Below are 144,179 nucleotides of genomic sequence, written 5' to 3' on the forward strand. Positions count from 1 at the left end.
GCGTCTAGACGTAAAACTGCGTTTAGACGTAAAACTGCGTTTAAACGTAAATCTGCGTTTAGACGTAAAACTACGTTTAGACGTAAAACTACGTTTAGACGTAAAACTGCGTTTAGACGTAAAACTGCGTTTAGACGCAATCTGCGCTTAGACGCAAACTGTACTTAGATACAAACTGAGAATTTGCTTTTGCATCATAATCGTTTTTGAACGAACGCAGCTTTTTGTTCTTAAATTATTATAAGATTTCCGCTGCACTAATTCACCCCCCCCCTCTTAGTGCTCTTGATCCTAACAAGGACCAGATATACCACTATGACTACGAAATCGCTGTCTGACAATAAGGCATCATCAACCATCCAGCATTCCGTAAGCGGATCAATAAGTGAACTCATTCTCCGATGAGTACCTATACTGTATCCCTAGTGTCCCTACACGAGCAGCTATGAGACCAGCTGCATCTATTATATGGACGGGTATACAACACAACAGTCTGTCCGGTTATCACGATGTCCCTCTCGAGTAACCTATGACCGGGATTATTTAGGATATGTGTTTAAAGGTGAATCGATCTCATTATCGTGATCTCATCACGATCCGATTCCCATTGCACAAATCCAAGGACATCACAATATATATATGCATATATGTAATAGTTATAAAGTGAGATATGCTAAAATATAATAAGTAAAAAGATTTTGTATCAAGTCACACGTGCCATCACTCACGTGATTGGCTTGTTGGGCACCTATGACTAGCAATCACCCACTTGACCTAAAGCCAATCACCTATGTGTCTGATCCTCATCAGACCCCTATGACACTCAAAGACAATTTGAGACAACGGCTTTGTCAGTGGATCTGCAATGTTATCTTCGGATGGAACTCTTTCCACTGTTACATCTCCTCGGGTTAGATCTCTCTAATAAGGTGGAACCTCCTCAGAACATGCTTAGATTTCTGATGAGACCTAGGTTCCTTCGCTTGAGCAATCGCCTCGTTGTTGTCGTAATATAAGGAGATCGGCTCCTCGCTACCCGGCACAACTCCCAAATCTGTGAAGAACTTCTTCACCCAGACTCCCTCCTTTGCTGCATCTGATGCAGTAATGTACTCCGCCTCTGTGGTCGAGTCAGCAGTAGTATCTTGCTTGGAACTCTTCTATCACACTGCTCCTCCATTCAAGGTGTACACATACCCCGAATTCGACTTGCTATTATCGACATCAGACTGAAAACTTGAGTCTATGTATCCTTCAACCTTAAGGTTACTACCTCCATATACTAGTATAAGATCCTTGTCCTCAAGAATTTAAGGATACACTTTACTGCTTTCCATTGCTCCAAGCCTAGATCTGCCTGATACCTGCTCGTGACACTCAGAGCATGCGCTATATCAGGCCTAGTACATAGCATGACATACATGATAGACCCTCTTGCTGAGGCATAAGGTATCATATCCATGTTCGCCCTTTCTTCTGGAGTCTTTGGGGACATACTTGTAGAAAGCTATATCCCATGTCTCATCGGTATGAGACCTCTCTTGGAATTTTTCATGCCAAACCTTTTGATAATGGTTTCTATGTACCTGGACTGGGACAAGCCAAGTATCCTCTTGTATCTATCTCTATAGATTCTAATCCCCAAGATATAGGATGCTTCCCCTAAGTCCTTCATGGAGAAGTGTCTAGATAACCAAGCCTTTATTGTGGATAGCATTCATATGTCATTCCCAATGATCAGGATGTCATCCACATATAACACCAAAAAGGTAATAGCGCTCCCATTTACCTTCCTGTACACACAAGCCTCATCTTCGTTCTTAACGAAGTCATAAGATCTGATTGCCTCATCAAATCTTATGTTCCAACTTCGAGAAGCTTGCTTTAGTTCATAAATGGATCTAAGCAACCTACACACCTTATCTCGGAAGTTCTTGGACACGAATCCCTCATGTTGCATCATATACACCTCCTCATCGAGGTTCCTATTGAGGAATGCGATTTTCACATCCATCTGCCAGATCTCATAATCATAGTGTGCTGAAATAGCCAATAGAATTCTAATGGATTTCAGCATTGCTATGGGTGAGAAGGTTTCATTGTAGTCAACACATTACCTTTGACGATACCCCTTAGCCACTAGCCTTGCTTTATAGGTCTCTACCTTTCCATCTACTCTGATCTTTTTCTTAAAGATCCACTTGCAACCGATAGGTACAATACCTTCGGGCGCATCAACTAGGTTCCAAACCTTGTTGGAGTATATAGAATCCATCTCAGAATTCATGGCTTCTTGCCACTTCCCGGAGTCTATACTCATAATAGCCTCCTCGTAGGTCTGAGGATCAATATCCTCAATATCCTCTCCTCTAATATGTCCCACATATCTCTCAGGAGGATGAGATACTCTATCAAACCTACGTAAAGTTGAAACTTGTGTATTAGGTACTTGAATAGACTCGGGCTGTAGAGTGGTGCTTGAGTTTGGTTCTCCAACCTCGCTCAACTCTATCATTCTCTCACTATCTCCGCCAAGAATGTGTTCCTTCTCAAGGAACACTGCTCTCTTAGCTACAAAGACCTTTTGGTCTTCGAGATGATAGAAATAATACCCACAAGTTTCCTTGGGGTATCCCACAAATTTGTATCGCTCTATCCTTGATTCTAACTTATTGGGGTTGTGTCTTTTAACGTGGGCAAGGCAGCCCCAAACTTAACAACCTTAAGATCAGGCTTCTTCTCTTTCCATATCTCATATGGTGTAGACACTATCGACTTAGTTGGAACTCTATTCAGAAGGTAAGCTACGATTTCTAGGGCATATCCCCAGAATGAGATGGGTAGGTCAGCGAAACTCATCATGGACCGTACCATGTCTAATAGCATACGATTTTCTCCTTTCAGAGACACCATTGAGCTGAGGTGTATAAGGAGGTGTCCATTGGGATAATATCTCATGGTCCTTGAGGTACTGAGTAAATTATGTACTTAAGTACTCACCTCCTCGATCTGATCGAAGAGTTTTGATACTCTTTCCAGTCTGGTTCTCCACCTCATTCTTATACTCTCTGAATTTCTCAAAGGCCTCAGACTTGTACTTCATTAAGTACACATATCCATACCTTGAGAAATCATCAGTAAAGATAATGAAGTAGGAGTAACCACCAATGGCATGAGTTGACATGGGTCCACATACTTCACTATGTATGAGTTCCAACAGCTTAGTGGCTCTCTCTCCAGTTCCACTAAATGGAGAGTTTGTCAGTTTTCCACGAAGGCAAAGCTCGCAAGTTGAATAAGACACATAGTTGAATGGATCTAGATATCCATCATTTAGCAACTTTTGAATCCTTCTTTCATGGATGTGACCTAGCCTACAATGCCATAGGTATGCACTGTTCATCTCATCTCGTTTCCTCTTGGACACATTTACATTCATGATATGTACTTGAAGCTTCATCAAGCTTTTGTTTCGCCCTTTCTGCAAGGTACTCTTTGTAGTTCCTTTTCCAGTGCCCATCTTTACCATAGTGGAAGCACTAGCCTTTGTCCTTTGCTAGGTTTTTCTTAGCAACATTTGCTTTACCTGGTCTGCCCTTTCCCTTCTTAAAGGACATTTCTGCTTTCCTTTTCTTTCGGGTCTCACCAGTGTAGAGAACAGGCTTCTCTTTCTTAATAGTACTATCTACCTCCCTTAACATATTGAGGAGCTCTGGGAGAGTCACCGCAAGCTTGTTCTTATTAAAATTCATTATGAACTGTGAAAAGGAATTTGGTAGGAACTGAAGCACAATGTTCACACACAAGTTATCCTCTAGGACCATTCCTAGACTTGTGAGTTTCTCTATCCGCTCAATCATCTTTAGGACATGATTCTGAACCAGTGTCCCCTCAGTCATCCTAGCACGGAAGAGGCTCTTAGATATCTCATATCGCTGAGTCCTTCCATGTTCCTCAAACAATTTACGGACATGTAGGAGAATGGATCTAGCATCCATCTTTTCATGTTGTCTCTGTAACTCAGGAGTCATAGAGCCTAACATATAGCACTAAGCAAGAGTGGAGTCATCAATGTACTTCACGTAGCGAGCGATCTCATCCTCGCTTGCCCCTTCTTCGGGCCTAGGCATCACTGTATCAAGGATGTACACGATTTTCTCCGCTGTGAGAATAATTCTCAAGTATGCCACATAAGTGATTTGAAAGCGACATTTTCTGAAAATAAAGATGCAGCAAAAAAGAATAACATGCAGATTTTGCAAGAAATAAACTATCAAGATATGGACTTCTATCTTAATATGCTCCCACTATTTTACTAACGAGTCACGCGACACCCTCAGCACGTGAAACGAAAGTCTCCGGTAAACTTCTAGTGGGGATCAGGATCCAATCAGCATCTTAGTGTAACCTCGAGCTACTCGACCAATCACACTAAGCCTAAAAGGTATGCAACTCTTGCCCATCACAACTCCTTGTGATTCCCGTCTTGTTCGGCCTCCGAATCACCATGGTCTCAAGGGACTCGACCAACCATGATGCTAGGTTAAGTCAACACCATCGTTATAAGATGAGTCTGATTTGATGATATACCCTCGAGGGACTCGACCAAGCATATTATGTCCTCAGGTCACCGGTGATATCTCTATGTCGTAAGCAAGATAGCAAATCACGATATAGGTGAGTCTCGAGGGACTCGACCAACTCAACCAACACCGGGAATCGGTTCCACATATACAAGACATCCTTGGTATCACAAGTCTAAGGACCAGATATACCACTAGGACTATGAAATCGTTGTTTGACAATAAGGCATCATCAACCATCCAGCATTCCGTAAGAGGATCAATCAGTGAACTCATTCTCCAATTAGTACCTGTACTGTATCCCTAGTGTCCCTACATGAGTAGCTATAAGACAAGCTGCATCCATCATATGGACAGTTATACAGCATAATAGTTTGTCCGGTTTGTTGAATCTCGGATTTTGATGATAAAGTTAATTGTCATTTGTTATCTAATCTGTATGTTGAGATAAGTGTGCAGGATTAACTACGATGAAAGTAAGATATGCAGCAGGACTTGCGCCGGAGTCAAGACAATGATCATGTTGGGAGTTCGAGAGTTCGACGGAAGTTCGGATAGTCGTCGGAGGTTCTACGGGAACAAATCTGAGAAGTCCACGAGCTTGCGAAAGAAGCTCGTCGGAACTCACCAAGTGGATCGTCGCAAGTCCAGGAGTTTGCTGGAAGTCCACAGGAGCATCACCGAGGGTTCATCGGATGATCGACGGAAGTTCGCCGGAAGCTCGCCGGAAAAAGCGATTGACGCACCGGAACAAGTTGCAGTAAATGTCTTAGGAATTACTATGCTAAGATTGCTATAATTTGAATTATGCCTTGTTTGTATAATGTCAAGATAACAAACAAAAAATCTTACTTCTCAGTTTTACATGTTGATATCTTACAATATGATGAATTGCTACTATTACCATCATTCAAACTTGTAATGTAAAATTTGAAAATGAATGTCAAGCCTTGACATCATCTTCAGAGAGATACATCATGATGGGAATCATGATGGGAATCATGATGGGAGTATTGATAAGTTTAAATGATTTTAACTTATCAATATGTCTCTTGAATTCAAATGTTTTGAATTCAAGAAAGACTTATCTCAAGTATGGCATATAGACAGGGGGAGTTAAGGTTAACTCCATTATCAATTGATTGTCATCATCAAAAAGGGGGAGATTGTTGAATCTCGGATTTTGATGATGAAGTCAATTGTCATTTGTTATCTAATCTATATGTTGAGATAAGTGTGCAGGATTAACTACGATGAAAGTAAGATATACAACAAGAGTTGCGCCAGAGTCAAGACAATGATCACGTTGGGAGTTCGAGAGTTCGACGGAAGTTCGGACAGTCATCGGAGGTTTTGCGGGAACAAATCCGAGAAGTCCATGAGCTTGCCAAAGAAGCTCGTCGGAACTCGACAAGTGGATCGTCGCAAGACCAGGAGTTTGCCGGAAGTCCGCAGGAGCATCATCGAGAGTTCATCGGATGATCGACGGAAGTTCGCCGGAAGCTCACCGGAAGAAGCGATTGATGCACCGGAGCAAGTTGCAGTAAATGTCTTAGGAAATATCGTAGTTAACACAATGATTAAGTTGGAAATGGGAGGTGATCCCATTAACTTAATCTTGGGGCAATTGGGCCCCTGAAAAACCCAAATTGGGCCGAATGGATCAACCCATTCGGACCCTGATTTCTGCCAAGTGGTTGAACCGCCCCAGCCAGGCGGTGGCACCGCTTGGGCTCAGTATCCAAGTGAGATTGGGTGGTGCAACCACCCCTGACAGGAGGTGGCACCGCCTGAGCTCGGTCTTCGAGCTCTGGCAGGAGGTGCAACCGCCTCAGTCAAGCAGTGGCACCGCCTGACCTCGGTCTTCGTGTTCTGGCAGGAGGTGCAACCGCCCCTGATATGAGGTGGCACCGCCCAGAGGATCAGTCTTCGAGCTCTACCAGGCGGTGCAACCGCCTTAGTTAGGCGGTGCAACCGCTAGATCCCGAAATTCCGGGAATTGATAGTTTTGAGCTCAGAATTCAAACTGGGTTGGGGCCTATAAATACCCCACCCTTTCAGCACTGAAAGGGCACTCAGACACACCGAAATCCTGATCTTATTCTGTGATTTTTAGAGCTTAAAATTGTTGTAAAAGCCAAAAGTTCTTCTCCCTCTTTTCTTCCAAGTTCTGGTCTTTAAAGAGAGGAGAGAAAATTATGTAAGGGTTGTCTCCTAAGCCCGTTAACAGGAGTGAAACTGTAAAAGGGTGGTTGGCCTTCGCCTATTGAAGGAAGGCCTCTAATGGACGTCGGTGACCTCGTCGGTGGAGGAAACTAAAAGTGGATGTAGGTCAAGATTGACCGAACCACTCTAAATCTAAGTTTGCATTTACTTTGAGCATATTATCTTTACTACAAACCTCCTCAAAAGCTTACTGCTTTCTGTGCATATACGATTGGGTTTCAAGCTTTGCACTTTCCGAATTGGCGTTTAGACGTAAATCAGTTTTATCGTACAATCATCATATTTCAGTTTGCGTTTACGTTTTGATTTCTATCATAACTGCAAACTACCTTTATATCCTTGCTTTAACTGCATCTCACTTAATCAAGTGATTTACGAATCAGCATTTAGATGTAAATCAGTTTTTTCGTACGAATATCATATTTCAGTTTGCGCCTACTATCTGATTTGAACCATAACTACAAACTGCATTTATATCTTTGCTGCATCTCGCTTAATCAAAAGTTAAAGTGATTTACGAATCGGCTTTCTTACTGAAATCACTTTTATCGAACGAACGCAGTTTTTTTTTAATCGTAGAAGGTTTTCCGCTGCACTAATTCACCCCCCCCCCCCCCCCCCCCTCTTAGTGCTCTTGATCCTAACAATTGGTATCAGAGCGGGGTTAACTCTCAAACAGATTAAAACCCAAGAGAGATGGCATACGTCGGAAACCAAGAGGGCCATTCTATTACACGTCCACCCATGTTCAATGGGACGGACTACACCTATTGGAAGACCCGAATGAGGATCTTTCTTATTTCTATGGATTTTGAACATTGGAATCTTGTCGAAAATGAATTTTCGAAGTCTTATCTTCCAATTATCGATTGGAATGAATTGGAGAAGAAGGCTTTCGCTCTTAATGCAAAGGCTATGAATGCCTTATTTTGTGCACTTGATAAAAACGACTTCAACCGTGTTTCAGTTTGTGAAACCGCATTTGATATTTGGCACACACTCGAAGTGACTCACGAAGGCACAAGTAGAGTGAAAGAGTCAAAAATCAATCTTTTGATACATTCTTTCGAACTTTTCCGGATAAAACCGAGTGAGACTATTGGCGACATGTTTACCCGTTTCACGGATGTCGTCAACAGTCTAAAAGGACTCGGAAAAAGTTTTTCGGATTTTGAGCTCGTAAATAAGATTCTAAAATCCCTTCCTAAAAGTTGGGATCCTAAAGTCACTGCTATTCAAGAGGCGAAAGATCTAAACAACTTCTCTCTTGAAGAACTCATCGGGTCATTAATGACCTACGAGATGACTTGCAAAGCTCATGAAGAGCAAGAAGACATCCTTCCAAAACACAGGAAGGATATGGCACTCAGAACTTTAGAAGACCACTTGAGAGAAAACTCAAGTGATGAGGACTATGACGATGACGTGGCACTTTTAACAAGAAAATTTAAAAAATTCATTAAAAGAAACAAGTTTACGAATGACACAAAAAATAAACTTGAACCCAAGAAGGACCAAGTTATTTGTTACGAGTGCAAAAAGCCGGGACACTACAAAAGTGATTGTCCCCAAGTCAAAAAGAGAACATCAAAGAAGAAGGCGCTCAAAGCAACGTGGGATGACTTGAGCGCGTCCGAAGAAGAGGAGTCCAACACCGAGCAAGTTGCTCATTACGCCTTAATGGCCATTGGAGAGGAGGTAACGAATTTAATAGATGCAGATTTATCATTTGATGAATTATTAAATGTCTTCCATGACTTATTTGATGAATGCAAGATTATTAGCAGAAAATACAAATTGCTAAAAAAGGAGCATGATAGTCTTACTTGTAATTTCGATAAGTTAAAAACTGAATATCATGATAGTTTAGGTTCATGCATAAAATGCCATGATCTAGAAACTCTCCAAAAGGAAAACTTGCTACTTAAAGACACCTTAAAGAAATTCGAGGTTGGTAGCAAGTCTTTGAACATGATCCTTGCAAACAAAGGTCACGTTCCCAAAAGAAGTGGAATTGGATTTTTGAGAAGTCCTCACCAAAATCCAACCACCTTCATAAAAGGCCCCATCTTACATGTTCGACACCAAAGCAAATGCAACTTTTGTTGCAAACTTGGACACAAAACGCATTATTGTCCATTCAAGAAAATTAGTCCGAACAGATTAATTTGGGTTCCTAAAGGAACCATGATAAATTATATGCAACATGATAAAAAATGTAGATCTATTTTTGAGGCACCTAAAAGTAAATGGGTACCTAAAGATCATCCTTTCTTGTAAAGACATAAAACATCATAAGTTGGGAGCAAGAAATAATATCCTGTTCTTTGGATTCTCGATATTCATGACCCGAGATCCAAAAAGAACTCGCGATGCTCACTAGCCTAAATAACAGAAGAGGATTAGAAAATTAAAATTACAAATGCGATATAGATACAATCCTATTTGATCCCTCAGAATTGGAAACCCATGATTCTCACTTCACATATCCTCTGGATTTTCGAACCCATTGATGTCATCCGTTCGTTACTTTCGAATCCAACTATATCATGAACTTACTAAGTTTTCATGAACTTGCAAGGCTTACCAACTTGAACAATCTGTCACAAATATGTGCACGACATTTAGAGTATGCACGTCACAAGATCTATCTTGATCATGCAAAATTTCTTATCTTACAATGAAAATTCTTACGTAATTACGTAAGTAAAGTTGATTGCTCTAAATGAAAATTCTTCTTAAGTCAAAAACATTCAAATCAGATCACACTGCAGTCAGAACAAGTGCTCACCGCCTGCAGGCAGTGGCATCGCCCCAGCTGGAGGTAGCACCTCCGGCTGTCACGTGTTGCAAGCGGTTGCACCGCCCCAGCCAGCGATGCAACCACCCGCAATTCTACCTCTTTTTAACCCGAGCTAGGGCCAACGGTGGAACCGACCCCAACTCACTACCTTCCCCTCTTTACTCTTCCAAAGCTTCGCCACCTCCATTTCACCCCTCATAGCATCCCAAATACTCCTCATTTTGAAGCAAAAGATCAACAATCTCTCCTTCTATTGAAGATCTCACTAAGGTATTCTCTAAGAACCCCTTAAATTCTATTTTTGATTCATTTACTCTTGCTCATTACTATCCTCTTAAATAGCAGTAGTTATGGGGTCTAGAAGATCATCAAGGGACAAAGGGAAGAGGAGATTAGTGGAAGATTTTGTTCTTACCCTTTTCGATTCAAAATATCATGCTGAAAAGTTTTCCTCTTTCGAACTTAGGAGTGTCAATAAAGGAAAACATGTAGATTTAAATGAACTAAGAGACTTAGAGACAATCCAATGGTTTGCAAACTTAGATATACTCCCTATTTTACAAATTAGTGAACCCATCTATCCAAGACTTGTTAGACTGTTTTACAACAATATACAAGTAGATGAAGAAGAACGAATGTCTACCTATCTCTTAGGACAACACATCTCCATTACGGATAAATTCATTTGCGACATGATAGGCATTCCCCTAAAAAATAGAGGACTTTATTTTAGAGGATCATGGGATGATGAAACTGTTGGGACAACATATGTTGAAGCCTTAGGAATAATTTTCGCCAATCCCAACTTAGCATTTGTTCCTAAAAGTTGTGAACATCTACTACCACTAAACACTAAGGTAATTCATCATATCCTAACTAGCATTATTCTCCCTAAACAATACCATCATGATGAAGTAAGCCAAATAGAATTAGGAACTATGTATTGGATCATGAAAGGACATGACATCTATCTTGGTTATCTTATCCAGCAAAACATGTTAGAACTATCTAAAAAATACATGATGCTTCCATATGGTGGTATAATCACTAGAATACTAAAAGCATACGATATTCCAATACCACCGGAAGAAGAAGTAATAAAAGTAGATAGATTTAGCATAATAAATAAAAATCTACTTCACCGATTAAGATGTGTTTATAGAAACGGTAACTGGGTTAGAATGCCTAGAAGAATCGATCTCCCCCAACCTGAATCGGAACCGGAAACACCAGTCTTTAGGGGTACTCAATCTCCTCTGATCTGTCCCTTTGAGGAAACACATTCATTTGAGCAAGCTACTGCATCATTTGTCGAAGATATTGGGATTCGGATGGACCGATTTGAATAAAGACAAGAACGGCTTGAACATCGACAAGATCAAATCCTATTTGAGCTGCAGCAAATTCATCAACAATTTGACTCTTTATTTAGGCACTTTCATTTTCCACCTCCTGAATGAGCTTGTATATGAACACAATCACCTATTGTTATTGTAAACTCTTTATGTTACTCACCATGATGCCCTTTGCCTTGATCCTTGATATGGTTACCTGGTGTATTTATTTGTGAGCATATGCAGAGTTACAAACATCTCTCATTGTTTAATCTTGTTATTTATTATCGGATTTTACATTGAAACTAAATGTTTTTATAACTACTTTGAAAACCTTGTGCCTTGGTTTCCATGATAAATATGATTTGAGAAAATGATATACCAATGCTATTGATGAGTCATGAAATTGTCATGATATTATTATTGTCATAACACTAAACATCAACTAGTTAATATTTTTACTAAACCTCTAAGTGAAGAACAATTTGATTTCATAAGAAGAGAATTAGGAATGTTAATGTGTCCGAATACATAAACTTGTTGAAATTATTTTTCAGACTTTATTGATTGATTGATCAATTTCACTTAATTGCTATAATGATTTTACACAATTACATGTTAGAAATTATGTGTATGAATATAAAAATTTCCATGATGATAAGCATGTTTTGTCTTCATGATCATATTTGAAAATCAATAGCACAGTCTCGTCCGAATGCATGAAAGTCTTAATTTCGTTTTCGGATTCTCTTAAAAATCAGAGTTTCTCGATACATTATCCTCTTCCGGACTTAATAAAGCATATGTCATAACAAGTTTAATTCTCATCATTGTTGACATATGAAATACATCTCTCATACACCTATGTGAAGAATATTCTTTAAAGAAATAGATTTAATAAAATGATTCCTGATTATATGAATGATAGTGTTTTTACTAACAAGGATTCGTTTCTAATACATATCTTGATCCTTGTGAAAATGAAGCAAGATTTAATCTCTCATCAATTTTAACTTCATTTAAAGTAAACTCACAAATAGATGGTGGAGATGCGGGGTAAAAACAGAATTGATATCTCCATGTCATAGTTGCATAATTGACTCACTATTGAAAATGACATGAACCTAGTAAAGGCATCACACATATGCTCAAAATTCGCTTATATTGTTCTCTTGGTATCATAATTACCATGCTTTTTGTTGATGACAAAGGGGGAGAAATATATGAGTATTAATGCCATGCTTGCATCACCAAGAGATATATGAATTGCTATGCTATGATTGCTATAATTTGCATTATGCCTTGTTTGTATCATGTCAAGATAACAAACAAAAAATCTTACTTCGCAGTTTTACATGTTGATATCTTACAATATGATGAATTGCTACTATTACCATCATTCAAACTTGTAATGTAAAATTTGAAAATGAATGTCAAGCCTTGACATCATCTTCAGAGAGATACATCATGATGGGAATCATGATGGGAGTATTAATAAGTTTAAATGATTTTAACTTATCAATATGTCGCTTGAATTCAAAGGTTTTGAATTCAAGAAAGACTTATCTCAAGTATGGCATATAGACAGGGGGAGTTAAGGTTAACTCCATTATCAATTGATTGTCATCATCAAAAAGGGGGAGATTATTGAATCTCGGATTTTGATGATGAAGTCAATTGTCATTTGTTATCTAATCTATATGTTGAGATAAGTGTGCAGGATTAACTATGATGAAAGTAAGATATGCAACAGGAGTTGCGCCAGAGTCAAGACAATGATCACGTTGGGAGTTTGAGAGTTCGACGGAAGTTCGGACAGTCGTCGGAGGTTCTGCGGGAACAAATCCGATAAGTCCATGAGCTTGCCAAAGAAGCTCGTCGGAACTCGCCAAGTGGATCGTCGCAAGTCCAGGAGTTTGCCGGAAGTCCGTAGGAGCATCACCAAGGGTTTATCGGATGATCGACGGAAGTTCGCCGGAAGCTCGCCGGAAGAAGCGATTGATGCACCGGAGCAAGTTGCAGTAAATGTCTTAGGAAATAACGTAGTTAGCACAATAATTAAGTTGGAAATAGGAGGTGATCCCATTAACTTAATCTTGGGGCAATTGGGCCCCTGAAAAACCCAAATTGGGCCGAATGGATCAACCCATTCGAACCCTGATTTCTGCCAAGCGGTTGAACCGCCCCAGCCAGGTGGTGAAACCGCCTAGGCTCAGTCTTCGAGCGAGACTGGGTGGTGCAACCGCCCCTGACAGGAGGTGGCACCGCCTGACCTCGGTCTTCGAGCTCTGGCAGGAGGTGCAACCGTCTCAGTCAGGCGGTGGCACCGCCTGAGCTCGATCTTCGAGTTCTAACAGGAGGTGCAACCGCCCCTGATAGGAGGTAGCACCGCCGAGAGGCTCAGTCTTCGAGCTCTGCCAGGTGGTGCAACCGCCTCAGTCAGGCGCTGTAACCGCCAGATCCTAGAATTCCGGGAATTGACAGTTTTGAACTCGGAATTCAAACTGGGTTGAGGCCTATAAATACCCCACCCTTTCAGCACTGAAAGGGCACTCAAACAAACCAAAATCCTGATCTTATTCTGTGATTTTTAGAACTCAAAATTGTTGTAAAATCCAAAAGTTCTTCTCCCTCTTTTCTTCCAAGTTCTGATCTTTAAAGAGAGGAGAGAAAATTCTGTAAGGGTTATCTCCTAACCCCGTCAAAAGGAGTGAAACTGTAAAATGGTGGTTGGCCTTCGCCTATTGAAGGAAGGCCTCTAGTGGACGTCGGTGACCTCGTCGGTGGAGGAAGCCAAAAGTGGATGTAGGTCAAGATTGACCGAACCACTCTAAATCTTGGTTTGCATTTACTTTGAGTATATTATCTTTACTGCAAACCTCCTCAAAAGCTTACTGCTTTCTGCGCATATACGATTAGTTTTCAAGCTTTGCACTTTCCGAATCGGCATTTAGATGTAAATCAGTTTTATCGTACGATCATCATATTTCAGTTTGCGTTTATGTTTTGATTTCTATCATAACTGCAAACTGCCTTTATATCCTTGCTTTAACTGCATCTCGCTTAATCAAGTGATTTACGAGTCAGCATTTAGATGTAAATTAGTTTTTTCGTACGAATATCATATTTCAGTTTGCGCCTACTATCTGATTTGAAGCATAACTACAAACTGCATTTATATCTTTGCTGCATCTCGCTTAATCAAAAGGTAAAGTGATTTACGAATCGGCTTTCTTACTGAAATCACTTTTATCGAACGAACGCAGTTTTTTTTTAATCGTAGAAGGTTTTCCGCTGCACTAATTCACCCCCCCCCCCTCTTAGTGCTCTTGATCCTAACACGGTTATCACGATGTCCCTCTCGAGTAACCCATGACTGGGATTATTGAGGATCTGTGTTTAAAGGTGAATCGATCTCATTACCGTGATCTCATTACGATCTGATTCCCATTGCACAAATCCAAGGACATCACAATATATATATATATGCATATATACAATAATTATAAAGTGATATATGCCAAAATATAATAAACAAAAAGATTCTGTATCAAGTCACACGTCCCATCACTCACGTGATTGGCTTGTTAGGCACCTATGACTAGCACATACATCACATGTATAAATCATTATCATATAGGACTACTCGATAATAATAAAAATAATAATCAATTAAACTTTTTAATTAATTAATATTTATGAAATCAGGGACAAGTAGGGAATTTTATGAATTCTAAGGGTCATTCTTATAATTTGGATAAAAAAGACATAATTGGAATTTCAAAAATTCACAAGGGTAAAAATATATTTTTGCCAAAAAAACCCTAAGCCCTCTCTTCTCCTTGCTTGTTGCGAGCACCGCCACCATGCCGGCGACAGCCCTCTACGGCGGGGGGCGAGTGCGTCGCCCTTGCTTGCAAGCGGCATCGCCCGCGGGCTGTTGGGAAATCTTTGGGGCGACATCACATGCATAGCAGAAGAACAGAAAACAAAATCTCCTATTCCCAAATACATGTTCGTTGTCGTACAATGATTGGTGCGCAAAATCTGGGAAATAGAAAACTATGTATAGTAAAGATTGTGTTACCTAGGGAGATCGTATATCCCTGAATCCTTGTAGATCTCTTGGAGAGGGTGAAGGAGGTCAAGCGCCCTCCTCTCTAGCGGTGATCCACACAGCAGGGCTACGACGACACTCCTCAAAACTCCAGGCCTACTCTGAGGTGGAGCGGGGGAGGAGAATAGGAGAGGTAAGCAAAGGCTCTAGCCTATGAACCAATGAATCTCTCCTCTTTATAGAGGTTCCCTATCAACTTAACCCGAATAGATCCTCCCCTATTGGGTATTGGAACTTCATCCAACTACCCAAGCCTATTCTATTAGTGGATCTCTATCCAATAATCTCTCATGGGCCTTTATTGGATCTCGTCCATGGGATCCAATAATTCAGGGGCTTATTTGATATCCAATAAGATAGGGGCTCCGGCGGATATCTCATATCCAAACCTCTACTCATCGCAACACCTACCATATGTGTGTGACACTCTAGGCCCAATATCGAGCTAGTTGTGAGTCATACTTGTCAGAACTCCTTTTCGCTCAATGAATTATTATCTCCATAATAATTTACTCGACTTATCGACTACGGATATACTATGTCACTATGCCGCAATCCCTAGACGATACAGGGGACCAATCCATTGGACTTGTTTGTCCTCAATTACCATGTTCTTATAGTCTCTTATCCATCTAATATCCTAGAGATCGTATACCGGGTATGGTGCTATCAAACCCATATGTTTTTTTCTCGAGTTTTGCTTTAATCAGATTCTCCCGGAGAACTCTTTCTCTCTCAATCCGAATGACCCTAGCAAGGGATTTGTCTGACCAAAAACATATAGGATATTCCTCTCATGACACCGAGAGTGGATGACTACCACTCCCGATGACCGGCTATACTAGATCTGGGATATCCAAACCTATAAGTCCGATATCAAAAAATGGAGCACTCATACAGGGCATCCTTAGTGTCTCAAGTCTAAAGACCAGATACACCACTAGGACTACGGAATCGCTATTTGACAATAAGGTATCATCAACCATCCAACATTCTATAAGCGGATCAATCAGTGAACTCATTCTCTAATGAGCACTTGTAATGAATCCCTAGTGTCCCCACACGAGCAGCTATGAAACCAGTTGTATCCATCATATGGACGGGTATATAGCACACCAGTCTATCCATTATCTCGATGTCCCTTTCGAGTAACTTATGATCGGAATTGTTTAAGGTTTATGTTTAAAGGTGAATCGGTCTCATTATCATGATCTCATCACGATCTGATTCCCATTGCACAGATCCAAGGACATCACATTATATATATGCATATATGCAATAGTCAATATAAAGTGATAAATGTTAAAATATAATAAGCAAAAAGACTGTGTGTCAAGTCATATGTGTTATCACTCACGTGATTGGCTTGCTAGGCACATATAACTAGCACTAACATGATTCTTCATGCTTTTAATTATCTTTTCTTGATCGAAGCTTTCTACGTCACTCAAAACATAAATCAAATCATAAACACTATTAATTGGTTTCATCATCAAAATCTGAGATTCAATAGAGAGATGGCATTTGCCAGCAACCAAGAGGGTCATTCAATCACATATCAACCCATGTTCAATGGGTCGGATTACATCTATTAGAAAACTAGAATGAGAATTTTTCTAATTTCTATAGATTTTAAGTTATAGAACATTAAAGAAAACGGCTTTCAAAAGTCTTCTCTTCCAATGAATTATTGGAATGAGTTGGAGAAGAAGAATTTCTCTTTAAATGCCAAAGCTATGAATGGCTTGATTTGCACTTTAGATAAAATTGAGTTCAATCGAGTGTCTACTTGTGAAATGGCTTTTGATATTTGGCACACACTCGAAATTACTCACGAAAGCACTAGTAGAGTAAAGGAGTCCAAAATAAATCTTTTAGTCCATTCTTATGAATTGTTTCGAATGAAACTAAGTTAGACCATTGGAGATATATACACCCAGTTTTCAGATGTCATCAATGGTCTAAAAGTGCTTGGTAAAAGTTTTTTAACTTTAAACTTGTTAATAAAATATTGAGATCCCTTCCAAAGAGTTGGGACCCTAAAGTAACAGTCATTCAAGAGGCCAAGGATTTAAATAATTTTCCTCTCAAAGAACTTATCGGGTCATTAATGACCTATGAGATGACTTGCAATGCTCATGAATAGGTTGAGAACAATCTTCCAAAAAATAGGAAGGACATGACACTAAGAGCTCATAAAGACTACTTGAAAGGAAGCTCAAGTGATGAGGACTGTGATGATGACTTGGCACTCTTGATAAGAAAGTTTAAAAAATTCATAAAAAGAAATAAATCTAAAAATGACACTAAAAATAAAATTGAACCCAAGAAAGAACAAGTTATATGCTACAAATACAAGAAGCCGGGACATTTCAAAAGCGAATGTCCCCAAATGAAGAAGAAACAACTAAATAAGAAGAATGCGCTCAAAGCAGCGTGGGATGATTCGAGCGATTCCGAAGACGAAGAATAAAGTAACAAGGAAATCACTAACTAAGCACTAATGGCTATCGGAGATAAGGTAAGTGGTTCATTATATGCAAATTTATCTTCCAATGAGCTTTTAAGTGCCTTCCATGATTTGTTCGATGAATGTAGAATAATGAGCAAAAAGTTTAATTGTTTGAAAAAGAAGCATACCATTTTAAATAATGAATTTGAAAAAATTAAGCATGATAATCCTTCGTTGCCTCCATGTACTAAGTGTGAACACTTAGAGACACTTGAGAAGGAAAACTTGATACTCAAAGAAACTTTAGAAAAGTTTAAGATTGGTAGCAAGTCCTTGAACATGATCCTTGCCAATAAGGGTCATGTTCATAGAAGAGGCATAATCGGATTTGTGAGTAGCTCTCACCAAAATCCAACTACCCTTATCAAATGCCCTACCTTGCATGTATCACCCCACACCAAATGTAACTTTTATTGCAAACTCGGACATGTTGTTCATAAATGTCCATTTAAGAGGTATAATCTACATAAGTTAATTTGGGTCCCTAAAGGAACCTTAAATGACTCAATGCAAAATGATAAGTTAGGTAGATCTATTTATGAGGAACCAAGGTAAAATGGGTACCTAAAAGAAAACATCCTTTCTTGTATATGTGTCTATAATCATAAGTTAGGAGCAAGAATGATAGTTTGATAATGGATGCTTAAGGCTTATGACCGGAGATCCAAAATACCTCATAAAACTCTCTAGCCAAAATAATAAAAGAAATATTATTAGAATTAGAACTATCAGTTACAAAATGATTTTAATTGAAGATGTTTTATATTCAATGAAGTCATGATTGATGATGATGTAATGATTACTTGAAATCTTATGTTTTGGAATTATGTGTTACACAATTGATCTTGATGATAGTTGTAAAATCTTGGTTTTGGTTTTAAACGATGATATATGTTTTTATTTGGCATAAAAGAAAAAGGCATGTTTGTCTAAAATATATCACATAAATCGAAACCCATAAATAAAGGAGAATGCATGATTCTTGAAAATATCTCTATCCCGAAAATCTTATCGAGTTTTCAATAAGAAATTAATAAATCTATTTATGTCATTTAGAATCCCTTGAAAGTGATTTTGATGATTCAATAAAATAAATATTTTAAAATTAAATATTTGTATCATACTCGATGGTTTTATATTTTAAAATTATGCATGATGAATTGAAGTAATGATAGTTTAAAAAATATTTACTTAAATGCATGAATCGATAATCTTTTTGTCACATGAATCATGATTCCTTCACTTGATGACTCAATATTTCTTATGCATGAACCAAGTTCTTTTTTCTTCTTGTTGTTTACTAAAAATGAGATTTTTTTTATGAATCATGATTTTTTGACTTATAACTTAAGATTTTTTTAATATATAAATCATGATCTTGACAACTTGAGATTTTTTATAATCGAGATATTTTATTTGTTTTTCCTATGATTCTTTTTTCTTTTTATAAAAAAGGAGTTTTATCTACAGATTCTTATAAATCAAGAGTGTGTAATATGATTCTTCTTTTCGCTAACCTAGAGAATCATAATTTATTTCTTGATATTCACAACTTAAAATTTATTTTCATGAATTGTATATCTCATCACCAAATTAATTTTTCTTGATATATTTCATGTGATGATTTAAAAAATGATGCAATGAGAAAAGTTTTGCACTATTGTAACCATCCCTTCTTTTTGGCAATGACAAAGGGGAAGCAAAACCTGCTAGTTTGCTCTAAAAGAGAAGTAAGAAGTGCTATCTTGCAAATCTCAAGAGAAGCAAAGTTTGCTAACTTACATATTTCAAGAAGATGCAAAAACATGCTATCTTGTACATCTAAAAAAATATATATATTTTTGCTAATTTTCATATTTCTAAAACTTGCTAAGTTTGCATGTTCTATAGTGAAGTAGAAATTGCATGTTTCAAAAATATACTGGTTGCACTTTTCTCCATTTTGTTGATGACAAAGGAGGAGAAAGGTATGATGATGATTTGAATCATGCATGATATGATGCATGTTGATTATGTATGCAATACTCATGATAATGATGTACCTTTCGACGTAATGATGTACTTCTTGATGATGGTATAATGGATGCAACACTCTAAGAATTAGGCATGATAAATCTTTTGAATGCATAAATTCCTTGATACATTTTTTGAACTTCTCGATTTTTCGTAACTTGAGTTTTCTTTTTAAATCGAGAAATCTTTTTCTTTCCCGTGATATTTACAAAAGAAAAGATTCCATTTTGGTATTTACAACTTAATGTCTTATTTTCTTGTGATGATCATGAGTCCTTCCTCCTTCTATTTGCAAAGGAAGAGCCATGATTCATGGATTTTTGGATTAATAACTTAATTTTTTATCGATTCCTATGAATCCTTCTTCCTTCTATTTACAAGAAAAAGTATTTGATTTATTCATAGATTTTTTATCCTTCATTTGATGATCCTCTCCCATGAATTTTTCCTCACTCTTCTCACGAAAGAAGAATTTATATTCATGGACTTTTAGTATATGATGATCATTTGCAAGAATAGGGATTTGATTTTTTGGTATGGACATCTTGATCCTTTATGATGAATCATCTCTCTTTGCTATAGTAGAAGCTTGATTTAATGAAATTTAACTTTCATTAATTTGGTTCTTGATGGAGAATAGATTCCTCCCTTACTCTTCTTCCTCTTATTTTTATTTTTATAACAAAGGAAGAAAGAAACTTGCACATCTTAAGAAAAACCAAAAAAGCTTTTGCACATCTAAAGCAAAAATGCTAGCTTATCCATTTCAAAAACCAAAATAAGTTATCATGCAAAGTTTTTGCTTAACTTCTCTTTTTTTTTACTAGCCTGAATAAATTAGTGTAGAACTTGCTTAAATATTTTTTTTAAAAAACACTTGCATTATTGAATGGTTCTCCTTTTTGTTGATGACAAAGTGGGAAAAACGTGACAAATTGATGACAACTTGACATTATGGATGTTTGAAATAATATGTAAAATATATCATATCGTAAATGCTTGAATGTATTATGAATGCTTGAAATGTGATTGGTATCGTCAAATATATTGCAAATACTTGAAAAATATCAAAATGTATCGCATATGCATCGTATGTATCATAGATACTTGAAATGTATTATGAATGCTTGAAACACATCGTAATGTGGCATGGATACTTGAAAATGTTTCATTCTTAAAAGCATGCTTGATTTCATATCATTATGATGAGGTATCAAACTTATCATGCTTAATTTCCTATTTACAATTGGTATCATGCCTCGGATTGATGAATTGTCATCTTTTATCAAACTTGAAATTTGAATCGTGTTAAATTTCATATTTGAAATTGGTATCATACTTGAAAATGATGATTATCTATCATCATTCGATATTGAACTTTAAAATAGATGTCATGCCTTGACATTATTTTTATTATGATAAATACGTGGTATCGTATTTTGAAATGGTAAATCATAATTAGTATCATGATGTGCATATCAATAAGTTTAAATGCATATAACTTATCGATTTGATTTTTGAATTCAAAAGGCTTTGAATTCAAGAGTGTCTTTTCTCAAGTATGGCATAACTCCATCATTAATTGATTATCATTATCAAAAGGGGGAGATCGTTGAATATCATATTTTGATGATGAAATCAATTGGTAAATTATTTGATCAAATCTATATATTGAAAAAAGTGTGTAGGATTAACTATGATAGCGAACAACGCATAAAGCAAAACGAAGTGCCGGAGTTGAGATCGAGATTTCGTTGGGAGTTCAAGAGTTCGTCGGGAGTCTGGAGGTTCGTCGGAAGTGCTACCAGAATTGGTCGAGAAGCTTATCGGAACTGCTAAGAATATCATTGTAAAGTCCAAGAGCTTGCCGGGAGTCTACTAGAAGATTGCCGAGAGATCGTCGGAAGTCCGCTGGAAGCTTGCCGGAAGAAACTTAGACTTACCGGACTTGTTTTGTTTTGTGTATGCCTTAAAAATCATAGTTAGCATATAATTAGGCTTAGGTTTGGGAGTAATCTCATTAAACCTATTAAGGGCCATATGGGCTCGTAATTGGACTAATTTAGGTTGGATTCAAGACCCAACCAAGTTGTTGAACCTTGTCTAGGGCTGGCACCGCCAGATTGGGGCGGTGGAACCACCCAAGGCACAATCACCAAGAAGCCTGAGCGGTGGTACCGCCGGCAGTTATTGCTGCCAAGTAGTGGTATTGCCCTATCAAGGGCGGTACCGTCAGAGCCCAGTCTCCGAGGCTCTGTCAGGTAGTAGTACTGCCAGACTAAGTGGTGGTACCGCCCAATGTCAGTGCTGCAAGCAATGGCACCGCTCAACACAGGTGGTGGTACTACTAGTACCCCAGAAACCCAAGATGAGACACGTTTTTGCTCCAATTTTGATGTCATTTGAGCCTATAAATACCCCACCCTTTTTTGCATGAAAGAAAATTCAAAGTGTGAAAAAAATCTTTAAGTATTGAGATGTAAAAGTGTTGTAAAAATACAAAGAGCCCTCTCTCTCTTTAGTTTTGCAATCATCCAAGAAGAGGTGTAAGGCTTGTAAGGGTTGTCTCCTAAACCCATAAAAAGGATAAAAAGGAGAAAGCATTGTAAAGAGGTGGTTAGTCTTTGTCTATTAAAGGAAGACCATTAGTGGATGCCGGTAACCTCGACGGAGGAGGAATCGGAAGTTGACGTAGGTTGGACGACCGAACCACTATAAATTTGGCATGTTCTTTTTTTGGTGCGTACTTTACTTTTGCTGCATTCCACTTTACTTCATCGTAAACTATCCAATCCTTTCTTCTCTACTCACTTATAAACTTATTCAAGTCAAATGACATTTCAATACGGTTTTCATCAAACTAAGAGTTTCATCGTACGAAGTTTTCTGAAAGTAATTAAATTTATCATTTTTATCCACTGCACTAATTCACCCCCCCCCCCCCCCCCCCCCTCTTAGTGCTGTTCTTGATCATAATATATGGTCCTTAGATTTGATACACCAAGAATGCCTTATATTAGTACTCTATCCTTTGATACCGAACTTATATGTTTGAAAGTTCCAAATCTAGCACAATCGGTTATCAAGAGTGGTAGCCAACCTTACGAGGGTAATTGAGTGTCAATAGAGGATCATCTATTCTTGATGTCATGAGAGAAATATCCTCTGTATTTTTGCTCAGGCAAATCCCTAGCAATAGTCATTCAGATTAAGAGAGAAAGAAGTTCTTCGAGAGAATCTGATTAGAGCGAGACTCGAGTAGATTCTGTAGGGCTTGACAGCATCATATCTGGTATATAATCTCTAGGATATTAAATGAATGAGGGACAATAGATACATGGTAACTAAGGATAGACAGATCTAATGAATTGGATTCCCCTGTATTGTTTGGGGACTATAGTATAGTAGCATAGTACATCCGTAGTCGACAAGTCAAGTGAATTATTATGGAGATAATAATTCACTAAATTAAAAGAAGTTCTGATAGGTACGACTCACGATTAGCTTGGCATTGGACCTAGAGAGTCACACACAATTGGTAGGTGTTGCGACGAGTAAAGATTTGGATATGAGATATTTACTAACCCCCTTTCTTATTGGATATCCAATAAGACTATATTATTGGATCCTATATGGATGAAATATAATAAGAGCTAATAAGAGATTATTGGATAGAGATCCACTAATCCAGGAGGTTTGGGTAATTTGATAGAGATCCAATACCAAATAGGGTAGAATTCATTAAAGTTAAGTGGTAGAAATCTCTATAAATAGGAGGGACCAAAAGGTGGCATAGGCTGGTCTCCTCTTAGCTGCCCCTCCTATTCTCCTCCCTCTCCTCTCCCCTTAGCCGACTACCCTTGTCTGGGGTATGTGGACAGCAAGAAGGGTCGACGCCTTCTTGATTACGGTGCAGTCTTGTGATACGTGTTGTCATGGACAAACTTCTAAACAAGATGTTTGATGTAATGCTTATGTATGTCCGTGTCTTTTGGCATGTTCATGCCTTGTACAGCATGTAGAGAGGCGGTCGAAGGCTTAATAGTCCCATTTTAGTTAGGTTGGTGGCCTCTTTAGGCTTGTAAATAAAGGTTGTGTCATGTGGACACGTGCGAGAGATTCTCGGTCTATAATGGACCATTTTACCCATTGTTGTGCAACTGTTCAGAGCTTGTAAAGTCTGTTTGTAATTTGCATTATCTATGAAGTATTTTTCGGAGATGTTTGCTTGTGGATCCCGATTGAGACGTTCTCTCTAACCCGTTCTCTCTTTTATTAGTCCTAAGGGACAATGGGAGGCTTCAGGGAGGTTGACCTTTGCCGACGGACACGCAAGGGTGCCGCACGACTTAGGCAAAACCAGCTAAGTCCGTGATAGATGGTATTAGAGTGGGACAATCACTCATAAAAATACTTAGCATGCAAACGTGGGGGACCTAGCGGGGCTGCGTTAAGGGCAGTCAGCACATGCGCGACCGTTTGGGGGAAAACGGGCATGGAGATGTAGGGAAAAGGATTCGCTCGGATGAGCGGGCATCTGACATTGGCATTCAAAGGAATGGCCAACCCTTCGCGCAAGAGGCACCACGAGAACAGGTAAGCTTGGAAGAATGTGGAGCGCACAAAGGTTGGGATGGATGAGTTTGAGCTACAGCTCGACGTTGACAACTATACTTGATGGTGCTCAAGGCAAGCGAGGCGCTTGGTAAAGGATGAGACCATCCAAGGTGGAATGAGTTGCTCAATGTTCGAAAGAGTTGTGCAAAGCTCACAGAGATGAGGGGAATTGCTAACTCAAAGAATTCGGTACTCATGCATGGGCTTGTATGCGGACGATGGAATGTTCGCGGCCATCCCAAGGCGACCGAAACTCGGTGCCATGGAGCATTGGAACTTTCTCTTCGGCATGTGAAGGATACGTCCGTAGGAGGCTGGAGTGTGCAACGAGTTCAGCATGTTGCTAGGCCTTGAGTGGTGCAGCGGGGGTTGTATTAATGTGGAGTCACAATCTAGCAAGTGCGTTTGCAGGAGGCAGAACAATGCATAGTTTGTTTAGCAGATCGGAGTAGTCCAAGGGGATGGTGGTCTCCGAAACGAAGAGAGATGTTGCAACAATGGGACAGTTATCCAAGAGGGATAAGTCCCGGCTCTCCAGAGGGAGAATCATGTGAGACGGACCTCACATGTTGAGGAGGAGTACCTCAACAAACAACGACTCCACGAAGCTCAATGGACTGAGCAAGTGGCGAGGAGTCATCGCATGATCTCGCTTGAGAGAATGCATTAGTGGATGCATTGCGAGATCAAGTGGGGGAGCGACCCAAAGCAAATTAAATGAAGGCACACTTGAAGTCGATATGGAGATCGGACTCAAGGGAGGGCTGACCCATGGAATGGTGGGCGCGAGGGCCACCATCGACTCAATGCAAAAACGAGGAGCGAAGCAACTTGGGTGTAACTTGGCGAAGTACCTAAGCCGCATGAAGAGAGCTAGCATAGAAGTTGGAACATGGAGCAGAGGCACAGTGCTTTCCTTAGACAAAGGTTAAGGACATAAACTCTTGCAGAGGCAAGAGTAGAATCATATTGTTCCATGGGTCATTCATTCTATCAGAGAGGACTCATCTTGCATGGTGCCAAAGATGAAGGGAGCTTCTGGGCACATGCACCTTATCTTGAAGGAGCATTTGATGGAGGAACTAAGGCGACTCAATTTGCGGAGGCGAAGTTGGGTTCAGAAGGCCTTCGCACGGGGCAAGAGGACGCAGAGGCGGGTACTCTTGAAGAATATGCCACAGTGTTGCCATTCAAGTTGCCATGAAGGAAGCGGTGTGCAGCGGAGATTATGCTGGTAGGGGTAGAGGCCCAGGATCCAGACAATGGTGAACAAATTACAGTGAAGTCGGTGGACTTCGAGAGCTACTAGGCGACGGACTGTCCTAGAGCGGTGCTTCATCTAGGTGTGACCCAAGAGTGGGTGGATGAAGGTCAATTGCCAAAGGAGCGAACAAAATCGAAGGTGGAAGAGACCCAGCGATGTATTGGCAGAGGCCACACATGGAGGGTTCACAATTCGAGTTTATACCACAAGGATCAGAATGCAATGAAGATGTCACCAGGAGGCGATATGGTGCAGCGGATTGTGGTGGAACAGTTCGTGGCAATGCGATACACACGACATAGTCCCGTGAGGGACTAGATCATACGGAGGTATTATCGGGAGCTACTGGAAGCTCCACTTCGGTGAACAACACGACGGCAAGAAGGACTATGGATTCAAGGAGTGAAGGCTATAGTACCGTAAAGGCGGGTCTTATGTGCGTGCATCGAATTTTACATCGGATGAAAGCCCTAGTCATCAGCATATGGGGGCTGGGTTCCACCAAGGGAAAAGTTCGAATGCAAGTACTAGTGAGTTCCATGGGAGGGACTTGATCATGCAGAGGTATGATTGAAGCAGCTGGAGAGTTGGACTGCTCCAGAGCTCATATTCGCTTTAGGGAGCCCGGCAAGTCAGAGGACAAGGCCGAGTAAGCGAGCGTTGCTACCAAGGAAGCTAAGGAGAACAGAATCGGTGCAAACCCTACAACGTGATGGCAGAGGCCATGCATGGGAGTTGCAGTCTGTCTTTCCATCGACCAAACGGACTCCTTGGAGAACATAGAAGTGTTGACGCAGGGGGTCTAAAGGGGCGAGGAAGCAACGACGAGTCTAGAGGGACTTAGCTACCCAAAATCAAGCATCAGTTAGAATAGAGGTGGACTCGGAGGAGTGCCACAGAGGCATATCTACTGATTGAAAAGAAAAGGGGTCGAGGAGGTGGAGAATGCAGAGGCAATCTCTAAGTACCGAGACAAGGCTGAAGGGCAGAAGTCGATGAACTTCGTAAGACCGGTGTCAATGTGCTTCTCATCAAGATAGCCAAAAGTGAAGGACTTCGGGTCATGCAAGAGTGCATAACCAAGGAACGAAGCAGGCAGCACGCGGTGCTGTACCTTTGCTACTCAGTGGAGTAGGCGATAGGGTTGATGGAGAAGATGGTACAATCCCAGAGGCGACCAAACCTATGAGAGAATTACTCCAAGTTGGGGTGAAAACTTCCTGCATTCCAGAAGTTTGATGGCATTGAGAAGGTGAATCACAGTAGCTAACTCAATGCAAGGAGTGCAAACACTTCAAGTGCTTCAGAAGTGTGAGCAAAGAGCAGGTGAATGCTAGTAACCAGCTCGATGCATGAAGTACAACCTCGAGGAGGCGGGCGAAGTCAAGTAACCTTTGCCTTCTCACCTCTTAAGAGAATGGGCGAAACTGAGTACCCCAATTCTCTTATCTATCTAGCAGAGGAGCTTTGCACAAGTTCAAAGACCCTTCGAAGATAATGAAAGACAATAGTTGTCAAATCCTCACCAACGGTGATTAGTGCTACTGAGAGTAGATTGTCCGCTTCATTTCCCAACGAAATGCCAATTTTGTGGAGTGATGCGAACCTACTTGGATGTGACAACTAAGTGAAAGAAAAGTCAATGAGCAAATTTTGTGGAGAAATGAGCCAAAACTTCAGAAGTTTGCGAGATGATGCTCGTTAAAGCTCCAACAAGCATCCACCCGGTTCAAGCAGCATGAGGAATTTGAGAGACTGGCACAGTAAGGATGGTCTTTTCCTTCATCTGGGGGATCTGCAAGAATCAACAATGATTAACACAACTCGGCCAACCCCACACCAGAGTCAGAGTCATTGGTGAGTTGAAGCAGCATGGTGGATCAAAGGTTCGAGTACTCAAAAACAACAACGGAGAGCAGCTGGGAGCCAAGAGGCGCATTGTAGCTGGAGCAGAAGATTGAAGACTCAGCAAAGGCGAGGAGTTGCAATGTCGATAAAGGCTTCAACGAGGACGTCGAAGGAATAAGTGGGGGAGAATGTCACGGACAAACTTCTAAACAAGATGTTGATGTAATGCTTATGTATGTCCGTGTCTTTTGGCATGTTCATGCCTTGTACAACATGTAGAGGGGCGACCGAAGGCTTAATAGTCTCATTTTAGTTGGGTTGGTGGCCTCTTTAGGCTTGTAAATAAAGGTTATGTCATGTGGACACGTGCGAGAGATTCTCGGTCTGTAATGGATCATTTTACCATTTGTTGTGCAACTGTTTAGAGCTTGTAAAGTCTGTTTGTAATTTGCATTATCTATGAAGTGTTTTTCGAAGATGTTTGCTTGTGGATCTCGATTGAGGCGTTCTCTCTAACCCGTTCTCTCTTTTGTTGGTCCTAAGGGACAATGAGAGGCTTCGGGGAGGTTGACCTTTGTGGACGAACACGCAAGGGTGCCGCACAACTTAGGCAAAACCAGCTAAGTCCATGATAGCGTGGAGAGGAAGATCGTACTGCGATTTGAGGAGTGTTATCGCCCAATCTATTGTGTGGATCACCGTTAGAGAGGAGGACATCTAACCTCCTTCATCCAAAGATTTAGATTTATGATTTCAAAGATATATGATCTCCCCTAGGTAAATCATCTCACACATGTTACACGATTTTCAATTTTACATTTTTTGCACACCATTCTTCGCACGACGATCCGATATTCGATTTTTAGGAACATATTTTTATTTTCTGTTCTTTCGCTATGCATGTGATGCTACCCAAGGTTTCCCAACATTATCAGCATCCGTCAATATTTCAGGTTGGTGGTGTTGAATCTCGAATTTTGATGATGAAACCAATTGATAGTGTTTATGATTTAATCTGTGTTTTGAGTGACACAGGGTACTTTGATCAGGGAGAGACAATTAAAGTAGGAAGAATCATGTTGGGCTAGAGAAACATGTCAGAAGATTGGACGTCGAGCCGAAGGATCGGTCGACGTATCGATAGAAGGCTTTGGGCCATGGATTCGGGCATCGGGCCAAGAAGAGTGGATATTGCGCTAAGGATATTGGAGTTGCGGAGATCAACTGGCCGATTGGGCAATAGGCCGCAAGAGAGGACGATGCGCCGAAGAATCGAACGAAGCGTCGATGGACCAATGACATGCCGGACGATATGATTCATGCTTATTAATAATTGTCTAGATTGAAGTATATTTTTATGTGTTGAGGATTAACTACGATAGCAAGGCATAAAGCAAAATGAAGTCCCGGAGTCAAGAACGCGATTTCGTTGGTAGTTCGAGAGTTTATCGGAAGTTTGAATGTTCGTCAGAAGTTCTGTCGGAATTGATCGAGAAGTCCTGGAGCTTGCTAAAGAAGCTCGTCGAAACTCGCCAAGAAGATCATCGTGAAGTCTAGGAGCTTGTTGGGAGTCCACCGGAACATTGTCAAGAGATCGTCGGAAGTTCGCCGAAAGACCGTCGGAAGCTCACCGGAAGAAACCAGACTTATCTTGCTTAGATTATGTCTTAGGAATCATAGTTAGTCCATAATTAGAGTTGTGATTGAGAGATAATCTCATCAACTCTGTTAGGGGCTAACTAGGCCCGAAGTTGGGCTGGTTTGGGCCAGATTCAAGGCCCAACTAGGGTGCTGAAACCCTGGCCGGTGGTGGCACCGCCAGGGCCAGCGGTGGCACCACCTACGGAACATCACCCTAGGAAATTTGGGCGGTGGTACCACCTAGTACCAGATCCTACGGCGGTAGTACCGCCCAAGAATGGCGGTGGTACCGCCAGTACTTAGGAAACCTAGAATGAGATATTTTTAGGCTCCAAATTTAAATCAACTTGAAGCCTATAAATACCCCTCTCATTTTTGGTTAAAAAACATAAGCATAGAGAATTTAAAAAGGAAAAAATACTGTAGAAATCTCTTATGAGAATCCTCCTCTAGTCTAAGTATTAGAATTATGTTTAGAGAGGAGTGTGTGTACTTGTAAGGGTTGTCTCCTAAACCCGGTAAAAGGAGAAGAAGGGTATAAGAAGGAGGTTGATCTTCTCATATTAAAGGAAGATTGATAGTGGATGCCGATGGCCTCGATGGAAGAGGAATCGTGCGATTTCAAGTGACGTGGATTCTGTTTTGTATCCCTTCTGAGCCAGACGAAATCGCTTCGGGACACAATCATTTCTAAGTCAAACTATGTACGTGTGACTCTGAAGTGATACCACGTATGATCTAAGATGGTGACCAATTAGGTGATACTTAAACATCCTCTATCACTATGATATTTTTTTCATACTACTATATATATATATATGTCTCACATTAGACATCATAATAATAAATATACTATTTTCAGAATTACAATTCCATATTAGGCATTGTTCCCACCCACGACGATGATATCACATGATTAGATGGCCCAAGCAGCAAGTGGTACAGTGCCTCGCAATACCTCCTTTACAATCACCACATCTCCGTTTGGACAGACAACTCGCACGTTTTTGTTTCCTGTGGACGTGGTTGTCCGCAAGCTCATCAATCACGCTATTTTTCGAGAACGGTCGCTTTGCCTTCTTCCGTCTTTTCTATTCCACCACACAACGGAAGTGGAGCACAACATATATCAACATATATTATTACTTGTTACTATAAATATTGATAAAATTGCACATATATATATATATATATATATATATATATTATAATTAAGCTTAATATATATCATTATAAAATTCAACAAATTGTAACATTATCATTATCCTTAATATTTATTAGTTGATTTGACAGTGAAGCCTCAATAAATGTTAGTACTCTTCGTGACTCCCTTGCGGACTCCCAACTTTATTTCATAATCTCATCCCTATTAGCTAAATCTTTTATATTTTGTTAAATATTTGATGTAAATCCTTATGATATTTATGAAAGGCACGAAATAAGTTTTAAAATAATAGATGAGAAAAAACAAAGGTACTTGGAACTTTTTAAAAATATTTTAAACATAATTTTCACAACTGATAACTAAATTTTTAACCGATGGGCTTTGTAGGGGCGATTATCATATTTCGTAACTGTGTAGTGGAGGATATGTAAACCGGAGGAAGAGGGGAGACGTGTGATGTCGCACAAGACCCTTTTTTTCGTCTTTTGAATTGAGAGTACCGGCTGGTTCTGGTCACCGGTCGAATTGAATCTTTGCTTAACCTGTAGCAGCAGGTCATCCGGAGAATGAAAAAAGAGAAAGAGCATCTCCTTAATTACGTCGACAATATACCCGTGGAGTGATTCAACCAATACCTGCAGGCAGGCCCTACATGAGCGACACTGCCTGCGACTATATTGACGAGTGAGGGTTCGGCCGGTTATAAAAGATTCTTTTGTGGTGTGGCCTTAACTTTTAGCGACACAAATTTGGACCCAACTCCTGACCCACCTCAACTTCCCCCGATACTTCTTTATGCGTCTCTTTTATATTTTTCGCATTCTCCTCGTAACAAAGGAGACGCCTACCTCTTTCTCTCCACCCCCAAATCTAGGGCTTACTCTTCTCAGCCTTCTCTCTTCCTCTTGGGCCTCACCGCCGCCACTGCCCAAGCTGTTCTTTCAGTTGCTCGGCCACCATTCTGCGCTGGACGAACTCGCCCGCTTCCGTGGAATCTGTGGGTTTTCGGTCCTGTCGGAGCTATCCTCGTAGCTCGATCCGCTAGCTAAGTCGGAGATGTTCTGGCGAATTCCCAACCTCCCCGCCTCGTCTCCGGTAAGTCGCGCTCGCGCGTACATCCGCCGATTTTATATCTGTCGCTTCCGTGACGAATTGGGTGGCTTATTTTCTTTTGTTTTCTTGTGTTGTTTGTTGATTCGCTGGCTTGGTCATGCTAACTTTAAGCATACTCAGTTTCTCTGTTGTCTTATCTAATCACCTTTGCTCGTCGTAGCGGCATCCATCTCAAACTTGGTCCAATTTTCCGCAACTTCGTTAGCATTCTGACTCATGATATTTTCTAAGCGCTTGCAGCGGTTCTGAATAGTATTAAATTCTGGATGGTATTATAATAGCTGCACAGATGCCATATTCTCTTGATTTTGGTGTTTGGTTCTAAAACAAAAGAAATTTCTCCGTTAAAATTTATTATCTTGGAATGAATACAAGTGTTGCATCCTTTCCTGCTGATTCTTTTTTGTTTGTTTTTCTTTTAAACATAACAACGATTTTAAATTGAGCCAATATTTCGTACCAGAACCTTGCAAAAATGTTTGTGGGCCTACGCATTGAGGGCACCATGCTCATAGATGGAAGTAGACCCTGCATTTATGATTCTTGAAAATCTTGGGTTGCTCATGAGGGCATGACCTAATGGTAGCGTAGAAGACCACGCTGCATGTTTGGTGCCTAGCCTACTTAACATTCTTCTGTCGTTAGCTTGTCAAGCAAATTTAAACATTCTGTTAGTTACTGTTTTGAAAGAATATATCATTTGATATCTTCTCTAATCAGGTCACAGACTTACTTTTGTTTCTGTTGCCAATTCTGCAGGTGGAATTTATCTTGGATAAGGATAGCTTCACCTTGGAAGAACTTCTGGATGAAGAAGAAATAATTCAAGAATGCAAAGCTTTAAACACACGACTTATTAATTTGTAATATTCATCGTTGCATACATATTACTAATGTGGTGTTGTAATTAAATTTTTTTGACAAAAAGTGGCTGTAATATCATGTAATGATGCTCATAAAACCAAATCAAGTTTCTATATTAACTGCATAATTAGGCGGGATTTGTAACTGGGATGTTTCTCCTCTCCATATGATGTTGGGTTGGGGTTGTGAATCATTGCATAATTATCTTTAATGCAATTGATCTAAGCACTTCCTTGAAACTCATGTTTCTTTCAAAGTTTTTTCCTTTTGGGAGGTCCATGTATAAAAAAAAGATAATAGTAGTGTTCACAAGGTGGTAACTTTGATCAAAAAATTCTTTTGAGTGTCCACACATAGTATTGAGTTCTCTGTATGATGGAATCATGAATTACTTTTACTAAACTTTTGTGAATCTCAGATTTAGAGTCCTTTAACATCTGTACTAGTTTCCTCATAAGTGCTCTTCATTTGCTTTCAGTCTTAGAGATCGTGCTCAGGTAGAACAGTTGGTCCAGTATATTATTGAAGATCCTCCTGAAGATGTGGATAGCAAGCACTCCTATAAGTATGTTCCATTGTCAAATAAAGTTGTTTTGCTTGTCATTTGTTAATTAAGAAATAATTTCAATTCCTTTTCTTTTTCTTTTTTCTTTTTCTTGCTCAATTTTTGAGCTTATTAATTACAAGGGCTACTTTTTTTTCTTTGGCCTTTGTCTCCTGAATGATATAGGTTCCCATTGATCGCCTGTGAGATATTTACTTGTGAAATAGATGTCATTCTGAAAACCTTGGTGGAAGATGAAGATGTAAGTTACTGCACATTAATGATATTCATCTACCCTCCTTGGCACATGAAATTTTTAGTTTGTTTACTTTTACTATATTTTTTGTTACTGCAGCTGATGAACAGGCTTTTCTCATTTCTTGAACCAAATCATACACATAATTCAATGTTAGCTGGGTACTTTAGCAAGGTCTGTGACTATTGCTGCTTAGTATTTTATATTTTAATGGAACAGTCAGGGCCAGAATTTGTTGGACTTGATTTGATTAAATAGCTGATTGCAATCTCGTGTTATTTGCTAGGTTGTGGTGTGCCTGATGTTTAGGAAGACCACTTCTCTTATGATGTATGTTCAAGTAAGTTTCACTTTCATTGCTTTGTCTGGAAATGTTATTCACAAAAATGGCTCATTATTTTGGTTCCTGGTTTTTGTTGTTATCTATTTTTTTTGGTTTTGCTTTAAAATGTTAGCTTCAATCTGTGGAAGGCTTGACAACTTTAGTCATTAGGGATTCATCTAGATGACTTTTTACCTTTATTTTTTTTATTTGTGCAGAATATTAGTTGTTATATGAAATGTAGGTCAGTAAGTTTGATGTCTGTAGGTTGAGATTAGCAAGTCACAGTCTTTAGAATTCTGATTTTCACAGTTGAAACTATAATTGTTGTCAACATTTTGAATTAGAATTACACAGGTCATTAAGAATACATTCTCTTTTGCTTTACACAAGTTTTATGCTTGCTGTAGTGAGGTTTTATGCAATCTTTGTGCTATCTGTGCTGATTTATTCTCTGGATTCTTTTGCATCAGACCCATGAAGCTGTCTTCCACCATTTGGTTGATTTAATAGGTATAACATCGATTATGGAGGTTAGTGCTTAATGCTAAGTCTTAACTGTCTCTGTACCTTTTATCTTAGTCTTCAACATCCAATATATCTGCATTATATTGGTCAGCTTCTGTTTTTCAAGGCAATTAATTCATAATAAAGTTGGTCTGTAGTAAATACATGTCTGGCTTTTTTAATCATCATTATTATTGTCTTTAATATCTTGATGAGTGAATGCCTTCTTAATTCCTATTATATCCTTTAGATCTTGATTATTGATGTCTTGTATAGCTTACTGAGTAAATGATTTCCAATTTGATGTTCTTATTAGTTACTATGCAGTATACTGCCACAGTTTTAAACCAAATCAGTTCTTGCTGTCTGATATTCTTTCATCGTTGTGATTGTGCTTCCATTTTTTCGTTTCTGCTTTTACCCGGGTTGAAGATGATAATCCAATTTGTGTCTTTGTTTGTCTTTTTTCAGATCTTGATTCATCTTGTTGGTGCTGACAATCATACATATCCAAACTACATGGATATCATGCAGTGGTTGGCAGATACCAATCTTCCTGAGATGATCGTGGATAAATTGAGTCCATCAGTAAGTGCTTTGCTGCACACCATCTTTCCTTCATGTCGAAGCATTTTAATAATACAATAGGTCACTAAGTCATATGCATATACTTTTGACCAAATTCTCCATTTGTTCGGGTTATGATCATGTAGCTTATTTGCTATTCTGTGAACTATAGTTTCAGATTTGGACTGAGTGGCATCCTGGCCAAGTCTTAGGACATTAGATCACTGGTCAGGGTCAGATAGCATTTTTAACTGAACATATAAAAAATGAAATATTAATATATAGGGATACAATAATATCAATTAGGATAGGAAAAACTACATGTCAAGAGTTATGGCTCTACCAAGGTATAGGACAGCAACTTAGGGCTTGATTCTAAAGTCGTCTGTTTTTTACTTTTTTCCTACTCTTTTTATTAAAAATATCCTAAAGGACAAAGTGCCCACAACCAATGACAGTTACAAACAGGACAAAGGTGGAACTTTTAATTATTTTTTGGGGCATTGCAAAGCCAGCTTTGTCTTGTTTGGATTGGTCAGTTTTTCTGGATTGTAAAAGGTTGGTTTGTTGAACCTGATTCAGTCCTTTTTAAAAAAAATTTACATTATGGATCTTGTAGCCAAACTATATCAAACTGGGGTCTAGTTCTCCATTATCCTGGTTGGACCTGCATGTTTGGTCTTATTTAAACTGCTGTGGTGTTGTCAATCACGTTGTGTCCAAAATTCCTAGATTGTCCTTAAAACTAGAACAAGGGTCTAGTTCTGGTTATCCTGTTTGAACCCATGTGTTTGATCTTATATAAACTGCTGTGGTGTTGTCAGTCATGTTGTGTCCAAAATTCCTAGAGTGTCCTTAAAACTCCCATTAGGTTTTAACTGTCAGCGTGTAGCTGGAAGTATGTTGCTGAAAGAGATACTGTTAATTTTCAAGTTTTTTCTTTCTGTTTATCATCAAATTCCATCTCATACTTTCTTTTATTTTTTTGTAGTTATACTTGCAAACAGATGCTTGAACTCCTTTTACAATTATGTTATGTTCATAGAACTGAATAGCTATACCTGTCTTGTATTTGAGATTGACTACATATCTTTTTCACATTTATTTAAGCAAAGGTTACTTCTTGTAAATGCTTGTTATACCTTGCATGGTCCTCATATCATGTTGTGATGATGCTTAACAAGGTCATCAACATTGATTTTGTAGTTCTATAATTTTCTTAGTTTGGCTATAAACTTTAGTTACTCCTAGTTGGATTACAGAAGCTCGTTTCAATAACCATAGGTCTTATCTGAACAGCATTGTTATTGCATTTGTTATTGCAATGTCTTTTGGCCACACATTGTTATTGCATTTGGAGTTCGCTACATCTTGACATAAATAATGTTCTATTATTGTATTTTGAGTTTACGACATCTTGACATAAATATTTGTTCTCTAGATTTTGGTGAATAGGTTGTTCTTTATGCGTAAAAAATATGTTTATTTTTATAGTGTATCAATCATTTTTCATGAATTCACATCTTACAAATTGAGCAGTACCCTGCTGAAGTTAATGCTAATGCGGCTGAGGTTTTGATGGCCATTATTCGAAATACTCCTTCAGCTTTAGCAGCCAAACTTTCCAGTCAAAGGTTTCTGTCTTGTTATTTTATCCTCGACAGATGTGGTTGCTTTAACAGTGTTGTCCAAACTACTTTATCCATCTTGATCATGTTTTTCTTCACTCTGTTTGTATGCAGCTTTGTTGCAAGGATATTTGGCCATGCATTGGAAAATTCACCATCCAAATCTGCTCTTGTCCATACTCTATCTGTTTGCATCTCGTTGCTGGATCCCAAAAGATCTTCCTCGGCTGTTTCAGTTCATTACTTAAGAAGTCAGCATTTGCATGCACCACTTAGCCATGTAGATTCTGAAACTCTACAGGCCATGTTGACACAATTAGGTATGCAATTAAAGTTGTATTGTATCCTTTAGTTTCTGCAACTTATTTGAAAAGGATGAACTGGGCTTTTGCTTAATGACAATGAAGGTTGCAAGAGTACCACCTAGAAAGTCTGGCGTAGGCTTTGGGTCAAATTGGGAAGGAGTTCGTTGGATTTCCTATTTAAGGTCTTTTTTAGAATGAAATATGCCTCTAACAAGAAACTACCACAAGTGCAAACCACCCCCATTTTGAGTGCTTTGGTCTATCCCATATGGGTCAAATTGGGAAGATGTTGGTTGCAGGAGGAAGGGGGGAGGTAGGTAGGGGGAATTGTCGAGTATTGAGAAAGCTCAGGCAACAAGGTGATGGAGGTAGTTGCGTCAGAGGGAAAGGGGTGCTATTGGGGTTTGGGGAGGATGCAACGATGAAGGGGGAGGAGAGAGAGATACCTAGGAAGAGCTCGTCGAAGGAAGACGTCGCTACCATTCGTCGATGGAGAGGAAGATGTCGATCACACTCTTTTGTTCCTCGATTAGGTTTCTGAAGGGGGTAGGGGCTCGTGTGTGTGTGCAAGGGAGAGGTTGCGGTGAAGAGGGTTTGATTTGGTTCGATTGAACTAGAATCAACTAATATGCTTGACCTGGACTTGATTTCAGTCAGGCGAGTGCCTGGCCAACTCGACTCTTGGGCTACACCCAATTGATGGTGCTCACTTGGACTAGTTATCATGTTGTCACAGATTTAGCTAAAATTGCCTAAATTGTGAGGCACTCTTGTGATATTCATCTGTAAAAGATTAGTCGAGAAGCAACCTCGTACAAGTCCCGAAGGACCTGCAACCTCGTATAGGTCTCGAAGGACTTGCAAAAGAGAAAGTTGATTACATTTCAGAAAATAAGTGGCAGACAAGTCTCGACGTCTCACAGTTGTTGCCTAGCAAACAAGCAATCTAGTAAACACTTAGAGAAAGAGAGCAAATACGGACTTTGGTAGGGAAAATGACAATCGAAAGTCCACAAATGGCAACTCAACAGGGAGCCGGGGTGTAAGGCAAGTCTACGCACATTTTGCATACAAACTTATGAATCCAATTATGAACCAACACTACCAAAAGCCCTATCTCGCCTTGTGCCACTTGTGGGTTATTGGGGTCTAATATGGACCACACCATAGGCTTGAGAAATCGGACCACGACACGTGAAAGCGAGGTAGTTTTGGGCCTGTTTTGCCTAGTTCGGTGAACGGGCGTTGTGCAGCCTTGCAAACTACCTAGGCTTATAAAAACCAAGAAAAATGACAAAAAATAGGCAAAACATAGTGCCAAACTATACAAGAAAATATTAGTGATGAACGGTTTTTTGACGAAGGTGTTGCAAGTGCACAATGGCCGTCTGTGACAAGGTGCCTAGGTGAACGCATGAGCGCCCCTTGACTTCATTGGGTACTATAGGTGGTACAGTTTTTAGGTCCATAGTTTATTATGATATCAAAAGGAGAAAGAAAAAAAGAAGGAAAAAGAAAAAGAACAGAAGATACAACACCACACTAGACATACACCAAATGTTGAAGCATATTGTATCAACCCTTGCCCAAGAAAATCAATGGCCTTGCACTATAAATGATGGGGAACTTGCTTACTATTTCTTTCATGGACCTAACACTAATCTTCTCTAATGTTAATGACTTAAATCAAGAGTGCTATAATCAATCTTTTTATAGGCTTACAGTATTCCAGTAGTAATATAACTCGTAATTCTCCAGACCCTATGAAAAATCTATATCTTTTAAAACATAATTCCTAGTGCTTTAGGCATCTTTTCAATTCATTATGTACCTAAAATGAAACTGGAACTTGGAACCTAGCTCAAAATATGCATCTACAAAAAATTTAAAATAGCACCCGAAAATAAGTACAATGAAATTTGAAGGTATATAAGAAACAAAAACTGAACTGTCATTCAACCAAAGTTTAGCTATTGTTTGGATTTCTGGTGAAGTAGGGGTTGTCATACTTAATATACCAAGTGTTATTGTCAAGTGATATTAGGATGGAAAAGGATATATGTTGAATTGCTAAAGTTAATGAAAGAAAGAGTTAGGATTTAGGTGACATTAGATGGATTAAGGATGTCGATAAAAAAATACGTATTGATAATAATAAAATTAAGGAAAATTAGAGAAATTATATTAATAAATTATCTGGTGAATGTTTGACAAATAACTTAGTTCTAAGATAGACTATAGTGGTAGATTTAATAATCATCGATTTGTTCATAAAATTAGAGCAAGTGAGGTTAAATAAGCCTTAATAAAATGAAAATAAATAGGAGTGTGGGACTTAATGATTTTCCTTTGTGGTTTGGTAGAGCTTAAGAGTTCGAGGCAAAGTTTGGTTGATTAGCTTATTTAACAAAATTTTGTGTTTTAAAAATGTATAATGAATGGAGAAAGAATTTTTTAGTATTAATTTATAAGAATAATGATATCCAGAACGGTTCTAAATTCTAATTATAGAGGAATTAAGATTATGAGTCCATATTACGGAACTTTGGGAAAGAGTGAAAGTTGAGTAAGATATGAAAGGTATAGAGAGGAAGAAAGATTTGCATATGGTTTTTATTAGGATAAAGAAGTCTTATAATAGAAGTTGAGTTTTAGAAAAGAAAAGGTGTATTGGAAACCATATGCCTTACAAATGCTAGGGGTGCGAGAAGAGGTGGAGGGCAATTTTAAAAGAATTTATTAGAAATTTATAAATAAAGATTTGAATACTCTTAATTTGACTAAGAATATGATCTTTTACGTGGTGCAAGGGCAGCAAAAGAGCCATGTAATTGACCCAAATAGTTGGGACATTACCATCTTATTGTTATCATACCAACATATTTGTACTGAGGGACGAAGTATCTCAAATCATCTTGTCTGCTCCAATGGAGCTATGAATTCACTCTCGGCTATGTTTATTAATTTTCATAATTCTATACATCATAGTAAAATATGAGGATAAAAGGAAGGAACTAGATATATGTTCATACATAAATGGAAGCAAACCGATACTAGTTTCATAAATGGTATGGTACTGGTGTATTTACCCCTAACGATTGGTATCACCAAAAAAATACTAGGTGATCTGTTTCATTTATCATTTTATGTAGTATTTAGTCCATACAATAGGGATAAATTTCTTTTATGTTTCCTTTTACATAGAGACAATCTCCCTATTGTATGTTTTCTTAATGCAGTTTTCCTACCTAACTAGGTTATGAAATATCCAATCCATATAAATACGGATAAGTTCCTTTTTTTGATGAGACATGGTTTCCTATTGTATAGTTTTTAATGCAGTTTTCTTACCCAACTTGGTTGATTCACTTGGCTACTCAATTTCCATTTATCAACTATAGCTCTTTTGATGAAATCCTATCAAATTGCATTACTGTGTTGATACTTCTGCGGCATCCAGATATGTTGCAGTCAATTTCTTTTCAAGCTCTCTCAAATTAGCCTTTATTACTGTTTAACACCGACGTTGAGATCTGCACGACGTAACTTAATGTGCAGGCAAAAGCATGGCAAGTTCAAGGTTTAAGAAATTGTACCAGGGTAGGTGTTGAGAACATCAGGGGATCAGAGTTTCAAGTAACAATGAGGAAAAAAATATAATGCCAGAAATAAAAAACATTATAATTAACCCAAAAGCAATCCAAATTCTTCTTATTATTGGTATGTGCATAGTGATTTCATGATTGGTCAGCTCTAAAATTTTAAATTACTGGCCATTTGAATGTTAAAACACATTTAACGATATGTTCCTCTTTTAATTGAGGATAGAACATTTTGGATATATTAATTCAAGTAGGGTATGCTTGCCAACTGATTGAAAACTCTGCTATAGTAGGGAACTGACACCCTCTGACAGAATGATTATCCTCCTGCATCTTCTATATGATTGATTGCTCTCCTTGAGTTTTGATTTGGGCAATCGTAGATGGAAGTGTCAAATTATTATGAGCTGTGTTTTCTTTGTTGTCTCTTGTTGAAGGATATATAATCATATCTGTCACAGGTGTTTTACAAACTTTTAATATATCCTTGATAATGATCATGGTGGTTTTCTTGATCACCTTAACATCCTCTGGATATCTAGTCTTGCAATGGCATAAGACTACTAAAATTTAGTCAGCTTGAGAACTACTTGTGACGCTGCTATTTTTTTTCTAGTGTTTATGTAATTGTAAGTTATATTATTTTGTTTTATTACATGCACTTGCTATAATGACTTGTTTTACTATATTAAGAGCTTGTTTAAGTTACTTGATAATGGGTAAAGTTTTTTAACCAATTTTGTTCTGCAGATGACTTGCTCAAAGTGTTGAATGTATCATCTGATGTTACTACTCTTCCTACCACTTATGGTGGACTACATCCTCCACTTGGGAAGCATCGTCTTAAAGTATGCATAACTTTGCAGATTTATTTATTGATTTAAAGAAATGGGTAATACTTGGAGCATGCTTGTGCTCTATTTATTGATTGATTGTGGGGTTATGAGTTTGTCCGAATTCCACCCCACTACCCATTAAAAAAAAATGAAACAGTTTTAGTTTAAGTTATACTATAGTTGACTTATGTGCATCTCATGTATCGGTATAAGAAATATACTTCTCTTGTATGTTCTTATACTTAGGTTTTAAAAGTTTAGAGACTTCTAGATTTCGTTGGTTTCTTCCTTTCCCGATGAAAGTTTGATGTTGGATTTTCAGGTAGTGGAGTTCATTTCGGTATTGCTAGAAGTTGGCTGTGAAGCTGCTGAGAGGGAATTGATTCGATCTGGTGCCATCCAGATAATCCTCGATCTCTTTTTTAGGTAAGCTGTACCTTCTGCAGTTTGGTAATGTCTGCATATTGCTTGTGCATTAATAATGTGGAAAATGCAGGTATCCCTTCAATAACTCACTACATCATCATGTAGAGAACTTGTTGATATCATGCCTTGAGAGCAAGAATATTGCAATTGTTGATCATTGCTTTTGCGAATGTGATATCATTGCTAAGTTTCTACAAGCAGACAAGAATCCTTTCTTTTCCATTGATTCTAATGCGGTAAAAAATATATTTAATGTGATTCATGTTGCTTTATCTTTTAATAAACAGATTAAATTTCTTTCCTCTTTTTCTGCTCTGTAGGTAACTGTTCCAGCCCCTGGAAGACAGCCAGTTCGGCCAGGAAATATTGGACATATGACAAGAATCTGTAACAAACTTGTGCAACTTGGAAGCAACAATGATCATATCCGGTCTTACCTACAGGTTGGTTGCTTTGTTGTATTGGTGTATAAGATAACTCAATTCTGATCATTTATCTTCTAGGCCAAGGATTAAAATCTCAATTTGGTACCTATTTTGATCCGACTGATACTGCTAGTGAGTGTGGTATGAATCGAATCATTACAATATTACAAGCATAGAGGAGAGATATGAATGTTGAAAGGCGGAGGAGTGAAGAATGGTGTCGGGAAGGGGTGCCTGTGGGTGGGGGAGCAGAGTGGAAAGGCATAGTGGTGAAGACAGTTGACTAGGGTGGGGAAATGACAGTGGAGGGGGGTTAGCAAGGGCGGGGGTGCTAAGGCAGCAGCGGGTGAGAAGAGCGAAGTAGAGGACCTGGGGCTCGGTCTTGGATGATAGGATTACTGAGCCTTACCATCTGGTATAGGTTTCCATTGTTCAGTTTACCGTCCAGTAAGCCAGTATGTAAAGCTTACTGAGCAGAAAGCTTGGCATTGGACCAAATTGGATGATGCCATCCAGTCCATATACAGATCAGTCATTCGACTGGTAAATTATGGGTCCCTACTGAATGATACAATTGGTTTTTAATTTGTTTAGGCATGCAACTATATTTTGTGCATTTTGTTATTTCAACTTGTGCAACATATGGTAACCATTTTGAGCAAACAAATCTTCTTTCTTTTTTTTTTATTGGAAGATGGTTATGAATATTGGAATAATTTCTAGTGTTTTGGCATTACTCTGAAGCTTTGAACAGTGCATTGAGATCTGTTGTCTCTGTCAAGAATTTGTGTCATGGCATGTGGTGTGGTGTGCTGACACTAAATGATGCTGCACCATGCTGGTTGACATGCCAGCATAGGTAACAAATCAGCTTGTAGCCACATGTGGGTACCTCTAGCATGGATGGACATGTTGCATTCTGGTACCTTTTTTGACATTTAATCATGTTGATCCATGGCCATCCATAAATAGTTGGGACTAGTCCTGGTGTATTTATTTCATGTAATGGCAGACTGAAATCTGAAAAGCAACAAGTTCCCTTTATTAGGCAATTTAGGGAATATGGATGCTGCATGATTTAATTAAACCTAATCTTTCTTTGGCTACACCAATAGCCTGGGATCAAGTTGTGACCAGTCGGAGACCATTAAAATGCTGATTCTCTTTATTATTAGTATTTAGATATGCTAACACGTGCATTAAAATTAGAACACAGGCCAAGTTTTTGAGTAAGGGAATAGAGAAAAACTCTGAGGAAACATAAAAGAAAGGAAAATCCAATACTAAGAAGGTAAAAAGGAGAGAAGGGTTAGTGGTTTAGAATCTTTAGTCCACCAAGAAAAGTTCTCTTACACAACTGAACTTTAATCTAGATTTTAATGATTGTGTATCAGTATTAATGACTCCAGTCTGGTATGTATCTAGAGCAGAGCTGTACCTTCTACTAAAAAGAGTACTTACGATTATAAAAAATCTCTTACATAACTGGACTTCAATCTAGATCTTTCTGATCTTGTATCTCAGTATTAAATACTCCATCTAATCTGTACCTAAAATAACTTGTACATGCTACTCAAAAGAGGGCTTAGGATTATATATCTAAAGAACATATCGATGGTAGTTGTATCACCAATATGGTTCATATTGTCACCTAAACCTAATATTATCCAACCTGATTTCAATTAGTTTTAGCTTTCATATCACTTCCATTGCATTCATTTACACACTTGTGAATAGATGCCACTTGAACTAAGTCATGGTTTCATCTTGATCAAAACACCAGTCACGTCTTTCAATTCCTTGTTGATATGTGATAAACTACTTGTTCATTTTTATTTTCCAAATTTATGGAGAATGTTCAATGCTGTGGAGTCTGGGACTATGAATTTGAGTACGGGGCTTAGGACTGGATGTTTTTTATCAAGAAAGAAATTACTTTTTCTCGGTTACATCATAACATGGATTTTTTTGGCAATTATAGCATTTATATGAAGCAATTCTTCTATGATTTTATCTTCTACAATTTTCTCACTAAAGTTTTTAACTTCAGAATCTTGATCTATTCCATATCCTAATAAATGACAATATCAATCTTTGGATTTTCTTTAGGTTCTTGATGCTTATTTTATCATCAAGATATCCAGTAGACTGAATCTATCATGCATACTTTCATCCTGGCCACACCTATCATTCAATGTTTCTTCATGACTATGAATCATAATATGGCATTGCTTGCCTAATTCACCTAAGCAATCTGACAATTGGAGGCCTCTAGTTGGATCTTTTGGTTTTGATAACAAAAGATTGATACAATTTCATTTTCTGGAGGATAAGATGGACCTCTAGGGTGAGAAAGATTGATTTGTGACATTCGATGAATTTTAGCAGTATTGAAGAGATTTACATGACCTGAAAATTTGATTTATATCAAAATGTTGCTAGAGAGCATACAGATAAAGACAATAGTAGGGAGGAGAAAAAGAAATAATACAAAAGGGAAGACTATAGTAAGAGAGGTGACAACCAGCAACTTTTAAAAAGGATGGCATCAGATACACATTTTAGAATAAACATGAAAATTTTATGAGCTAATATGGTCCAAGTGACAATTCTATTATTGGCTGACTCAATTGCAAATATAACTTGGTCTCATTCTATGTGAACCTTTAGTTGTGATAAAATTCTGAAATTCCAATGAGGTGTCTCTCGGGAAATATGGTGGCCATGCTCAATTTCTAGGGAGTGAATTATGCCAATTAATATTTGAACATGACAAATGTCCATCTAAGATCCGGTTTGTCTCATATGGCCTCCTAGATATGAGAACACTAAGATTGATCTCGTTATCCAAATGACCCACCAGCCAAGTAACTTGTGTGGTGCAGAGCTAGCCGCATATAAAAATTGGTTAAGCCAAAGTATTAGTGGATAGTCAAGGAAAACATCCTGATTGTGTTCCAATGCATTTGATTAAATTTGCTTAATGAGGGGTTAATGTGAGACCAGCTTAATGTATATAACATTTTAATAAATTTTATTAGTTTAGGGTATATTTCATAAATGTTACAACTTACAAGTTGCCACATGACAACATGTACAATGATTTTACTTATTACTTTACTTACCTAGATTGTTGAAAAGAAGAAAAAGGAAGCAAGGTGAATAGCTTTCAATAGAGCTTGCTAAAGGCTCAACTTCTATTCAAGATATTACAAACTTAGAAGGCTCAACTGACGTTCAAGGATCGCCTAAAATTACAATCTTTTGTGAAGTTCCTATACAGTGGTGATGAGAACTTATATCATCAAGTGTATAAAGTAACTAGAATCTAATTTTCATTATATTGGATGTAGAGGGACCTATAAGTTAGATCTATATATTCTCAAATTTAGGTCTCAAATAATAGTGGTATAATGTTAGTAATCAAATAATAGTGGTATAATGTTAGTAATCAGTGATTTAAAAAGGCCCTTGGGTGCTCGCTTAGGCGCTCGGGCGAGGCGAGGCGAGGCCCGAGCGCCTCGCTAAACTTCCAGGCGGCGCGCTTCAAAGAGGCGTTGCCTGGGTGCTCGCTCGAGCCTAGGTGTTGGGCGCTTCGGGCGAGCGCCTAGGTTAAACCAGGCGACCGAACCAGGATTTTAGGTCTGGTTCGGTCTCCTGTGGTTAGTTGGTTCAATCGAACCAACTAAAACCGATATCAGCTGTCGCTGCCCAACCCTAACCCTGCTCGTTGTCGCTCCCGCTGCTCGCTGCTGTTGTTGCTCGCAACCGTTGTCGTTATCGCCGCTCGCCGCTCCTGCTCCTGTTCTTGCTCCCGCTGCTCGCCGCTGCCACTGCCGCTGTCGTTGCTCGCCGCTCATCGCTCTCGCTCCCGTTGCCTCACACTCCCGCTGCCGCTGCCGCTGCCTCCTTACACTCCCACACCCGCTCCCGCTGCCGTTGCGTCCTTACACTCCCGCTGCCTCCTTACATTCCCGCTCCCGCTGCCGCTGCCTCCTTACACTCCCGCTACCGTTGCCTCCTTACATTCTTGCTCCCGTTGTTGCTGCCTCATTACACTCCCATTGCCGCTGTCGCTTCCTCTTTTCTCAGTCAGCTCCCCCTTACACTCTTCCTTCTTCTCCTTTTGTATACTGTTAACAGTATACTGTATACTATTAATATTGTTAGGTTTATTTGAAATTATTAATTTTGATATTATGATTTTGTATCTTAGATTTTCTTAATTTAATAACATATTTTTATTTAAAATTTTAAATAATTATATTTATTAATTATATTATATATTTTTATATTTTTAGCCTTGCTTCGCTTGGGCGAGCGCCTAGCGTCTCGGGCGTTTTTGGACCTTAGCGCTTTTTGGCGCCTAGCGCTTTTTAAATCACTGTTAGTAATTAAGGAGCTTGTTTACATGGTCAAATGTCACGTCCTTACTTGGGATCGCCTAGGGCGTGTGGTACCCAAGTCATATTCCTCGATCAACCTAGATGTGAACCTCGTGCAGTTCATAAAGGACCTGCATTGAAAAGAAAATGTTATAAAGGTGAACATGCAGGTAATATGTTGTCGTCGTGCATGAGAAGAGCAAGATAACTAAGATTGCAAGGAACATAAAGCAACCATCTTTTATCAGACAAAAGTTAGACTCTTGTAAATGGGTTGAATGGTCGCACACACACAGGATGTTTCGAAGTAGGTGCAAGTCTAATGTTTACTTGACACTTCTGTTGAATAGATAGCGAGAATACTAAAGACATTGTGCCACCTCTCAGACATATAATCAAGGCTCCATCTAACCCAGTGCCACCCAAGGGGTTCTAGGGTGCTAAGACAGCCAAAGTTTCACGTTGCAAGGCCATCAACCAAAAATATGCACGACACATGAGAATGGGGCTGTTTTGGTTATTTCCCCATTCGCATGACATTGCATGACCAAAAACATTATTTAGTTTTACAAGATGAAATAAATAATAAAAACACTGATAACAAATCAAAATAAGGTTGATAGTAGTATTTCTTGCCTACGAGCTAATTGAAAATATTGAAAATGACTTACATCTTGCAAAGTATTTCCCTATACAAGCTTATGAGAAAACACTTGAAAATAATCGAAAAGCAACAAAAAATGAGAATCGAAAAACATCATGGACTTTCATAACATTTTGACTACATCGCTCTAATATTCTCCCCCACTGATTCTTTCGATGCCTTGATTGAAGCCTTTGCAAATGTTGTAACTCGTGATTACCGTTGAGTTGTTGACCTTGATCTGCCTACTTTATTGCAACTCGCCACTAAACTGGTTCAACAGGGGAAGTTGGCTGAGTTGGAACACGGAATCTGTTTGAACCAATGATTCTACATATCCAATAAAATTCGATTTACTATCCTAACTCTAGTTCACTGTGTAGTGTACTTTGTATTAGAAGACCTAATTTTTCTCCATTTTACTAATGGATTATACCAAACATTATTCATATTATACCAAATTGAAAGAGTGAAATAATATCAAAATTAAAGATAAATTACATAGATCATCAATCCAATAATATATGAGAAAGCTAGAAGAAAATAAATCACACTCTTTGTATATATTCATGGAGAAAACAAAATTCTTCACCATGTGAGATCAATTATAATCACTCTTGTGTTAACCCCAACTCAAACACAAATCCTCTTGTACACTCTCATATAAACCCCAAAGAATTTTTTCTATTTTTTTTCCTCCACCTCTAGACTCATTGAAGAGAAACTTAAAAGCACTTAAAGTATCTCCTCATGTCTTGCTCCTCGCCAAAACATGAGATATTTTAAAATAACCAAACCTTTAAGATTCTCCATGAATCCAAAAGTACTTATCAACCCCAACAATAAGGATATCCCATCGTTGAGTAAATGGGATCAATTCTTTAGTCTTTGTATCTATGTGCCTTTAGAATCTCCATACTTCTTATTCTATTATCTTTTATTATATTCTAATAAAAAGATTCATTAAACATAACACATTTTTAATGCTTTCTGTATTGCATATCTTATTTGCTTTTTTATTTTTTATTGGATGTAATTAGGCATCTATATTCATTATAATTGCCACTAAATGTTAATAAGTAATTACTGCCATCTCAATCTAAATCTTATTTTTTGATGTGATTAATGAGTTTCCTTTCAATACCCACTCATTTGGATCAATTTAGGTCCTTTTGGACACATAAGAACACTCATGAATTTCATTTTATTCATTTTCGAATCTATTTAAAGCAATATTAAAATCTGATTTAAATGAGTTGGATATGCATGAGTATTCCAAAATCTCTCTCTCTCTCTCTCTGTATACATATATTTATGTATATATATACATATATACACACACACATACGCACATATATACACACACACACATGTTATATAACGATAACAACTAACTAATTACCAAAGTACTCAAACTTGTTCATGTCTAACTTGTCTTAAATCCTATAATAAATTTAGCTTAGTCGGGTCGGATGAACATGATAACTATTAAAATGGAAAATAACTTTCAAAAGTTGGGATTAAGTTGGGCCTTTAGAGATCATACTCAACCAAAATTCAAGTTGGGATTTTGGGTTATCGCGCCTAAATCAGGTTCAAATTTCAAACCCCACCATCATTTAATGAGATCCCATTTTCTTACAAAAACAAAGTAAGAAACCAAGCCGTAGTCAGCCCCACCCGCACCACCCCCCCCCCCCTGCTCTCTTCTCTTCGTGAGCTCGCCAAAGTCTTAACCCGGTGCCACCCCTCGGATGTGTAACCAATGCCCCATCTGGCTTAGTGCCACCTAGTGGTTCCAGGATTCTGAGACAGAGACAGTTGATGTTTTGTCACAAGGTTGTCAGCCAGAGATCAGTTTGTGGCACATGAGAATGAGGCGGTTTTGGTTATTTTTCCCCTTTGAGCGATGCCGTATAGCCAAAAACGTTTTTAATGTTACAAGACAAACAAATATAAAAACATTGACAACAAATTAAAATAGGACTGCCTACCAGAAAACACTCGAAAACACCAAAAAAATAATGGAAAACAACAATCGAGAAATGTCATGGACATACTTCAAACACCTTAACTGCATCGCTCAATATTAGTCATCGAGGAGCTTGTTTACATGGTTCCAAGTGTCCTCAATCTATTGTAAGTCTTACAAGATCACAGGGCAGTTTATTTAGATTAATAAAAATATTGTGCACCGCCTATTCTTTATTCTGTTCTCATGTGGGAGTTCATGTTGGAGCTGGAGATTTTATAGTTTCTTTTCTGGAAAGCAGAAAGGGTTGGGCCACCAACCCTTTTGGTCTTTATTCTCTGGTTCTTTCTTCTACTTGTTACTCTTTTGCTTTCTTTCATTGTTTCTCTGTTGTAACCTTTTCAATGGATTCTGTTGGATTGACATGTAAAACACCATAAGCTCATGTCTTGTTGATAATCCAGCACATTGAGGAAGAAGATGTAGACACTTCTAGTGACATTGCAGAATGGAGGAATACCCTAGGACATTTTTTGGTTGGATTGTGAGTCTATAGCTTCTAGTTGCATTAGGTCACCCTAGGTAGAAGGGTGCAGTTAGCTATTGAGTAATTTGTGAGAGCTCCTATTTCTGAGGATGATGCAGGATACCAATGAGATTGTGGTATGTGGTAGAGATGGAAAACCTTATGGAGCAAATTCTTTCCTTTGACTGCTAATCATATTTGATGTCTAGTTTGACTATGCACAAAAAAATTTCTATGGATAAGTGCATTAAGATCTATTAACCTGTGAATTGTGATACAACCCTGCTAAGATTATTGTTTGTAATGACGACTAAATTTATGACACTTGGAAGTAGTCTTCTATAAAGATAGTCATGTCTATGAGATAAAGATTTGGCAGTTCTTTTGTTGAGAAAATATAAATTGTAAGCCTCAGGCTGCAAGCCTTTCTTGCTTGACTGTTCTTCTGTTGTCTTACACTTGTCCCTTTCTGTTATGGTTACTTTATTATCAGACTCAAGGTTTGTTGTACTATAGTGTACCGCTCGATATGGGTGGTATATGTCAGTCCCAGTGATTGCAAAAGGCGCTCGGGCGAGGCGAGGCAAGGCGAGGCAAGGCCCGAGCGCTCGCCCGAGCCCAGGCGCTGGGCGCTTCGGGCGAGCGCCTGGGTAAACCAAGGCGACCGAACCAGAATTTTAGGTCTGGTTCGGTCCTGGTTCGGTTGTTAGTTGGTTCAATCGAACCAACTAAACCGATATAACCCCAACCCTAACCCTAACCCTAACCCAACACTAACCTGCTGCCGCTCCCGATCCCGATCGCGATCTCGTCGCTCGCTGCCGCTGCTCCCGCTGCCGTTGCTCGTTGCTGTCGCTGCTCGCGCCTCTCGCGAGCCCTCTCGCGAGCCTTCCCGCTGCTCGCGCCTCCCGCGAGCCTTCTCGCTGCTCGCGCCTCCTGCGAGCCCTCCCGCTGCTCGTGCCTCCCGCGAGCCCTCTCGCTGCTCGCGTCTCCTGCGAGCCCTCCCGCGAGCCTTCCCGCTGCTCGCGCCTCCCTCGAGCCCTCCCGTTGCTCACGCCTCCCGCGAGCCCTCCCGCTGCTCGCGCCTCCCGCGAGCCCTCTCGCTTCCTGCGAGCCCTCCCGCGAGCCTTCCCGCTGCTCGCGCCTCCCTCGAGGCCTCCCGCTGCTCGCGCCTTCCGCTCCCTTTCCCTTTCCCGCTGCTGCTGTCGCCGCTCGCCGCTGCTGCTGCCGCTGCCGCCGCTGCTGTCGCCGCTCGCCACCGCTGTTGCCGCCGCTCGCCGCTTCTTAATATTAAGTTTATTTGAATTTTGAAATGATTAATTTTTTGTTAATAGATTAATAATATATTATTTTGATTTTAATGTTGTTAATTTTTATTTATTTGAAATTATTGTTATAATTATATTATATATTTTTATAATTTAGATAATTTTAAATAATTATATTATATATTTTTATAATTATATTATATATTTTTATAATTTAGCGCCTCGCTTCGCTCAGGCGAGCGCCTGGGCGAGCGCCTAGCGCCTCGGGCGTTTGTGGACCTTGGCGTCTTTTGGCGCCTAGCGCTTTTTAAATCACTGGTCAGTCCCATAGGGGACCAGTATGGGTGGTACATACATGTGTTGGTATATCGGTATGGTTTGGTACATTCCATATCGATGGTTGGTCAGCACACTAGTATGGACAGGTAAGGCAAACCATGACCAGAAGTATTGCTACAGGAGATCTGTTTTCTCATAGGTTATAAATGGTTTTATCAGCACTCTTTTCTGCTTGTATCTGATATCTTCTTGCCGAGATCCTTCTCAGTTGGATCCAAAAGTATCATATTTACTCTGCACATGTTGAGCATCATTAGATTATGAAGGATACACCATAGACCTAAGTTGACTCGAGAAAAAAACAAAAATGATATTTGAAGAGGTGACCTTTTCCACAACTGAAGACTTGTTTCAACCTATTAGTTACTGACCTGTTTGTGTCAGCGGCGGACTTCTTCCAGTTCAAATTCTTTTATATGCATCAATATTTATTCTTACAAACAAGCAGCTTATTTCTCATTAGTTCCAATGATTACTTGATAAGCCTTGTTCACTTCAGCATTCAAAGATCTCGTTATTATTGTTATTATTCTACAGAAAAATATTTTTTAGATATTTAACCTCTTTGGATATTAAAATATAATGGAGGCTGCATGAATGAAAATGTTGAGATGATAGTATGTACTATCAAGAAAGATACAGCTAGATGAAATTTTCATATGAAAAATGCAATGGACTCAATAGTCCCAAATTTATGGAGGCTTCTCTAAGATGTTCAATTGAAAAATGCAAAGGCTTCTGTGAGGAGAGGTGTAGTATCATTGTGCCTAACTAGGATGTACCTAGTTAAGGCCTATAATCTGAGGTAGGACAGAGATATTGGCATCAAGAGAGGTGATAGGAGCAAATCACGGGAAGGCTAAATGTGCTGGCTCCCAGATATTGCATAATTCATGATTTGATTGTCTTTACTGTAAATATTTTTTCATGTATAAGATTCACAACAGTTATTAACTGTTTGTCCGCTCTATTTTTGGTTTATTTAATAGGAATCCGAGGAATGGATTGATTGGCAAACAAATGTGCTGCGTGAACGGAATGCGGTGGAAAATGTTCATCATTGGGCCTGTGGGTGAGCATCATTCTGTAATGAAAAATGCTTTTCTGATGGTTGATAAAGTGTTAAATTGATGATAATTGTGGTTAACTAACATATCAGAAGAGGACTTCGAACGTCTAAAGCTGAATTAGCCTCACAATTCAATGACACGTTAACCTTTTATCAATTTTACTTGTTAAAGAAAATTAAAGTTGCAAGATATCTCCTGCTGAATCATGCTTTCATATGCCTGGATATTTTTTAAACATGTTCTATTTGTGTAGTCGGCCTACATCGCTACAGGAAAGACCAAGAGATAGTGACGAGGAAGAGCTTCATGATAGAGATTATGACATTGCTGCCTTAGCAAACAATCTAAGCCAAGCATTTCGATATCGAGTCTATGAGAATGATGACATGGATGAGGTAAATAGTAAGATTAGATGTAGCATACCTTTGAGTTAAGACTTAAGAGCAGTCTTTGGTTTCTGGTTATCTCTATTTAAACAATGATAAAGTAGTTTTGTTTTCCAGCCCATGTTTCTCTTAATCGAGATAATGAGTTATATGTAATGTATGTTTCCTTCTGTCATACATCTAGTTTATATTGGTTTTCTTAACTCTTTCCTTTTCCAAAGGGAGAAAAAAGCACTATACTATATCTTGAAATGGTGCTGGTGATTTCTCATTATGTCAAACTAAAACATCACATAATATACTATAGCTGGAAGCAGGGTCTGCCGTACCGAGCCGTACCGCCCAGTACGGGCGGTATGTACCGGTCCGACAGGTTTTCGGTACGCGGACCAACTGTTACCGTTCCGAGGTACTGTAGCACTGTAGCGCTGCTACAGTACTATAGGACTCGGTACACCTGGGTGTATCGCTCGGTATACCGTACCGTACCGGTACCGAGCCCAGGTCGAAATACCGGTATGGTACGGTATTGCGAACCTTGGCTGGAAGTCAGTTATATAAATGGTGTTGTATATTGCATACTGAAAGTATACAAAACATTTTGACTAGGTTTTATTCTAAGAGGTCAAACAGATTTTTCCTTTGAAGAAGGATCTTACTGTAATTTAAGTTGTAGGTAGAGATTCTTTAAGGTTGAATATGAATGTTTTGCTGGTGGAAAATAACAGAAATGCATTTTTCTGGGCATAAATTAGTTGCAGTTATATACTTTTGCTACAAGACATTAGTTGTAGTTATGTTAGCATAATGTGGTATTGAACAGTTAGTGCCATAGATTGCTTATGTTAACACAATGTTTACTGTAAGCAAAATGCCTAGAATCATTGCAAAAAAAAAGGCCCAGAATAATCAAATGGCTTTGAACATTTAAGTGCATATTACACAACATTTGTAAAAGGCTTTTTCTATGTTGTATCTTTTAAGGATCATTTGTCCAATATCATAAAATCATAGTAAAACTTGATCCTATTTTTGCTCTTTGGTGTAGGTGACGTCTAGTACACTTGATTGACAACTATAAGTAAATGACTCCTTTTTTAAATTCCCAACTAATTAAGCTCTTGTCAGATTTCCATCTTACAAGAACTCTTGGGTTTTGTTTTGTTTTACTTGTCAAATTCTATTATTCTTTCATTTGCCGAGCTAAGATTTCATGCCTTATGAGTTTTAGTGCTATCTTGATGTAATCTACAACAGAAGAGTATTGTAATTTTGTTGTACCATGTTTTGTTGTACATTAAAGAAATAATAGCTTTGTTACTACAAGAATGTGTATCATAGAAAGTTATTGAGGGAGCATTTTTTTGTCACATTTATATAATCTTGATCTACTCAAACAATAATTGCAGGATGTATACTTAGATGAAGTATCTACTGGAGTCGTCATTTCTTCTTTGAGGCTTGGGGGTGATAATCAGAGGTGCACAATCATCTAAGCTGTGCTCTTTCTTTTGTACCATGATTTTTGGTTGACTTTTCTTCTCTTCTTTTATATCACAGTTGTCTTTTCACAAACTCCAACTGGTTTGCATTTGATGATGAAAGTGCCACAGAGCCTACGAATGTCACAACCCTTGAAAGGATGGATGATGTCAATCTAAATGATACATCCAATGGTGGTGACAGCAGTGATGATGAGGTGGTGGTCGGAGTTGAGGAGTTCACCAAAGCTGAGATGCCCGAAAATGAGTATTCTGGTTCTGGTTCAGATTTTATGGCTCACGTTACATCTAGAGAGGATGCATCTCTCAGTGAGCTGTCAACAGATGTGACAAAACTAAATGTTGCAGATGATGTGAGCCTTTTCCGATTTGATACAGATGAGAATGAGGATCTCTTTGGTGATCAACAGCTGCCTGAATGGGTAGGTTGGCGTGAAGCTTCAGATATTCAGGTGGATGGATCTACTGATGTTTCAACTCAATCAAACTCCACAGAAACTGCTGTAAGCACAGCATCAGTTAGCACTGTTGGTGAGCTTGCACTTGAGGGCACTGTGAGTGCATCAGAATCTGTTGAGTTGGCAAAAGCAGAAGAGACTACACCTTGTTTGTTTGAAGAGGATGCCGAGTTTGTTGGTGTAGATATTGAGGTAAGGAGAGCCATGAATGGTGAGGTTGGTGCAATCAAGAGGAACCTTGTCAAAGTTCCAGAACTACCCAAGCCCCATGAAGATGAAACTGCGAGGTTGGAGTTCAGCAAGAGTCATTGGCGCATGGAACCTGAGGTAGGCGTCGTTCAGGAATAGCAAGTTAATTGTATACAGTAGTATTCTCAGAGCAGTGGTACGTGTACAGTAGCATTTATTCAGAGGTGCAACTGGCAACATATGTACATGTACTGATATTATAATTGTCATACAGACCAGCCAGTCATGCCCTGTAACTTGTTCCCCCTATTATTTTCTCAACTGATATTACTGGTATTAGACACCTTAAATTTGCCCATTTGTCAAATGAAGTAGACTGTCAATCAGTAGTTTTTGAGATGCCTGTTACAGTCAGTTTGCATAGTTCCTGTTTGCATATACTCGACCTAAGATTTAAGTTGGTTTGCTGTTATCGTTCACGAGCAGAAGGTGGCTATGGGTGCTTGTTGCTCGAGTGGTCGCGGTGTTTCCAAGACAGGATAAGTGATGCGGTTTCTGTCCTTGAAAACTATATTTCCTCTGAAAAAAATAACCAATCAAATTTGGTTCAATCGGGGCGGATCAGGTCGATCCATCACCGATCGATTGCAACTTATTATCTAGTGCGCTTAATAAAGAGCGCAATCAACGATGTCGTTTTGAAATTGTTCAGGCATCCACGATGGCTGGGGTGATTGACCGCGAAGCTGATCGACCGAGCCCGACAGCCAGGTCAGCGCGGAAGGCTAGCGGAAGGCTACATAACTAAATCAACAATAACTAGTTCGCTCGCGCGCACGGTGGACGAGAGGAGAGTCTGATGGCCCTCACGCCGTCTTTGTCCTGCTCCTCATCGCCCTCTCTTCGGTTCTCCTTCCCATCGTCTCCTCTGCGCCAGAAAACGCTTCCTTTGTTCCTTCCTGGGGTTCGGAACAGCAACGGTTGCGGCACAGGAGGACTCTTCCAATGCTCGACAGGTATATAACTTACCGGTAATGCGTTCATCTTCCGCAATTCGGACTCAAAATTCTGCTTTTGTAGAAGATTGATCGGATTTTGACTTTCAGCTGTCTTGTATCTGTTGCAATTGGGTTTATTCCTATTGTCGGTTAAGTTGCACATCTTTTTTTTGCTTTTTGGTTCGTCATTATGATTTGAAACACAAACCCTAGGAGTAAGACAAAGTGTTGGCATGCCGGCAAGCAACATCAAGCTTAAACAATAAAGCCAAAGATCAAAACCAACTAAAATAATAATATCAAGATATAACGTAGCACAACTCTCAATGGTTGAAGGAACCATCCATGGCCAAGCAAGCTAGAAGGTATTCACTATAAAATATGAGATTACAACCTTCTCCCTAATATACGGATAAACAAGACACATTCTCTCTTGTAATAGAAAAAGCTAAAGAAGAGAAACTCACAAAAGGGAGGAACCAAATGAAGTAGAAGACTCTCTCGTCACTTCTCTCTTTTTTCTCTTTCCTTCTCTATTTCTCACTGCACTCTCCACTGGTTTGGATGGTTTTGAACGCTGCATCTCAGTGCCTTATATCGGCATAAGAGGAGGTCCTTCACGCCAACCGTGTGCGATGAAATGAGATTGCGTGGGTTGCAACCACCCTACACGTAGGTTTGGATGGGTTGTTGCAACCGCACGCAACCTCTCATCTCATCTTATCACCCCTTTTTATTTGTTTTATCTTATCACAGGGTAAATGTTAATGCTCCTACTAGTAACATTGTAACAAGCCCATATGATGCTAGATCAAAAGAAATACTGAGCTGGAGAAAAACATGCACAAATAGTAGACAAGAAGAAGATTAAGACATAGTATAATGAAAAATTGGTAATTGAGTATTTTTGTCTCCTTCCTTTATCAAATTCTAAACATTGTTAAAGTTGGAATATAGTATTTTTCAACCAAGAAATAAATAGAAAATTCTCGTAAACAAACAGAACTGTTACTTGCTACTATTGTCAGAAAATTAGATTCCCAATCCATGAATTGTTCCTTCATGGACTCCATTTATCGTCAATACAATGGATTTTGATGCTGAAAACTGGGGTCAGTCTTATTGTCAAATATATTGGACTTGAATTTAGCTTTCCAGATCATGGTCACCATCTGAGAATGGCAAAATTTTGTTATCTAAGCAAGTTAGGTGAATATCAACAAATTAGACTTGAATGGCCTGATCTCTTGACCTTTTGGGTGGCCATTTCCAGTCTATACGTATGTTCTGAAGCAACTTTTCTCTTCTGGGGATAATCATAACAGAATAAGAAGAATATTCTTTATTGCATTGACAGACACATCATTATACTTCACATGTTTCAACTGTTGTGAAACAATCATTAGGCTTGTTTGGGTGCTCATGATCTCTTCATAGGCTATCCAAAAGTTACCCAGAAAGGTCAGATATACGTCAATTGTGTTGGTGACTAGAAAAATCCTAACCATTAAGTTGTCGAACCTTATGATGCATCAATATACTCCAGATCGATGCACGTCGTCTTTGAATTCCAAAGAGGTTTTAAGTTTCTGAAAAATATGGGATTGCAGTTTGGGGCATTAATTTTTTTTAAAAAAAATGCCAAATGCTTATAATTAACATTCTTTACCAAAAACTGATAGTTTTCCAGGCATGTTACAAGTCTACTTTAACTGATGTGAAGCAATTCTATATTTCATTTGCAATTTAAATTATTGTGACCAAAACATGGGTGTATGCAAATTAAAAGAAGTTTCTTTTTGAACGTTTGTTTTTCATTAAGATATGTTATGTATCTTATGACTATTATGTCAATATGGCACACTGTCTTTGGAAAAACTATTGGTTTGTTGAGGATGAGTTTAGGTGAACTGTAGCAACTAGAAGTGATTAAAGACTGGTACCATATGTGGATTGATGTGATGGCTTTTCCTGGGGGTGAGGAGATAAAGGCAGTGGAAGATGGGGAATAATTTTCCAACAATTGGTTATAAGATGATATTGTTATCAAGATTTTATTTCCTTTCTTTAAAACAGTCTCCATGAACACGACCTTGAATTCATCACATAAGTGGAAGATTGTCTGTTTCGAAGAGATTTGACTGATATTACTCTCTGATTATATTAGCAACTGTAGTTTGTTGTTTTGTTTATTTATTTATTTTTTATAAAGAATGAGAAAAGGGAAGAAATTGTAGTTCTTTATCAGGAAATTATAATGTGTACACAGCTTGATGGAAGAGAAATTTACATACTGCTCTCAATCCAGCATTCTAAATGGGTGATAATAAATGCAGAAATTTCCAAGAAATTACCTAATTGTAAGTATATTACAGTCAACTGCTAAAATGGGTGATCACTTTTCTTTTAATTTTTCGTTCTTTATTTTCTCCCCTCTACCTCTCCCATTGTATTTTTAAAAAATAAGTTGGTTGTACAACTAGGGTTAGCTTGATATGGATGAGTAGCAGATTAAATTGAAGTTTGATAGATTTTCACCAAAGGCAACTGACTATAAGTATGACTTCATTTTGGAGAGTGGATGATGTAGGAAAGGATTTATTTTGTGGATCAAATTAGGATAGGTTATAGGTTATTGAATTTGCATGTGTTGCTCATCCCCTTCGAAGATGCCACCTATTGAATGTGGGTACTTAAAAATCTCTTGCCATATGTATTCTAAATACTAGCTGGATATGGTACTTGTTAGATTCACCTAAGTGTGCATTAGTTCCTCATACTATCTGATTTAGATAAAATATTATAATCATCAAATACTTTTAGGATTTTGAGCAGAATTATGTTTTCCTTGAATGCGCTCATTTGACCAGATGGATATACTACTTAGATATATGTGTTTTTTCTATATTTATTTTTATAAAAATATTCAACTTTACTAGGGCAACTTTATAAAAATATTTTTATAAAAATATTCAATGGCATCAAAAGGTGATATTTAGTTGGAATTGCCTGAGTCGTGATATATCATTGCAATATCTGTCCACAAGGGGTCTGTCTAAAGGCGGTCTTCTAGAGGTCTTGAAGGACCTATAAAAGGGAAAGTTGATTAGATTTTGAAAATGAGTGATGGATAAATCCCACTCGGGGCTAAGATGACTGATATTGATCCAGTACGATTTACTCGAGTTTGAGTGAACTCAAATTTGGCTCAACCGGAGTTCGAGTCGAACTCCAAATCAATCCTAATCCAACTAAAACCAAACTCAAGCTCGAATGTGAGCTCAATGATCAGATTCAAGTCAGCTCAAGTCTCATTCAAGTTCAACTCAAATTGGATACCGATCAAAGATCAGTTCAACTCAACTAGAGTTTGAATCGAACTTTGGTTTGACATAAAGTGTGCGTAGATGTGCCTTACACCCTGACACCCGGTTGAGTGGTCGTTTGTGGACTTGTGACTATCTTTTTCCCTTCCAGAGTTCTTGGTTTCCCTTGCTCTCTCTCTAAGTGTTTGTTGAATTGCTTGCTTGTTGCACCTTTCTGCGAGACGTCAGGACTTGTATGTATTAAATCTCGGATTTTGATGATGAAACAATCGATAGAGTTTATGATCTAATCTATGTTTTGAGTGATGCAGGACTAGCTTCGATCATAAAGAGACAATTAAAGCAGGAAGAATCAATGTTTGACCGGAGTGGAACATGTTAGAAGATTGGACGTCGAGCCGGAGGATCGGTCGATATGTTGGCAGAAGGTTTCGTGCCATGAGTTCGGGCATCAGGCCTCAAAGCACGGACATTGCGCCAAGGAGATCGGAGTTGCGGAAGTCAACATGTCGATTGGGCAAAAAACCGCAAAAGAGGACGATGCGACGATGAACCAATGACATGCTGGAAAACATGTGATTAAGGCTATGTAATAATTGTCTAGATCGAAATAGTTTTAAGTTGTAATTGGGTTGAAATTAGGCCAACTTAATTAGGGGGCCATTGGGCCAAAGTTAGGGTTGAGTTGGGTTGGATGGATGACCCACTCGGCCACTTGGAGCCATGCCAGGCGGTGGCACCGCCTAGAGTGGGCGGTGTAACCGCTTGAGGCTCAGCCTCCCAGGAGGTCTGGGCGGTGGTACCATCACCCAAAAATGGCTGTCAGGTGGTGGTACCGCCAAAGCCTGGTCTTCGAGGCTCTATCAAGCGGTGGTACTGTTAGGATTGAGTTGACACTAAGAGGTGGGGGGGGTGAATTAGTGCTTTCGTTAAAATCACAATTTTGAAAAACCCTATCGGAAATATGTTAATTAGAAAGCATACGGAAGCGTAGTGAATAAGTAAATAAAGCAGTTTGCAATGAAAGTAAAGAGCTTAAAGTAAATGCAAACCAAGTTTTATAATAGTTCGGTCATCGTGACCTACATCCACTCCCGATTCCTCTTCACTCGAGGCCACCGGCTTCCACTACCGATCTTCCTTCAATGGGCAAAGATCAACTATCCTTTTACACTCTTTCTCCTTTTGATAGGCTCAGGAGAGAACCTTTACAACCTCTCTTTCTTAGACCTCACTTATCCCTTTAGAAGAACTTTCTAAATACTAGGAAGAAGGGACTTTAGAATCCTAAGAGAGATTACACAATTTTTCTCAAGTATTCTTTCCCCCCTTTCAACTCAATTTTCGTACTTAATTCTTGCATCTCCATGCAGGAATAGTTGGGGTATTTATAAACCCCAAATAACTTCAAAATTTGAGCCAAAAAAGGTTTAATCCTGGGTTTCCTGGGTCCTAGCGGTACCACCGCCTGCAGCACTGACATTGGGCGGTACCATCACCTAGTCTGGTAGTACTACCGCCTGACACAGTCTTGGAGATTAAGCCACTAGCGGTGCCACCGCCTGACCTAACTTTTGGGTCACTGAATGAGCCTTTCTCTTGGCTCAAAATAGCCACATTTTGGGCCCAGTTAGCCCCTAATTGAGTTTGTTAGGATCAAGAGTGGCACTAGGGGGGGGGGGGGGGGGGTGAATTAGTGCAACGAAAAAAGCGTTGATTTCGAAAAATATTCGTTTCGATTTAATCCGTTTCGTAAAGATATTGAACGTGAAAGCTTTCGTAAGAGTGCAAAGAGAAGGTTAAGGAAGTTTGCAGTAATGTAAATTGCACAAATAGAAAAGCAAACCAGAATTTAGAGTGGTTCGGTCGTTGTGACCTACATTCACTTCCGATTCCTCCTCCGTCGAGGTCACCGGCGTCCACTAATGGTCTTCCTTCAATAGGCGAAGACCAACTACCTTTTACAGCTCTTTCTCCTTTTCACGGGTTTAGGAGAGAACCCTTATAAGCCTCACACTTCTCTTGAATGATCTCAAAAGGAAGGAGGAGGACTCTAGCACTTTTACAACACTTTAACACTTCAAAGATTCAAGATTATGCCAATACTTTCATACCCTTTCATGTAGAAAAGGGTGGGATATTTATAGGCCCCAATGACTTCAAAATTGGAGCCAAAAAGTGTCATATCCCCGGATTTCGGGGTACTAGCGGTACCACTGCCATTACTGGGCGGTACCACCGCCTGACACTTGACACTGGGCGGTACCACTGCCCAGTCTGGGCGGTACGATCGCTTGACAGAGCTCGGAGACCGAGCTCTAGCGGTACCACTGCTTGACAAGGGCGGTACCACCGCTGGCAGCATTAACTGCCGACGGTACCACCGCCCATACCACTTGGGAGACTAGGTCACCAAGCAGTGCCACCGCCGGTCGTAATTTCAGGTGCTAAATAGGCTGTTCAATCCGGCCAAATTCAACTCTATTTAGGGCCCAATTGGCCCCTAATTGAGTTAGTGGGATCACCTCCCAATCCTAACTCAATTTACTGCCTAACTACGATAATTAAGACATTTAACAAAGCATTCTAGTTCCGGTACGTCAATTGTTCTTCCGACGAGCTTCGGACGAACTTCCGACGATCTCTCGGCAATGTTCCGACGGAGTTCTAGTAAGCTCCTGGACTTTACGACGATCTTCTTGGCGAGTTCCAATGAGCTTCTTTGGCAAGCTCCTGGACTTCTGGGTTAGTTCCGACAGGACTACCGACGAACGTCCGGACTTCCGACGAACTCTCGAACTCCCAACGAAGTCTCGATCTCGACTCCGGCACAACACCTGCTTTATGTCTTACTGCTATCGTAGTTAATCCTGCACACTTTTCTCAACATATAGATTAGATCAAACAATTTATCAATTGATTTCATTATCAAAATCCGAGAATTAACAATCTCCCCTTTTTTATGATGACAATAAATTAATGACGAAGTTAACCTCAAATCCCCCTATCTATATGCCATACTTGAGAAAATTCATTCTTGAATTCAAGCATCAAACTGATAAGTTAAGTTCATTTAAACTTATCAGCATGCACATCATGATACTTATCATGATTTACCAATTCAAAATACAATGCTACATAAAAAATGATGTCAAGGCTTGATATTCATTTTCAAGTCCAATGATGATAGACAATTATCATTTTCAAGTATGATACAAATTTGAAATATAGCAAGATGACAAGGATAACAATTCATCATTCCATGGTATCAATTGTAAATTGTAAGTTAAGCTTATGATACCTTATGATAGACAATTATCAAGTATTTATGAAACATTTCAAATATCTACAATGCATATGAAATATATTTTGATATGTTTTAAGCATTTGTGATGTGTTATGTTTCAAGCATTTGCAAAACATACAAGTATATTTATGATAAGTATTTACGATAAGATACATTGCATACATTTACAATGCCAATTTGTCATCAATTTATCATATTTTGATATTTTTCTCCCCCTTTGTCATCAATAAAAAGGAGAATAATTCAACAATGCAAGTGTGGTAAAAATTCAAGCAAGTTCATACTAATTTATCCAATCGATATTGCATTGTTGCATGGTAACATTCAAAAGTTCTCAACATTAAAGAGAGAGATTCCATTAACTTCTCCCCCTTTATCATCAAAACTTTGCATGAGGAAGAAGAAGGAAGGTAAGGAGGGAATCCACTAAGAACCAATTTTGTGAAATGATTTGAATCAAGTTAAAAACAATAAATGAGTTTCATTAAATCATGCTTCAATTTTAACAAAGAGAAGGGATTTATGGAAAGGATGAAATCCCCATTCTTGCAAGTGATAATCACATACTAAAAATTCATAAAACTTCTTCTTTCATAAGAAGAGTAAGGAAGAGTTCATGATAAAGGATAAAAAGAAATCCATGAATAAAACTTCATTAAATCCATTTCTCAATAAGAATTCATAATAATGAAATCCGTGAAAGATGCATTGACATTTGTCTATAGGTTCATTCGGTGAAGGGACTAAATGTTTCAAACATCATTACGTGATGGAGCAAGGGTATGAAGTAAACTTGATACAACATAAATTCATGAAAGCTCCATTCATAAAATACATAAAGATAGTCCGAAAAAAAAATATAACAACTCATGCATTCGGACAGTTTAACAAGCCTATCTCTCTTATAATGAAATCAAATTGTTCTTCATTTAAAGGTTTTGTAAAGATATCGACCAATTAATATTTCGTATTAATGAATTCTAAGATTACATCATGATTATTAACATGATCTCATATAAAGTGATGCCTAGTGTCAATATGTTTAGTTCTAGAGTGTTGAATAGGATTTTTTGTTAAACATATTGTATTTATGTTATCACATTTTATGAGAATATTTTTAAGATAAATTCTATAATCTTCTAATGTATTTTTCATCCATACGACTTGTGCACAACATGCACTAGCTGCCATGTATTCGGCTTCGGTTGTAGATGGGGCAACAGAGTTTTGTTTCTTGGAAGACCAAGAGACAAGTGCATGTCCTAAGAATTGACATGTTCCAGATATGCTTTTTCTATCTAATCTACATCCACCAAAATCCACATCAACATAAACAATTAATTCAAAGTTTTCGGATTTTGGATACCATAATCATAAATTAGTAGATCCTTTAAGATATATAAAAATTCTTTTAACTACTTTAAGATGAGATAGCTTACGATTAGATTGAAACATAGCACAAAGTCCTAGGCTAAATATGATATCCGGTCTTGTTGCGGTGAGGTATAGTAAACTACCTATCATACCTCTATAAACTTTTTAATAAAAGCTTTCTTCATTTTCGTCAATGTCTAACTTAGTGGAGGTACTTATAGGAGTATTGATAGCCTTTGAACTATCCATATTAAACCGTTTTAACAAGTCTAATGTATATTTTGTTTGACTAAGAAAAGTACCATTACTAAGTTATTTGATTTGTAAGCCTAAAAAGAAGGTTAGTTCACCCATTAAACTCATTTCAAACTCTTGGTTCATACTTTTGGCAAACAATTCACATAGTGATTTATTCGCGAAAACGAAAATAATATCATCAACATAAATTTGAACAATAAGAAAATTATTTTCAAAATTTTTAATAAATAATGTGGTATCGACCTTGCCTTTAGAGAAATTATTTTGGATAAGAAATGAGCTAAGTCTCTCATACCAAGCCCTTGGGGCTTGTTTCAATCTATAGAGAGCTTTAGTCAATTTAAACACATGATTTGAGAAATTATCATTCTCAAATCCGGAGGTTATTCAACATAAACTTCTTCGGAAATAAAGCCATTAAGAAAAGCACTTTTAACATCCATTTGAAATAACTTAAAATTATTACTACTAGCATACGCAAGAAGCATCCTTATGGCTTTTAATCATACCACAGGAGCGAAGGTTTCTTCATAATTGATACTTTTTTCTTGGTTGAAATCCTTGGCCACTAATCTAGCCTTGTTTTTAACCATGATACCAAATTTATCTTGCTTTTTTCTAAAGACCTATTTAGTACCAATAACTAAATGGTCATTTGGCCTTGAAATAAGCTTCCATATTTCATTTCTTTCAAATTGGTTCAACTCTTCTTGCATTGCGATAACCCATGAATCATCTTTCAAGGCCTCGTCAATGCATTTACGTTCAATTTGAGAAAGAAAAGCAGTATTGGCACAACAATTCTTAAGAGAAGAATGAGTTTGAACCCCTTTTGATGTGTATCCTATGATTAGCTCCTTAGGATGAGCATCTATGTACTTCCATTCCTTGGGTAAGGATGTTTCAGAAGAAGATGCATCTAAGTTGCTAGATGAAGGAGAGGGTTCATTAAATTCAAAGCATCAAAATTAAGATCATTATCAAACTCATTTTTTCTTAAAATCGAAAACCTCATTAAAAACAACATGAATAGATTCTTCTATAACTAAAGTTCTTTTGTTAAAAATACGAAAAACCTTAGAAATAGAATAATAGTCAAGAAAAATCCCTTCATCGAATTTTGCATCAAATTTTCTTAAGGCATCTTTTTCATTCAAGATAAAACATTTACACCCGAAAACTTTAAAATATGAAACGTTAGGTTTTTGTTGTTCCACAACTCATAAGGAGTTTTGGAAAGTAATGGTGTTAGGACTCTAGCTAGGAGAGTCCTAATTGAGAGGGACATTCATGTAAAACCTACCTAAGCCGACCCCTATTAAAGAGGTGAAGAGGCCGGCTAGGGTCAGGAGGTTATTTCTTAGAGAAGAATAGGGAGTTGTAAAGGAATAGGAGTCTTGAGTAGGAGTCATATTAGGAGTTGGTTAGAAGTAGGAGTCTTGAGTAGGAGTCCTATTAGGAGTTGTTTAGAAGTAGGAGTCTTAAGTAAGAGTCCTATTAGGAGTTAGGGTTTAGAAGCCCTATAAATAGTCATGTATTCCACCTCTTTGCATAAGCAATAGATGAATCTTTTCTGCAGCCTTTGAGCAGCAACTTGGAGGGAGGAACCCCTATAGAGTTCCAAGGAGGTCGATCCCCTAAAGAGATCAACCCCAAGTTTAGAATCTGCGAGGATTCTAACACCTGGTATCAGAGCAGCGTTCTTGGCATCTCGCTGCCCTTCCACAGCCATCCATCAACCCTCCACAACTGCCCAAAGCAATTCCCACATTTGCTTAAGAGATCGTTGTCAAATTCCGCCGTCATCTCCACCACCACGGATCATCCTTTGATCTCCCCGTAAATTGCAACAGGTTCTGGTTTTCTACCTTACTGCTGCTGCAATTTAGTTATCCTTATTTGAAAATCCAAAAAAAAAATTATTCCTATATTGCTGCATAAACTTTTCGTCATAAAGTTTTCATCTCTACGACGAAAGATACATTGCAGAATTCCAACCGTATAGCACCGTTTGTTTGATCTTGCTACTGTGTTTTTTCTATCCAAATCTCTTCGAAATTTTTATGACATCTTTGACATTTCCAAACAGTAAATTTCCTTTGGTTTTGTCAAAAAATTCTCAATATAAACCATTGATATTTTACGTCTAATCTGCTATATTTGAAAATCTGCACTGTAAAATTTCAGCCGCATAACACTGTTTGTTTGATCTTGATACTACGTTGTTTCTATCCAAATCTTTACGAAATTTTTATGATAGCTTTAACACTTCATAACAGTGAAATTCCTTTTGGTTTCATAAAAAAATTCTCAATATAAACCACTGATCTTTTATGTCCAATCTGCTATACTTAAAAATCTGTACTGTAGAAAATTTCAGCCACATATTGTTGCCTTAACCCATCTATTTGCAATCTTTTTTGAATGAAATTTCATATACACTTCATAGATCATCTTGGCTTCCATCTAAGATTGATCTATTAAGAAATTCATCTCTAAAAACGATTTTGTGTTGTTGCAAATTTTCATCGTAACCCGCTGAAATTTCTCGACGAGAATTCTGCAATCGCAACTTGCACCAATTTCCTTGCTGTTATACTGCCGAAATTTTCTTGATTAAATTAGATATCCTTGCTGTCATATAAACTGTGATTTTGCTATCAATTCTCTCCTCAATTCTCTCAAGGTTTTGGTGGAAATTATGTCGAGAAATCGTTGTTTGTTCGACCACAATTCTACTCTTACAAGACAGCACATACTTGCTGCAACTTCCACTTATTTCTATCAAAACTTTGCTACCATCTACCACAGATCCAAAACTTTTATCTACAGCCCTAAAACTCCACCAAACCACACCCTCAAACTGCACCCAAAATAGCCACAAAACAAGCCTAAACCGTAGCCTACATCCACCGATCTACCAACCCTTTCGACCATCACCTCTCTCAACCAATACATGCCTTTAACCCGACAACAAAAGAGAGATCTTAACATCACAGATTTGGCGGCATATACTATGGCATTTGAGGAGGTAATTAATGCTAAATTCGAAGCCTTTGAGGCGCGAATGGAGGATAAGATTCAGACGCTGTTTATCGAACTCAGATTGGGCCGACCACTAAGCCCGAAGAAATCACATCAAGGAGAGAGCTTTGCCCAATCGCACCAAGCCCAAAGATATGACTTCCAAGAGAGGGGAAGCTCTATGACCAACCCCAACTATCCATGCATGAGAGTGGATTTCCCTAGATGGGAAGAAGGAGACCCGATTGGTTGGATCTCGCGCGCGGAGCGATATTTTCGGTACCATAAAACCGCGGATGCATCTATGGTGAAAATTGCAGCTATACATCTTGAAGGGGATGCTATACAATGGTTTGATTGGTTTGAACATACTTATGGAGTCCTTTCATGGCGACAATTCAAAGAAGGACTGCTGATTCGCTTCAGACCAACCGATTACGAGAATATTGACGGACAACTAGCAAAGATCCGACAAACCTCCACCATTCAGGAGTACCAAACCAAGTTTGAAAGGTTATCTAATCGAACTCATGATTGGTCTCAAAAACAGCTATTGAGGACCTTTATTGAGGGCTTGAAGCCAGAGATCCGAGGAGAAGTTAAAGCGCGACAACCGTATACGCTTATGGCAGCCATCTCTTTCGCACGACATCAAGAGGAGCAATTGAATCATGAAGCTCGGAGGACTAGGGTCGCTCCTCAACCAGTAATATTGAAGCCCTCAGCCCCCCCTATTGTCGACCAAGTCTCTACACCAAAGAGGTTAACAAGAGAAGAGCTTCGGGAGCGATATGCGAAGGGGTTATATTGGCATTGTGACGAGTCGTGGAGCCGTGAGCATCGCTGTAGTAAAGGGAGACTTCTTATGATTGAACCAATAGAAGAAGAGGTCATTGAACATCCAGAAGAGAGCATTGAACATAAAGAAGAAGATGCAGAAGAAGAGCCACAACCGACTGAAGTTACGGTACATGCACTAGCCGGCTACTCAAACCCGCAAACGATGAAAGTTGGAGGCCTTCTCAAACAACAACCGATCACTGTTCTCATCGACACGGGCAGTTCTAATAACTTTATAAACAGTAAGGTTACTATCTAGATGGCCTTACCTATTGAGAATTACAGCAGGTTTGACGTTAAGGTCGTCGACGGACGGATTTTGAATTGTGATCGTAGGCGCCCGCAAGAGAAACTATTGCTGCAGGACCAAGAGATAATTGCAGATTTCTTCCTTCTCCCTCTTGATGATCATGAGGCCATGCTCATAATTAAATGGTTGACGACATTAGGTGATATTTCTTAGAATTTTATGCAACTAATTATGAAATTTTACAGTAAGGAGACACAGGTGATACTGAACGGGAAACGTGGGGGCGACATAACGACAATTTGCACACAACAAATGGAGAAGGTTTTGCATAAAGCATGCAGCAGATTTTTGATACAACTTGAGCAGCAAACCGTACAACCTACTTCCTTTGCTTGCTGAATTTTCAGATATATTTGACGAATCGTACAACCTACCTCTTACCCGTCCGCATGATCATTATATAATGATTCTTTCAGGCAAACCTCCAGCAAATACTCGGCCATATCAATATCTTTATCTCCAGAAGGATGAAATAGAAATGATTGTAAAAGAAATGCTCGAAACAGGAGTTATTCGGCCAAGTTGCAACCTCTATTCTTCACCGGTGCTACTTGTACGCAAGAAGGACGGAACATGGCGAATATGCGTTGATTACCGAGCTCTCAATGGCATAACCATCAAGGACAAATACCTTATTCCAATAGCAGATGAATTGCTAGATGAAAGGGAGCACAAATCATTACAAAGCTGGACCTTTGATCCGGGTATCATCAAATATGAGTGTGCGAAGAAGACATACCTAAAACCACCTTTTGAACACATAACAACCATTACGAATTTTTGCTTTCTTCAATAGTAGGTGGAATATCTTGGGCATATCATATCAGAGGAAGGTGTGACAGTGGACCCCTTTAAAATTGAAGTAATGCAAAACTGGCTTACCCCGAGGAACGTAAAATTGCTACATGGCTTTCTGGGTTTAACAGGCTACTACTGTAAGTTCGTGAAAAACTATGGCGAGATCAGTGCACCACTTACTTCCTTACTGAAAAAAGATGTCTTCCACTGGTCGGACAGAGCCTCCGCTGCCTTCGACAAACTTAAGGCAGCCATGACGACGACGTCGGTGCTAACACTACCAGATTTTAACCGACCCTTCATTATTGAGGCTGACGCATCTGGAGTCGGAATTGGAGCCATTCTCATGCAAGATGGTCGACCACTCGCATACACCAACAAGGCATTATCTCCCTCCCATCAAAATAAGTCAACATATGATAAGGAGATGCTCGTCATTGTGCGCGCAGCAACGAGGTGGAGACCCTACTTGATTGGTCGACGATTTCAAATTAAAACTGACCATAAAAACCTCAAGTACTTTTTGGAGCGAAAGATACCATCCCCTGAGCAGCAAAAATGGGTAACAAAACTTCTTGGATTTGATTATGAAATAACATACAAAAAGGGGAAAGAGAATGTTCTTGCAGATGCGCTTTCGCAGCTACCCGAGCAAGTTGAAGTTTCGGCCGTTTCACTTCCGACCAGCGACTTCCTTGAGGATATTAAGATGGAATGGCAGGAAGATTCAGATACTAGTAAGATTATAAAAAAATTGGAGGAAGCACCAAGCCCCATGTCTCATTACAATTGGGACTCAAAAGAATTACACTATAAGGGACGCATTGTGCTTATGATAAATTCTACTTGTATCTTCACGAGCAGATTTTGGATAAAGTTATTCCATATGCAGGGTACTAAATTGAAAAGGAGTATGACATATCACCCACAAACCGACGGCCAGACGAAAGTTGTAAATATGTGCTTGGAGACAGCCCAAAGCCACTCACCAAATATGACTACCTAAGGAGAACTTCAGACTCAACCAAGTGCTATTATTGATCGACGGATCGTGACTCGACGATGACGATCCACTACTGAATTGCTAATACAGTGGGCAAACCTACTAACAGAAGATGCCACTAGGGAGAACTATGATAACTTGAAGATCAAATTCCCAAAATTCATGAATCGTCAGCCTCGAGGACAAGGTTGATTTGAAGAGGGCGGGTCTGTTAGGACTCTAGCTAGGAGAGTCCTAATTGAGAGGGACATTCATGTAAAACCTACCTAAGCCGACCACTATTAAAGAGGTGAAGAGGCCGGCTAGGGTTAGGAGGTTATTTCTTAGAGAAGAATAGGGAGTTGTAAAGGAATAGGAGTCTTGAGTAGGAGTCATATTAGGATTTGGTTAGAAGTAGGAGTCTTGAGTAGGAGTCATATTAGAAGTTGTTTAGAAGTAGGAGTCTTAAGTAAGAGTCCTATTAGGAGTTAGGGTTTAGAAGCTCTATAAATAGTCATGTATTCCACCTCTTTGCATAAGCAACAGACGAATTTTTTCTGCAGCCTTTGAGCAGCAACTTGGAGGGAGGAACCCCTATAGAGTTCCAAGGAGGTCGATCCTCTAAAGAGATCAACCCAAAGTTTAGAATCTGCAAGGGTTCTAACAAATGGTCTTACTATAACCCTATTCATGACATAGCATGCCGTATTTATGGCTTCGGCCCAAAAATATTTGGGTAGGCTATGTTCGTTTAACATGGTTCTTGCCATTTCTTGTAAGTTTCTATTTTTTCTTTCTATTACTCCATTTTGTTGAGGATTTCATGGAGTAGAGAAATTGTGGTTGTATTCATTAGATTCACAAAAATCTTGGAAATCACAGTTTTGAAATTCACCACTATGATCACTTCGAATTGATGAAATCATAAAACCCTTTTCATTTTGAACAAGTTTACAAAACTTAGAAAAATACCTAAAGCAATCGCTTTTGTGTGCCAAGAAATAAGTCCGAGTGTATCTACTATAATCATCCACGATGACAAAGGCGTATTTGCTACCTCCTAGACTTGATGTAGCAATTGGTCCGAATAAGTCCATATGGATTAATTGCAATGGTCTAGCGGTGCTTATTTGGTTCTTTGGTTTGAAACTATCTTTTATTTGTTTTCCTAATTGACATGCATCACACTCATTGTCTTTAACGAACTTAATATGAGGAATTCCTCTTACAAGTTCTTTAGATGAGATTTGAGAGATTAGTTTCATGCTAGCATGACCTAATCTCTTATGCCAAAGCCAAGCATCGTCATTCAAAATTGAAAAACATATTTCATTACAAAGATCATCAATGTCGATAGTGTATACATTATTTTGTTTTAGGGTAATCATCGATGTGTTTTTATGTGGTTTTTTAATAATGCAAGCTTTTGATTCAAATCTAATGACGTATCCTTTATCACATAATTGACTAATACTCAAAAGGTTATGCTTTAAGCCATCAACCAATAACACATCTTTAATAAAGAAGATAGATTTGTTACCTATGATTCCTTTGCCAATGATTTTACCCTTGTTGTTGTATCCGAAGGTAACATATCCTTCGTCTAGGCTAGTGAGCTTAGAGAATTGAGATGGATCTCCGGTCATATGCCTTAAGCATCCACTATCAAGGTACCATCTCTTTCTCCTAGCTTGTGATGGTAAATATTTCTACAAAAAGGAATGAATTTTAAGTACCCATTTGACCTCGGGTGCCTAAAAAATCGATCTACACAACTTATCATGTTGCATTGAGTCATTTGAGGTTCCTTTAGGAATCCAAATCAATTTATGTGGACTATATATGTTAAATGAACATTTGTACGCAACATGTCCAAATTTGCAACAAAAGTTGCATTTGTTTCGGGGTGAAACATGTAAGGTAGGGCCTTTAATAAAGGTGGTTGGATTTTGGTGAAAGCTACTCACAAATCCGATTCAACTTCTTTTATGAACGTGACCTTTATTGGCAAGCATAATGTTCAAGGACTTGCTACCAACTTCAAATTTTTCTAAAGTTTCTTTGAGTAGCAAGTTTTCCTTTCTAAGCGTTTCTAATTGATCGTATTTTGTGCGAGGAGATAAACTATCATCATGCTCAATTTTTAGTCTATCAAAATTACTAACAAGAGAAGTATACTCATTTTTTAACAATTTATATTTTTTACTAACTAATTTACATTAATCGAATAAATCATGAAAAGTACTAAGTAATTCATCAAAAGATAAATTTGCATCTAATGAACTGCTTATCTCATCTGTAATAGCCATTAGCACATAGTGAGCAACTTGCTCGGTGTTGGTTTGCTCCTCTTCTTCAGATGCACTTGAATCGTCCCACGTTGCTTTAAGAGTCTTTTTCTTCTTTGGTTGTTTTTTCTTTGGTTGTTTCTTCTTTGCTTGGAGACATTCGCTTTTGAAATGTCCCAGCTTCTTGCATTTGTAGCATATGACTTGTTCTTTCTTGGGTTCAAATTTATTTTTAGTGTCGTTTCTAAATTTATTCCTTTTTATGAATTTTTTGAACTTTCTTGTCAAGAGTGCCAAGTCATCATCATAGTCCTCATCACTTGAATTTTCTTTCGAGTGGTCTTCTTGAGTTCTTAGTGCTATATCCTTCCTGTTTTTTGGAAGGTTGTTCTCAAGCTCTTCATGAGAATTATAAGTCATCTCATAGGTCATTAGTGACCTGATTAGTTCTTCGAGAGGAAAGTTATTTAAATCCTTTGCCTCTTGAATGACCGTTACTTTAGGGTCCCAACTCTTTGGAAGGGATCTTACGATTTTATTAACAAGTTCAAAATCTGAGAAACTTTTACCAAGTCCTTTTAGACTATTGATGATATCTGTAAATCGGGTGTACATGTCTCCAATGGTCTCACTCGGTTTCATTCGAAACAACTCATAAGTATGGACTAAAAGATTAATTTTCGACTCCTTTACTCTACTAGTGCCTTCGTGAGTAACTTCGAACGTGTGCCAAATATCAAAAACCGTTTCACAAATCGATACTCGATTGAACTCGTTTTTATCCAAAGCACAAAACAAGGCATTCATAGCCTTGACATTTAAAGCGAAAATCTTCTTCTCCAACTCATTCCAATCATTCATTGGAATAGAAGACTTTTGAAAGCCATTTTCTATAATGTTTCATAATTCGAAATCCATAGAAATTAAAATCCTCATTCTAGTCTTCCAATAGGTATAATCCGTCCCATTGAATATAGGCGGACGTGTAATTGAATGACCCTCTTGATTGCCGGCAAATGCCATCTCTCTTTGGTTTCAAACCAAATGAGAGTGACCTTGCTCTGATACCAATTGTTAGGATCAAGAGCGGCACTAAGGGGGGGGGGGGGGTGAATTAGTACAGGGAAAAAAACATTGATTCCAAAAAATATTCGTTTTGATTCAATCCGTTCCGTAAAGATATTGAATGTGAAAGCTTTCGTAAGATTGCAAAGAGAAGTTTAAGGAAGTTTGCAGTAATGTAAATTGCATATATAGAAAAGCAAACTAAAATTTAGAGTGGTTCGGTCGTTGTGACCTACATCCATTTCCGATTCCTCCTCTGTCGAGATCACCGATGTCCACTAATGGTCTTCCTTCAATAAGTGAAGACCAACCACCTTTTACAGCTCTTTCTCCTTTTCACGGGTTTAGGAGAGAACCCTTACAAGCCTCACACCTCTCTTGAATGATCTCAACACTTAGAAAGGGAGGAGGAGGACTCTAGCACTTTTACAATACTTTAATACTTCAAATATTTAAGATTATGTCAATACTTTCGTACCCTTTCATGCAGAAAAGGGTAGGGTATTTATAGGCCCCAATGGTTTCAAAATTGGAGCCAAAAAGTGTCACATCATCGGATTTTGGGGTACTAGCGGTACCACCGCCATTACTGGGTTGTACCATCGCCTGACACTTGACACTGGGCAGTACCATCGCCTAGTCTGGGCGGTATGACCGCTTAACAGAGCTTGGAGACCGAGCTCTAGCGGTACCACCGCCTGACATGGGGCGGTACCACCGTTGGCAGCATTAACTACCGGCGGTACCACCACCCAGACCACCTAGGAGACTAGGTCACTAGGCGGTGCCACCGCCGATCGTGATTTCAGTTGCTGAATAGGCTGCTCAATCCGGCCCAATTCAGCCCTATTTAGGGCCCAATTGGCTCCTAACTGAGTTAGTGGGATCACCTCCCAATCCTAATTGAATATATTGTCTAACTATGATAATTAAGACATTTAACAAAGCATTCTAGTTCCGGTACGTCAATTGTTCTTCCGGCGATCTTTCGGCGAACTTCCGACGATCTCTCGGCAATGTTCCGGCGGACTTCCGGCAAGCTCCTGGACTTCACGATGATCTTCTTGGCGAGTTCCGACGAGCTTCTTTGGCAAGCTCCTGGACTTCTGGGTCAGTTCCGGTAGGACTACCGACGAACGTCTGAACTTCCGACGAACTCTCGAACTCCCAATGAAGTCTCGATCTTGACTCCGGCACAACACCTGCTTTATGTCTTACTGCTATCGTATTTAATCCTGAACACTTTTCTCAACATATAGATTAGATCAAACAATTTACCAATTAATTTCATCATCAAATTCCGAGATTCAACAGAGTTGGCTTAATTACATTCTAAACCAACCCAATTACGACCTAAACTAACTCAATCTAGACAAATTATTACAAAGTACGAATCATCTATTGTTTGACATGTCATTGGTTCTTCCGGCGCTTCGTTCGATCCTTCGGCGCATCGTCCTCTTTTTCGGCGTATTGCTCAATTGGCATCTTGACACTCGCAACTTCCGATCTCCTTGGCGCAATGTCCGATCCTTCGGCCCGATACCCGAATTCACGGCACAAAGCCTTCTGCCGACACGTCGATCGATCCTCCGACTTGACATCCAATCTTTTGACATGTTCAACTCCGGCCCAATATATGATTCCTCTTGCTTTAATCAATTTGCCTCTCCTGATCGAAGCTAGTCCCGCGTCACTCAAAACGCAGGTTAGATCATAACATTATCAATTGTTTTCATCATCAAAATCCGAGATTCAACAATCTCCCCATTTTTGATGATGACAACTAATTGATGACGAAGTTAGCCTTAACTCCCCCTTTCAATATGCCATATTGATAGAACCTTTAAATTCATAAAATCATATAATGTTTCAAAATATAAAAATATATTATACCACATATGATTTAAATCATCATCATTACTTCGCCCCCTTTGTCATCAACAAAAAAGAGAAGTGCATCTAGCAAGTTTTTGACATATGTAAGTTTTACAACATACAAGCTAGTAACAATTTTGAGTTGTGCAAGTTTGTAAATTTAGCTTTCTTTTTTGAGATATGCAAGTTTGCAAGTTTTGCTTCTTGAGATAGGCAAGATAGCACTTTTGCTTCTCTTGAGATTGCAAGCTAGCAATTCTTGATGATGTCAAGATAACAAGTTCTTTCTTCTTTTTTGAGAAGTGTAAGCTAGCAATTTTGCTTCCAAGCAAGTTTTTCTCCTTGAAATGTGCAAGCTAGCAAATTTTCTCCCCCTTTGTCATTGTTAAAAAGAAGGGAAGAATACAATATTGTAATTCTGTTTCCTTTACATCAATTTCTAAATCATGACAAAGATAAAGTATCAATCTTATTTCAATATGGCATATTGAAATAAGGTATCATTTCAGAAAATGATAGTTGTTGACTTTCATATCATTTCATCAAAAAATCATAAGTATTGCATCCATCATTCCAAATTATAAATATTTCAATCATGATGGTGTCAAAATGTCAAATTACATTACATCGTACCATGAAGTATTTCATGCATAATTTCATATCATCAAATGAAGAATATTAAGAAAAATTAATTGGGTGATGAGATATACACTTCATGAATACAAGGGAGTCATGAACCAAATTTCAAATTGTGAATATCAAAAAATCAAAAGAAAAATTATGATTCTTTTTGGATGACTCAAATAATGAAAAGAAGAATCATAGTAAATGATCTTGATTCATAAAAAATCTCATGTTATAATTCTAAGAATTCACAAGAAAAATCATGATTCATTTAAATAATTCTCTTTTTTAGTAAATAGCAAAAAGAACCATGGGAGTTCAAAAACAAGATCTTGATTCATTGAAAGATCTCAAGTATCAAATATCGAGAAATCAAGATAATGATTTGGATAAAAAATAAATCTCAATCCATAAATTTTTCTTGTATGAAATGCCTAGTCATCATCATTATCACTTTGGGCATGATACCAAATCAATAAATTTTCAAATAAATATTACTTGGGTATGCATGATACCAAAACATTGTTTCAAGTCTTCAACATATAACATGCACAATTTCAAACCATTACAAACCATTATCAAGGTCATAGTTTGTTTGCATAAGTCTCTTCTTTAGTAAATGGTAAAAATGAATCATCAAAGATAAAAAATATTTTGATTCTCATAAAGGATAGCTCAAGTAGAGAAATCATAAGAAAGTTCATAATTCGATTGAAAAATTTTCATTCAAATTCAATTTGTCAACTCCAAACTTATCATCAAAATCACTTTTTTTAATTCAAGAGAACATAAATTAGATTCATCACTAAGAGTTACTTGTTGAAAAATTGAAAAACTTTAGAGATATTTTCAAGAAACATGCATTCTCAAATTTTTGTTTCAATTTAAGTGATTTGATTTCATATAAGCATGCCCAAATTTTTTACGCCAAATCAAAACATGTATCATTGTTTAAAATCGAAAAGCAATATGAAAATCATCAAGATATACATTATTGCTTCTTAAAACATGTATATAATTAATCTTATTTGGTGTATAAGAATTACATTTAATTTTAACATTTTTATTCCTTTATCGTAAAACATGTAATTATCATGATAAAATATATATTTTTTAAAACTAATTCATCAAAGCATGAAAGAACTAAGTAATTTCATGGTAAAGTAAATACATTTTGGATGAGTTACATACCTCATTGTGAAAGTTCACCTCGTCTTTGTTGGTTTGCTCCTCGTCTTCGGATGCGCTTGATTTGTCCTTGAGTGCTTCCTTCTTATTTGGCAACTTCTTCAGTTTTATATACTCATCTTTGGAGTGCCTCGGTTTCTTACGTTCAAAGCAAGTAGTTGTGTTCTTTTTAAGTTTGTTTTTATTCTTTGATTCTTGTTTCATTAACTTTTTAAGCATTATTGTTAAGAGTTCAAAGTCATCATCACTTGAGCTTTCGCTCGAGTGATCTTCTTGAGTTTTAAGTGCCAAATCCTTCTTGTTCTTTGGAAGGTAGTTCTCATGTTCATTTTGTGCCATACAACTCATTTCATATGTCATTAAAGACTCGATAAGTTTTTCAAGTGGAAACTTATTTAAGTCTTTTGCCTCTTGTATTATAGTTACTTTCAAATCCTAATTTTTAGAAAGAGATCGTAAAACTTTATTAACAAGTTCAAGATTCGAAAAACATTTGCCAAGAGCTTTTAAACCATTGACGACATTTGTAAAACGGGTGTACATGTCTCCAATGGTTTCGCTTGGTTTCATATGAAACAATTCAAAATCATGCATCAAAAGATTAATCTTCGAATCTTTAACTCTACTAGTGCCTTCGTGTGTGATTTTAAGAGTGTGTCAAATCTCATAAGTCATTTCGCAAATAGAAACTCGATTGAATTCATTTTTATCTAAGGCGCAAAATAAAGCATTCATAGTTTTTGTATTTAAAGAAAAAAATTTCTTTTCCTAATCATTCTACTCGTTCATTGGATTAAAAGACTTTTGAAAACCATTTCAATGATATTTCATAAATCGTGGTTCAATGAAAGCAAGAAAACTCTCATCCGAGTTTTCCAATAAGTGTAGTCCGTCCTATTGAATATAGGAGGACGAATGATAGAGTGACTCTCTTGAAAGCTGAAAAGAGCCAGTTCTCTTGGGTGTAAAACCAAACGAGAAAAAAACGTGACTCTGATAATAATTGTTAGGATCGAGTCAGCACTGAGAGGGGGGGGGGGGGTGAATTAGTGTTTTCATTAAAATCACGGTTTTGAAAAACTTTCGTTCGATGAAAAACCGTATCGGAAAGATGTTAACTTGAAAGCGTACGGAAGCGTAGTGAATAAGTAAATAAAGCAGTTTTCAATGAAAGTAAAGAGCTTAAAGTAAATGCAAACCGGGTTTTATAGTTGTTCGGTCGTCGTGACCTACATCCACTCTCGATTTCTCTTCACTCGAGGCTATTGGCTTCCATTATCAATCTTCTTTCAATGGGCGAAGATCAACTACCCTTTTACACTCTTTCTCCTTTTGATAGGCTTAGGAGAGAACCGTTACAACATTTCTTTCTTAGACCTTACTTCTCCCTTTAGAAGAACTTTCTAAATACTAGGAAGAACGGACTCTAGAATCCTAAGAGAGATTACACAATTTTTCTTAAGTATTCTTTCCCCCCTTTTAACTCAATTTTTGTGCTTAATTCTTGCATCTCCATGCAAGAATAGCTGGGGTTTTTATAGACCTAAAATGACTTCAAAATTGGAGCAAAAAAAGGTTTCATCTCAGGTTTCCTGGGTCCTAGTGGTACCATCGCCTACAGCACTAACACTAGGCCCACTGCCCAATCAAGCGGTACCACCGCTTGACACAGTTTGGGAGACTGTGTTTGGGCGGTACCACCGCCTAGACTGGCGGTACCACCGCCCAATCTGGTGGTATTACCGCTTGACATATTCTTAGAGACTATCTCGGAGACTGAGCCACTAGCGGTGCCACCGCCTGACCCAACTTTTAGGTCACTAAATGGGCCTTTCTCTTGGCCCAAAATAACCCTACTTTGGCCTCAGTTGGTGTTGGGAAATCTTGGGGGCGACATCATATCCGCAGCGGAAGAACAGAAAATAAAATCCCCATTTCCCAAAGATATGTTCGTCGTCGTGTGAAGATTGGTGTTCAAATATCTGCGAAACTTAAAACTGCGTGTATAATTGATTGTGTTGCTTAGGGAGATCCCTGAATCCTTGCAGATCTCTAGGAGAGGGTGAATGAGGTCAAGCGCCCTCCTCAAAACTCCAGGCCTGCTCTGAGGTGGAGAGGGGGAGGAGAATAGGAGAGGCAAGCAAAGGCTCTAACCTATGAACCATTGAATCCCTCATATTTATAGAGGTTCCCTGTCAACTTAACCCTAATGGATTCTCCCATATTGGGTATTGGATCTCCGTCCAACTACCCAAGCCTCTTAGATTAGTGGATCTCTATCCAATAATCTCTCATGGGCTCTTATTTGATCTCGTCCATAGGATCCAATAATTTAGGGGCTTATTGGATATCCAATAAGATAGGGTCTCCGGCGGATATCTCATATACGAACCTCTACTCATCGCAATGCCTACCATATGTGTGTAACCCTCTAGGCCCAATATCGAGTTAGCCGTGAGTCATACCTGTCAGAACTCCTTCTGGCCCAGTGAATTATTATCTCCATAATAATTCACTCGACTCATCGACTGCGGACGTACTAGGCCACTACGCCACAGTCCTCAAATGATACAGGGGAATCCAATCCATTTGACCTGTCTGTCCTCAGTTACCAAGTACCTATAGTCCCTTATCTATTTAATATCCTAGAGACCGTATACCGGGCATGATGCTATCAGACCCATACAGTTTCTACTCGAGTCTCGCTCTAATCGAATTCTCCTGAAGAACTCTTTCTCTCTCAATCCGAATGACCCTGGCCAGAGATTTGTCTGAGCAAGAACACATGGGACATTCCTCTCATGACACCGAGAGTGGATGAACCTCTATCAACACTCAATAGCCCTTATAAGGTTGACTACCCCTCCCGAAGACCGGTTGTGCTAGATCTAGGACATCCAAACCTATAAGTCTGGTATCAAAGACTGGAGCACTCATACAGGACATCCTTAGTGCTTTAAGTCTAAGAACCCAATACACCACTGGGATCACGGAATCGCTGCCTGACAATAAGGTATCATTAACCATCCAGCATTCCGTAAACGGATCAATCAATGAACTCATTCTCCAATGAGCACCTGTACTGCATCTCTAGTGTCTCTACACGAGCAGCTATGAGACCAGCTGCATCCATCATATGGACGGGTATACAGCACACCGGTCTGTCCGATTATCTCGATGTCCCTCTCGAGTAATCTATGACCAGGATTATTTATGATCTGTGTTTAAAGGCGGATCGATCTTATTATCATGATCTCATCACGATTCGATTTCGATTACACAGATCCAATGACATCACAATATATATATATATATACATATATATATGTATATATATACATATATATACATATACATATACATATATATACATATACATATACATATACATATACATATATATACATATATATATACATATACATATATACAAGGTCTGCCATACCGAATCGTACCGCCCGGTATGGGCGGTACGTACCGGTCCGACAGGCCAGCGGTACGCGGACCATCCGGTACTGGTCCGACTGTAGCACTACAATAGTATAGTTTACTGTTGCAGTGCACTGTTATAGTAGCGGTACACCGTACCGTACCGGTACCAAGCCCAGGTCGAAACACCGGTACGGTACGGTATTGCAAACCTTGTATATATATACATATATATATATATATATATATATATACATACAGTAGTCAATATAAAGTGATAAAATGTCAAAATATAATAAGCAAAAAGACTGTGTGTCAAGTCACACGTGTCATTACTCACGTGATTAGCTTGTAGGGCACATATGACTAGCAATCTCCCAATTGACCTAAAGCCAATCACCCATGTGTCTGATCCTCATCAGACCCCTATGGTGCTTAAAGACAATCTGAGACAACGACTTTGTCAGTGGATCTGCAATATAATCTTCGGATGAAACTCTTTCTACTCCTATATCTCCTCGGGTCATGATCTCTCTGATTAGAAGGAACTTCCTCAAAACACTTCTGATGAGACTTGGGTTTCTTCACTTGAGTAATCGCCCCGTTGTTGTCGTAATATAAGGAAATCGTCTCCTTGCTACCTAACACGACTCTCAGATTTATGATGAACTTCTTCATTCAGACTCCCTCATTTGCTACCTCTACTGCAGCAATATACTCCGCCTCTATGGTCGAGTCAGCAGTAGTATTTAGCTTGGAACTCTTTCAGCACACTGCTCCTCCATTCAGAGTATACACATACCTCGAATTCGACTTGCTATCATCGACAACAGACTGAAAACTCGAGTTCGTGTAGCCTTTATCCCTGAGGCTACTACCTCTATATACTAGTAAAAGATCCTTAGTCATTCTCAAGTACTTAAGGATACACTTTACTGTTTTCCAATACTCCAAGCCTGGATCCGTCTGATACCTACTCGTGACACTCAAAGCATGCGCTATATCAGGCCTGGTACATAGCATGACATACATGATAGACCCTATTATTGATGTATATGGTATCCTATCCATGTTTGCCCTTTCTTTAGGAGTTTTTGAGGATATACTCCTAGAAAGCGATATCCCATGTCTCATCGATATGAGATCTCTCTTGGAATTTTCCATGCCAAACCTTTTGATAATGGTGCCTATGTACCTGGACTGGGACAAGCCAAGCATCCTCATGGATCTATCTCTATAGATCTAAATCCCTAAGATATAGGATGCTTCTCCTAAGTCTTTCGTGGAGAAGTGTCTAGATAACTAAGCATTTACTGTGGATAGCATTTCTACATCATTCCTAATGATCAGGATGTCATCATTCACATATAACACAAAGAAGGTGATAGCGCTCTCACTTACCTACCTGTACACACAAGGCTCATATTCGTTCTTAACGAAGTCATAAGATATGATTGCCTCATTAAATATTATGTTCTAACTTTAGGAAGCTTGCTTTACTCCATAAATGGATCTAAGCAACCTGTACACTTTATTTGGGCAGTCCTTGGACATAAATCCCTTGGGTTGTATCATATACACCTCCTCGACGTTCCCATTGAAGAATACGATTTTCACATCAATCTGCTAGGTCTCATAATCATAGTGTACTGCAATAGCCAATAAAATTTAGACGGATTTTAGCATTGCTACGGGTGAGAAGGTTTCGTCATAGTCAACACATTGCCTTTGACGATACCCCTTCGCCACTAGTCTTGCTTTATAGGTCTCTACCTTTCCATCTACTCCAATTTTTTTCTTAAAGATCCACTTGCAACCGATTGGTACAATACCTTCGGGCACATCAACTAGGTTCCAAATCTTGTTGGAGTACATAGAATCCATCTCAGAATTCATGACTTCTTGCCACTTCTCGGAGTCTATACTCATAATAGCCTCCTCGTAGGTCTGAGGATCAATATCCTCAACATCCTCTTCTCTAATATGTCCCACATATCTCTCAGGAGGATGAGATACTCTGCCGGACCAACGTAAAGTTGGAACTTGTGTATTAGGTACCTGAACAGACTCGGGCTATAGAGTGGTGCTCGAGCTAGGTTCTCCAACCTCACTCAACTCTATCATGCTCTCACTGTCTCCGCCAAGAATGTGTTCCTTCTCAAGGAACATCGCTCTCTTGGCTACAAAGACCTTTTGGTCTTCGAGATGATAGAAATAATACCCACAAGTTTCCTTGGGGTATCCCACGAACTTGCACCGCTCCGTCCTTGATTCCAACTTATTGGGGTTGTGTCTTTTAACGTGGGCATGACAGCCCCAAATCTTAACAACATTAAGATCGAGCTTTTTCCCTTTTCATATCTCATATGGTATAGACACTATCGACTTAGTTGGAACTCTGTTCAGAAGGTAAGCTGGGGTCTCTAGGGCATATCCCTAGAATGAGATAGGTAGGTCAACGAAACTCATCATGGACCGTACCATGTCTAACAGCGTACGATTCCTCCTTTCAGACACACCATTGAGCTGAGGTGTATAAGGAGGTGGCCATTGGATAAAATCCCATAGTCCTTGAGGAACTGGGTAAACTTTGTACTTAAGTACTCACCTCCTCGATCTGATCGAAGAGTCTTGATATACTTTCTAGTCTGATTCTCTACTTCATTCTTATACTCTTTGAATTTCTCAAAAGCCTCGAACTTGTACTTCATTAAGTACACATATCTATACATTGAGAAATCATCAGTAAAGGTTATGAAGTAGGAGTAACCATCAATGACATGAGTTAACATGGGTCCACATACATCACTATGTATGAGTTCCAGTAGCTAAGTGTATCTCTCTCCAGTTTCACTAAATGAAAAGTTGGTCAGTTTTCCACGAAGGCAAGGCTCACAAGTTGCATATGACTCATAGTCGAATGGATCTAGATATCCATCCTTTAGCAACTTTTAAATCCTTCCCTCATGTACGTGACCTAGCCTACAATGCCACAGGTATGTACTGTTCACCTCATCTCATTTCCTCTTAGACACACTTACATTCATGATATGTGGAGTAGTGTCTAGCATAAACAAACCATTATTCAATGTTCATTTCGTGATGATCTCACCATCTAATAATATTGAACAACTATTGTTCTCAGAAACTAATTTATATCCACTAACTGTCAAACATAAAATGGAGATAATGTTTTTGATAATAGAAGGAACAAAATAACATGCATCTAATGCAATAATAGCTCTACCAGGCAGATGTAGAGCGACCTCGCCAATAGCTACTACAGTAACTTTTGCTCCATTGCCCATCTTGAGGTCCATCCCGCCTTTCGCCAATCTCCTAGGCCTTGCTAGAACTTGCAACGAATTGCAAATATGATAAGCACTACTGGTATTCATTACCCATGTGTTATCATAAGAGTCTGACAAATGGAGACTGATCATGAATGTACCTGAAGCTTCTCTAAGCTTCTGTTTCGCCCTCTTTGCAAGGTACTCTTTGTAGTTCCTCTACCAGTGCTCATCTTTGCCACAGTGGAAGCACTGGCCTTTGTCCTTTGCTGGGTCTTTCTTAGTAACCTTTGCTTTACCTGGACCATTCCTAGACCTGTGAGTTTCTCTATCCACTCAATCATCTTTAGGACATGGTTCTGAACCGGTGTCCTCTTAGTCATCCTAGCGCGGAAGAGGCTCTTGGATATCTCATATCGTTGAGTCCTTCCCTGTTCCTCAAATAGTTTACAGACATGTAATAAAATGGATCTGACATATATCTTTTCATGTTGTCTCTGTAACTCAAGAGTCATAGAGCCTAACATGTAACCCTAAGCAAGAGTGGAGTCATCAATGTACTTCGTGTAACGAGCGATCTCATCCTCGCTTGCCCCTTCCTCGGGCGTAGGCATCATTGTATCAAGGACATACACAATTTTCTCCGCCGTGAGAACAATTCTCAAGTTGCGGAGCCAATCCGTATAATTTGGACCAGTGAGGCGGTTGACATAAAGTATGCCACGTAAGGGATTTGAAAGCGATATTTTCTGAAAATAAAGATGCAGTAGAAATAAATAACATACAGATTTTGCAAAATTAAACAATCAAGATATGAACTTCTATCTTAATATGCTCCCACTATTTTACTGGCGAGTCACGCGACACTCTCAGCACGTGAAACGCAAGTCTCCGACAGACTTCTAGTGGGGATCAGGATCCAATCAGCGTCTTAGTGTAACCTCGAGAGACTCGACCAATCACACTAAGCCCAAAAGGTAGGTAACTCTTGCCGATCACAACTCCTTGTGATTCTCGTCCTATTCGACCTTCGAATCACCAGTCTCGAGGGACACGACCAACTATGATGTTCAGTTAAGTCAACACCATCGTTACAAGATGAGTCTGATTCGATGATATACCCTCGAGGGACTCGACCAAGCATACCATGTCCTCAGGTCACCGATGACATCTCTATGTCATAGGTGTTGAATCTCGGATTTTGGTGATGAAACCAATTGAGAGTGTTTATGATTTAATCTGCGTTTTGAGTGACGTAGGAAGCTTCGATAAGGGAGAGACAATTAAAGTAGGAAGAATCATGTTGGGCCGGAGTGGAACATGTCAGAAGATTGGACGTCGAGCTGGAGGATCGGTCGACGTATCGGCAGAAGGCTTCGGGCCATGAGTTTGGGCATCGGGCCAAAAAGAGCGGAAATTACGCTAAGGAAATCAAAGTTGCGGAGATCAACTAGCCGATTGGGCAATAGGCCGCAAGAGAGGACGATGCGCCAAAGAATCGGACGAAGCGTCGATGAACCAATGACATATCGGACAACATGATTCAAGCTTTGTAATAATTGTCTAGATCAAAGTAGATTTTATTTGTGCAATATTAACTACGATAGCGATCAAGGTATAAAGCAAAATAAAGTCCTGGAGTCAAGAACGAAATTTCGTTGGGAGTTTAAGAGTTCATCGGAAGTCCGGACGTTCGTCAGAAGTTCTGTCGGAATTGACCGAGAAGTCCAGGAGCTTGCCGAAGAAGCGTGTCGGAACTTGCCAAGAAGATCATCGTGAAGTCCAGGAGCTTACCGGGAGTCCGCTGGAACATTGCTGAGAGATCATCGGAAGTTCGCCGGAAGAAACCTAGACTAACCAGATCGGATTTGCTTAGTGTATACCTTATATTTTGTAGTTAGCACATAATTGAGATTCGAATTGGGCCAACCCAATTAGGGACCAGTTGGGCCCATGTATGGATTGTGTTGGGCCAAGTGAAAGGCCCAAACAATGACCCAACAGGTGGCACCGTTGTGGCATAGTCTCCGAGACTGTGTCAGGCGGTGGTATCGCCCAGACACAGTCTCCGAGAGACTGTTAGGTGGTGGTACTGCCCAGACATAGTCTCCGAGAGATTGTCAGGTGGTGGTACCGCTCAGTGATAGTGTTGCAAGTGGTGGTATCGCCAGGACCCCGGGATGAGACCTTTTTTGGCTCCAATTTTGAAGCCAATTGAGGGCTATAAATACCCATTACTTCTCAGCTGGTAAAAGAAGAGAAGTGATAGGAATTGATCCGAAACTATAGTGAAATAGCTTGCAAAAGTTGAGAGTTCACCTCCATAGTTTCTAAGTGTGAAAGTTTGTAAAAGGAGAGTGAGCCACTTGTGAAAGTTCTATAAAGGGGTGATTGATCTTTGCCTTTCAAGAAAGATCAATAGTGGAAGCTGGTGACCTCATTGGAGGAGGTATCGAGAGTGGATGTAGGTCGGACGACCGAACCACTATAAAATTGGCATGTTCTTCTCTGGTTTCCATTTCTATTGTTGTCATTTATATACTGCAAACTGCTCTACTTACTTATTCATTACGCTTCCATACGCTTTCAAGTCAAGTACATTTCGGATACGGTTTTTCATCGTTCGAAGTTTTTCTGAGTTTTTCAAAACTGTTGTTTTTATCCACTACACTAATTCACCCCCCCCCCCACTTAGTGTCGACTCGCTCCTAATAGTTGGTATCAGAGCCACGTTATTTCTCATTTGGTTTAACATTTAAGAGAAATAGTTCTTTTCGGATTTCAAGAGGGTTTTTCAATCGTTCGTCCTCCTATGTTCAATAGGATGGACTACATTTATTGGAAAACTCGAATGAGAGTTTTCTTGCTTTCTATGGATTTGAATTTATGAAATATTATCAAAAATTGTTTTAAAAAGTCTTCTACTCCAATAAAAGAACTGAATGATTTGGAGAAGAAAACTTTTTCTTTAAATGCTAGAGCTATGAATGCTTTATTTTCCGCCTTAGACAAAAATAAATTCAATCGAATTTGTATGTGCGAAACGACTTTCGATATTTGGCACACTCTTGAAATCATACACGAAGGCACTAGTAGAGTAAAAGATTCTTAGATAAATCTTTTGATACATGATTTTGAATTATTTCGAATGAAGTAATGCGAAACCATTATTGACATGTACACCCGTTTTACGGATGTCGTCAATGACTTAAAAGCTCTTGGCAAATGTTTTTCGAATCTTGAACTTGTCAATAAAGTTTTACGATCTCTTTCTAAAACTTGGGATCCTAAAGTAATGGCCATTCAAGAGGCCAAGGATTTGAATACTTTTTCAATCGAAGAATTTATCGGGTCTTTGATAATCTATGAAATGACCAATGTGGCACATGACGAACTTAAGAATAACTTTCCAAAGAACAGGAAGGATTTTGCACTTAGAACAAAAGAAGATCACTCGAGCGAAAGCTCAAGTGATGGTGAACTTGAACTTCTCACAATAAAGATTAAAAAGTTTTTAAAACAAGAATCGAAAAATAAAAGTAAACTTAAAAAGAATGCAACTACTTGCTATGAATGCAAGTAGAATGAAGCACTTTAGGATGAATCGAGCTCATCCGATGACGAGGAGCAAACCGATGAAGACGAAACGACAAACTTCACCTTAACGACTCTCAACGTTGAGATAAATGACTCACCCGAAACCCCCTTAATTTATTTTGAAATTACTTGATGCATTTCATATGTTGTTTCTAAATTAGTATATAAAATGTAAAAAATAAATAAATAAAAGGGGATCATGCTTTTCTGTTTCTAGCTAATTTTGAAAATGAAAATGACAATTGTATTTTTATAAAAATACAACAAAATGTTAGATTTAAATCTAATAATAATCCTATGTATGTTTTTAGGAAGAAATAATATGTATCTCGATGATTTCCGATTTTTATTGAAAATACTTTATGTTCAAAGAAATCATGTTTTGGTATCATGCCAAAAGTAATGATGCATAATTTGATATCATGCTTAATGAGTCTCTCTTTCGAAATTATGCATGATGATTTTTGTGATTTATGGATTATCATTCTTTACCGTAATGAAAGTTCTTTTTCGGTTTTAAACGTTGATGCATGTTTTTATTTGGCATAAATGAAAACGACTTGTTTTTATGAAATAAATCACATGAATTGAAACAACTAAAAAGAGGAAAGCTTTCTCCTTAGAAATTTTTTTTTCTCTACTTTATCGAGTTTTTCAAAAAAAGAGAGATTAATGAATCTATTTATGTTTCTTTTTGAATCTATTGAAAACAATTTTGATGAGTTGACGATTTGAATTTGAATGAGTTTTATCTTGATTTTTTGAGATTTATAACATGAAATCTTTTATGAATCAAGATTTCTTATTTGATCTCTTATGTTTCTCTTTGCCATTTAGTAAAGAGGAAAATAATTCAATTCATGATCTTGATTTCTCGATATTTGATACTTGAAATCTTTCTATTAATTAAGATTATTTTCTCTTTGTTTCTTTTTGCTATTCACCAAAAAGAGACTTATCCTCAATGTTTCTTTTTGCTATCTACTATTTAAATGAATCATGATTTTTCGGAATTACAATTTTTATGATTTGTAATGAATTGAGAGATTTTATATGCATAAAATACTCATGATATTTTGTTGATGCATATAAATGAGAAATTATGATCATGCATGATAGGATGTAATGTAATTTGACATTTTGATATCATCATGATTTGAATTATTTATGATTTGGAATGATGCATGCAACACTATGATTTGTTGCTAAAATGATGTATCATGAATGCTTGAGTATCATATATGATATGCTCATAGTGATAATTTACTTTTGGTATTATGCATTAAGTAAGGATGAAATGTAAGATTTTGAAATTGTGCATGTTTTAATTTGAAACTATAATGATGCATAAATATATTGAAATAAGATTGATACTTTACCATTGCTATGATTTGAAAATTATTGTAAAGGGAAAAGAATTACAAAATCGTATTCTTTCCTTCTTTTTGACAATGACAAAGGGGGAGAAAAGTTGCTAGTTTGCACAAGTCAAGAAAATGTAAAAACATGCTAGCTTGTTCATATCAAAAGAGAAGCAAAGATTGCTAACTTACATATTTCAAGAAGCAAAAGTTGCTTTCTTGAATATCTCAAAATTGCTAGCTTGCATGTTCTAAAAAGTTGTAATTCACTAGCTTGCATGATGTAGAACTTGCTATCTTGAACATCACCACGAATTGCTATCTTAAAATCTCAAGAGAAGCAAAAGTGCTATCTTGCCTATCTCAAGAAGCAAAGCATACTAACTTGCACATTTAGTAAAATTTATAAACTTGTAAAACTCAAAATTATTGCTAGCTTGCATGATGATAAAACTTGAGATTATGTCTATAATGCATATCTCAAACACTTGATAGTTGCACTTCTCCATTTTGTTGATAACAAATGGGGAGAAGTATGATAATGTTATGCATAAGTTTATGATAACATGTTGCTTGGATTTTTGAATCCAAGAGTTCTATCAATATGACACATATGACGCATTGATACGGGTAGTTAAGGTTAACTCAATCATCAATTGGTTGTCATCATAAAAAAGGGAGAGATTGTTGAATCTCGGATTTTGATAATGAAACCAATTGAGAGTGTTTATGATTTAATCTGTGTTTTGAGTGACGCAGGAAGCTTCGATCCGAGAGGGACAATTAAAGTAGGAAAAATCATGTTGGGCCGGAGTGGAACATGTCAGAAGATTAGACGTCGAGCCGGAGGATCGATCGACATATCGGCAGAAGGCTTCGGGCCATGAGTTCGGGCATCGGGCCAAAAAGAGCGAAAATTGCGCCAAGGAAATCGGAGTTGCGGAGGTCAACTGGCTGATTGGGCAATAGGCCATAAGAGAGGACGATGCACCGAAGAATCGGACGAAGCGTCAATGAACCAATGACATGCCGGACAACATGATTCAAGCTTTGTAATAATTGTCTAGATCGAAGTAGATTTTATTTGTGCAGGATTAACTACTATAGCGACCAAGGCATAAAGTAAAATAAAGTCCCGGAGTCAAGAACGAGAATTCGTTGGGAGTTCGATAGTTCATCGGAAGTCCGGATGTTCGTCGGAAGTTTTGTCGAAATTAACTGAGAAGTCCCGGAGCTTGCCGAAGAAGCTCGTCGGAACTCACCAAGAAGATCGTCGTGAAGTCCAGGAGTTTGCCGGAAGTCCGTTGGAACATTGCCGAGAGATCATCGGAAGTTCGCCGGAAGAAACCTAGACTAACCAGATCAGATTTGCTTAGTGTATGCTTTAGATTTCGTAGTTATCACATAATTGAGATTGAAATTGGGCCAACCCAATTAGGGACCAGTTAGGCCCATGTATGGACTGTGTTGGGCCAAGTGAAAGGCCCAAACAGTGACCCAACAAGTGGCACCGTCGTGGCATAGTCTCCGAGACTGTGTCAGGCGGTGGTACCACCAGACTGGGCGGTGGTATCGCCCAATGTCAGTGCTGTAGGCGGTGGTACCGCCCAGCACAGTCGGTGGTACCGCTAGGACCCGGGAAACCCGGGATGAGACCTTTTTTGGCTCCAATTTTGAAGCCAATTGAGGGCTATAAATACCCATTACTTCTTAGCTGGTAAAAGAAGAGAAGTGATAGGAACTGATCCGAAACTATAGTGAAATATCTTGCAAAAGTTGAGAGTTCACCACTATAGTTTCTAAGGGTGAAAGTTTGTAAATGGAGAGTGAGCCATTGTGAAAGTTCTGTAAAGGGGTGATTGATCTTTGCCCTTTAAGAAAGATCAGTAGTGGAAGCCGGTGACCTCATTGGAGGAGGTATCGGGAGTGGATGTAGGTCGGACGACCGAACCACTATAAAATTGGCGTGTTCTTCTCTGGTTTGCATTTCTTTTGTTGCCATTTACATACTGCAAACTGCTCTACTTATTCATTACGCTTCCTTACACTTTCAAGTCAAGTACATTTCCAATACGGTTTTTCATCGTACGAAGTTTTTCAGAGTTTTTCAAAACCGTTGTTTTTATCCACTGAACTAATTCACCCCCCCTCTTAGTGCTGACTCGTTCCTAACAATAGGCAAGATAGCGAATCGCGATATAGGTGAGCCTCGAAAGACTCAACCAACTCAACCTACACCTGGAATCGGTCCCTACCTATAACGATAGAAGACCACGTGGGTCAATCTAATTGCCTCACGTTTACCGACTTAATATTATCGAGAGAGTGGTTTCTATGATTTGGTCTCCTAATATGACATGTTACACATATACATATTTAATATATATCTACATCGTATGTAAATATATATACATATCTAGTAGGTGTATAAGCAATCACACCAGATGATCATGGGCCACAGCCTAATGTGATCAGGCCCGAGCCAGTGGGCCTAATCACTCACATCAAAATCTATGTGTGCAACGGTGCATCTCTATGCCTTGTGATCGTCCATCTCGTCCTCGTCGGTTCCGTCGGCATCTCAACGCATCTCTGTGCATCGCGATCGTCCGTCTCGTGGGTTCCGCTATCGCTTCCACGCTCCCGCTGCGCCTCCTCGTGTGATCACAACTTAATCATAGGCACGCAGGCCCGACAATAAACAAGAAATAAAAATGGAGGCTCGCAGGCCCCAATAATAATAATAATCATAAGTACACACATCACACGGTCCATTATTATCCATCCATATATCATAAATCACATGTATAAATCATCGTAAATTAGGACTACTAGATAATAATAAAAAATAATAATCAATTAAATCTTTAAATTAATTAATATTTTCTGAATTTAGGGATATGTAGGAAAATTTTTGACTTATTAGGGGTATTTTCATAATTCGGACAAAAGGACAGAACTGGAATTTCTTAAATTCACAGGGGCAAAATTGTCTTTTTGCCCAAAACCCTGAAACTCCCTATGCCCTGCTGGCTGCGGCCGCCGCCACCCTGTCGGTTGCGGCCCTATGCGGAGGGGGGCGCGGGGGCGCCACCCCTGCGGTTGGCACTACCGCCGCGAGCGGCGCCCCTAATTGTGGGTGCCCCTACGAGTGGCGTTGTCCCACGCAGCACCCGCAGGCGGCTGTGCTCGAGGGCGGAGCGCCCGTAGGCACCGCTGCCGCGCGGCACCTTTGCCCGTGGGCCGCCGTGCCTACGACCCTATATACGGGCGCCACTGTAGGGGGCCTACCTACACGTAGCCAGCCTTGCGGCAGCGTTGCCATCTGCGACGGCAGTTGCTGCCCTTTCTTGCTTTTGCGTCAACGATTTTGACGCCAAAAGCTTCTTTGAAACATAACGCGTAGTTCAAAGCCAATCTATCGCACGAAAATCCTGGCTCTGATACCACTGTTGGGAAATCTTGGGGGCGACATCACATACGCAACGGAAGAACATAAAACAAAATCCCCAATTCCCAAAGATATATTCGTTGTCATGCGATGATCAGTGTGCAAAAATCTACGAAACTTAAAACTGCGTATAAAATAGATTGTATTACCTAGGGAGATCGTATATCCCTGAATCCCTACGGATCTCTAGGAGATGGTGAAGGAGGTCAAGCGCCCTCCTCTCTAGCGGTGATCCATACAGTGGGGCTGCGACGACGCTACTCCAAACTCAAAGCTTGCTTTGAGGTGGAGAGGGGGAGGAGAATAGGAGAGGCAAGCAAAGGCTCTAGCCTATGAACCACTGAATCCCTCCTATTTATAGAGGTCCCCTATCAACTTAACCCTAATGGATCCTCCATTATTAGGTATTGGATCTCCATCCAACTACCGAAGCCTCTTAGATTAGTGGATCTCTATCCAATAATCTCTCATGGGCTCTTATTGGATCTTGTCCATGGGATCTAATAATTCAGGGGCTTATTGGATATCCAATAAGATAGGGGCTCCGATGGATATCTCATATCTGAACCTCTACTCATCGTAACACCTATCATATGTGTGTGACCCTCTAGGCCAAATATCGAGCTGGCCGTGAGTCTTACCTGTTAGAACTCCTTCTGACTCAATAAATTATTATCTCCATAATAATTCACTCGATTCATCGATTACGGATGTACTAGGCCACTACGCCGTAGTCCTCAGATGGGAATCCAATCCATTGGACCTGTCTGTCCTTAGTTACCATGTACCTATAGTCCCTCATCAATTTAATATCCCAGAGACCGTATACCGAGCATGCTACTGTCAGACCCATACGGTTTATACTCGAGTCTCGCTCTAATCGGATTCTCCCGGAGAACTCTTTCTCTCTCAATCCGAATGACCTTGGCCAGGGATTTGTCTGAGCAAGAACACATGGGACATTCCTCTCATGACACCGAGAGTGGATGATCCTCTATCGACACTCAATAGCCCTTGTAAGGTTGACTACCACTCCCGAAGACCGGCTGTGCTTGATCTGGGACATCCAAACCTATAAGTCCGTTATCAAAGAGTGGAGCACTTATACAGGACATTCTTAGTGTCTCAAGTCTAAGGACCAGATACACCATTGGGACCACGGAATCGTTGTATGACAATAAGGCAACCATCTAACATTCCGTAAGTGGATCAATCAGTGAACTCATTCTCCAATAAGCACCTGTATTGTATCCCTAGTGTCTCCACACGAGCAGCTATGAGACTAGCTGCATCCATCATATGGACGGGTATACAGCACACCAGTCTGTTTGGTTATCTCGATGTCCCTCTCGAGTAACCTATAATCGGGATTATTTAGGATCTGTGTTTAAAGGCGGATCGATCTCATTATCATGATCTCATCACGATCCGATTCCGATTACACAGACCTAAGGATATCACAATATATATATATATGCAATAGTCAATATAAAGTGATAAAATGTCAAAATATAATATGTAAAAAGATTGCGTGTCAAGTCACACGTGTCATCACTCACGTGATTAGCTTGCAGGACATATATAACTAGCAATTGGCCCTTAATTGAGTTGGCTTTGTTACATTCTAAACCAACCCAATTACGACCTAAACTAACTCGATCTAAACAAATTATTACAAAGCACGAATCATCTGTTATCCAACATGTCATTGGTTCTTCTGACGCTTCGTCCGATCCTTCGGCGCATCGTCCTCTCCTCGGCATATTGTTCAATCGGCATGTTGACACTTGCAACTTCCGATCTCCTTAGCGTAATATCCGTTCCTTTGGCCTGATGCCCGAATTCACGGCACGAAGCCTTCTGCCGACACGTCGACCGATCCTCCGGCCTGACGTCCAATCTTCTGACATGTTCAACTCCGGCCCAATATCCGATTCCTCTTGCTTTAATCAATTTACCTCTCATTTTTTAAGCTAGTCCTGCATCACTCGAAACATAGATTAGATCATAACATTATCAATTAGTTTCATCATCAAAATCTGAGATTCAACATGTACCACCAGACTAGGCAGTGGTACCACCTAGTGTTAGAGTGTCAGGCGGTAGTACCGCCCAGAACTGGCGGTGGTACCGCCAATACCTCGAAAACCGGGGATGAGACACTTTTTGGCTCCGAACTTGAATCAATTTATAGTCTATAAATACCCTACTCTTTCTTGCTTGGAAAATGCAAAATTGAGTAGAAACGGGGAAAATATTATTGAGAAAGAAAGGTTGTAATATCTTTTGAAAGGATCTAAAAGGAGAAGTGAGGTCTAAGAAAGAGAGGCTGTAAAGGTTCTCTCCTGAGCCTATCAAAAGGAAAAAGAGTTATAAGGGTAGTTGATCTTCGCCCGTTAAAAGATTATCGGTAGTGGAAGTCGGTAGCCTCGAGTGAAGAGGAATTGGGAGTGGATGTAGGTCACGACGACCGGACCACTATAAAATCTGGTTTGCATTTACTTTATACTTTTTATTTATATTGCAAACTGATTTCTTACTTTCACCACGCTTACTACGCTTTCGTACATGTTTTCAAGTTAACATCTTTCTGATCGGTTTTTATCGAACGAGAATTTTCAAACCGACGTAGTTTTATCGAAAGCACTAATTCACCCCCCCTCTTAGTGCCAACCTGGTCCTAACAGTATGTTGCTCGTTTTATAAAATCTAATTAACTTTATCTTTTGCAAGTCCTTTGAGACTTGTACGAGGTTGCTTCTAACCTGACCCTTTACCAATAAATAACACAAGAGTGCCTCACAACTTAGACAATTCCGGTTGAGTCCGTGACATTTGGTATTAGAGCGGGTAAGTGATTTTAGCAAATGGTGAAAGTTTGCTTACTCACCATTGCATAGTTAAGGGGGGTCGCACTAATGTTTTTAAAAGGTGCTCGGGAGCTTGCCTAGGCACTCAAGCAAGGCGAGGCCCGAGTGCCTCGCACAAGGTCTGGGCGACACGCTTCACTGAAGCACCATTTGGGCGCTTGCCTGAGCCTAGGCGTTGGACGCCTAAGGTGAGTGCCTGATTGAATCCCACAAGTTGAATCAGATTTTGGCCTTTGGTTCGATTCAACAAAAGCTTAGTTGGTTCAATTGAACTATGTCCAATAGTAAAAACCCACCCCCTCGCACCCTTGACTCAGTAAACCCTAGGCTGCGTCGTTGACAGAAAAGTTCGAATCTTCCTCCTCTACCGCTGTTGCTTTTGTGCGCAGCTCCCTTTGTTACTACTGCTTTCGCATGTAGCTCCCTCCGTTATTGCTGCTTTCGCGTGCAGCTCCCTTCGTTGTTGCTGCTTTCATGTGCAGCTCCCTCTACTATCGAGGGATAGGTCTGCAGCTTCCTCCACCGCCGATGGACACATTAGAAGCTTCCTCCACCCTTGACACCACCGTCCGTAGCTTCTTTTGTCGCTGCTATTGTCGTTTGAAGGTTACTTTGCCACCGCTGCCCTCTTCTTTCCCCACCTCTAATCCAATTCGGTGACTCCTTTTCTCATACCATAGCTTAGGTTAAAATTGTTAATCTGCCATTAGTCCCTATTTACTATTTAGAATTGTTATTAGGGTTTTAGGAATAATGGCTAGTGGACAAAGTAATTTAGAAGATTCGTAAAAAATCTCAAGAAAGGATCTAAGTTGGAAATACAATTATCTAAAGGATCTTAAAGATCCTAATGTGGTGACTTGTATCTTTTGTGAGAAGACGACTAGAGGTGGTATTTTCCGTGCAAAGCAACATCAAGTAGGGAACTTCAAGAATGCATCAACATGCACTGTGTCCACTTGATGTAAAGAAGACTTGCTGGGTTATATGATTGAAAAAAAGACAAAGAAATGAGTCTTATGGAATTTTACCCGAGGTTGATGTTCACTATATTGGAGATGATGAAGAGGAATATTATTTAGAAAGTGTCAATGCTAGTGGGAAAAGAGTATTTGATAGAAAAGGAAAAGTAGTGATTGCTAGGAAGGCTAAAAAGGGATCAATGGACTTGTATATGTATCAAGGATCATAGAAACAACAAGGTCAAACGGGAGAAAAATTAAGGCAAATAAATATAAGTGATACTTGTGATAAGGAAATAAGAGGGAGAACGATTCAACACATTGCTCGCTTATTCTATCAGGCTAGAATTCTCCTTAATGCTTGTCATTTGGACATTAAAGAGATGATTGAATCTATTGGAAGATATTTTAGGGGATTAAAACCTTTAAGTTATCGTGAGTTGTGAGTTTCATTACCTAAAAAAAAAATTAGATTACACAAATGACTTATTAAAAGGCCATAAAGAATCATGGGCATAACATGATTGCTCTACTATATCAGATGCTTGGACCGATAGGAGACAAAGGAGTATAATTAATTTTATAGTCAATTATTCTTTAGGAACCATGTTTATGAAGTCAATAGATATATCTTCTTTTATGAAATCTGGAGCAAAGATATATGACTTGCTTGACAAGTTTGTAGAAAAAATTGGTGAGAAAATGTCATCCAAGTTATAATCGACAATGGAAACAACTATGTTTTAGCAGATAAGATTTATCTTTTGAATTTTTTTAAACTTTTAATTACTCTATATCTCCAATTTGAATGGCTAGTGTATAATGTGACTCCCAAGTCTTATTAATTTTATTGTCCTTTATCTTATGTAAATTATTTTAAGCAAAAAGATAACACTAATGTTGGAATTCATGTGAAACACTTTGCCTTGATATAATATTGGAGGTTATTGGAAAGATTCCCAACAGCAAAATGACTTTAGAAAGTATAATCTTTATAATTGAATTTCTCTATAATCATACCAAGACTGAATATAATAAGAGAATTAATAGGAAGTAAGGAATTAGTGAGATATGGTGTCACCCAATTTGGTACTTCTTGACATTACAAAGCGTGCATCGTCAAAAATAGAACCTGAGAAACATGGTTACCTCAAAGAAATGGACAAACAAATAGTGAAAGAAGCCATTAGACATAGCCCAATTCTCCTACAACTTGCAGTAGATCTCTGTATCTTACAAGAGCCCCTTTAAGATCCTTACCATTATCAAACAACAACTATCAACTCCTCAAACTTTGACGATAGCCCGTCAGTATATCACTTTGTAAAGGAATGACATCGAAATGTAGATATTGCATTGGCATAGAAGGTGGACAGAAAGATAAAGTGGGTAGATTTGGCAATGCAACCAAAAAGAGTTTAAAGTCAACGACTTGGTATTGGTGAAGCTCCAACTAGCATCTCTTCAAATTTTCAAATAGAAAGTGCATAAATATGAAGAGCCTTTCCTAATCATCGGCAGGGTAGACAACTTTTCCTACAAGTTACAGCTTTCGATATGGCTCAAAATCCGTGATCTATTACACGCAGGCAACTTAAAAGCCTATCACTCAGACTCACAAGATGCTTCCAAAAATGTTTCAATTCAATTGCTCCCCACTTGAGTGTCTTATGAAAAGTGAGTTGAAGCCATACTAGCGGATCGTAATACAAATCTACCCAACAGAGTGGAGAGAATGAGTCCATGGTGAAGTGACAAAAGCTTTCTCGAACATAAGCTAGTCGGGAGCCAAAACACACCCTGTGACATGAAGAAGTAAAGATTAAGGAGGGGCAATGTCTCGGACGATTGTCACACGCTCATAACATCTTCATTAATGGACCGTTTGTTGCTTATGTTTGCTTATATAGTAGTTTGGCATTGTGTTTTGCATGGCTATTATGTTTTTGCTTAGTTTTTATAAGCCTAGGAAGTTTGCATGGTTGCACAGAAGTTGCTCGTGGAACTAGGGAAAACTAGCTTGAAACAGCCCCATTTTCACATTGCAGCCTGATTTCTCAAGCTTGTAATGCAGTGCGAAACACTAGCCATCTCAGACCCCTAGAACCCCTGGGTGGTATAGGGCTAGATGGGGCTTTGGAGTAGTGTTGGGCTCTATTTAGATTCACAAGTTTGTATGCAAAATGTGCGTAGATGTGTCTTACACTCAAACACCTAGTTGAGCGGTCATTTGTGGACTTGCGACTTTTTCCCTTCCAAAATCCTTGTTTTCAATTTCTCTCTCTTTCTATAAGTGTTTTCTTAATTACTTGTTTACTGTGCCCTTCCGCAAGATGTCGGGATTTATTCGCTGCTCATTTCCTTTTTATTTTGTATGTCTTTTGAGATCTATACGAGGTTGCTTTTAGGCTGATCCTTTGTGGACGAATATCACAAGGGTGCCTCACGAATTAGGCAATTATAGCTAAGTTCATGATAGTGTTCGGTTATTTATATTCGTTAACAGTTGCAATTGCTATTCGTCAATGCTGCTTGTCAACTTTAGTCGTTCTTCTTTTACTTTTCGGAAAGAGTTCTTGGTGAACTTTCTAGCACTTTTCCCTTATATGTCTTGTAACTTTATAGTGATCATAGAAGATGTCACTTTTCTTTAAGGATTCTTGCTGTTCAATTTTTCTTGGCCTTCGAGGAGCACTCTCTATCCTTCTCTATAGTCCTTAAACTGCAGGTTCGGTTATTCCTTTTGATTGCCATGGCTGTCCCACTAGCACTCAAGATGTTGTGAACCTTGAAGAGGCTCAATTCGGTGCTGATTTGGACATGCAAACCAGTTGTAAAATTCATCATCATTGTATTGATGTCGAGAGAGATTTTGAGTGCCACTGCTTGTTGAAACTCGGTGTATTCTTCCACTAATTGGAATCGTCCTTGATGCAAGTTGTGCTATATTTTCCACTAATATTCGAAGTAGTCCATCAGATAAAAGTCTTGTCGGATAAGTCTTTTAAATTGTTCATCGCTGTAGGCACGTAGGTAGGTGTTCCACCATGATAGAGAATGGCTGGTCAACTTGTGTCGTACGAGCATGACTGTCTTTGTTCCTGTATGGGGTAAAGCAGGTGTTTGGTTGATTTAGCCATGCTATTTAACACCATTACATTGATGCAGCCATTGTAGGTGGGGATACCAATCCAATCCTCGACTCGAAAAGGTGGAAACATTGCCTTCTCCATCGGTTCCATGTCTTTATCGTTGTTTTTTACAGTCGTGTTGGCTTGGGATCGGATCCAATCTAGCATGCCCTCCATCTTTTGCGAGACCGCTCTAACTTGGGCAGAAAGGTACGATACTATTGGAGTACTTTCTGCCATTGTCATCTTTTTCGTTAGCGATCAGTGTTGAAACGCCAACTCCTAACCTTCTTCTCCTGAATCTTTATATCCTTGCTTGGTGGTAACCATTGGCAAGTGAGGATCGTTGCTATGACATTATTCATTTGGAAAAGGATTCGATGATCGTGATCCTTCCTCTAACAGATTTACATTTTGGGAGGACTCAGAGAGAAATGTAATAGGAAGATGAATACCAAAAGGGACAACAATCTAAATTGCTTTTGTAAAGTAAAACCTAAACATGCAACTAAGAAGAGAATCTCTGAGCAACAAGCTGGTACTTCTTGAGTGATAGCTTGGACTTCGTGAGTGATAGCTCGGACTTCTTGAGGCTGCTGCCTCTCCTTTTAGCTGCCAACTCCTCTTTCTTATGCTGCTGCTGATCTTCTCTTTAGGGCTGTTGCACCCCTCGTTTTTTAGTTGTAGAAGGGAGGACTCCTAACTAAAGTAGGAACTTTCTTCCAATTCAAATCCAACTCCGATTGAGCTGGGTTGAGTTTTTGAGCTGGCTGAACCTGAGCTTTGAGCTTGGGTTTGAGTTGGAGTATGACTAGAATTGAGTTTAGGCTGAATTGGAGTAGGCCTTGAACCGATTTGGATCATCCTTGATCAGTAAAAAAGAGACTAGCACAAGTATATTGATGGAGATCACATCAGCTTTATTCTAAAGTAGCTTAGGAGAGTGTCAAATGAGGATGCCCATTATATGAATGATATGTGACGTGAGTATATCTCTCAAGTGTTCTTATTTTTCAACAATCTACTGGTGATATATTATGGGGTGAATTAAATTGATTTTGGCTGGTCAGCATCCAGTTGCTGAGGACCATCAGGGAATATTAATGCACCTAATAGAGTTATAAGGAACCTTTTTGTCCTTGTATTGTAAATCTTCAATGCTGCTATATGAATTATGGGGCATATGTGATGTTTATTTCTTGAATAATTTCAAATCTGGTCTCTGGTGCAGGAACTTTCAGGGCTGGTCAAGCTGTTGAATTGTTCCCATCCCTATGGCCTGAAGTCACTGTTCGAGATGTGCAGCTGGAGGACTACTGGGAAGTGGCAGATACTCACTGCAGTTGTTTCTTTCCAAATCATAAATTCCCAATAAATTTTATGCTGAGGATCAACCGGTTTGTGGGATTGTTTTCTAGGTCCTCAGTTCCTCCAGGTAGTATGAAGACATGTCTTGTTGCGGTCTTTGATAGTCCAGTCAATGATAACATATATGTTGAATGTGAGGATTTAAAAACTGGAGGCTTTGAAGGAAAATTTGGCAGAGGATCTGTAGCTGGAATTCTTACAGTTGATACAGTAGCTGATTTCCTTCCTAGAAAAGGTCCACTCCGACAAAGAAGGTAAATTCAAAGTCCTCATGATCAGTTGGTTGTCAAGAATTCAGCATGGTGAATCTACATATACCTTCTGCACTAGTGCATTAGTTCCACTTCATCTAAATCTGTTGTATCACATTATGTCTAACCAAGTAGTAGAAACTCAAAAGTTTTTCTAAGTGGTAGCATCAGAGGAAGGATTAGGATTCTAGGCAAGATAGGAATAGAATGGATAGTGCATTCATGTCTTAGGAATAGATTGGATAGTCCTACTGCTTCTGGTTCAATAACTAGTATATGACTATTGACTACTACTTTATTCAATATTGTCGTCCCATTAATAAGTCTTAAGCAGTAATAATGCTCAAAAAGTAATCCTTGGTAAAGCTGATGCTACCATGAGTAGATGCTTGTTGTGTCAAATGATTCATATAGTCCTCGTTGCTTGCTTTCCAGCGGCAATCTTTTTGTACATCAGAAGGAAATTAATGGATGACTTGATGCAGTTATCAGCTTATAAAAGCTTTTAATAGGAACTAATAAGATCTCTTGTGGGAGGTCATTCTGACATGCTTATTTTTTATCTTTGTAGAACTGGAGTAGCATATATATCAAATGTTGCAGTCCGCAAAGCTGAGAGGCGAAAGGGGATCGCCAAAATGCTCATTGCCAAGGCAGAGGCCCGAGCCAGGAGTTGGGGATGCCGATCTATGGCATTGCATTGTGACGCGAACAACTTGTCTGCGATCAGATTATACAAGGGCCAGGGGTATAAATGCATCAAAGTGCCAGAGAATGCAAACTGGCCTGAACCGAGGACCTCGTCAAGTACCTATTTAACCTTCATGATGAAACTTCTAAAACCTAATTCAACTCCTTGATCAAGGTGAGGGGTTGTCTGACACTTCTTAATTCAAATCCATTTGGCTGATAGATGAGCCGTCTATATGCCAGGTGCTTAAATGTTGGCACAAATTATCACATGAATCAACTAAATCTGTAGTTGTTCAAAAGGGCAGTACCCTTGCAACATGATAGGAGGGAGTTGTATACATACAATATCATGTAGGTAATTGTTACATAGTGAAGGCTTTTATGTTTCAATTCATCTGACCATTTTTTAAAATTCTTTTATGGTTTTTTAACTTATTGTGTTTTGGATAGGATATGGCATCAATTCAACTGACTTTAGTTGTTTATTTGTTTTAGAGCTTTAAATAAAGTTAGAACCAATGTCAATGAATCACATCATTTATGGCCTTAAGTTTACTTTGAACCTAAATCATTTTAATTGTCATCAGAAGAAGACTTTCTTTATTCTGGTTTGGCCCAGTTCCGGATTCATGTCGAACCAGTAATCGAGCTGGACTTGGCCGGTCGTGGTTGGATCCAACCGAGTTTTAGAGCTAGACTTGGGGTTTTTATATAAGCGAGTTGGCCTCGTAGAAGCATGTTCTAAAATTGAAGCTTTATCCGGTCTTCTGAGCACTATCACAATAGGTACCTGTAGAAGGATAAAAGATCCCTCGTCACTCCACAGTTTCTTAATAATTGACATGTCTTACTGCACACTCCCTCGTATACTAATAACCAGATTAGTCTACAGCCCTCATTAGTCTACAGCTTCTTAATAATTGGCATATACTAATTACCAGATTAGTGAATAGAGAGCAAAGTTTTTCTGTTCACTCATCTTGATGTCAATCAAATGGTCACCCTATGATGACGTCGACACCACTTCAGCACGGAGGTCCGCTCATCGTTGCATGGCAATTGGCAGTTTCTGATGTCAGCATAAATAGTTACACTGCAACTTCAGCGTCCAATGGTTGCATGTCTTCAGGACTCATAAAAAATTATTCCTTCCATCCAACACTAACCCCGTTGCACTATAAAAGATGTCTGTAGGGCTCATTGAAAAATTAATTCCTTTCATTCAACACTCACCGCGATGCACTATAAAAAACCTCTTAGATGCGTCATTTGCTCCATAAGAAAAAAAATACTCTTTACCGTTCTCAAATTTTTAAAATTCTTATTTACTTAAACATCAGATGAATTTTTGTTGGGTATACTTTCAATATAATTCTTGTAATATCATTCACTGAATTGCTCGGCTCCTCGATACTAAAATTAGACTCATGTTGGATTTGAGTCCATGATATATTGAATAATCAAAATTTGACTTATCATTATTAGTGTTAGAAGAAAGGCTATTTGTTAGTAAAAAATATGTAATCATGCTATCTGTAATGTGAAAAAACTTTTATGCCAAGATTAAAATCAAATAAATTGGATCTAACAATATTACGATACGTATCTTTCATTGTTGTTCAGAAGAATAAACCTTACCTATCTACAAGTGCAGATCCTTCTCCTCTCTTCCTATCTTTTCACAGGACCATCTAAATTGATGGATTAGGGAGATTGAGAGAAAATCTTTAATCTCTCAAATGCATTGAGATGCAAGAAGATTGAGAGAAAAACTTTAATCTCTCAACTACATTGAGATGTCTCTTATTTAGCCCCTAGAGGTCATGTCTATTTATAGGCGAGAGTAGAGGGTCTAGAATAAGATATTAGGAGAGTTCCTTTCATCAAGGTTATCTCGTAAGGAATCATACTTTAACATGAATTCTTTTCTATTGGCCAATAATCATTATCAGAATCCAATCATATCTATAATATATCTTACCTAATTAAATAGGACCACGTAATCTAACATTCTCCTACTTGACCATTAATTAGTAAGATACAAAAAGATTTAAAATAAAAAAATAAAAAAATAAAATTTATTTAAAAACAATTTGACTTAATTGGATTCTGAAATTTTTTTTTTTTAGAAAAGCTATATACATGCGCGCGAATTTTAAAAATAGGTCAATAAGTCCAATAAATATAATAATACAACAGTAAGTTTGACTAACAATATGAATCATAACGGTTATATGCCATCAGTGTCACACTTCCTTCTATGTACCATAATATTGTTAGCCTTTCCTAATGCAGTCCAAAATGACCCCTATAATTTGTCTTGTCAAGACAATCCTGTCATCATATTCAACCATAATTTGTACATACATAATTGTGAACAGGATAGCAGAAACTAATTGTTAGGATCAAGAACACTAAGGGGGGGGGGGGGGGGGGGTGAATTAGTGCAGCGGAAAACCTTCTGCGATTAAAATCGAAAACTGCTTTCGTTCGATAGAAGTGATTTTGGTAAAAAAGCCGATTCGTAAATCACTTCAACTTTTGACTAGGAGAGATGCAGCAAAGATATGAACGTAGTTTGCAGTTATGATGGAAATCAGAATATAAGCGCAAACTGAAATACGACGTTCGTACGATAAAAGCGATTTCGGTATAAAAGCTGATTCGTAAACCACTTTAACTTGAGATAAGGCGAGATGCAGTTAAAGCAAAGATATAAAGGTAGTTTGCAGTTATAATGGAAATCAGAACGTAAGCGCAAACTGAAATACGACGTTCGTACGATAAAATTGATTTACGTCTTAAACCCCGATTCGGAAAGCACTGAACTTTGAAACACATTGGTAAACACACAGAAGGCAGTAAGCTATTGAGGAGGTTTGCAGTAAAGATAAGATGCTCAAAGTAAATGCAAACCGAGATTTAGAGTGGTTCGGTCAATCTTGACCTACTCCACTTTTGGCTTCCTCCACCGATGAGGTCACCGACGTCAACTAGAGGCCTTCCTTCAATAGGCGAAGGCCAACCACCCTTTTACAGTTTCACTCCTTTTGACGGGCTTAGGAGACAACCCTTATAGAATTTTCTCTCATCTCTTTACAACTCAGAACTTGGAAGAAAAGAGGGAGAAGAACTTTTGGCCTTTACAACAATTTTAAGCTATAAGAATCACAGAAAAAGATCAAGATTTCGGTGTTAGTTCATACCCTTTCAGTGCTGAATGGGTGGGGTATTTATAGGCCCCAACCCAATTCAAATTTGGAGCTCAAAACTATCAATTCTCGAAATTCCGGGATCAGACGGTTGCACCTCCTTACTGGAGCGGTTGCACCGCCTGGCAAAGCTCGAAGATTGAGCCTCTGGGCGGTGCCACCTCCTGTCAGGGGTGGTTGCACCTCCTGCCAGAGCTTAAAGATTGAGCTCAGGCAGTGCAACCTCCTGATTGAGGCGGTTGCACCGCTCAGCCAGTGCTCGGAGACCGAGCCCAGGCGGTGACACCTCTTGTCAAGGGAGGTTGCACCGCCCAATCTCGCTCGGAGACTGAGCCCAAGTGGTGCCACCTCCTGGCTGGGGCGATTGCACCGCCCAGTCTCGCTCGGAGACTTAGCCCAGGCGGTGCTACCTCCTGGCTGGGGCGGTTGCACCTCCCAGCAGAAATCAGGATCCGAATAGGTTGATCCATTCGGCCCAATTTGGGTTTTTCAGGGTCCCAATTGCCCCAAGATTAAGTTAATGGGATCACCTCCCATTTCCAACTTAATCATTGTACTAACTACGATATTCCCTAAGACATTTACTGCAACTTGCTCCGTTGCGTCAATCGCTTCTTCCGGCGAGCTTCCGGCGAACTTCCGTCGATCATTCGATGAACCCTCGGTGATGCTCTTGTGGACTTTTGGCAAACTCCTGGACTTGTGACGATCCACTTGGTGAGTTCCGACGAGCTTCTTTGGCAAGCTCATGGACTTCTCGGATTTGTTCCCGCAAAACCTCCGACGACTGTCCGAACTTCCGTCGAACTCTCGAACTCCCAACGTAATCGTTGTCTTGACTCCGGCGCAACTCCTCCTGCATGTCTTTCTTCTATTGTAGTTAATCTTGCATACTTAAAACAAAACTTCGATCGAGACAATTAATCCTAAGCAATTAACCAAGTTGTCCGGCATGTCATTGGTCCCTCGACGCTTCATCCGATTCTTCGGCGCATCGTCCTCTTCTGCAGCCTATTGACCAATCGGCCAGTTGACTCTGCAACTCCGATATCCTTGGCACAATACCCGCTCTTCTTGGCCCGATGCCCGAGTCCACGGCCCGAAGCCTTCTGTCGATACGTCGACCGATCCACCGGCCCGACGTCCAATCTTATGACATGTTCCTCCGGCACAACATGATTTTCCTGCTTTAATTGTCTCATCCTGATCGAAGCATCCTGCGTCACTCAAAACGCAGATTAAATCATAAATATATATCAAGTAGTTTCATCATCAAAATACGAGATTCAACAATCTCCCCCTTTTTTATGATGACAACCACTTGATGACGGAGTTAAACTTTACTCCAAGAGTTTAAACAAACTCCCCTTATCAATATGCCATATTGATAGAACCTTGAATTCAAACTGAATTCAAGTTATTACAATATTCATCATGAATACTTGCAACATGTCATCATGAACTTATGCATAAACTTATGCATAACATGTTATGTCATCAACATACTTCTCCCCTTTTGTCATCAACAAAAAGGAGAAGTCCAACTATTCCTGTGTTTGGAATATTAGTTTAACTTTTTGCATGAAAAACATAATATCAAGTTTTATCATCATGCAGTTTTGAAGCTAGAAAATTTAGCAAATGTTACATCATGCTTAGAATATTCAAGCTATCAAGTTTTAGATATGCAAGTTTTACAGCATACAAGATAGCAAGCTAGCAATGTTACAACATTTTAGAACTTAGCTAGCAATTTAGAGATGTTCAAGAAGGCAACTCTTGCTTCTTGAAATATGCAAGTTACAAGCTAGCAAATTTTTGCTTCCTTTGCAATGTTTGAACTCGCAATTTTGCTTTCATTGCAAGGTGTAAGTTTAGCATGTTTAATTTTCTTGAGATAGCAACTATTTGCTTCTCTTTATACTACAAGCTAGCAATTTTTACGATATGCAAGTTTTACTACATACAAGCTAGCAAAAATTTCGAAAGCAAATGCAAGATAGCTTTCTTGTGTAAGCTTATGATTTTTGCTTCCTATTGCAATGTGCAAGTTGCAATTTTTGCTTCTTGAGATAGGCAAGATAGCACTTTTGCAATTTTTGTTTGGTAAGCTTGTGATGTTCAAGATAACAAGCTCTTTCTTCTCTTTTGAGAAGTGTCATTTTTGCTTTCTTTGCAAAGTGCAAGCTAGCAAAATGCCAAACTAGCAAGAGATAATGTTTTACATGAGGCAAGCAAACAATTTGGCAAGTGTTACATTTTCATATTCTCTTTAGATGTGCAAGAAAATAAACAAGTTTTTGCATTTTCTTGACATTTCAAGCTAGCAATTATCAGTGATGTTCAAGATAGCAATTTCATCTCTTTTGTAATTTTTGCCTTTTTCTTGAATTGTGCTAGCAATCTATCTCCCCCTTTGTCATTATCAAAAAGAAGGGAAAAATCCTTTACATCAATTTCTAAATCATGACAAAGGTAAGTAATCATTCTTATTTGTGCAGCATTATAGTTTTAATGCATAAATTCATTAATATTTTATTTTTTTTTAATGCACGATACCGAAAAATCTATCATCATTATGAGCATATCAAACATGATATTCAAGCATTCATGATATATCATTTTGGCAACATGATCGTAGCTATTCAAATGATGGTATCTCAATGTCAAAATTCATTACATCCTATCATGCATGAGAATTAACTTCTCATTTAGATTTCATGCATTATTTCATTTCATCTCATAAGGAATATCAAGAAGAGTTATTGGGTGATGAGATAAATATTTTATAAATACACGGAATTGTATAAAAATCACATCATAAGTGTTTCATGTATTCATATTATCACATGAAGCATACAATGCAAAGAAATTATGTCATGAAGAATATCAATGTGAAAATTCAGCAAAGATCACATGATACAATCGCAAAGCATGATATAATTATGCGATATATCATGAGATGATAATTTATCATATTAATGAAAGATATCAATGAGGATCAATTCGTGAATACCAAAGATATGATTCATGGTTCATTAACGATCAAGATTCATATAATTCTTTAATAAAGCAAATTGATGTACAATCATCACACAAGACATACAAGGCAAAGAAATCTTGTTATTTCTATATTATGAAATATATAATATCAAGGCTCATGATTCATTTGAAAAGATATAGCATAAAGAGCAACTTGAAACATTCTTATCAAGATCACATTTTAAAATATTCGAAGTATCAAGATATCAATATGACACTTCATTGAATTCTGAGAAATCAAAAGACAAGTTACACTTCATTTGAAGAATTCCTTTTTGATAAATGTAGGGAGCATAATGAATGATATTGATTTATAAAGAACTTCATGTTATAATTATCAAGATCATGATTTTAATAATCATTTTCTTTAGCAAAGAATCACAAAAGCACTTTATTTTTGCATAAGAAATCTCATTGTATTATGATTTATAAATTCTTTCTCTACACATAAATCATAGGAGATATGTATGTGAAACAAATCTTTGCAAGTAAAAACACTATCATTAATATTTCAAGATGGAATTTATAAGCAGGAATCATTTCATCAAATCCATTTCAGAAAAATATTTTTCATATAATAAGTGTATGAGAAAATCTGATTGTTAGGATACCAATTGTTAAGCAAATCCGAATATGAAATTAACACTTTCATGCATTCGGACAAGATTTTGCTATAGATTTTCAAGTTCAATCATGAAGATAAAACATGCTCATGATAGTAAAAATTTATGTATCCAAAACACATAATTTCCAACATGTTATTAAGGCATGTAATAGTGTAAAATCATCATGGCAATTAAGTGATTTGAACATTGAATCAAGAAAGTCCGAAAAATAATCTTAACAAGTTCATGCATTCGAGCATATTTTTGCCATAGTTTTTCAAATACACTCATGAAAATAACACATGCTTATCATTAGCTTAAAATCTCATGCATAAAATTGTTAATCAAAATATTTAATTTCATCATTATGCATTTCTTCAAATCAAACATGATTTTCAATCAAAATCGAGAAATAACAATGGAAATCAACGTAATACACATTATTACTTCTTAACCATGATTTCATATTTTCAATCAGGATCATTTTATTTGTTTATCATAAAATATTCAATATTATCATTTTCGAAATTACTTAGCAAAAACATGTAATTTTTAAGAAAATTAATTCTAAACTAAAAGAGAAAATACATCATGAAAGCATCAAGTAATTTCAAAATAAATTAGGGGGATTTTGATTACCTCATTATTGAAAGCGATTAAGGCGTAGTTTGCCACCTTGCCTTTCTTGATTTTCTTCTCGTCTTCGGAGGAGCTTGATTCATCCCACTTTGTGTTCTTCTTCTTTGGCCTCTTCCTTCGTTCAAGTTTATTATTTATTTTAGATTTTTGTTTAATAAACTTATTAAGATTTAGTGTTCGAAGTTTAAGTTCATCATTGTCCTCATCACTTGAGTCATCGCTCAAGTGGTATTCATTTGTCCGGAGTTCCAAGTCCTTCCTGTTCTTTGGAAGGTGATTTTGTTCATCAAGTTCATCATGTGCATTGTGCACCATTTCATATGTTATCAACGAACCAATTAGTTCTTCAAGTGGTAAGTTGTTTAGATTTTTAGCTTCTTGTATTGTAGTTACTTTTGAATCCCACTTCTTAGAAAGAGAACGCAAAATCTTATTTACGAGTTCAAAATCCAAAAAACATTTTCCAAGAGCTCTTAAACTATTGACGACATCTGTGAAACGAGTGTACATGTCGCCTATAGTCTCGCTTGGTTGCATTCGAAAAAGCTCAAAATCATGCAATAAAATGTTAACTTTCGAGTCTTTGACTCTACTAGTTCCCTCGTGCGTGATTTCAAGTGTTCGCCAAATGTCAAAAGCCGTTTCACACGTAGAAATCCGATTGAACTCATTTTTGTCCAAAGCACAAAATAAGGCAATCATAGCCTTTGCGTTTAAAGAAAAATACTTCTCCAAATTCGACCATTCGTTCATCGGTTTGGAGGGAAGATGAAAACCGTTTTCAATGATATTCCATAAATCCAAATTCATAGAAATCAAGAAAACTCTCATTCGAGTTTTCCAATAAGTGTAGTCCAATCCATTAAACAACGGTGGACCAACAACCGATAAGCCCTCTTGAAAGCCATGAAGAGCCATTTCTCTCGGGTGTAAATCCGAAATGAGAAATACCGGGCTCTGATACCAATTGTTAGGATCAAGAGCACTAAGAGGGGGGGGGTGAATTAGTGCAGCGGAAAACCTTCTACGATTAAAATCGAAAACTGCTTTCGTTCGATAGAAGTAATTTTGGTAAGAAAGCTGATTCGTAAATCACTTCAACTTTTGACTAGGAGAGATGCAGCAAAGATATGAACGCAGTTTGCAGTTATGATGGAAATCAGAATATAAGCGTAAACTGAAATACGACGTTCGTACGATAAAAGCGATTTCGGTATAAAAGCTGATTCGTAAACCACTTTAACTTGAGATAAGGCGGGATGTAGTTAAAGCAAAGATATAGAGGCAGTTTGCAGTTATAATGGAAATCAGAATGTAAGCGCAAACTAAAATACGACGTTCGTACGATAAAATTGATTTGCGTCTTAAACCCCGATTCGGAAAGCACTGAACTTTGAAACACGTTCATAATAACACAGAAGGCAGTAAGCTATTGAGGAGGTTTGCAGTAAAGATAAGATGCTTAAAGTAAATGCAAATCGAGATTTAGAGTGGTTCGGTCAATCTTGACCTACTCCACTTTTGGCTTCCTCCACCGACGAGGTCACCGACGTCAACTAGAGGCCTTCCTTCAATAGGCGAAGGCCAACCATCCTTTTACAGTTTCACTCCTTTTGACGGGCTTAGGAGAAAACCCTTACAGAATTTTCTCTTGTCTCTTTACAACTCAGAACTTGGAAGAAAAGAGGGAGAAGAACTTTTGGCCTTTACAACAATTTTGAGCTCTAAGAATCACAGAAAAAGATCAAGATTTCGGTGTTAGTTCATTCCCTTTCAGTGCTGAATGGGTGGGGTATTTATAGGCCCCAACCTAGTTCAAATTTGGAGCTCAAAACTGTTAATTCCCGGAATTTCGGGATCAGGCGGTTGCACCTCCTAATTGGAGCGGTTGCACCGCTTGGCAGAGCTCGAAGACTGAGCCTCTAGGTAGTGCCACCTCTTGTCAGGGGAGGTTGCACCTCCTGCCAGAGCTCGAAGACTGAGCTCAGGCGGTGCAACCTCCTGACTGAGGCGGTTGCACCGCTAAGCCAGTGCTCGGAGACTGAGCCCAAGCGGTGCCACCACTTGTCAGGGGAGGTTGCACCGCCCAGTCTCGCTCGGAGACTGAGCCCAAGCGGTGCCACCTCCTGGCTGGGGCGGTTGCACCGCCCAGTCCCACTCGGAGACTTAGCCCAAGCAGTGCTACCTCCTGGTTGGGGCGGTTGCACCTCCCAACAGAAATCAGGGTCTGAATGGGTTGATCTATTCGGCCCAATTTGGGTTTTTCAGGGGCCCAATTGCCCCAAGATTAAGTTAATGGGATCACCTCCCATTTCCAACTTAATCATTGTGCTAACTATAATATTCCCTAAGACATTTTCTGTAACTTGCTCCGGTACGTTAATCGCTTCTTCCGGCGAACTTCCATCGATCATCCGATGAACCCTCGGTGATGCTCCTGCGGACTTCCGGCAAACTCCTGGACTTGCGACGATCCACTTGGCAAGTTCTGACGAGCTTCTTTGGCAAGCTCATGGACTTCTCGGATTTGTTCCCGCAGAACCTCCGACGATTGTCCGAACTTCCATCGAACTCTCGAACTCCCAACGTGATCATTGTCTTGACTCCAGCGCAACTCCTTCTGCATGTATTTCTTCTATCGTAGTTAATCCTGCATACTTAAAACAAAACTTCGATCGAGACAATTAATCCTAAGCAATTAACCAAGTTGTCCGGCTTGTCATTGGTCCCTCGACGCTTCATCCGATTCTTCGGCGCATCATCCTCTTCTGCAGCCTATTGCCCAATCGACCAGTTGACTCCGTAACTCTGATATCCTTAGCACAATCCCCGATCTTCTTGGCCCGATGCCCGAGTCCACGGCCCGAAGCTTTCTGTCGATACGTAGACCGATCCACCGGCCCGACGTCCAATCTTCTGACATGTTCCTTCGGCACAACATGATTTTCCTACTTTAATTGTCTTATCCTGATCGAAGCATCCTGCGTCAATCAAAACACAGATTAAATCATAAACATATATCAAGTAGTTTCATCATCAAAATACGAGATTCAACACTAATAACTTTAAGTATGTAGGTAAGAATATCAATTATAGTATTCACTTAAACATGCATCACCATATCCTTTATGGGTTGCTCACAAACCCAATCATTAGAATATGTTTTTTTAAAATATTTTAGCTTTTAAGTCCTAAGTGAATGGATAAACAATCAATATAGTGGAACTCAAGTAATTAATTGACATTAGATGTTTCTGAACTCATATTCTCTAACCATCAAGTACTTTATACCATAATGCATAGAGATGCAATAGTACTTGTCATTCTCAGAGAAGAAAACTACTATAATGCTACAAAATATTTTCAACAACTTGGTAATTGAGTCTGACTATACAAATCTTGAGATAAAATTTCGCAGTCCAAAGCATGCCACAAAATCAACTTCTATTATTAATAGTAATAAATTGCCCCTCTAATTGATATAGATATTAACCGTAAGGTGGACTTCCTATTATCGAGGTAATTTATACAATCAACATCTAAAAAATACCATTATTTAAAGCTGATATAATTTCATACATGTGAGCATATAATCCATTGTCCATTCCGGATATCTTATTACTTTCTTTGTAATCCTTTAGTATTTTTACTTCTGAGTAACTCCAATATGTACCAAACATTTTAATTGTAAAACTGATATCTATTTCGACATAGGCTTGAGCATAGACTTCCAACTACGCATATACAAAGAATATCTTCTTTATCTGATTCTTTTTAAGTCATTTTAAAATATTTACAATTGACTAAAATTTTGCTTTTATAATTTATTGAACAAAGCTGTATATTAAAATCTTTTCAAGACTCGGTTGATATATCCTTTATAAGACAATCTTCATAATCATTTAGGTCTATCCTTGAATTACTCAATGTTAATAATATAAGATGTCTCATTCATATCAACCATCTTAAAATTCTTAGTGATAAATTTCTTGACTTAGTATAATAAACCAAAATCACTATTGGTAAGGCAAAATATTATCCATATATAAGATCAATATAATAAACTTGCTTCCACTGATATAAATACCGATCAATAGTATTTTCCTTAAATCTAAAATAATGATATCAAGAACCTTTATATATCATTATCTTGAAACTTGTTTAAGGTCATAAATGGATTCTTGAATTTGCATACCAAATTTTATATTTCTTTCATTTTTTTTGTAAATCATTTAAAGTAACCCATATAAAGCTAGATCTTTAAAAAATATTTTCATATCATTATGAAATAACTCAAACTAATGATGAATCACTAATGTGATGATGATTCTTAATGAGTTCATTAAAAATCTCGTTATGATCGATATATTTTTTATTAGTAAAACTTTTAACCACAAGTCTGACTATTATATCTTTCGACATTGTCCTTTCAGTCACATTTATATAATAGACTCTTTTACAATTATTGGACAATTCAATAAATTTATCAGACTCTATTTTGGTTATTAATTTTAACTCTTCTTTTATTGCATCATATTACTTTTCAGAATTATTAATTTTTATGACATCTGAAAATAATAAGGGATCTATTCTGATTCCTATCTCATAATATAATTCTTGTAGATATGCCATATAATAACTATAAATGACAAGATTCATTTCCCTTTGAGATATTCCCAAGGTTGTTAATTATGATTGTTCTACAAGACCATTAACAACGATATAAATATAATGTGGGACTTTAGTAATGTTATTTTGTTGTTCACTTTCATCAAATCATTTAATTATTTGAGTAACAACAATCTCTCGAATAATAAAGGAGTATTAACTTGTATCTCCTCTATATCAAAATTGAATTTCGAGATTTTCACTCCCACTGATTTGTTTTTTTATAGGAATCTTATATTACCAGATTTAATTGTCCTCATACTATGATTAGAGCAATAAGATATGTACCCCTTTAAACTTTTCTGAATAGATTATAAAATATTCAAAAATAGTTATTAAATATGTAAATATCTTAAGTTTGGTTTCTTATCATTTTATAACTCAAAAGAAGTCATGTAATTTATTTACTAGGAACACCATTCAAAATATACATAGTTGACCTTGGAGCTATATATATATATATATATATATATATATATATATATATATATATATATATATATATATATATATATATATATATATATATATTCTTCTTCACATAACTTTCTTTGGTACAAAAGTAACACTTTATTATGAAGATATTCTTTTATGAGTTTATATAGTAATTATAAACTTAGATGGCTTATGCTTCATCTTTAATTTAGTGTTACACATATCTCAACATACATATTAGATAACCGAATGACAATTGACTTCATCATCAAAATCTGAGATTCAACAATCGCACCATTTTTGATAATGACAATCAATTGATGACGGAGTTGACCTTAACTCCCCCTATCTATATGTCATACTTGAGGTAAGTCATTCTTGAATTCAAAGCCTTTGAATTCAAGAGACATATTGATAAGTTAAGTTCATTTAAACTTTTTAATACCCTCATCAGGATTCCTATCATGATGTATCTTTCTATAAATGATGTCAAGGCTTGACATTCATTTTCAAGTCTTATATTTCATATGTGAAAGATAGTAATCATAGTAATTCATCACATGACAAGATATCGATTTGTAAGATTGAGATGTAAGCTCTAGATATCTTAACATGATACAAATATGGTAATAATAGCAATTCATCATATGGCAAGATATCAACATTGTAAAATATCAACATTGTAAAATTGTAATGTAAGCTCTAGATATCTTATCATTAATACAAATATGGCAATCATAGCAATTCATTCTATTATCAATTTATCACATATTTCTCCCCCTTTGTCATCAACAAAAAGGAGAACGATTCAAGCGTATTTCAAGCATAGTAATAAGTGTGGTAAATATTCATATTATTTTTCAACCATAAGATACCATTCATACAAATTATTTTTCAAGCAATCATGACATGGTATAAATGTGAAGGAGGAAAGCCATTGTGAACTAACTTTGAATGAAGTTAAAAATTATTTTTCAAGCAATCATCCATTAAGGAGATAGCTTTCGTTACTGCTTCCTTATTTGTCATTAACGTTTTGCATGAAGGAGGAAAGCCATTGTGAACTAACTTTGAATGAAGTTAAAAATGATAAGAGATTAAATCATGCTTCATTTTTACAAGAATCAAGATATAAATGTGAAATTAAATTCTTGCAAGTGTTTATTAAAAAGTCTTCCTTCATCAAGAAGGAATTCATTTCATCAAATCCATTTCTTGATTAAAAATTATTTTTCACAAGGTAAATCCATGAGAGATGCATTTGTTAATCAATTCCATATGTCAAAAACCATGGAGCATTGATATGAAATAAACTTGATATGACATAGGCTCATGAAAGCTCCATTCAAGAAATACATTTAATCTAGAAGAGAAATACAAAATCATGCATTATTAGGATCAAGAAAGTCCAAAAATAAAGTTTAACAAATTTATACATTCGGACAAAGTTTTGCCATAGCTTTTCAAACACAATCATGAAAGTAAAACATGCTTATCATCATGGAAATCAAGACACACAAATTTCAATATGTTATTGAAGCATATAGTCATATAAAATTCATATCATAAGATTTTCAGCATTAAGTGATTGATCGTAGAATCAAGAAAGTCTGAAAAACCAATTTAATAAGTTCATGCTTTCGGACAAATCAACATTCCTAATTCTCTTCTAATGAAATCAAATTGTTCTTCACTTAAAGGCTTTGTAAAAATATTAGCTAATTAATATTTAGTATCAATGAACTCTATAATTACATCATGATTAGTGACATGATCTCGTATAAAGTGATGTCTAATATCAATATGCTTTGTTCTTGAGTGTTGAATGAGATACTTTATTAAGCATATTGCACTTGTGTTTGTAACATCCCCCATTTTTAAAAATTTAGTAAAATATTTGTTTGTAAAAATAAGGATTATTTAATAATTATTTAATATTAAATAATATTATATTAAAGTTTATGGCTAAGGACCTAAGAGTAAATATTAAAATTTTGATATGATTTATAGAATATTCAAAATTAAGTAAATAAAAATAAAATAAAATAAAATGGAGGACATGTGTCATTAACAAGGATGAGCCACTTGCATTTATTCTAAAGTTGACACCTAAACCCCCATGCATGCTTGCCACCTCACTATTTTAGCATGAGCCAAACCTAAGTAATTTAAGGCATCATTAAAAAGAAACTTTGCAGCCAACGTTAGTTTGAGGAGAAGAAGAAGAAGAGAAGAAGAAGAAGAAGAAGAAGGAGAAGAAGAAGAAGAGGAAACTTTGTTTGAGGTTTTGCATCAACTCTCTATATTTGGGAATCAAACTCATCTAAGGCAAGTGTTCTAACCCATCCTAGAGATAAATTTTGATTCTTGTTTTCACCTTGATTTTGAGAAAATTGGGAGATTGTAGCTGCATGTAAGATATCTATGCCGTTTATACATCAAATGTTGAATCTGAAATTTTTCAGATTTTGACCTTTCAGTACTCGTGTGACCATAACTTTTTGCACCAATTTCGGATTGAGAAAAATCCTCTTTCATACGAAAGGAGACTTATAGAGCTCTCATTTGACATAAAAATTAAAAGATTTGGAGTAAATTTACCTATCCAAACAATTGAATGAAAAGACCTTATGTATTTGGTAAAACAGATACTATGAATTTTAACCTTCTATTACTAAATTGCTCATAATTATCTAGTGAAAATTCTGAAATATGTTAAACTTAGTTCTTTGGAAACTAGATTCACATATATTTCTTTTGACACCTAATTTGGAAATTTTGAAGTATGTTTTCCTTCCGAAACATCTATTTAAATTGATTTTATCAATTCTGCAAAATAGAGATGATCAATTCTGACCTTCTGTTACTGAATTGCTCATAACTCTCTAGTAAAAATTCTGAATTATGCAAAACTTGGTTCTTTGGAAACTAGATTCACATATCTTTCTTCTAACATATAATTTGGAAATTTTGAAGTATGTTTTCCTTCTGAAACATCTATTTAAATTGATCCTATCAATTCTGTAAAACATAGATGATCAATTCTAACCTTCCTTTACTCTATTTGTTGTAACTTCATGTTTTTAGTTCATCTAAAAAATAGATTGATATAGATTTCCAATGACACCCATTTTTAGTGAATTGGAGCATGCTTGGTCACTCAAACAATTCAGGAAATGTACCATTCAAATTCTATCAGAATTGAAAACTTTGTTGGGTTTTGCCTATTCAATTTTTATCCTATTGGAAATTTGATTTCTGCTGAATTCTTATTCAATTGAGCTTTATATTAGTCCTTTCAAATTCTTGTATTGTTCATCCTGAAATTGTTATATGTCTGAAATTTATTATGTAATGCTTTGTTTGCATTTCCTTGTTTGATAAAGGCACATGCATATCTCCGTTGTTCCGCATGTGCTTCTGATATGTGCCAATGTTATTATTCATACTACCCTTTTGTACTCTGGTGTCTTGTGGGATATTGTGAATCTTTGCCAGAAATGGTAAAGGGAGTTATGCTTAGAGCCCACGATTGCTCTGCCAACCCCATTGACTTCACTCAGACGTGGGTGGATGGAGCTCCCAAACGTGGGAGACTTATGCTTGGTGGTCATCCAGAAATGGATGAATCACATTATGTATGTGGTCCCACAACGCCCTCTATATTTATTGATATGATATCCAAAGCTTTGTTTATGAGTTCATATTATGATTTGGATAAAAAAATGGAATGCATGCTACATCAAAAATGACATATAAGCTTATGTTTATTATTCGGTTCACTTGTTATACTTTGAAGTGTTTCGTATGTCATTGTTATGCTTCCAAACACTCTTACACCTTTGATATGCTCGTAAATGCTTCATGTGTCATTCGATACATGCCTAAATGCTTCTTTTGCCAATGAAATGCTCCAATTTCCTTTCTCCTATTGTTATGTCTAATGCCTATTTTCGAATGAGGTAACCCTTTGTGATTTTTTATATATCTAATGAGATGATTCTAAATAAACGCTTGTATTTCTGCTTTTGTTATCTTGATACTAAGCTTGCTTGAACTTCTCCTATCGCCATGGATACGTTAGTCGCTTGCTGAGCTCTTTATGCTCACCCCGTTGCTATATAAAATTTTCAGGGTTGCTTGTCACGCACTGAAAAGCTAGAATTGGGTTGAAGTAGTGAAGGTTAGAAGATTTTTGAGCTAATCTTTGTTGGATGATAGGTCTTTTTTGTTGTATATTATACTTTACTACTGATGTAATGTTAAGGATATGTTGATACTTATGTGTTGTAAAAGTTTAAAGGATCGCTCATGTTTATGGAATGATACGTTTAAGTTGTATAAGGATAAGAACTCATGGTAAATAATTATCTTTTTATGATTGTATATATTTCTACGATTATGGATTTGTGTTGTGATTGATGTTTAGTTGAGTTGCCTTTAGATTTTGTGAATCTCTGAGTGAAGTGGATTATGATTTATGTAACGTACAGGTTTATGAATCGTGAATATCGATTTTGAATGATTCTTAGTATCCTCAAATTGTTAGATTGGATCCTGGATTGAATTGATGATGAATTATCATATTATTGATTTTAGATAGGGTCACACCTCCTAAATGTGATAAATTCGGGGGGGGCGTGACAGTGTTGTCACATTTAATGGGATTATTTTTAAGCTGAACTTTATAATCTTCTAAGGTGTTTTTCATCCACACAACTTGTACACAGCATGCACTAGCTGCAATATATTCAGCTTCGGTTGTTGATAGTGCAATTGAGTTTTATTTCTTAGATGACCAGGAAACAAGGGCATGTCCTAAAAATTGACATGTTCTTGATATGCTTTTTCTATCTAGTCTACACCCAGCAAAATCCGCATCAGCATAAGCAATTAACTCAAAATTCTCAGATTTTGGATACCATAATCCTAGATTTGTGGTATCTTTAAGATATCTAAGTATTCTTTTAACTGCTTTGAGATGAGATATCTTAGGATTCGATTAAACCCTAGCACAAAGTCCTACACTGAACATGATATCTGGTCTAGTTGTAGTGGTGTAAAGTAAACTTCCTATCATACCCCTATAAGTTTTCTGATCAAAGCTTTTTCCACTTTCATCAATTTCTAACTTAGTGGAGGTGCTCATAGGAGTGTTGATAGCTTTTGAGCTATCCATATTAAATCTTTTTAGCAAATCTAAAGCGTATTTAGTTTGACTAATAAAGATGTCATTGCTTAGTTGCTTAATTTGTAAGCCTAAAAAGAAGGTTAATTCTCCCATCAAACTCATTTCAAATTCAAGGCTCATAGTTTTAGCAAAAGATTCACAAAGAGATTCGTTCGTAGAACCGAAGATAATATCATAAATCTGAACAATGAGAAAATTATTTTTAAAATTTTTGATAAATAATGTAGTATCGACCTTGCCTTTAGAGAAATTATTTTCAATAAAAAAAGAGCTAAGTCTCTCATACCAAGCCCTTGGGGCTTATTTTAAATCATAGAGAGCTTTAGTTAATTTAAACACATGATTAGGGAGACTATTATTTTTAAATCCGGGAGGTTGTTCAACATAAACTTCTTTGGAAATAAAGCCATTAAGAAAAGCGCTTTTAACATCTATTTGAAACAACTTAAAATTATTACTACTAGCATAGGCAAAGAGCATCCTTATGGCTTCTAATCGAGCCACAAGAGCGAAGGTTGTTAAGATCGGAGTGGCACTAAGAGGGGGCGGTGAATTAGTGCAGCGGATTAAAACGTCGGTTTTGACAAATCTTTCATATGATAAAAATCGAACTCAGAAGTGCTTAATTTGAAAGCGTATTCGTAAAGTTATGCAGCAAAGGTAATGAGGAAATAAAGCACGTAATGTTTGTAGTAATGTAAATAGCAATAATGAAATGCAAACCAGAGATCACGCCGATTTTAAAGTGGTTCGGTCAAATGACCTACATCCACTTGCGAGGCCGTCTTCGATGAAGCTCCCACCTTCCACTAGCAAATCTCTTAAAAGGGAAGGGCAAATACCCCTCTTACAACTTTTTACAAGTGGTTCACTCTCTTATAGATTTTCAGTAAGAAAGAAGGAGGTGAACACTAGCAAATTGAAAACAAGATTTGCTAAGACTTTTCTAAGACCTTTCTCTCAATCAATTGCTTCTAAAAAAGTTGTAATCTCAGCTGAGATTTGAGGCGTATTTATAGGCCTCAAGAGGATTCAAATTTGGGCTCCAAAATTTGAATTCTCTTTGGTTACCGATGCTGGCGGTGCCACCGCCTGTTAGTGGCGGTGCCACCACCTGTTAGTGGCGGTGCCACCGCCTGTTAGTGTCTAACACTGACAATGGACTGGCGGTGCCATCGCCCAGCCAAGAAGTGCCACCGCCTGGCTCTCGGGTGCTGGGCGGTGCCACCGCTTGGCTCTCGGGTGCTGGGCGGTGCCACCGCCAGACCCTTCGGTTCACAGGTTGGGCTTTAATATCAGCCCAAACCAAGTCTAATTTTAGGCCCAGTTGGTATGCTCTTGCTTTTGTTTTCTTTCAAATCTGAATACATTTATGAAAGATTATGTTTGTATCGTATTGACTCGAAAGGCATATGTACATTTCGTTGTTCCGCATGTGCTTCCGATATGTCCCAATTCATTATTCACAATACCCTTTTGTACTCTGGTGTTTGTGGGATTATTTTGACCTTTGCTAGAAATGGTAAGGGGTATGTGCTTAGAGCCCGCGATGCTCTAGATTAAGTTTGGTGGTCATTCAGAAATGGATGAACCATATTATGTTTGGAATCCCACTTCACCTTCTATCTATTTGATATGAAATTTAGAGCCGACCTAGCACTTGGGCAGGGTGAGAGGGCTCGAGTAGGAAAGAGCTACCCGTGGATGAAGTCGAGAACTCATCACGGCGTGGAGCCACCACTGAGTTAAACCTCACATGCACTATGCTAGGGTACGACGTCTGAGCTTCTGTTTCGTATTTTGTATTGATATGTTCCAAAATATTTCCTATGCCATTGATATACTTCAAAATGCTTCATATACCATTGATATGTTTCAGAAATGTTATAAGTCTTTGTTATACCTTGAAATTACCATATGCCATGGATATACTCCAATTACCCTTCCTCGATTATATGAAAAAAACATGCTTCGAATGAAATGACATCGTAATTCTGCATTTAAACAACACATGCTTCTGTTTCATCTTGTATCTCTGCTTTGTATTTTTGATACCTTATTTGTTTGAAAAAAATCTGTCCTCTTTGCTTTGGATATGTTAGTCGCTTGCTGAGCTTTATATGCTCACCCCGTTGATATATAAATTTTTCAGGATAGCTTATCGCTCGCTAAAATATGTAGTTTGGGTTGAGGCAGTGGGAAGCTAGAAGATTTTGGGGCAAATCTTTCGTACTTGATATGTTGATGTTGTATAAGTTCCTTTTGTGTGTATCAATGACAAATCTAGATTGATATATCCTGTAAATATTTGAAAAGTACCTCTCATGTTATGATTTTGGGAATGTTAAGTTAAAATTATGTAATGAATGATATAAACATGTGGTACATGTTGGTTTTGTAATTGTATATATTCGCACAACTATGGATTTATGATGTGGTTATGGTTTAGTTAAGTTGCTTTTGGATTTTAAGAATCATCTAGTGACATGATGTATGATTATAAACTGCACAGGTTTTGTGAATTGTGGATTGTAGAGGTGAATGACTTGAATGTTTTTCTTAGTGACCTCAAATGTGTGATTGGATCCTGGATTGTTTGTTGAATTATAATATTATCAATTTTGAGTTAGGTTCACACCTCCTTAATAAGAATTATATTCGGGGGGGGGGGGGGGGGGGCGTGACAAGGACTCTAGCTAGGAGAGTCCTAATTGAGAGGGACATTCATGTAAAACCTACCTAAGCCGACCCCTATTAAAGAGGTGAAGAGACCGGCTAGGGTTAGGAGGTTGTTTCTTAGAGATGAATTAGGAGTTGTAAAGGAACAGAAGTCTTGAGTAGAAGTCCTATTAGGAGTTGGTTAGAAGTAGGAGTCTTGAATAGGAGTCATATTTGGAGTTAGTGTTTAGAAACCCTATAAATAGCTATGTATTTATCCTCTTTTGATAAGCAACAGATGAATCTTTTTTGCAGCCTTTGAGCGGCAACTTGGAGGGAGGAACCCCTATAGAGTTCCAAGGAGGCCGATCCCCTAAAGAGATCAACCCCAAGTTTAGAATGTGTAAGGATTCTAACATACATAGACACCATTGTCAAAAGGTTTAGCATGGAAAATTTCAAAAGAGGTCTCATACCATTGAGACATGGGATATTGCTTTCTAGGAGTATGTCCCCAAAGACTCCGGAAGAAAGGGCAAACATGGATCGGATACCCTATGCCTCAGCGATAGGGTCTATCATGTATGCCATGCTAGGTACCAGGCCTAATATAGTGCATGCTCTGAGTTTCATGAGCATGTATCAGGCGGATCCAAACTTGGAGTCTTGGAAAGCAGTAAAGTATATCCTTAAGTACTTGAAAAGGTATAAGAATCTTTTACTGGTATACGGAGGTTGTAGCCTCAAGATTGAAGGCTACACGGACTCGAGTTTCTAGTCTGATGTCAATGAAAGCAAGTCGAATTCGAGGTATGTGTACACCCTGAATGGAGGAGCAATGTGTTGGAAGAGTTCCAAGTAAGATACTACTATTGACTCGACCATAAAGGCGGAGTACATTGTTGCAGTAGAGGCGATTAAGGGAGTCTGGATGAAGAAGTTCATCAAAGATCTAGGAGTTGGGTCGGGCAATGAGAAGTCAATTCCTTATATTGCGACAACTACGGGGCGATTGCTCAAATAAGGGAACCTGGGTCTCATTAGAAGTTTTCTGAGGAGGTTCTAGTATATTAGTGAGATCATGGCCCAAGGAGATGTAGTGGTGGAAAGAGTTCCTTTGGAAGATAACATTGCAGATCCACTAACAAAGTCATTGTCTCATATTGTCTTTGAGCATCATAATGGTTTGATGGGGATCAAACATATAGGTGATTAGCTTTAGGTCAAGTGAGAGATTGCTAGTTATAGGTGCCCTGCAAGCTAATTACGTGAGTGATGAGACATGTGACTTGACATGCAGTCTTTTTATTTATTATTATATTTAGCATTTTATCACTTTATATTGTTTGTTGCTTGAATATATTGTGATATCCATGAATCTGTGCAATGAAAATCTGATCATGATGAGATCATGATAATGAGACTGATTTGCCTTTAAACACATATCCTAAATATAACTGGTCATTGATTACTCGAGAGGGATATCGAGATAACCGGACAGACTGGTGTGTTGTATACCCGTCCATATGATATATGCAGCTGGTCTCATAGTTGCTCATGTGGGAATACTAGGGATACAGTACAGGTGCTCATTGGAGAATGAGTTCACTGATTGATCAACTTATGGAATGTTAGATGGTTGATGATGCCTTATTGTCAAACAACGATTTCGTAGTCCCAATGATGTATCTAGTCCTTAGGCTTGAGATACCAAGGATATACTATATGAGTGCTCCACTCTTTGATACTAGACTTATAGGTTTGGATGTCCCAGATCTAGTACAACTGGTCATCGGGAGTGGTAGTCAACCTTACGAGTGTTATTAAGTGTCGATAGAGGATCATCTACTCTCGGTATCATGAGAAGAATGTCCCATGTATTCTTGCTTAGACAAATCCCTGGCCATGGTCATTCGGATTGAAAGAGAAAGAGTTCTCTGGGAGAATCCGATTAGAGCGAGACTCGAGTAGAAACTGTATAGGTCTAACAGCACCAGGCCCGATATACGGTCACTGGAATATTAGATGGATGAGCGACTATATGTACCCCTATAGCATTCCAAGAAGTGATCTTCCTCAAAGATCAATCTACATAGAATTCCTCTGGGGTTCTATCATCTGGTATCAAAGCAGCAATCTTACTGCTTTTGCTACCATCCCAGCCACCCACCACCATCCAATTAATTCTCACAATTGCTCTTGACATCGCCATCTCCACCGTCATCTTCTACTGTAGATCAAATCAATCTGCTGACGTCACCTCCAATTGCATCAGAGATATGGTATTCTCCTATCACCAATACCTTTTGCTGTAGGAATTTTCCATCCAAAATACCAAGAAGAAATCTTTCTATCTATCCCGTGCTGCGAACTCGTTTCGTTGTAAAAGTTATCATCTTTGCGAACGAAGGATTGCTACAGAAAATTTCAGTTGCATTTATTGCCTTTAACCGATCTATTTGCTATCTTTTTTGAATTAAATTTTGTATATGCTTCATATATCATCTTGGCTTCCATCTAAGATTGATTTATTGAGGAATTCATATCTAAAAATGTTCTTATGTTGCTGCAAATTTTCATCGCAAGCCTTTGGAATTTTTTGATGAGAATTCTGCTTTCGCAACTTGCACCAATCTCCTTGCTGTTATACTACCAAAATTTTCTTGATTAAATTTATCATCATTGCTATTATCTAAACTGAGATTTTGCTATCAAATTTCCTCCTCAAATCTCTCAGTTTTTGCTAGAAATTTCATCGAGAAACTGATGTTGCTTCGATGACAATTCTACTCATACAAGACCTACAACTTTTGCTGTCATCTTCCATCGATTTCTATCAAACCTTTGCTGCCATCTACCATAGATCTAAAACTTTTTTCCTAACCTTTATCCACTATCATCACAGCCCTAAAACTCTACTAAACTACACCATCAAACTACACCTAAAACAACAAAAAAATATGCCTAAAACCACATCCTACATCCACCAATCCACCAACCCTTTCGACCATCACTTCTCTCAACTTATACATGCCTTTAACTCAACAACAAAAGAGAGATCTTAACATTATAGATTTAGAGGCATATACTATGGCATCTGAGGAGGCAATCAATGCTAAATCGAAGCCTTCAAGATGTGAATAGAGGATAAGATTCATACTCTATTTACCAAACTCAATTTCGGCCGACCACCAAGCCCGAATAAATCACATCAAGGGGAGAGTTTTGACCTATCACACTAAGCCTGAAGAGATGACTTCCAATAGAGGGGAGGCTCTATGACCGATCCCCACTATCCACACATGAGGATGGACTTTCCTAGATGGCAAGTAGGAGCCTCGATTGATTGGATCTCGCGTGCAGAGCGATATTTTCGGTACCACAAAACTGCGAACATATCTATGGTGGAAATTGTAGCTATACATCATGAAGAGGATGCCACATTATGGTTTGACTAGTTCGAACATACTCATGGAGTCCTCTCATGGTGACAATTCAAAGAAGGATTGCTAATCCATTGCGGATCAATCGATTTCGAGAACATTGACGGACAACTAGCAAAGATCTGACAAACCTCTACTATTCAGGAGTACCAAACTAGGTTTGAAAGGTTATTTAATTAAACTTATGATTAGTCTAAAAAATAGCAACTGGGGACCTTCATTGAGGGCTTGAAGCCGGAGATCCCAGGAGAAATTAAATAGGAGTGATTAAACCATAAAGCCTGGAGGACTAGGGTTACTCCCTGACTAGCAATACTGAAGCCCTCAGCTCCCTCGACTATCAACCGATCCCCTGCACCAAAAAGGTGTTGAATCTCAGATTTTGATGATGAAATCAATTGTCATTTGTTTATCTAATCTATAGGTTGAGATAAGTGTGCAGGATTAACTACGCTGGCAGTAAGACATGCAGTAGATGTTGAGCCAGAGTCAAGACCAAGATCACGTTGGGGGTTCGAGAGTTTGTCGGAAGTCCGTGTTGAATCTCAGATTTTGATGATAAAATCAAATGATGGGTTAATTGATCTAATCCATTTTATTGAGTTAAGTGTGCAGGATTAACTACGATAACCAGAAAACACAAAGCAAGAATATCGGAGTCAAGTTCGATGGACGTTTAAGAGAACGAAGAATCGTCGGAGATGCTGCCGGAACCAACCGAGAAGAAATCGGGAACCTGTCGGAATTTTTGGAAGTTCGCCGAAGAGATCGTCGGAGGTTCACGGAGATCACCGAGAAGGCTTGGCTACTTGTTAAAGTCATCACAAGATCGGGAGCTTGCTGGGAGTCCGTCGGAAGAAGTTCGTCGGAAAGCTCGCCGGAACAAGACTCGACGTTCACGGTTGAAAACTTGCTTAGGATGTTTTTAGTTATGTAGTTCACTTGTAATTAGGATTAAGATTAAGAGATAATCCTATATCCTGGTTAGGGTCCAACTAGGCCCAAAATTAGACTTGGTTTGGGCTAAATTTAAAGCCCAACAAGTGAACCGAAGGGTTTGGCGGTGGCACCGCCCAGCACCCAAGAGCCAGGCGTTGGCACCGCCTGGGCTGGGCGGTGGCACTGCTTGATTGGGCGGTGGCACCGCCAGTCCACTGTCAGTGTCAGACACTGACAGGCGGTGGCACCGCCAGCATCGGAAACTAAAGAGAATTCAAATTTTGGAGCCCAAATTTGAATCCTCTTGAGGCCTATAAATAACCCTCAAATCTCAGCTGAGATTACAACTTTTTGAGAAGCAATTGATTGAGAGAAAGGTCTTAGAAAAGTCTTAGCTAGTCTTGTTTTCAATTTGCTAGTGTTCACCTCCTTCTTTCTTGTTGAAAATCTGTAAGAGAGTGAACCACTTGTAAAAAGTTGTAAGAGGGGTATTTACCCTTCCCCTTCAAGAGATTTGCTAGTGGAAGGTGGGGAGCCTCATCGAAGAGGGGCCTCGCAAGTGGATGTAGGTCATTTGACCGAACCACTTTAAAATCGGCGTAATCTCTGGTTTGCATTTTATTGCTGCTATTTACATTACTGCAAATCTTCTTACTTCCTTTATTTCCTCATTACCTTTGCTGCACAACTTTGTGCCACTCCGATTCTAACAGTCCGGACGTTCATCAGAGGTTCTGCGGGAACAATCCAAGAAGTCCAGGAGCTTGCCAAAGAAGCTCGTTGGAACTCACCAAGAAGATCGTTGCAAAATCAAGGAGTTTATTGGGAGTCTGCTAGAGCATCACCGAGGATTCGTCGGATGTTTGCCAGAAGTTCGCTGGAAGATTGTCGGAAGAAGCGATTTATGCACCAGAACACAATTTGCAGTATTGATGTCTTAATTATCATAGTTAGTATGTAGATTAATTTAGGATTGTGAGTTGATCCCATTAACTTAATCAGGGGCCAATTGGGCCCTTAACAGACCCAAATTGGGCTAAATGAAATAACCCATTCAGACCCAGAATTCTTGGCCAGCGGTGGCACTGCCTAGGAGACTCAGTCTCCCAAGAGTTCTGGGCAGTAGTACCACCCTTGTCAAGCGTTGGTACCGCCGGCAGTTATTACTGCCTGCGGTGGTACCGTCGACAGTTATTACTGTCAGCGATGGTACCGCCCTTTTCAAGCGGTGGTACTGCCTGAGCTCAGTCTTTGAGCATTGTCAAGCGGTAGTACCGCCCAGATTGAGCGGTGTTACCACTCAGTGATAGATGACAAGCGGTAGTACCGCTCAATAATGGCGATGGTACTATCAGGACCCCGAAAATCTAGGAATGGACATTTTTGAGCTCCAATTTCATACTGATTGGGGCCTATATAAAACCCTCCTTTCCTGTATGAAAGGACACCGAAAGCTTGCTTTAATTCTAAGTATTTGAGGGCTTAAAAGTGTTGTAAAAGCTAGAGTTCTTCTCCCGCTTTCTTTCTAAGTGTTGATCATTTAAGAGAGGAGTGAAGACTTGTAAGGGTTGTCTCCTAAGCCCGTCAAAAGGAGAAAAGCTGTAAAAGGGTGGTTGGCCTTCGCCTATTGAAGGAAGGCCTCTAGTGGACTTCGGTGACCTCGTCGGAGGAGGAAGCCAAAAGTGGATGAAGGTCAAGATTGACCGAACCACTCTAAATCTCGGTTTGCATTTATTTTCTGCTATTTATCTTAACTACAAACTGCCTCCATTGCTTTATATCAACAACTCTTCCATATGCATTCAATTTAAAGATCTTTTTGAAATGGTTTTCGACAAAATCAGATTTTAACCAACGAAAGTTTTTCGCTGCACTAATTCACCCCCACTCTTAGTATGCTCTTCATCCTAACAATTGATATCAGAGTGAGGTTCACTCTCAGTTGGATTAAAACCCAAGAAAGATGGCATTTGTCGGGAACCAAGAGGGTCACTCTATTACACGTCCGCCCATGTTCAATGAGACATATTACACCTATTGGAAGACTCGAATGAGGATCTTCCTTATTTCCATGGATTTTGAGCTTTGGAATATTATAGAAAATGGATTTTCAAAGTCTTCTCTTCCGATGATCGATTATAATGAATTGAAGAAGAAGACTTTCGCTCTAAATGCAATGGCTATGAATGTCTTATTTTGTGCACTAGATAAAAATGAGTTCAATCGTGTTTCGATTTATGATACCGCATTTGATATTTGGCATACACTCGAAGTGACTCACGAAGGTATGAGTAGAGTGAAAGAGTCAAAAATCAATCTTTTAGTACATTCTTATGAACTTTTTCGAATGAAACCGAGTGAGACCATAGGAGACATGTACACCAATTTTATAGATGTCGTCAATGGTCTAAAAGGACTCGGTAAAAGTTTTTCAGATTTCGAGCTCGTTAATAAAATTCTAAGATCCCTTCCAAAGAGTTGGGACCCTAAAGTTACGGCTAGTCAAGAGGCTAAAGATTTAAACAACTTCCCTCTTGAAGAATTAATCAGGTCACTAATGAGCTACGAAATGACTTGCAAAGCTCATGAAGAGCATGAGGACACCCTTCCAAAGAACAGGAAGGATATGACACTTAGAACTCAAGAAGACCACTTGAGAGAAAACTCAAGTGATGAGGACTTTGATGATGACTTGGCACTTTTAACAAAAAAAATTAAAAAATTTATTAAAAGAAACAAATTTAAAAATGATACTAAAAATAAATTTAAACCCAAAAAGGACCAAGTAATTTGCTACGAATGCAAGAAACCGGGACACTATAAAAGTGAATGTCCCCAAGCCAAGAAGAGAACACCAAAGAAGAAGGCACTCAAAGCAACATGGGATGACTCAAGCCTATCCGAAGAAAAGGAGTCCAACACCGAGTAAGTTGCTCATTATGCACTCATGGCCACTGGAGAGGAGGTAACAAATTTAATTGATGCAGATTTATCATTTGATGAATTATTAAATGCTTTCCATGATATATTTGATGAATACAAAATAATTAGTAGAAAATATAAACTGTTAAAAAAGGAGCATGATATTCTTCTTAGTAATTTCAATAAATAAAAAATGTAGCATAATGATAGTTTAGCTCTATGTACGAAATGCCATGACTTAGAAATATTCCAAAAGGAGAACTTGCTGCTCAAGGACACCTTGAAGAAATTTGAGATTGGTAGCAAGTCCTTGAACATGATCCTTACAAATAAGAGTCACGTTAATAAAAGAAGTAGAATTGGATTTGTGAGAAGCCCTCACCAAAATCCAACCACCCTCATTAAAGGCCCTATCTTGCATATTTCGCATCAAAACAAATGCATCTTTTGTTGTAAACATGGACATAGAACTTATCATTGTCCATTCAAGAAAGTTAGTCCAAACAAATTGATTTGGGTTCCTAAAGGAACCATAAAAAATTTCATGCAACATGATAAGCAATTTAGATCAGTTTTTAAGGCACCTAAGATCAAGTGGGTACCTAAAAATCATTCTCCTTTTTCGAAATGAATATCATCACAAGCTAGGAGCAAGAGATGATATCTTGCTTTTTGGGTGCTCAAGGTTTTTGAACAGAGATCCAAAATGACTCATAATGCTCTCTAGCTAAAATAACTAGATGGGTATACAACACACCAGTCTGTCCGGTGCTAGTCATAGGTGCCCAGCAAGCCAATCACGTGAGTGATGGCACGTGTGACTTGATACAGAATCTTTTTGCTTATTATATTTTGGCGTATATCACTTTATAACTATTGCATATGTGCATATATATATTGTGATGTCGTTGGAGTTGTGCAATGGGAATCGGATAGTGATGAGATCACGATAATGAGATCGATTCACCTTTAAACACATATCCTAAATAATCCCGGTCATAGGTTACTCGAGAGGGACATCATGATAACCGGATAGACTAGTGTGCTGTATACCCGTCCATATGATGGATGCAGCTGGTCTAATAGCTGCTCGTGTAGGGACACTAGGGATACAATACAGGTGCTCATTGGAGAATGAGTTCACTGATTGATCCGCTTACGGAATGCTGAATGGTTGATGATGCCTTATTGTCAGACAGCGATTCCGTAGTACTAGTGGTGTATCTGGTCCTTAGACTTGAGACACCAAGGATGTCCTGTATGAGTGCTCCACTCTTTGATACCAGACTTATAGGTTTGGCTGTCCCAGATCTAGTACAACTGGTCATTGGGAGTGGTAGTCGACCTTACGAGGGCTATTGAGTGTCGATAGAGGATCATCCACTCTCGGCGTCATGAGAGGAATATCCCATGTGTTCTTGCTCAGACAAATCCTTGGCCAGGGTCATTCGGGTTGAGAGAGAAAGAGTTCTCCGGGAGAATCCGATTAGAGCGAGACTCGAGTAGAAACCGTATGGGTCTGACAGCACCATGCTCGATATACGGTCTCTGGGATATTAGATGGATGAGGGACTATAGGTACATGGTAACTGAGGACAGACAGGTCCAATGGATTAGATTCCCCTGTATCGTCTGGGGACTACGGCGTAGTGGCCTAGTACGTCCGTAGTCGATGAGCCGAGTGAATTATTACAGAGATAATAATTCACTGAGTTAGAAGGAGTTCTGACAGGTATGACTCACGGCCAGCTCGATATTGGGCCTAGAGGGTCACACACATATGGTAGGCATTGCGATGAGTAGAGGTTCGGATATGAGATATCCGACGGAGCCCTTGTCTTATTGGATGCAGATCCAATACCCACTAGGGAAAGACCCATTAGGGTTTGACAAGGGATCTCTATAAATAGGAGGGATTCACAGCCTCATAGGCAAGAGTCTTTACTTGCCTTTCCTATTCTCCTCTTCCTCTCCAGCTCAGAGCAGGCCTGTAGTCTTGAGGAGCGTCGTCGCAACCCTGCTGTGTGGATCACCGCTAGAGAGGAGGATGCTTGACCTCTTTCACCCTCTCCTAAGGATCTGCAAGGAAACAGGGATATACGATCTCCCTAGGTAACACAATCTCTATACGCAGTTTTGTGTTTTGCGGATTTTTTGCGCACCAATCTTCGCACGACGACGAACATCTTTTTTGGAATTGGGGATTTTTGTTTTCTTGTTCTTCCGCTGCGCATATGATGTCGCCCCCCATGATTTCCCAACTGTGGTATCAGAGCCAGGTTGTTCGTACGAATGATTGGTTTTGAACTGCGTGTATTGTGTTTAGGTTGACGTCAAAATCGTAGACGCAAAAACAAGGAAGGGCAACAACAGCTGCCCTCGATCTGCATGCCTGCAGCCACCTACAGCGGCAGCCGCAGCCAGGCAGCGCAGCGCCGGCGCATGCGCAAGCGTTGTGCCTGCAGTAGCCGGCCGGTGGTCTGCTTGCAGCAGGCTTGCGGCCGGCGGGGCTGGCAGCCCGTAGGTAGAGGCGCCTGCGGCCGCTGAGCCCGCGGGCAGAGGCGCAGCGGGGCAGCAGCGAGGGCTGAGGCACCGCAGGGCAGCGGCGCCTGTGGCCGCTGCTCCCACTGGCAAAAACCCCGCAAGGGCGGCCGCCAGCGAGGCAGCACCGCCTGCGGGCGCTGCCTCGCGAGCAGAACCGCCCGCGGGGGCGCCCACCTGCAGCGGCAGCGCCCCCAGCGGTGCCGCCTGCAGGCGAGGGCAGTGCCCTCGCCCTCGCTGCACAGGCCGCCGCCAACAGGGTGGCGGCGGCGCCTGCAACAGGAAGGGGAGAAGGGTATTAGGGTTTTCTGGGCAAAAGATAGTTTTGCCCCTCGGAATTTGAGAAATTCCAATTTCTGTCTTTTGTCCAAATTACGAAAATACCCTTAGGAATTGAGAAATTCCCTACATGTCCCTGATTTCAGAAAAATATTAATTAATTAAAAGGTTTAGTTGATTATTATTTTTTATTATTATCTAGTAGTCCTACATTATGATGATTATTTATACATGTGATGTATGATGTGTGGACGAATGATCATGGACCGTGTGATGTGTGTACTTGTGATTATTATTATTGAGGTATGCGAGCCTCCATTATATTTCTCGTTTATTGCCGGGCATGCGTGCCTATGATTAAGTTGTAATCACATGAGGAGGCGCAGCGGGAGTGTGGATGCGATAGCGGGACCCACGAGACGGACGATCGCGATGCATGAAGATGCATCAAGATGTCGACGGAACCGACGAGGACGAGATGGACGATCACAGGGCATGGAGATGCACCATTGCACACATAGATCTTGATGTGAGTGATTAGGCCTACTGGCTCGGGCCTAATCACATTAGGTTGTGGTCCATGATCATCTGGTGTGATTGCTTATACACATACTAGATATGTATATATATTTGCATGCGACGTAGATATATATTAAATATGTATATGTGTGACATGTCATATTAGGAGTCCAAATCATAGAAATATCTCTCGATAATATTAAGTCGGTAAACGTGAGGCAATTAGATTGACCCACGTGGCCTTCCATCGTTATGAGTAGGAACCGATTCCCGGTGTAGGTTGAGTTGGTCGAGTCCCTCGAGACTCACCTATATCGCGATTCGCTATCTTGCTTATGACATAGAGATGTCATCGGTGACCTGAGGGCATGGTATACTTGGTCGAGTCCCTCGAGGGTATATCATCAAATCAGACTCATCTTGTAACGAAGGTGTTGACTTAACCGAGCATCATGGTTGGTCGAGTCCCTCGAGGCCATGGTGATTCGGAGGCCGAACAGGACGGGAATCACAAGGAGTTGTGATCGGCAAGAGTTGCCTACCTTTTAGGCTTAGTGTGATTGGTCGAGTCCCTCGAGGTTACACTAAGATGCTGATTGGATCCTGATCCCCACTAGAAGTCTGCCGGAGACTTCCGTTTCACGTGCTGAGGGTGTCGCGTGACTCGTTAGTAAAATAGTGGGAGCATATTAAGATAGAAGTCCATATCTTGATAGTTTATTTCTTGCAAAATCTGCATGTTATTCATTTCTGCTACATCTTTATTTTCAGAAAATGTCGCTTTCAAATCCCTTACGTGGCATACTTGATGTCAACCGCCTCACTGGTCCAAATTATACGGATTGTCTCCGTAACTTGAGAATTGTTCTCACAGCGGAGAAAATCGTGTACGTCCTTGATACAGTGATGCCAACGCCCAAAGAAGGGGCAAGCGAGGATGAGATCACTCGCTACGTGAAGTACATTAATGACTTCACTCTTGCTCAGTGCTATATGTTGCGCTCTATGACTCCTGAGTTACAGAGACAACATGAAAAGATGGATGCCAGATCCATTCTCCTACATGTCCGCAAATGGTTTGAGGAATAGGAAAGGACTCAGCGATATGAGATATCCAAGAGCCTCTTCCGCGTTAGGATGACTGAGGGGACACCGGTTCAGAACCATGTCCTAAAGATGGTTGAGTGGATAGAGAAACTCACAGGTCTAGGAATGGTCCTAGAGGATAACTTGTGTGTGGACATTGTACTTCAGTCCCTATCAGATTCCTTTTCATAGTTCATAATGGATTTTAATATGAACAAGCTTGGCGTGACTCTCTTAGAGCTCCTCAATATGTTGAGGGAGGTAGAGAGTACTATGAAGAAAGAGAAGCCAGTTCTCTACACTGGTGAGACCAGAAAGAAAAGGAAAGCAGAAAGGTCCCTTAAGAAGGGAAAGGGCAAGGGCAAACAAGGTAAAGCAAAGGTTGCTAAGAAAGACCCAGCAAAGGATAAAGGCCAGTGCTTCCACTATGGTAAAGATGGGCATTGGAAGAGAAACTGCAAAGAGTACCTTGCAGAAAGGGCGAAACAAAAGCTTGATGAAGCTTCAGGTACATTCATGATCAGTCTCCATTTATCAGACTCTTATGATAACACATGGGTATTGGATACCGGTAGTGCTTATCATATATGCAATTTGTTGCAGGTTCTGGCAAGGCCTAGGAGACTAAAGAGAGGCGAGATGGACCTCAAGATGGGTAATGGAGCAAAAGTTGCTGTATTAGCTGTTGGCGAGGTCGCCCTACATCTGCCTAGTGGAGCTTTTATTGCATTAGATGCATGTTATTTTGTTCCTTCTATTATCAAAAACATTATGTCCATTTCATGTTTAACAGTTAGTGGATATAAATTTGTTTTTGAGAACAATGGTTGTTCGATATTATTAGATGATAAGATCATCACGAAAGGAACATTGCATAATGGTTTATTTATGTTAGACACCACTCCACATATCATGAATGTAAATGTATCTAAAAGGAAACGAGATGAGTTGAACAGTGCATACCTGTGTCATATGCAACTTGTGAGCCTTGCATTCGTGAAAAACTGACCAAATCTCCATTTAGTAGAACTGGAGAGAGAGCAAATGAGTTGTTGGAACTCATACATAGTGATGTATGTGGACCCATGTCAACTCATGCCATTGGAGGTTACTCCTACTTCATTACATTTACTGATGATTTCTTAAGGTATGGATATGTGTACTTAATGAAGTACAAGTCCGAGGCCTTTGAGAAATTCAGAGAGTATAAGAATGAGGTGGAGAACTAGACTGGAAAGAGTATCAAAACTCTTCGATCATATCGAGGAGGTGAATACTTAAGTACAGAGTTTACTCAGTTCCTCAAGGACCATGGGATATTATCCCAATGGACACCTCCTTATACACCTCAGCTCAATGGTGTCTCTGAAAGGAGAAATCGTACATTATTAGATATGGTACGGTCCATGATGAGTTTCGCTGACCTACCCATCTCATTCTGGGGATATGCCCTAGAAACTGCAGCTTACCTTCTGAACAGAGTTCCAACTAAGTCGGTAGTGTCTAAACCATATGAGATATGGAAAGGGAAGAAGCCTGATCTTAAGGTTGTTAAGATTTGGGGCTGCCCTGCCCATGTTAGAAGACACAACCCCGATAAGTTAGAATCAAGGACAGAGCGATGCAAATTTGTGGGATACCCCAAGGAAACTTGTGGGTATTATTTCTATCTCGAGGACCAAAAGGTCTTTGTAGCTAAGAGAGTAGTGTTCCTTGAGAAGGAACACATTCTTGACGGAGACAGTGGGAGAATGATAGAATTGAGCGAGGTTGGAGAACCAAGCTCAAGCACCACTCTACAGCCCGAGTCTGTTCAGGTACCTAATACACAAGTATCAACTTTATGCAGGTCTGATAGAGTATCCCATCCTCCTGAGAGATATGTGGGACATATTAGAGCAGAGGATGTAGAGGATATTGATCCTCAGACCTACGAGGAGGCTATTATGAGTATAGACTCCGAGAAGTGGAAAGAAGCCATGAATTCTAAGATGGATTCTATGTACTCCAATAAGGTTTGGAACCTAGTTGATGCGCCCGAAGGTATTGTACCCATCGGTTGCAAGTGGATCTTTAAGAAAAAGATCGGAGTAGATGGAAAGGTAGAGATATATAAAGCAAGGCTAGTGGCTAAGTGGTATCGTCAAAGGCAAGGTGTTGACTACGACGAAACTTTCTCACCCGTAGCAATGCTAAAATCCATCAGAATTCTATTGGCTATTGCAGCACACTATGATTATGAGATCTGGCAGATGGATGTGAAAACCGCATTCCTCAATGGGAACCTCGAGGAGGAGGTGTATATGATGCAACCTGAGGGATTCGTGTCCAAGAACTGGCCAGATAAGGTGTGTAGATTGCTTAGATCCATTTATGGACTAAAGCCAGCTTCCCGAAGTTGGAACATATGATTTGATGAGGCAATCAGATCTTATGACTTCGTTAAGAACGAAGATGAGCCTTGTGTATATAGAAAGGTAAGTGGGAGCGCTATCACCTTTTTGGTGTTATATGTGGATGACATCCTCATCATTGGAAATGACATAGGAATGCTATCCATAGTAATGGCTTGGTTATCTAGACACTTCTCCATGAAGGACTTAGGGGAAGCATCTTATATCTTGGGGATTAGAATCTATAGAGATAGATCTAAGAGGATGCTTGGCTTGTCCCAGTCCAGGTACATAGAAACTATTATCAAAAGGTTTGGTATGGAAAATTCCAAGAGAGGCTTCATACCGATGAGACATGGGATATCGCTTTCTACGAGTATGTCCCCAAAGACTCCAGAAGAAAGGGCGAACATGGATATGATACCTTATGCCTCAGCAATAGGGTCTATCATGTATGCCATGCTATGTACTAAGCCTGATAGAGCGCATGCTCTGAGTGTCACGAGCAGGTATCAGGCGGATCCAGGCTTGGAGCACTGGAAAGCAGTAAAGTGTATCCTTAAGTACTTGAGAAGGACTAAGGATCTTTTACTAGTATATGGAGGTAATAGCCTTAAGGTTGAAGGCTACACTAACTCAAGTTTTCAGTCTGATGTCGATGATAGCAAGTCGAATTCAGGGTATGTGTACACCTTGAATGGAGGAGCAGTGTGCTGGAAGAGTTCCAAGCAAGATACCACTGCTGACTCGACCACAGAGGCGGAGTACATTGCTGCATTAGATGCAGCAAAGGAGGGAGTCTGGTTGAAGAAGTACATCACAGATTTGGGAGTCGTGCCGGGTAGCAAGGAGCCGATCTCCCTATATTGCGACAACAACGGGGCAATTGCTCAAGCGAAGGAACCTAGGTCTCATCAGAAATCTAAGCATGTTATGAGGAGGTTCCACCTTATCAGAGAGATCGTGACCCGAGGAGATGTAGTAGTGGAAAGAGTTCCATCCGAAGATAACATTGCAGATCCACTGATAAAACCGTTGTCTCAGATTGTCTTAGAGCGTCACAGGAGTCTAATGGGGATCAGACACATAGGTGATTGGCTTTAGGTCAAGTGGGAGATTGCTAGTCATAGGTGTCCAGCAAGCCAATCACGTGAGTGATGGCACGTGTGACTTGATATAGAATCTTTTTGCTTATTATATTTTGGCGTATATCACTTTATAACTATTGCATATGTGCATATATATATTGTGAAGTCCTTGGATTTGTGCAATGGGAATCGGATCGTGATGAGATCACGATAATGAGATCGATTCACCTTTAAACACATATCCTAAATAATCCCGGTCATAGGTTACTTGAGAGGGACATCGTGATAACTGGATAGACTAGTGTGTCGTATACCCGTCCATATGATGGATGCAGCTGGTCTCATAGCTGCTCGTGTAGGGACACTAGGGATATAGTATAGGTGCTCATTTGAGAATGAGTTCACTGATTGATCCGCTTACGGAATGCTGAATGGTTGATGATGCCTTATTGTCAGACAGCGATTCCGTAGTCCTAGTGGTGTATCTGGTCCTTAGACTTGAGACACCAAGGATGTCCTGTATGAGTGCTCCACTCTTTGATACCAGACTTATAGGTTTGGTTGTCCCAAATCTAGTACAGCTGGTCATTGGGAGTGGTAGTCGACCTTACGAGGGCTATTGAGTGTCGATAGAGGATCATCCACTCTCTGCGTCATGAGAGTAATATCCCATGTGTTCTTGCTCAGATAAATCCCTGGCCAGGGTCATTCGGGTTGAGAGAGAAAGAGTTATCCGGGAGAATCCGATTAGAGCGAGACTCGAGTAGAAACTGTATGGGTCTGACAGCACCATGCTCGATATACGGTCTCTGGGATATTAGATGGATGAGGGACTATAGGTACATGGTAACTGAGGACAGACAGGTCCAATGGATTGGATTCCCCTATATCGTCTGGGGACTATGGCGTAGTGGCCTAGTACGTCCGTAGTCGATGAGTCGAGTGAATTATTACAGAGATAATAATTCACTGAGTTAGAAGGAGTTCTGACAGGTATGACTCACGGCCAGCTCGATATTGGGCCTAGAGGTCACACACATATGGTAGGCATTGCGATGAGTAGAGGTTCGGATATGAGATATCCGACGGAGCCCTTGTCTTATTGGAAGCAGATCCAATACCCACTAGGGAAGGACCCATTAGGGTTTGACACGGGATCTCTATAAATAGGAGGGATTCACAACCTCATAGGCAAGAGTCTTTGCTTGCCTTTCCTATTCTCCTCTTCCTCTCCACCTCAGAGCAGGCCTGGAGTCTTGAGGAGCGTCGTCGCAACCCTGCTGTGTGGATCACCGCTAGAGAGGAGGACGCTTGACCTCCTTCACCCTCTCCTAAGGATCTGCAAGGAAACAGGGATATACGATCTCCCTAGGTAACACAATCTCTATACGTAGTTTTGTGTTTCGCGGATTTTTTGCGCACCAATCTTCGCACGACGACGAACATCTTTTTGGGAATTGGGGATTTTTGTTTTCTTGTTCTTCCGCTACGTATATGATGTCGCCCCCCATGATTTCCCAACATCCGGTTCTCACGATGTCCCTCTCAAGTAACCTATGACCGGGATTATTTAGGATATGTGTTTAAAGGTGAATCGATCTTATTTTCATGATCTCATCATGATCCGATTCCAATTGCACAAATTCAAGGACATCACAATATATATATGCATATATGGAATAGTTATAAAGTGATATATGCCAAAATATAATAAGCAAAAAGATTCTATATCAAGTCACACGTATCATCACTCACGTGATTGGCTTGCTGGGCACCTATGACTAGCAATCTCCCACTTAACCTAAAGCCAATCACCAATAGGTCTGATCCCCATCAGATCCCTGTGATGCTCAAAGACAATCTGAGACAACAACTTTATCAGTGGATCTGCAATGTTATCTTCGGATGGAACTCTTTCCACTGCTACATCTCCTCGGGTTACGATCTCTCTGATAAGGTGGAACCTCCTCAGAACATGCTTAGATTTTTGATGAGACCTAGGTTCCTTCGCTTGAGCAATCGCCCCATTGTTATCGCAATATAAGGAGATCGACTCCTCGCTACCCGGCACGACTCCCAAATCTGTGATGAACTTCTTCACCCAGACTCCCTCCTTTGTTGTATCTGATGCAACAATGTACTCTGCCTTTGTGGTCGAGTTAGCAGTAGTATCTTGCTTGTAACTCTGTTAGGACTCTAGCTTGGAGAGTCCTAATTGAGAGGGACATTCATGTAAAACTGTTAGGACTCTAGCTAGGAGAGTCCTAATTGAGAGGGACATTCTGTTAGGGCTCTAGCTAGGAGAGTCCTGATTGAGAGGGGCATTCATGTAGGAGGTTTTTTCTTAGAGAAGAATTAGGAGTTGTAAGGGAATAGGAGTCTAGAGTAGCAGTCCTATTAGGAGTTGGTTAGAAGTAAGAGTCTTAAGTATGAGTCCTATTAGGAGTTAGGGTTTAGAAGCCGTATAAATAGCCATGTATTCCTTCTCTTTTCTTAAGCAATAGATGAATCTTTTCTATAGCCTTTAAGCAGCAACTTGGAGGGAGGAACCCCTATAGAGTTCCAAGGAGGCCGATCCCCTAAAGAGATCAACCCCAAGTTTAGAATCTGCAAGGGTTCTAACAATAGCATGTCATACATGATAGACCCTTTTGCTGAGGCATAAGATATCATATCCATGTTCGCCCTTTCTTCTGGAGTCTTTGGGGACATACTCGTAGAAAGCGATATCCCATGTCTCATCGGTATGAGACCTCTTTTGGAAGTTTTCATGCCAAACCTTTTGACAATGGTTTCTATGCACTTGGAATGGGACAAGCCAAGCATCCTCTTGGATATATCTCTATAGATTCTAATCCCCAAGATATAGGATGCTTCCCCTAAGTCCTTCATGGAGAAGTGTCTAAATAACCAAGCCTTTACTGTGGATAGCATTCCTACGTCATTCCCAATGATTAGGATGTCATCCACATATAACACCAAAAAGGTGATAGCGCTCCCACTTACCTTCCTATACACACAAGGCTCATCTTCGTTCTTAACGAAGTTATAAGATCTGATTGCCTCATTAAATCTTATGTTCCAACTTCAGGAAGCTTGCTTTAGTCAATAAATAGATCTAAGCATCGTACATACCTTATTTATGTAGTTCTTGGACATGAATCCCTCATGTTGCATCATATACCCCTCCTCCTCGAGGTTCCCATTGAGGAATGCAGTTTTCACATCCATCTGCCAGATCTCATAATCATAATGTGCTACAATAGCCAATAGAATTATGATGGATTTTAGCATTGCTACGGGTGAGAAAGTTTCGTCGTAGTCAACACCTTGCATTTGACGATACCCCTTAGCCACTAGCCTTGCTTTATAGGTCTCTACCTTTCCATCTACTCCGATCTTTTTCTTAAAGATCCACTTTAAATTGATGGGTACAATACCTTCGGGCGTATCAACTAGGTTCCAAACCTTGTTGGAGTACATAGAATCCATCTCAGAATTCATGGCTTCTTGCCACTTCCCGGTGTCTATACTCATAATAGCCTCCTTGTAGATCTAAGGATCAATATCCTCAACATCCTCTCCTATAATATGTCCCACATATCTCTCAAGAGGATGGGATACTCTATTAGACCTACGTAAAGTTGAAACTTGTGTATTAGGTACCTGAACAGACTCGGGCTATAGAGTGGTGCTTGAACAAACTTGGTTCTCCAACCTCGCTCAACTCTATCATTCTCCCACTATCTCCGCCAAGAATGTGTTCCTTCTCAAGGAACACTGCTCTCTTAGCTACAAAGACCTTTTGGTCCTTGAGATGATAGAAATAATACCCACAAGTTTCCTTGGTGTATCCCACAAATTTGCATCGCTCTATCCTTGATTCTAACTTATCAGGGTTGTGTCTTTTAACGTGGGCAGGGTAGCCCCAAATCATAACAACTTTAAGATCAGGCTTCTTCTCTTTCCATATCTCATATGGTGTAGACACTACTGACTTAGTTGGAACTCTGTTTAGAAGGTAAGCTGCGATCTCTAGGGCATATCCCTAGAATAAGATGGGTAGGTCAGTGAAACTCATCATGGATCGTGCCATATCTAATAGCATACGATTCCTCCTTCCAGAGACACCATTGAGCTGAGGTGTCCATTGGGATAATATCCCATGGTCCTTGAGAAACTATGTAAACTCTTTACTTAAGTACTCACCTCCTCGATCTGATCGAAGAGTTTTGATACTCTTTCCAGTCTAGTTCTCCACCTCATTCTTATACTCTCTGAATTTCTCAAAAGCCTCGAACTTGTACTTCATTAAGTACACATATCCATACCTTGAGAAATCATTAGTAAAGGTAATGAAGTAGGAGTAATCACCAATGGCATGAGTTAACATGGGTCCACATACATCACTATGTATGAGTTCTAACAGCTCAGTGACTCTCTCTCTAGTTCCACTAAATGGAGAGTTAGTCAGTTTTCCACAAAGGCAAGGCTCACAAGTTGCATATGACACATAGTCGAATGGATCTAGATATCCATCATTTAGCAACTTTTGAGTCATTCCCTCATGGATGTGACCTAGCCTATAATGCCTTAGGTAAGTACTGTTCACCTCATCTCGTTTCCTCTTAGACACTTATATTCATGATATGTGGAGTAGTATCTAGCATATACAAATCTTTATGCAAGATTCCTCTCGCCAATCTCCCCTTGGCTTTGCTAGAATTTATAATAAATTATAGATGTGATAAGCAATATTGGTATCCAATACCAATGCACTATCACAAAAATCTGACAATTGGAGATTGATCATGAATTTACCTGAAGCTTCTCCAAGCTTCTATTTCGCCCTTTCTCCAAGGTACTCTTTGCAGTTTCTCTTCCAGTGCCCATCTTTATCATAGGGGAAGCACTGGCCTTTGTCTTTTGCTGGGTCTTTCTTAGCAACCTTTGCTTTACTTGGTCTGCCCTTGCCCTTTCCCTTCTTAAGAGACCTTTCTGCTTTCCTTTTATTTCTGGTCTCACTAGTGTAGAGAACTGGCTTCTCTTTCTTAATAGTACTCTCTACCTCCATCAACATATTAAGGAGCTATGGGAGAGTCAACTCAAGCTTGTTTAAATTTCATTATGAATTGTGAAAAGGAATCTGGTAGGGACTGAAGCACAATGTCCACACACAAGTTATCCTCTAGGACCATTCCTAGACCTATGAGTTTCTCTATCCACTCAATCATCTTTAGGACATGGTTCTAAACCGGTGTCCCTTTAGTCATCCTAGCGCGGAAGAGGCTCTTGGATATCTCATATCACTGAGTCCTTCCCTGTTCCTCATACAATTTGCGAACATGTAGGAGAATGGATATGGCATCCATCTTTTCATGTTGTCTCTATAACTCAGGAGTCATAGAGCCCAACATATAGCACCGAGTAACAGTGGAGTCATCAATGTACTTCACGTAGCGAGCGATCTCATCATCGCTTGCCCCTTCTTTGGGCGTCGGCATCACTGTATCAAGGACGTACACAATTTTCTCCGCTGTGAGAATAATTCTTAAGTTATGGAGCCAATCCGTATAATTTGGACCAGTGAGGCGGTTGACATCAAGTATGCCACATAAGGGATTTGAAAGCGACATTTTCTAAAAATAAAGATGCAGCAGAAATGAATGACATGCAGATTTTGCAAGAAATAAACTATCAAGATATGGACTTCTATCTTAATATTCTCCCACTATTTTACTAACGAGTCACGTGACACCCTCAGCACGTGAAACGGAAGTCTCCGGTAGACTTCTAGTGGGGATTAGGATCCAATCAACATCTTAGTGTAACCTCGAGGGACTCGACCAATCACACTAAGCCTAAAAGGTAGGCAACTCTTGCCGATCACAACTCCTTGTGATTCCCGTCCTGTTTGGCCTCCGAATCACTAGGGTCTCAAGAGACTCGACCAATCATGATGCTCGGTTAAGTCAACACCTTCGTTACAAGATGAGTCTGATTTGATGATATACCCTCGAGGGACTCGACCAAGCATACCATGTCCTCAGGTCACCGGTGACTTCTCTATGTCGTAAGCAAGATAGCGAATCATGATATAGGTGAGTCTCGAGGGACTCGACCAACTCAACCTACACCGGGAATCGGTTCCTACTTATAACGATGGAAGGCCACATGGGTCAATCTAATTGCCTCACGTTTACCGACTTAATATTATCGAGAGAGATGTTTCTATGATTTGGTCTCCTAATATGACATGTCACACATATGCATATTTAATAGATATCTGTTAGGATCGGAGTGGCACTAAGAGGGGGGGGGGTGAATTAGTGCAGTGGATTAAAACTTCGGTTTTGATAAATCTTTCGTACGATGAAAAGCAATATCAATGGAAACCGATTTTAGAAGCTTGATAACTTAGAAACATATGGAAGCGTAGTAACTAAGTAGAGAAGTTTGCAGTATGTAAATGGCAAGAGTAGGATGCAAAGCAGATAACGTAGCAGTTTTTAAAGTGGTTCGGTCAAAATGACCTACATCCACTTGCGAAGCCTTCTTCGAAGAGGCTTCCAACTTCCACTAGCAAATTTCTTGTAGGGGAAGGACTAATACCCCTCTTACAACCTTTACAAGTGGTTCACACTCTTACAATTCTTTTCAACGAGATGGGAGGAGGTGAACACTTAAGCAATATGAAAAACAAGGCTTGCAAAGACTATTCTAAGGCTCTTAACTCAAACTATTGCTTTTCAAAAGGTTGTAATCTCAGTTGAGATTTAAGGGGTATTTATAGGCCTCAAGAGGATTCAAATTTGGGCTCCAAAATTTGAATTCTCTTTGGTTCCCGATGCTGGCGGTGCCACCGCCCAACTCTCGGGTGCTAGGCGGTGCCACCGCCTACACTATTTCAGCTCATTGGTTGGGCTCCAAAATTGGCCAAAACCAGTCCGAACTAAAGCCCAATTGGCCCCTACTTGGTTTATAGGATTAACACCTGATCCTAACCCTAAGTAACGTACTAACTATGAATTTAAAGATATTTTCTAAACTATTATAAAGTCCGTAAGTCAAGACTTCTTCCGGCGAGCTTCCGGCGAACTTCCGATGGTTTTCCGATAAACTCTCGAAAACCATTCTGCGGACTCCCGGCAAGCTCCTAGACTTCACGATTTGATCTTGACAAGTTCCAACGAGCTTCTTCGGCAAGCTCCGATCTTTCTTGGTGAGCTCCATAAACTTCCAACGAACCTTCCGGCGAGCTTCCGAAAAACCCTTCGGCAAGCTCCCTACTCATTCTCGGCTAGTTCCGGCAGCATTCCCGACGAACATTCGGACTTCCGTCGAACTCTCGAACTCACAATGAATCCTTTGTGCTTGACTCCGACACTTTGTTTTGCTTTATGTCTTCATCGTTATCGTAGTTAATCCTGCACACACAAGCTAACACTCTACTCCAATCTAGATAATTATTACAACGTGAATTGACATTCTGTTGCCTGGCACGTCATTGGTTGGCGCTTTGTCCGATTCTTCGGTGCATCGTCCTCTCTTGTGGCTTGTTGCCCAATCGGCGGTTGACCTCCGCAACCCTGATATCCTT

At 39.0% G+C, this 144,179-nt stretch overlaps 2 protein-coding genes across 3 annotated transcripts; both read left to right on the top strand.

Moving 5' to 3' along the window:
- Positions 1-30,921: 30,921 nt before the first annotated feature.
- LOC135638471 (uncharacterized) lies at positions 30,922-54,653 on the top strand. Its single transcript, XM_065151583.1, has 18 exons — positions 30,922-31,218; positions 31,996-32,099; positions 32,579-32,665; positions 32,831-32,906; positions 33,000-33,074; positions 33,187-33,240; positions 33,696-33,755; positions 34,201-34,317; positions 35,836-35,930; positions 36,039-36,244; positions 40,582-40,679; positions 40,990-41,093; positions 41,164-41,329; positions 41,414-41,536; positions 51,641-51,723; positions 51,975-52,116; positions 53,517-53,587; positions 53,668-54,653. Exons 1-18 carry the CDS (start codon positions 31,180-31,182, stop codon positions 54,413-54,415), a joined length of 2,448 nt encoding a protein of 815 aa, XP_065007655.1. The 5' UTR covers positions 30,922-31,179; the 3' UTR covers positions 54,416-54,653.
- Positions 54,654-54,797: 144 nt separating this feature from the next.
- LOC135638472 (GCN5-related N-acetyltransferase 4, chloroplastic-like) lies at positions 54,798-101,309 on the top strand. Of its 2 annotated transcripts, XM_065151585.1 has the most exons (4): positions 54,982-55,272; positions 99,839-100,042; positions 100,139-100,229; positions 100,798-101,309. In XM_065151585.1, the coding sequence occupies exons 1-4, from the start codon at positions 55,116-55,118 to the stop codon at positions 101,084-101,086; spliced, it is 741 nt and encodes a 246-aa protein (XP_065007657.1). In that variant the 5' UTR covers positions 54,982-55,115; the 3' UTR covers positions 101,087-101,309. The 2 variants fall into 2 exon arrangements, with proteins under 2 accessions (XP_065007656.1, XP_065007657.1); XM_065151584.1 differs by having other exon boundaries at positions 54,798-55,272; positions 99,839-100,229.
- Positions 101,310-144,179: the final 42,870 nt, after the last annotated feature.

The sequence above is a fragment of the Musa acuminata genome, chromosome BXJ3-5, assembly GCF_036884655.1.
Source record: "Musa acuminata AAA Group cultivar baxijiao chromosome BXJ3-5, Cavendish_Baxijiao_AAA, whole genome shotgun sequence".
Lineage (NCBI taxonomy): Eukaryota > Viridiplantae > Streptophyta > Magnoliopsida > Zingiberales > Musaceae > Musa > Musa acuminata.

What these genes read in the sequence shown, in the direction of transcription:
- LOC135638471 (XM_065151583.1), top strand. Translation starts at nt 31,180, where the DNA reads ATGTTCTGGCGAATTCCCAACCTCCCCGCCTCGTCTCCG. An exon ending in GGCCATGTTGACACAATTAG is followed by an intron (nt 36,245 to 40,581) that starts GTATGCAATTAA and finishes TTTGTTCTGCAG; the next exon opens with ATGACTTGCTCAAAGTGTTG. An exon ending in ATATCCGGTCTTACCTACAG is followed by an intron (nt 41,537 to 51,640) that starts GTTGGTTGCTTT and finishes TTTATTTAATAG; the next exon opens with GAATCCGAGGAATGGATTGA.
- LOC135638472 (XM_065151584.1), top strand. Translation starts at nt 55,116, where the DNA reads ATGGCCCTCACGCCGTCTTTGTCCTGCTCCTCATCGCCCTCTCTTCGG. An exon ending in ACTCTTCCAATGCTCGACAG is followed by an intron (nt 55,273 to 99,838) that starts GTATATAACTTA and finishes TCTCTGGTGCAG; the next exon opens with GAACTTTCAGGGCTGGTCAA. An exon ending in GGTCCACTCCGACAAAGAAG is followed by an intron (nt 100,230 to 100,797) that starts GTAAATTCAAAG and finishes TTATCTTTGTAG; the next exon opens with AACTGGAGTAGCATATATAT.